Source organism: Lemur catta, chromosome 6 (genome assembly GCF_020740605.2).
Source record: "Lemur catta isolate mLemCat1 chromosome 6, mLemCat1.pri, whole genome shotgun sequence".
NCBI classification, from domain to species: Eukaryota; Metazoa; Chordata; class Mammalia; order Primates; family Lemuridae; genus Lemur; species Lemur catta.
The window spans coordinates 8684132-8825663 of NC_059133.1; the positions used below are offsets into that span (position 1 = coordinate 8684132).

Below are 141532 nucleotides of genomic sequence, written 5' to 3' on the forward strand. Positions count from 1 at the left end.
ACAATATGAATGAACCTTGAGGACATTGTGCAAAGTGAAACCAGCCAGTCATGAAAGAACAAATACTGTCTGATTCCACTCATATGAGGTCCCTAGAGCAGTCAAAGTCATAGAGAGAGAAAGTAGAATGGTGGTTGCCAGAGGCTGGGGGAGGGAGAATAGGGAGTTAGCGTTTAATGGGAACAGAGAGTTTCAGTTTTGCAAAATGAAAAGAGTCCTAGAGATGGACGGTGGTGACAGTTGCACATTGTGAATGCACTTAATGCCACTGAACTGTACACTTAAAAATGGTGAAGATGATAAACATAAAAATGTTATGTGTGTTGTAACACAACAAAAAAGAATTGGGTTCAGAAAAAAACCCTGCTCCTGCAGCTTCCCTGGCCAGAGTGAGCCTTTCCTCCTCTGAATCCATCCAAATGTTCTGCCTAAGATTTCCCTGAATTCAGAGGAGCTGGGTGGCAAAGTCTCTCTTTGATGCCCATATCTGTGCCGGACCCACCAATCTGTGCAACACCCCCCCCCCCAGGCCTGGCTTGGAACCTGGTGCCTGCGATGTTGGATGCTGAGGGACAAGCTGCAGGGCTGGGCCATGCTCTGGCAAAGCTCCCAAGTGCACAGCGGTCGCAGACACACAGACCTGCCCCTTCCCAGACACCGGGGCAGTCACCTGTCAGTATACCTGGGCACTCAGGTGCCCTGGCCCTGCGTGCTCAGAGCCGAGGGAGGGCAGGTGCTGGGTGAGGTGGGTGGCGAGCAGGGCACTGCCAGTCTCCGGCTCCCCCTGCATGTGAGGCCCTCGGTGACCTGGCGGCTGGCGGAGTGGTGAGGAGCACAGGCTTGGGTTTCGGTGCCAGCTCTGCCGTCCACTGGCTTTGTCTTCTCATCTGCTGAATTGCTGTGAAGCAGCCCCAGCTCTATCAGGCTGTGTGAGGATTAAATGAAGTGATGCACGGAAACTGCTCAACGTAGCGTCTGGGGGCGAAGACCCTGCGCAGCAGCCAGCCCTCCCTTTTTTGCTAAACAGCACATGACCTGCTTATGCAACCAGTGGCAGCAGATGAACTGTGACTTGGTCTAACCCAGTCATGGACATCTGACTCTCCTGGACCACTGGCTGGTCTCAGTGTGGCCATGTAACCCCATTCTGGCTAATGAGAAATGAGAGGAAGTCTGTTGGGTGAGCAGGGAGGGCGACAGTGGGGGCTTGTCCTCAGTAAAAAGACAGAGACTTATAGAGAGCTGGCCCTTTCCTCTTCTCCCTTCTTCCGGCTTTGAATACAGATGTGACACTTGGAGGGTCAGCAGCCATTTTGTAGTAATGAGGTAATAAGGATGATGAAGAAGTCAAGGGAAGAACTCCAGCTCTGACATTGTCAAGCCAATTGTTACTACTTCCTGATTTCTTGTTATGGAAGAAAAACAAACCCCTATTTTCTTCCCTAAACCACTATAGCATGGATTTTTGTTTTACTTGAAAGTGAACGCATTCCTGTGGAATACATTGGCACATAGCCCATTAAATGCTAGCTGTTACCTGACCTCATATTCCTTTCCATCCTTGGGCAAGATACACAGCTCTCCGAGCTTCCCATCCTCTATGAGACACCTGTCTCCCCAGACTGTTGTGAGGACTAAATGAGTCACGAGCTGTGAAATTGGTCTGTGGACCGTGAAGGCTTCAGCTGGGAAGGACAGTTGTTGTGGGCCTCTCTCCTGGATACCAGGCCCCCCGGGTGAGGAACAAGTAAACTGTACCAAGGCAGAAGAAAGCGAGAAGCACGCCCCGGGCAGGGTCCTGGCCCCAGCCAGTGGTGGCCTCAGCGCCGGCTCCCCCCTGCTTCTGGGGAAGGAGGTCTGATTGAGGGCAGCACGGCGGTCGGCCAAGGGCGCGCCCTGGAGCCCAGCTGTCTCTGCTTCTCCTCAGCCACGTGGAGCCTCTTGGGCCTTGGTTTCCTCATTTGAAAAACAGGGTTAGTGATAACGGTGAGTCCAAGGAGGCTGGTGAATCAAATCACGCACGTAAGAGCTCAGCAAAGCTCAGCTGTGGCCGCCAGCGATCGCCACGCTGGCGCTGCGTAGCAAAGCGCCTCCACGTCTGACGGCACAGAGCAAGGAGCGCGTCTCTCCCTGAGGATCTGCGGGTTGACGGGACTTGGTTCGGGCTGGGGGTTGGGTTTGGCTTTGCTCCGCCTGTCTCTCAACTTTCTACCAGGGCTACCTGGTCTCCTCTCGGCGAAAGGCAGGAATGGGAGAGGACACCTGTCAAGCGCATTTCAGACACCTGCTCCTGCCCTGTGTGCTGACGTCCCCCCCGGCCAGAGCAAGCCCACGGCCCAGCCCACGGCCCAGGTGCCGACCTGCAGCCCTGCCCCGGGCAGCAAGGATGGAGGCCAGCGCTCCCGTCTGTGCTGTACAGAGCCGGGCACACGGTGGCACAGCAGAGACCTCCTGGTTACCACGAAGGCGCTGCGGGGGATACGAGGTTAGGAGCAGACCCCATCTCCCTGCCACCCCTGAGGACTCAATGTCTGACATTAATTTAACTCCACCACGTGCCGGACCCTGGCTGGGCCCATCCTGTGCTGGGGACACGGAGATCAATATGATGGAGTCCCTGCTCCCAAGACGCTCGTGGGCCGCTGGGTTAGACGGGCAGGTTAACAGTCCCGAGAGTGGGTGACGGGCAGCCATGTGGGGGTGGGGAGGTTGTGGGAGCATCAGGGAGGGTGGTCTCCAACTTTTCCAAAGGAGGAGGGGCAGGAGGAACTGGGAGAGAAAACGTACCTGGACCTAGGCTCTGGGGGCGAGGGGGACGCTCAGCAAGTGGCAGAGAGGAGGGGAGGGGACAGCATGTGCAAAGGCAGCGGCAATGAGAGGAGAGGGGGCAAGCTCAGGGGCGAGGGGACACGGAGGGCAGGATGCGGGTGAAGGCCAGTGGGGACAGGCGGGGGGCGCGCGTGCCAGGCAGATGGCGCTGGGCATCCCCTCCTCAGGGCCCCTGCAGCGTCCTGTGTCCCTCATCATAGCGTTCATCCCCACCCTGTGTTGTCATTCCCTGTTTGCCCCTCAGACAGGGACTGAGGGTGTCCTCTTCACCAGCGCATCTGGCACAGGTGGACCTGACCTTGACTTGGGCCAGGATAAGGCCCGCAGGGGAAGCAAGTCTGGCCAGGGCAGGAGGCAGGACGGGCAGGACCTTGTCCTGGGAGGGGGGCAGGGCAGGTAGGGACAATGAGCTGCAGGGGGGAGGGAGGAGGGGCTGGGTGCCCTGGGTTGCAGGAGGGTGGCGAGGCCACATCTCCTCTCCTGGAGGATCAGGCGGCTACTTGGGAGCTGGCTGGGGGAATGGGGCAGTGATGGAAGGACTGGGTGGGCAGGGCTGGGGACAAACGTGTTTACTGAGCTCCTACTGTGCGCCAAGCCCTGCGCTGGGTGCCGGGTGCTGGGAAGCAGCTGTGCAGGGGACAAACCTCTGTCCCTGGGGAGCTGGTGTCCTAGCCTGGGAAGAGGGCAATGCAAGCAGCTGGGAGACATGGGGAGTCACAGGAGGGTCCAGGGCGATGAGTGCCGAAGGGCGTTCACTGGGACCTACTGTGTGCAGACGCTAGAAAGCCGGGGCCTGGGGGGACCACTGTGTGTGCGCATTTGAACCCCTTCTCCGCGGGTCTGCGTGTGTCTGTGTGCACAGCTGTCTGGGGGCGTGGCAGGCACCTTTGTGCCTGTGAGCGTCTCTGTGCCTCGCTGGCAGCTGTGTGCTCCTGCGTGTGCGTGTGTGTGTGTGTGTGTGTGTGAGTGTGTGTGTGCGTGTGTGTGCTCCTGCATGTGAGCGTGTGAGCGTATGTGCTCCTGCGTGTGTGTGTGTGCTCCTGCGTGTGTGTGTGTGTGCTCCTGCGTGTGTGTGTGTTCCTGTGTGTGTGTGCTCCTGCGTGTGTGTGTGTGTGCTCCTGCGTGTGTGTGTGCTCCTGCGTATGTGTGTGTGTGTGCTCCTGCGTGTGTGTGCTCCTGCGTGTGTGTGTATGCTCCTGCGTGTGAGTGTGTGTGTTCCTGTGTGTGTGTGCTCCTGCGTGTGTGTGTGTGTGTGTGCTCCTGTGTGTGTGTGTGCTCCTGCGTGTGAGCGTGAGAGTGTGTGCAGGGAGACAGGCGGTGAGAGCCGTGACTCAGACCTTCCCTGCTGCAGCAGAAGCTGAGTCTGGGGGGCTTCTCCCACACGCCTGCCCCTCGGCGCAGGGGTGGGTGTGGGTGCCCTGAGCACCCGCCCCAGCTGGCCAGGCGCCGCGGGAATGTGTCTGGTTTCCTGGGTGAAGGCGGGAGCGGGCCGTCTCTCCGTGACAGATGTAGGAATGTTTCTGCTATTCAAGGCGGAAGCGGGGGCTTGAGGCCTCCCCCAGCCCTGCTCCACGGCCACCTGTCTGCGGCCTAGGAAGCAGCTGGGTGACGCTAGGGAGAAGCTTCCAGACCCAGGGCTGGCCCCACTCCCCACCCCTGCCTCCCAAAAGTCTCAGGTCAGGCCCAGCCACCTGTCCCCGTCCCCAGGGCAGCTGACAGAGTGGGGTCCAGGGTTCAGCCACAGGATGACGCCCGAGGGAAGGGTGCTCTAAGGGCGAGGGGGTCACTGGGTGTCTTTCCCTGGCAGGGGGCAGGGCAGGGAGGGAAGGGTCCACCTTTCCAAGGTCTCTTCCCATCAGCCAGCCCGGCGTGGACAGTCACGGGCACCCCCTTTTCTTCTCTGAGTCCTGGCTTAACAGAGCCCCAGAACAGTCAGTGATGGCAGAAAATGACCCCAGTGGGGAAACTGAGGCAGGGGTGGGGTGCTGCCTTGCCCAGGTCTCAAGATAAGGCAGCAGCATAGTCGCCCCACCCCCGGCAGGCCTGACCCAGGCTCTGAGCTCTCCCAGCCCACCTGCCACCTCGCCTGCCCGGTCACTGTATGGAGTTACGGTCCTGGTAGGCTCAGCGTGGGTGCAGATAACACAGTCACCCTAGCTGTGGCCCAGCCTGGACCTTCTGGAAGCCAGCTCCCCCGACCCCCCAGCCGCTCCCTGGGTGTGCAGTTGTGACCTGCCCTTCTGGGCTCCCGTCTGTGGAGCCAGTGGCTCTCCCGCCCTGTCTGCGTGGCCATCCCAGTGGTTGTATGTCAACCACGTAAGGCCCCAGGAGCGTGAGGACTTCGTACCCGAGGTAGGGGGCGTTGGGGGCCAGGTGCCTACTGGTGGTGGTCGCTGCAGTCGGAATGGTCCCCACCCTGAGAATTCCTCGGGAGGCTGTGGGTGGTGGGTGTCCCAGGGCTGTGGCGTGGTGGGGCTGTGTTTGTGTGGGCGGGGCGTCACCTTTCCCGGCTGCACCCTGGTGACTTCCTGCACCAGTCCTGGCAGGACGGAGCGCGTGAGCGAAGGAGGGCCTTGCTCACTTGGTGCTGACTCGCTTGTTTTGCAGGCTGGTGGGGCTGGACACCCTGCATCCCAGCCCCGACCCTGGCAGTCCCGCAGCCCCAGCTCGGCCCAAGGTCCCTCTCTCAGGTTTGTCTGTGGGACACCTCTTCTCCCTCCCCTTTCGCCAGCTCTGCTCAAACGTCAGGGAAAGAGGGCCGTGCCTGTGAGTCACCTCTGACTTGCGCGAGGGCATAGCCAGACCTGCGGCGGGGAGGTATGTGCTTGGCGTGTGCTTGGCCAGCGTGCGTGTGTGCGCGTGTGCGTGTGTGTGTGTGCGCGCGCGAGCATGTGTGCACACCTGGGCATGTCAGAGGGAGGAGGCTGAGCCGGGGTTGGGGGACGTGCCTTGTTCTCCCACCTATAAAGTGGATGTGCTCATTGAAGGGGATCCCACTGAGGAGGCTACTGAGTCACAGCCGGGGACAGGGTGCTTGCCTTGAGTGGGCGCCTTAGGGCTGGGTCCTGCGTCTGTTGCGCAGCCTTCCAGGCTGGCCAGATGGGGGCTGCGCACCGGGGGGTCCAGTGGCGGCTTGGACGGCTGCCTTTGGAGCGGTCGAGTCTCCCCAGAGGGCAGCCCTGATGTGGAGGTGCCAGCATTCACTTAGCAAATATTTCACTGATTGATTAATTGGTTGATTGAACAAAATGACTGGGCTGGGTAAGGGGATTCCAGGATTTGATGCTCTAAAGCAGCAAGCGCTTCTCAGACATTCAAATGCAAACAAACCACCTGAGGATGTTGTTAGAGCCCAGATTGTGCCCCCACAGGTCTAGGGCCAGGCCCTGATGCTCACCTGCTCCTGGGCGTGGCCAAGGCTGTCGGCCTAGGAAGGGCACTTGGAGGGGTGAGAGTGAAAGCGTGTTTGGAGGGGACGCCCTAGGTGTGCTCAGCCCCTGGGCCAGAGCTGGAGGATGGAGTTGCCCAGCTCACACCTGCGGTTCAGGGGTCCTGGCCCAGGACCGTGAAGGTGGCCGGAGTTGCCAGAGAAAACCAGCTTGTTCTACTGCTGGGCCGTGTGGCCAGCAGCGTCCATGACTTGGAAGCCTTGTGTCCCCTGCATGTTTCCTGAAGGCCTACTGAGTTGGGGGGAGTCACAGACCGTGTCCTTGGGGAGCTGAAGTCCTGTAGGGGGATCATGGAGGTAGTCTTGGAAGGGGCCCTGAGGCCACCACCCTGCTCCCACTTTATAGATGGGGAAACTGAGACCTCAAAGGGGAGGGGACCAACTCAAAGTGTCATAAGTAATTGGCTGGGCCAGGACTTGAACCCTAGCCCCCATGCTCTCGGGACAGGATTCTGTCCCTCTCCACCCAGTACAGAGCACGTGGGAGGAACAGGGGTCTGGCAGGGAGGTGGGGGCCAGGCTAGGAGGGGCCTCACTGGGGTCAGACAGGCCTGAAAACTTCCATTTTTCCAGACTTTTGGTTAATTAAAAACACAAAGAAATATGCAAACAGGGTTAGCAAAGTCATGCTGTGTTTTAAATTTTTATATTTAAATATAAAATCTAACACTTCTGACACAACTACCATGCGATGACTGTATATAGCTCCATATTTGGAAATAACTTTGAAAGTCAGATTATGTCTTCCCTGAACACCAGGCCCAATGACCTCCTGGCCTCTGGCCTATGACTGGACCCTGTGTATGTGACCAGAAGCCACTAGGAGGCTGCGGTGACAGATGGAGGCGGGAGGGAAGGTGCGGCAAGGCTGCCTGTGTCTGCTGAGTTCGCTCTCTTCCCTCAGCGTCTGGAGTGGAGCCTGGCGCCCGGTGGCTCTCAGTGTGTGTTGCTGGGTGAATGACACCGACTGCATGACCCAGATGCCTGGGACCTGGAAGGACTGTGGTTACTGTCCCCTCCTGGCGCTGGAGGAAGCTGCTCTTTCCTCCAGCTCTGACCAAGTGGAGCTGGTGCGGAGCCAGATGCCTGGGTTCTAATCCTGGCCCGCTGTGCCACAGGGCGGGTCACCTCTTTCCCTAAGAGTCTACGCCCTTGTCTGTAAAGGGGGGATGCGTCACGTTCCACCCATGGGGTCTCAGGGCAGCATCAGTCCCTTCTGTGAGGTCCTTTCTAACTCCAGGATCCAGAGGAAAGGTTTGGGGAGGGGAACCCTGGAAGCAGCAGGGGACAGGAGACAGGGAACAGGGGATAGTCTGTGCCACCCAGAGGAAGCATCCCACACCTGCAGGGTTTACAGGAAGCACCCATGGAGAGCCTTTGTGTGGTCCCACATCCGTCAACACGCATGGTGTGTTTCAAATCATCCCTCCAATTTGGTCTCAGATACCCAGTCAGTGACAGCTCCCCACCCCCAAGCTGGGCGGCTTGGTCGGCCTCAGTTCTTTGCCTTCGTACCAGGGTGTCTGAGAATGACGTTCAAATGCACAGAGTCCCTCATTTTCTTCGGATTCCCCAGCCAGCTGGCCCTGTACAAACCCAAACGTCTGGCCTGCCACCATGGCTGCTACTTAGGGAGCCCACGTGGGCTCCCAATGGTGTAGGTATTCCCCCAGTCCTCTCAGACCATCTGTGTCCTCTTCTACCCTAGAACTCGGCCAGGGCTTGATGTCAGCTTATATTTTCTGGTATCAACAGTTCCCCCTTTTTTAACATTTGAAGCAACATTTTCCTGCTTTTAGCATCTGGCTTCAGTCCCATTCTCTGAGTTTCCTCAGAGATGATGGCACTGCTTCCTGGCTCCCTGGCCACGGTGGCACTCTCTCGGTGGCAGCTCAGTCCCCACACTGGACACCAAATGCAGCTTTCATAAAGCGGAGGGCTGAGGGCAGGGGAAGAGGGAGGTGATTCTGGCTAAACTGGTTTTAAATTAAACTTTTTCTTTTGGAATAATTGCAGATCCACATGCAGTTTTAAGAAACAACACAGAGTAGTACTGTGTACCCTGGTCCCCATCTCCCCCAGTGGTAACATTTTGCAAAACTAGAGTAAGATGTCACAGCCAGGATATTGACACTGACCCAGTCAGGATACTGAACATTCCCTCACCGCAGGGACCCCCGGGCAGCCCTTAGGGCCACACTCACCTCTAACCCCCGGCCACCACTGCCCTGTTCTCCATGTCTGAAATGTTGTCATTTCAAGAATGTGGTATCAACGGAGCCACACTGTATGTCATCTTTTGGGGTCGGCTTTTCTCACTCAGCATAACTCTCTGGAGTCGTCCAGGCTGTACTGACTACCAACAGTTCATCCTTTTTATTGCCGAGTAGCTTTCCATAGCGTGATGTCCGGCAGTCTATTCGTTGAAGGACGCCTGGGTTGTTTCCAGTTCTGGCTATTATGAATAAAGCTGCTATAAACATTCCTGTACAGGTTTTTGTGTGAACATAAGTTTTCGTTTCTCTGGGATAAATGCCCAGGAGTACAATTGCTGTGTTGTATGGTTCTTGCATGTTTAATTTTTAAAGACACTGCCAAACTGTATTCCAGAGTGGCTGCACCACTTGACATTCCCACCAGCAATCATTAAGGGATGCAGTTTGCCAACATTTGGTGTTGTCACTGTTCTTTATTTCAGCCATTCTGATAGGTGCATAATGATATCTCATTGTGGTTTTAATTTGCATTTCTCTAATGGTTAATGATGTTGAACATATTTTTGTGTGTTTATCTGCCATCTGTAAATCCTCCTTGATGAAATGTCTCTTCATGGCTGGGCGCGGTGGCTCATGCCTGTAATCCTAGCACTCTGGGAGGCTAAGGCGGGCGGATTGCTCGAGGTCAGGAGTTCAAGACCAGCCTGAGCAAGAGCAAGACCCCATCTCTACTAAAAATAGAAAAAATTAGTTGAGCAACTAAAAATAGAAACAAAAAATTAGCCAGGTGTGGTGGTGTGTGCCTGTAGTCCCAGCTACTGGGGAGGCTGAGGCAGGAGGATCACCTGAGCCCAGGAGTTTGAGGTTGCTGTGAGCTAGGCTGACGCCACGGCACCCTAGCCTGGGCAACAGAGTGAGACTCTGTCTCAAAAAAAAAAAAAAAAAAAGAAAGAAAAAGAAAGAAATGTCTCTTCATGTCTTTTGCTCATTTTCTAATTGGATATTTTTCTTTCTTTCTTGTTTTTTTAACTGTTGCATTTTGAGAGTTCTTTATGTGTTCTAAGTACTGGTCCTTTGTCAGACAAGTGGTTTGCAAATATTTTCTCCTGGTCTGTAGTTAATCTTTTCATCCACTTAACAGGGTCTTTCACAAAGCATAAGTTTTAAAATTTGATGAAGTTCATTTTATCAATCTTTCCTTTCATGGATCAGACTTTTGGTGCCAAGTGTGAGAATTATTTACCTAGCCCTAGATTCCAAAGATTTTCTCCTACTTTTTTCCTAAAAGTTTTATATTTTTACATTTTACATTTATGATCATGATCCATTTTGAGTTAATTTTTGTATACGGTGTGAGACTTAGTTTGAAGGTGTTGTGTTTTTTTTTTCTTTCTGCCTGTGGATGTCCGATTGCTCAACACTATTTGTTGACAAGTCTGTCTTTCCTCCATTGAATTGCTTTTGTACTATCATAAAAAATCAGCCAGGCATGTTTTTGTGGCATCTTTTCTGGGTTCTCTATCCTGTAGCATTGATCCAGGTGTCTCTCCCTCTGCCCATAGCACAGTCTCAATTATTGTAGGTATATAATAGACTTATTCTATAAGTCTAGACTTACTACATAGACCTTCTATAGCATGTAATACTAAATCAGGTAGACTGACTCCTCCCACTTTTTTGCTCTTTTCAAATTTGCTTCAATGAATCTAGTTCCTTTGTTTTTCCATATAAATTTTGGAACCATCTTGTCTATATCTGTAAACAATCTTGCTGGGATTTTTGTAGGAATCACATTAAATCTGTATGTCAGTTTGGGAAGAATTAACATCTTTACTATGTTGAATCTTCCAATTCATTAATCTGGTATGTCTCTCTGTTTATTTATCTACTTGGATTTCTTTCATTCTTGTTTTGTAGTTTTCAGCAGGAAAATCCTGTATATATGGGTTTTTTTTTTAGATTTACACCTAAGCATTTCATTTTTTTTTTAACTATTGTAAATGTATTTTTAATGTTGGTGACCATTTGTTTGTTGCTAGTATTAGTAGTAAGTAGAAACATAGTTGATGTTTGCATATTTATCTTGTATTCTGCCACCTTACTGAGCTCCCTTATTAGTTCAAGTAGGTTTTTGGTAGATTCTTTGTCATTTTCTATGTAGAAAATCATGTCCTCTGTAAATAGGGACAGTTTTATTTCTTCTTTTTTGGTCTGTATGTCTTTTATTTCTTTTTCTTGTGGTATTGCACTGGCTATAATTTCCAGCACCATGTTGAATAAGAATGTGAGAGTGGATATACTTACCTTGTCCCTGATCTTGGGGGGAAGCATTTAGTCTTTCTTCGTCACATATGATGTCAGCTATTGCAGATATTCCTTATCAAGTTGAGGAAGTTCCCTCTCTATTCCTATTTTTTTCAGAGTTTTTTTTTTAATCAAGAATGAGTATTGGATTTTCAGTAGAGGTGGTATTCATCCTTCATTAAATATTTGGTAGAATTCTCTTATGAAACCATCTGGGCCTGGAGACTTTTTTGGGGGTAGTTTAAAATTACAAAGTCAATTTCCTTAATAGTATAGGGCTATTCAAATTATGTGCTTTGTATTGGGTGAGCTGTGATATTTTTATTTTTCTAGAAATTGGTACATTTCATCTAAGTCGTGAGATTTATGTATGTAGAGCTGTTCATAGTGTTCGCTTATTATCTATTGGCCGTCTATAGGGTCTGTAGTGATAGCCCATCTTTCATGCCACATATTGGTAATTTCAAGATTTTTTCTTTGTTTTTAGTTTTCAGAGAAAGTTAGGCCGATGTGTCTTGGTGTGGATTACTCGGGTTTATCCTGTTTGCGATTTGCTTAGCCTCTTGATTCAGTAGGCTGACGTCTTTTGCCAAATTTGAAACAGATTTTCAGCCCTTATTTCTTTGAGTTAATTTTTTCAGCCCTGCTGTCTTTCTTTTCTCCTTCCATGACTCCAATGTCATGAAAGTTAGATCTTTTGTTATAGTCCCACAGCTCCCGGGGGCTCTATTCACTTTTTTCTATTTTCTCTCTGTTGCCTGGGTTAGGTAATTTCTGTTGTTCTCACTGACGTTTTCCTCTGTCCCTTTGTTCTGTGGTTGAGGCTCTTCTATTTATTTTCCATTTCTTTGCTGAGGCTGTCAATTGCTTCATTTGTTTAAAGCATGTTTGTGACATTTCTGTCATTTCAGTGTTGGCATCTACTGACTGTCTTTATTCATTTAGTTTGAGGTCTTCCTCATTGTTGGCTTGATGAGTGATTTTCTACTGAAACCTGGACATTTTGGGTACTATGATATAAGACGCCGTATCTTATTAAACCTTCTGCTTTAGCTAGTTTCCTCCGATACTGCAGCAGCAGGGACAGTGAGGATGCTGCCCCGTTACTGCCAGACGCTGTCAGAAACCCAAGTTCTCCACCTGGACTCTGTTGGCACATGAGGTGGGGGGCCCTTTGCTGCTGTTTAGGTGGGGATCAGTCTCAGCTTCCTACTTGGCCTTCTCTGACAGCATCCTGGCAGGGAGATTGGAGAGCTTGTTAGAACCTGTTGAAGGGCGGAAGTCTAGGCTCCCCACTCGGCCTTTGCTGGCATGGATGGGGCCACAGATTTTTCTAATAACTGCTGGAGTAGAGCAATTATTTTCTAAATTTTTTCTGTCTTCCTAGGCTGCTTCTTTTCTGGTTCTTTGGCTAGAGAAAGCAGCCTTTGTGGGCTTTTTAAAAAAATGTCTAGGCCCCTTGGCATTTCTGGTTGCTGGCTTCTTCAGCTCCAAGTCTGGGCTATAGCAGGCAAATGAAAACTAACAAACAAACAAACCGTCCCAGGGAACTTACCACTGTATTGTTCCTGGGGTCCTGAGATCCCTCGCCCACCTGCCTCCTTCGCCCCTCTGAGTCTCCCCGTGCTTGCTTTATGTGTTACCTTTAGAGCTTTTAATTGTACTTAGCAGGAGGAATAGGAAAAACAATGTATCTATTACATCTTCCCAGAAGCAGTAAACTTTTGAAATTTAATTTTATTTTTTACCTCTAGTGGAGATTGTTGAGATAATCTTATTCCTTGTTTCTTAGTACGCTTTCATTGTTCATGCAAGGCCCTCCTTTATTTTATATAAACTGTGTGTGTGTATGTGTGTGGACAAAAAATCTCCCTCTCATCCCTGAACCAAACGCCCACCTCCCTCCTGCCAAAGCCTTCCACTCTAAGGGACTCAATATATGCCCTTAAATATGTAAGTATTGTCAATAAGGATGTAGCTTTTTTTTGGTACGTGTATGCATTTAAATGTACACAAATGGTATCATGTCAGACCATTTTTCTTTCTTTCCCTTTTTATGCAAAATTTGGTCTTTTTGGTTTGACCCATGCTGCCCGCAGCTATCTGGGCCTCCTCTCACCACTGCGTGCATCTGCAGCCACCACTTTTTCCTTATCCATTTCCCTGGTGGGGGCCACCTGGGATGCCTCCAGCTCCCAGCTGCTGCAGGGACATCCTGGGCCTCCCCTACCCTCCGCCCGCATAGACCTGGGTGCAGCGCACTCTGGGTTTACACTGAGTGGGGGCTGCTGGGTCACGGGCACTTGCCTTCGTAATTGCTCCAAGCTCTGACATCTCGCTCTCAGAGAGGGCAGTGCCAGCTTGCACTCCTGCCAGCAGTGTCTGGGAAATCCCATTGGAAAGGCTAATGAAAATAACTTTGGGAATCCTTTGGAAAAGCAGAGATTATTTTGGCAGAGCCAACCACTGCCCTCTAAATCATGTTTGGGCTTATGAATAACTAGGTGGTATAACCCAAGATTCCCCTGGATTTCCCCTGGTGATAGGAGAGTGTCCTGCCAGGTCCCATGGAGGGAGACTGAGGTATGGGGTGGGGAAACATCCAGAAGCAGAGAGAGACTCAATCCTCAGAGATCTCAGGAGAGAAATAAACTGCTGGGGATTTGGCATGAATGAGAGGCCAAGGAGACAGCTTCTAGTGCAGGCTGGGCACATAGTAGGTGCTCAGTTAACATTTGTCAACTGAGTAAAGGAGGGAATGATTGGCCTGGGACTCTGAACACCTGCCAGGGGACAGTGCTGCTGGGAACCCAAACTTTGTCTCCCACAGTGGCTCGGCCAGTTGGAGATGCACACCCCTGATGGCACCCTGTGTCCTGGAGGTCCTCAAGCCCCTGTATGTGGTTGCCCTGCCCTTCTCTTCCAACCTCCCATCATTCATTCACTCATCAAATGCTGCCAGACACCTAACTGGGGCAGGCCCTGCACTAAGCTCCCCAGGATTGGGAAAGGAATGACATCGTCTGTGACCCCATGAAATTCACATTAGTGTTCTCAATTCAGCGTGGGCCCCTCAGCCTGGAGAGCTCCTCCCAGTGCTCTGGGCCTGGCTCCTTCTTGTTCACTGGGTCTCTGCGCTGGAGACCCTTCCCTGATCATCCAAGGAAAAACAGCCCCTCCACCCCTCTGCCACCCCCACAATGTTCTCCACCTGATTCTAGACTTCCCTTTGGGGGCATTTATTACAACTTGTCCATATCTATTTCTATGATTATTTAAAAAAAATTTTTTTGAGACGGAGTCTCACTTTGTCACCCAGGCTAGAGTGCAGTGGCATCATCACAGCTCACAGCAACCTCAAACTCCTGGGCTCGAGCAATCATCCCGCCTTGGCCTCCGAGAGTGCTAGGATTACAGGCATGAGCCACCGTGCCGGGCCTAAAATTTTTTTAAATCTAACCTGATAACTTATGAATGTTTATTCACAACTGCATGTGCCTGGCACATAGCAAGTGCTCAATAAATACTTGTGGAGTGATGAGTGACCATCAGTGAATAAGGGCTGAAATGAAGGTACATACGGCTACCTGAGGAGAGAGTGACCACCTCTGTCTAGGGCCAGGAGGGAGGGCTTCCTGGTGGCTGTGCCCCCAGAGCAGAGTGTTTGCCAACTGGAAAGGGAGTTCCAGGCAGAAAGACCTATGTGGCATGTTCAGGGAACTGGCGGTGATTCTGGAAGGTGCTGTGGAGAAGACAGAGTCGAAGACAAGCTGGCGGGAACTACTATCATGGAGGACTCTACACTGGACCATGTAGGTGGGTTTATTTTTTAAAACCTTTTTTTTCTCAGAGACAAGTAGGGTCTCACTATGTTGTCCAGGCTGGTCTCAAACTCCTGGCCTCAAGCAGTCTTTCCACCTCAGCCTCCCAAAGTGCTGAGATTGCAGGCTTGAGCCACCATGCCTGGCCAAAACCTTTTTATTGCAGAGTAATATATGTAAGGAAAGGTGCTCATATCGTAAGATGAATTTCCACACACGAAACACAGCTGTGTAACCAGCGCCCAGGTCAAGAGGCAGGATGGTCCCAGTCCCCAACAAATCCCTCACACCTCCCCAGCAACATTCCTCCTTCCCCGCCAAAAATAATCGCTTTGCTGACTTCAGAGTAGTTTCATCTGTTCTTGAAGTGAATGTATGTGGAGTCACACAGTGGGTACGCTTGCATCTGGCTGTGGCACTTGCACCTCACTCCTCCCACTCATTCCCACTCTGTTCTACCGTTGATGGACATCAGGGTCATTCCTAGTTTTCAGCTGGTATAAATAAAACTGCCACGAATGTTCTTGCACGTGTCTTTTGGTGGACAAGTGCATGCATTTCTGGACATAAACCCAGGAGTGGGATCTGTGCATATAGTCTGGGCATATGGTCAGGTTTAGTAGATAATGTCAAACAGTTTTCCAAAGTGGTTGCACAAATGTACATTCCCTCCAGCAGCAGTGTCCTGAGAGTTCTGGTTGCTCTGTATCTTCACCATTACTTGACATTTCTACGATTTTTTCATTGTAGCAATGTTGGTGGGTGTGCAATGGTCTCTGCTTTCCCTGATGAATAACGAAATTTTTATTTACTGATAAGCCATTTGGAGAACTCTTTTGTGAAGGGGCTGCTCAGAGTCTCTTGCCCCTTTTCTATTGATTGCCTCTCTTTTTCTTATTGATTTGTAGACGTTCTTTACATATTCTGGATGTAAGTCCTTTGCTAGGTATATGTTTTTGCAAATATTCATGGAAGGATCCTAAACCAGGTATCGATGTGGTCGAACTGCATTTCTGAAAGCTCCCTCTGGCTGCGGAGTGCAGGACAGGCTGACCATGAGACCAGGGAGGACGGTGCAGTGGTGGAAGGACAAGGGCAGTTGCTGTGGGGGTGGACAGAAGGGACCAGGGTCTAGAGACACTTCAGCAGCAGAATTGACAAGAAACATCTGCCATGTCATGACAACAAACAAGATGTATATGGTGACACAGGGAGGGGGCAACAAGGCTGACTTCCAGGTCTCCCTGGCTGGCCCATGAGCTGACGCACACCCCACAGCAGCAGCCAAAGGCTGCTTTGTCCTTCCAGGCCCCACCCAGCCCTGCTGGTCGGAGATGCTCTGGGGTCACCGTCAGGACACTGGAGAGAGTGCCCAGTGTAGAATCTGAATCTCCCGGGGCAACTGGGGGACAAATACCCCCTCCCCCCGGCAGGCTGGTCCCAAGTCCTGTCCCCCAGATGGGTTGGCAGCTGCAGGATCTGGGTCCAGCCAGGCTGGACAATGACCCCCTGTCTGCAGCCTCCTCGCCCCTGCTGAGCCCAGGCTGGGGCATGGGAGTCCTCTACAGTCCCTGGGGACGTGAGGGAATAGATCCTAGAGTGTCCTGGCCTCTGCCGAGCAGCAGGGACAGCACTGGAGTTGGACCTGAGTTCCTCCCAGAAAGTAAGGTCCCCAGTATCTGCAGCCCTGGTTAATCTCTTGACAACCTCCCTCCCTGCCCCTACTCTTTCAGCGCTGACTTGGCCTGCCCCTACTCTCACAGCACCGGTTCGGATGTGTATTGCAGCACTTCTGCCGTTGGTATGGTCATTAAGCCTTAAAAGCACTTTGCTTCCGTTGTATGAGAGATGCAGCACTTACCACGTGCCAGTGTGCAGGTTGCTTCACACCTGTGATGTCAGTGGCCCCTCCCGGTGACCTCTGATGGAAGTGCCAGTTTCATTTTGCCAGTGAGGATGCCGAGTGGCCCACGTTCACACAGCCAGAGTAGCAAAGGCAGGATTTGAACTTGGGCCACTCGGACCAACAGCCCCCTTCCCCCCTTCTCCCCTGCCTCTCAGGCGTGCAGGCCGTGGCGGGATTTGAAGGAGGCAGCTGCGGCCTCATCATCACGTGCTCTGAGCATGGGAGGGGACCCAGCTCTGGGTCGAGCTGCCACGAAGAGGCGGAGTCCCGAGGGAGCTCAGTCTATGCCCCCCACCCCGGCTTTGTCCCACCTCACGGGTGACCTTGGATGAGTCACTTTTCTCAGGGCCTCAGGCTCCCCATCTGAGCAGTGGGGTCTCGGGGCAGGAGGCGTGCGGAAGTCGGCGCAGCTGAGCCGGAGGGAAGGGGTTATTTGCTTTTGTCACGTGCTAGTGTTCGGACCCCTCCTGGTGCCTAAGCTGACCTCTGCTGTTCCCTTTTTTGGTGTTAAGGAAGAGTCCGGTCACTTCCCCGCCCCAGTCCTCTCCCGCCTGCGCTCTTCCCAGCTGAATCAGTCTCCGCTGCCCCGACGTCCCGGGCAGGCCCTGGGTCCCGGCCAGCGACGGCTGCCCCCGTCCTGGCGCTCCAGGCCTGGCCAGATGGGCAGCTGGTGCTGGCGGCCGGAAACCGCCCTGCTGGGAGAGTCCCCCGCTCGGCCACTTCCTCTCTGACGCAGCAGTCTCCAGAAGGTTCTCCTGGGTGGAGCCAGAGACAGGCCTGATCCGTCCTCTTCCTCTCTCCTAACAGGACCCCATGTCTCCCAGCCCTTGGCTGGGTGGGGCGGACACCACCCCAGCGCAGCCCATCCTGTGGCCACTGTGATTGGCTCAGGGGTGGGCACGTGACCCAAGGCAGGCCAATCAGAGCAAAGATCGCTGTTTGAGCTCTCTGGGAGGTAGACTCTCTCCCCACGGGATGTGAAGAGCAGCACGTGGACCCAGACCCAACTGGGAGCCGTCCTGAGCGACACAGGAGAGAGCCAGCCCTGGAAAGGAGCTAGGGATGCAGGTGGAGAAACCAGGTCCCGTCACCCTGTTTGCATGGCTGGATCAAGCCTCCTTGAAACCTCAAATACCCCTGTGCTTTTTGGTTGCTACCCAGCTCATGCATTCCAATTTTAAAGCCACCATGAATTGGGTTTTCTGTCCCTTGGAACCTAAGAATCCTGAGCAGGGCTTATTGCTTAGTGAAGGCCAGACCTCCAGGCCTCTTCCTGCTTCTCCAGCCAGCAGGTTGGCGCGCAGGGCCCAGCCCAGCATCCGTCCTGGCCACAGGCCATGCTTGTGTGGAAACACGACCACACAAAATACGGTCCTATTTCCTGTTCTTAGTCTCAGAGCCAGAAGACCACCTTAAGTCCAGTGCCCCCATTTCTCAGATGGGAACACTGGGATTCACCACTTTCTACCCTCTCCTAGTACATTGGCTGTGTGCCCAGGGACTTAGGCGACGGGGCAGGGGCTGAGGATCCAGCCATGCCCGGAGTCTCCAGGCCTCAGAATTGTGGCCAGGCTTTCTGGGGAGACCCCTGTCCTTGCCACACCCTGGTTTATCTGAAAACAGAGGCTGTATGCTGTATTGCTAAACACAGAATGAGCCCAGTATGTGCTTGGGATGTAATAGCTCCTACTGAAAGACCTTCAGTAGCGCCTGGTTGCCTACAGGGTCAACTTAGCCTGACACTTTAGGCCCAGTCCCCTCTACCGTTTCACCCTCATTCTATCCTTCCTTACAGCAAGGAGGAGAAAGCTGCAGTGACTGCGTAGCCTCTTGTCCCTTTAGGAATGTGTTGGATATTGCTTGGCCAAAAGGAAGTGTCATTTTAAATTCACAGCCACAGATCTCAATTTAGCCTGGCTGTTTGTTCCAATTACCTGTTTCTGCACAATAAATTAATGGCTTAAAGGCTTGACAACAATAATTCTATAATCAGGAGGTTGGTAGTTACTCAAGAAATAGTTGTTGAGTTGAATGAATGAATGAATGAATGGCTAAGCAGTCCCTGTATTCTTTCCCATGGAATGCCCACTTGGCTTCCACATCTCTCTCCACCCGCATTCCAGACTTCTAGTGAGTTGAAATTTGTCATCCTGTTTCTACAGTTAAACTGCACTCCAGCCAAACAGAGGACCCCTGACCACCTGCTGCCTTTCCCACCAGGACCACGTCGCCTCCCACCAGCCTCTATGTGAGCAGTCACCTCCTCCTGGAAGCCCTCCTGATTTATTCATCTCTCTTGTTCTCGGGTACCCTCCTGAGGGGGACCACATCCCACTTGCGTCTGCACTCTTTGTGACTAGTGATCGTCCTACTGCTTTTTATTACACATATTCTCCTTTTTCTGATTATACAATAACATGTACTTATTGCCAAAAACGTTGAAAATACCCAAGAGTATAAAGGAAAGACAAAATTACTCACTATTTAGCAACCCAGAAATAATTGTTATTAGCATTTCATGGGTCACTTCAACTTCTTTTCTAAGCATGTGTAGTTCCTTTTATTAAATCTTCATTGTGCCCACTTCTTACATCATCACTATTCTTCAGAGACATAGCATGGGTGGCTACCCAATATTCCAGTGCATCATTTTATCATAACTAATTTAGCCAAGCATTCCACACACAAATGATCGTGACACCCCTGCCTCCATTCTCCCAGAACATACACCCCCACACTCCCTCGCAAACATGCTGCACACGCACAGCAGCTCCCAAGCCGCACAATTGAGGTGATTTCCCAGGGGAGGCTGAACAATGCACTGGACACGTGCACCAGCAGGGTGGGATCCCAGGCTTTTCCTCCTACTGTCCCCAGACAGACAGCGAGACAGACAGATGGCCAGACAGACAGGCAGGACAGGCGGGTGGGAGGCGCCAGGGGAAGGTGGAGGCCATGGCTTTGGAGGGATTAGGTGGTCGGGAAGGTGGGGTTGTTGGGAGCAGAGCCCCAACCCTGGATGGTGAACCCCAGACACGGGCCGGTGACAGAGTCCTCTGCTAAGTGCTCAAGGGCGTGCAGAGGGAGGTGGATGGTCACGGAACTGAAACTTGAATTTCAGAATCCTGAGACACAGAGGGCTGAGTGAGACTGGCCCCAAGGGACCTTGTCAGCCAACCCTCTGAAGGTCAAGTGGAGGTGCTGAGGTCCAGAGGTTGGTACCTCTTGGGCTCCTGACTCCACCAAAGAGCCTTTGCTGCCCCTCCATGTGGCCTGAACCAGGCTGCTCTGGTCTCTGTCCCCAGAGCCACCGTGGCTGTTAGAGTGGGAAATGGGGACTTCTCAGGAGGGACTCTAGGACAGGGCAGGGTGGCTTGGGGTGGTTCTTGAGCCAACAGAAGAGGAGAGAGGGAGGGGAGGGAGCCTAGAGACTGACTGGCACCTCCGGCTTGGCCCCAGATGCATCCACCCTAGCACAGCCCTCCTGCCTCCCCCCAACCCCAGGCCCTGAGAGACACCCCCCCCCACCAGGCTCCCCAGGTGCAGAGGGCAGTGTGGGGAGAGGCAGAAGTGCCAGTCTGGAGCCACCTGCTTGCAGAGGGTCTTGGAGGCAGACCCTGCAGAGAAGCACTGTCCCAGCCACCGGCTCCTGCTTCTCCCCAGACTGCTCTGGGTCCTACGGGTCTGAAACCAGGGTCTGTTTGCAGAAAACATGGGAAAGAATGAACCCAGTTTCTGGGTGGTTTGGTGGAAGAACAGCAAATCCCTGGGTTCCTGAGGCAGCTCGCCCTGGCTAACTGTGGGCTCGTGAACAGCCATTTCCCTCCTGAGACCCCCAAGGTACTGCCTCCTGGGAAGGGGGGCTCTGGAGCCCGACCCCCCCAGGGCTGTGTTGTTTGCAGCCCCTCCTTCGAGGTGGAATCCTGCAGATGGTTGCTGTGGACAGAGCTGACCCTCAACAGACAGTGGAAACCACTGGAACCTGCCGGGCCAGGCCCAGTGCAGAGAAGGGCTGGGTTCCTGCCCTTGGTCAGGGGAAAAGGCTCTGCAAAGAGGCAGGTATGATACCAAAGACCGTGACACCGCAGTGTAGCAATGCTGGGATTGCCCGAAGAAGGGAGGCCTCAGAGAAGGAAAGTGGCTGTTCCAGGCACTAAGACCAGAGGGCCTTCTGCCTCTCCCCTCCCTCTCCTTCCAGCCCTGCTGCCCCCACTCTCCAGAGCTTCCCTGGGGATGGTATGGGGGCTGGGGAGCCCCACAAGGTAGAACTGAAAGCAGACACCCCTCCCAGTGATGGACTCTTCCTAGAGCCCCCTAATCTCTGCTTGCAGGGTTGGGGTTCAGTTGCTTCTGCGATAGTCTGGGATGAGTGGGACAGGCACAAGAGGTGTCCCTGTCACCCCAAGTCCAAGGAGCACCCCAAGCAGGATGCCGCTGTGCCATGTCGGGCCGGTGTGGCACCAGGCCAGTGCCCCCAGCAGCGCCTCTGAGGCAGCTGGACAGGGCTGCCGCCAAGAATGCCAGGAATGCAGAGCGGCTGCGTCCTTCCCGCTTCTCTTCCTCCCCCTCCTCCCGGAGAACAGGATATTCCCTGTCCAGGGAAACCCAAGTCCGGTCCCTTTATGGGAAAACCACGGGGCATCTGGTCGGCACTGTTCCTGCCCTGGGCTTGGCGCTCAGTATGGGAGAGCGGGGGGCTTGGGCACTGCTGGGGGGGCACAGGGGCTGCAGGGCCTGTGTGCATTCAACACACGTTCGGGCCTACTATGTGCTACATGTGTCATATGTATTAACTCACGTCGTCTCACTTCAACCCAGGAGAGTCTGCTTTACAGACCAGGAAAAGGCTCAGAGGGGCTAAGGGATGTCTGCAGGCGCCATCGAGCAAGTGGCAAAGAGGCTAGTGTGACTGACGCCCACGATCCCAGCCACCAGGCCAGGTGGCTTCCAGTCAACTGTGGCTGCTGGGGGCCCTGTCCTGGTGCCCCTGCATGGCACCTGCAGGGGGGGCATGCTGGAGAGAAGCAGCCCCACCCTGTCGGCAGCCGGTCTGTGCTGCAGTTGGCAAAGCTTTGTCTCTGAGACACCCACGGGGCTGGCCCCTCAGCTCCAGCCCCTTCCCTGAGGCTGCTCTTTCGGGGCCCCAGCACCACGGACCCCCAGAGTCTGATGACAGTGTAGGCAGGAGGGGCTCCAGTGACCCTCCCTGATGGGCAGGGGATCCCGGGATGGGAGATGGGGCTCTGGGAAGGCCCCACTCCAGGCTGCACATCCAGCGACCCCTCCTTCTGAGGCCAGCTCTCCTGGCCCTATGGCTGGGCTGCGGGTCTGGGACATCACCCAGGCTGGTTCAGGTGCAGCCCCCCACCCTCTCCCAACCAGAGATGTGGAGGCCCAGCCTTGGACCAGGCCCTTGGCAGGTGGGGAACAGAGAGAAATGCAGGGACCCCCTGAAAACAGCCTGAAGTGATGGGAGACCAAGGGGCCACCTACATGGACGATTATCCCCATTTAGAAATAGGGAAACTGAGGCTGAGGAAGGCCAGGTGACAGAGCTGTCACCTAGCACAGTGGTGATTTGAATCTGGGTCTCTCTGTCTCTGACACCCACCCTCAGGCCCCTTGTTGTCCCCTCCCCCTGCCTCCCCCCAGCTCCCTAGCCCTGAAGTCCGGCTGGTTCTGTTCCAGTGTGCTGTCCTGCACAGGCCCCGGTCCCCTGAGGGGCCAGGGCCAGGTAAACAGGATCCCAGCCGCACTCCCTGACCTTGTTTACCTCCCCAAAGAATGTGAGGGCATTCTTCCCCTTCCTGGGCTGTGAGTCACCCCTCAGCAATGCGCCCGGCTCCACTGCTGCTGCCTGTCCCCCGTGCAACCCCCTCCGACCCTGGCCCCTCGCCTTCTCACCCGGTGATGTCACTAATGTCATTCCTCCCTGCCCCCCGTGGAGCCCACCAGGCCTCCCGTTGCCATGGTGACCAGCTCACAACAGGAAGCAAGGCCCATCGAGGGAGGCTGTGCTGGGGCAGAAACACAGGAAGCAGCGCTGAGCACTGGGTAGCATTGTCAGCCTCATAAAAAACAAAACAGGACAAAAAGATTTAATGAGAACAATTAGCCCAAAGAAAAAGGAAAAAAAAAAGGCCGAAAAAACAAACAAAGCCAAACAGCCTGAAGGCAGGAGGCTGGCTGAGGTCCAAGGACCCCGTGTTTTCCCTCCCGACACAATGTGGGTTAAGTAACACTTCCTTCTCAGAAGGAGGCTCCTGGGGCGTGAGACGGGGGCTCCAGTGGCTTTTCCCGTCGAGCCTCCCAACTTCTGGGGCCTCCGAAGCTACCCCAGCTACCCCTGGAACCCTGACCTGGGCCCAGCTCTGGGGACCCCAATGGGTGAGCCCAGCCTCCAGCGAGTGTTGTCACCCCCCCTTCCAGCTCCGTGGAAGAAAGAGCCCACCTGCCGCCTGCTTGTGAGGTTCTGTGCAAGGAACAATATCTTTGGAGCCTCAGTTTCCTCACTGTCTCCCCCGCCCCCTTCAGCATCATCAGCTCCTCCCCTGACCTCAGAGAGGTGTCGTGACACTTACATGAGTTGGCACATCAAGTAGCATCCAGTAGGCGCTCGCTGCGTGGGGAATGAGCTAGTGGAGAATGAATGAACTGGGCAGAAATCCCACGGAGGCAGCTAGTTCAGCTCTGAACTGAGGACAGAGATCCACAAGGTGCCCCAGGCGGGATGGAGCCCTCGGGCGGGAGGGGAGCAAGTAGAGGCTGGGAGGACTCGATGGGGCCCCCGCAGAAGGGCCTGAGCCCCGGGGTGTTGGGGGGTGTAGCAGAGCGGAAGGCTTCCTCCCTCCCTCCAGCTGAAGGCTCTGGCCCAGGGATTCCGCCTGAGTAACCCCGTCTCCCCTGGTGTCTGGGGGAGGACAGCCTGTAGTTCCAGAGGGGGGCAGGTCCCGGGGCAGAGGAGGCCACCACTCTTGTCCATTTAGTCCCCTCCCTAGGAGTGTGATATATAGGAATGGCCCCCAGTGGGACGCTGGGAGAGCTGGACTGTGGCCATGTGGTGCCAGGCCATCCCCTGCACCCATCCAGCACCTGCCCTTTGGCCCAGTGGCTCCTGCCAGAGGTGAGAGGTAGAGCACGGCTGTGTGGGCCGGCTGAGGAGCGGGGATGGGACAGGATGCTTAGGCGAGGGGCTGACGACGCTCAGAGCCTGGCTCCAGGCAGTCAGAGCAGCCACACTGGGAAATAGGTCAGAAAAAGCCGATAGGAGTTTGCTTGGCAGAGACGGAGTGGCAGCTGTTCCATCGGGGCCACGGGAGCACAGGTGTGGTGGTGAGGAAGCCCAGAATGCTCTGGGTGTGGGACCTGGCCACACATAGCCGCAGTGGAATTTGGTGCCACCAACTACGGGGTGACCACGGGGAAAGAAGTTGGAGCCAGATGACGGAGGGCCGTGAGTGCCACAGCCAGGAGTTGGAACCGCCTGACACTGCAGGCACCAGGAGCTGCTGGTGGCTTCTGAGCAGGGTGCTGATTCGGAGGGACACACAGGAAAGAGCACTGGGTGGGAGGTAGAGAATCTGGGGCCCTCTGACTTGGTTTCTTTGGAACTCAGTAATGACACACGACAGGTACTCAGTCGATATTGAATGAACGAATGACAAGCACCTTATACTTCCATATTTATTTTGCACACATCGTCTTGTCAGTTTTCACCACACCCTGTGAAGCAGGACTCACTCTTGCCCGTCTGACAAGTGAGCAAGTGGAGGCGCAGAGAGGTGGCGGGATTCGCCCAGGCTGTACGGCATGTCGTGGAGGAGTCCAGCCCCGCGGACCCCACCTGCCATCTCACCCTGCAGCGTTTAGCGGGGCTGGCTCTGTGACACACAGGTGACCAAGTCCCAACCATGTCTCTGAGGTGAGCCATGAGAGGCCTCAGTTTCCCCACCCATGGACTGTGGGTGGTACAGGAAGCCCTCAGTGAGGAGGTGGTGGCCACGGGGAAGGCCGGGCTGCCCCGGCCCAGCTGGGGGAAGGCTGAGACTGCAGAGGAAAGGAGGGGTGCCCTGAGAAGAGACAGGACAACCGTGGGGTGTCCCTCAGGAAAGGCGCAGAGGCCAGGGCTTGGTGAGGGGGCGGAGAAGCAGATGGGCCGAGGGGCAGGAGTAGGTGTGAATGGCTGGGAGGAAATGAATCTCAGCCCAGCCACTGGCCCTTGGGTCCCAAACACAGGCGGACTGGGACAGGGCTGCACATGAGGGCTTCGGGTGGGACCTGACAAGGACACGCCTGCCCACACCCGTCCTGCTGGCCTGCACCCGCACCCTCATGCACCTGCCTCCAGCCCCCACCCGGCACGGGGTGAAGAGCCCCTCCAGTCCCTGGTGGGAATCCTCTGGGGGTGGTGGAACAGGCTGTAGGGCAGGGCTGGGGTCTGCGGCAGGGGACAGGAGGGAGCCGGGCAGTGCGGGGAGACTCCTGGGAAAAGCCCCCGGCAGCCAGGCTGGGGCTCTTTGGACAGGAAGGGACAAAGATCATCACAAATGGTGGAGGAAGGGGCACTGGCCTTGGAGCCACCAGGCCGGAGCTCTCGTCCGGGGATCCCTGGCCTCAGTTTCCTCCTCTGTAAAATGAGGGCTCAGACTCTAGGGAGAGGCCATGAGGTGTGGGGCGCTTGGGGCTGGACTGTGTGGGCTCGCCCCTGGCTTGGGCAGCGGCAGCAGACAGACCCCAGGGCGAGGTGTCTTCACAACACAGGATGCAGGTGTGGAAATGCCTGGCTCTCCCTCGCCAGCTGTGTGACCTTGGGCAAGATGCTCAGTGTCCTCTTTCATTTTCCTTGTGACACGCCCCTTCATCCAAAGGGCTCCTCCTTGTACTGCACAGCAGGTGCCGATGGACTCTCGGGCACCATTGCTGGCGCAAGATCCCTTGAGGACCTGAGGTGACACCAAGGACCACCTAGAGGGACCCTCTTGCATTGCTGCCATAGGTCCTGCAGGTCGGGCTCTGGCTTCCTCGGGCTCCATCCATCCATCCATCACAGAAGTCGGAAGTCGGAGAGTGTGCGCTGGGCAGCCACACACCTGGGGGCCTGGCGCCACCTGGTGGTCACAGTGAGTCCTGCGGTCCTCCAGGGCGTAAAACTGGAACTCTGGGTACCAGGTGTCCTGTAGCGCTATCTGTCTCCAGTTTTTTTAAACCAGGGCTGGACCTTCAGTAGCCTTCCCACCTCCTGCTGTGTAGCCCTGTCTCTTGCCCTCTTCCGTGTTTTGCTGAAGATCAATTAGCCTCTCACTGGGCCTTTATGTATTCATTCAACAAACACAGAACCCCTATTGCGTGCCTGGGCCCAGGCAGAGCACCAGGATGGAGGGATGAATCAGGCATGTTCCCAGTCTGATGGGGGAGACACACGCAGACTGGTCCAGGATCATGGCTGTGGCTGGGGGAAAGCCCAGAGGTTTGCTGGGGGCAGGCAGAGGGGTAGCCAGGGAGGCTGTGGAGAAGATGTTTGAGCCTCATTTTGAAAGATGGAATCACTAGCGATTGGTGGAGGCGTTTAGTACGCAGACAAGGGAGTGGGGAGGTGTGCAATGAGGGGAACAGCATATGCAAAGATACGGAGGCCCTGAGCTGAGAGCCATTGAAAGGTTGTTAGTGGGGAGTGATGTGGCCATTTGGCTGCAAGAGCCAGATGGAGGAGGTGGCTAAAGTGAGAGGTGCTGGTGGCTGAGTCTTGGAGGGAGGGTGGTCATGGTGGTGGTGGCCATAGGGGTGGGAGAAGGGGATGGAATTGAGAGTGGACAGCCGGTGAGCCAGAAGGAGGACCTGGAACACTCCTTGGGTACGTGGCTTGGCTGGTTCAGTTCACCTGGCCAGGTACTTGAGAAGGGGGGTGGGAGGAAGGGGGGAGGAAGGGGAGGAGGAGGAAGGGGTGGGAGAAGGGGGAAGACAAAGGTGATTGAGAGGTGGTGGCCTGGGAGAAGCGGAGGGCAGGGCGCTCAGGGTTGGGCATGTTCTGTCTGAAAAGGTTGTGGGAGTTCCAGGCGAAGCCACCCAGGGAGCAGCTGCAGGGGGATGTGAGGTGTTTCTAGGGTAGAATTCATGCTACCTGGTGACCTGTTGAGTTAGGAAAGAGAAAAGAGTCTAGAATGTTCCCTTGGTATAGCCTAAGACTGCTTCTCACAAACTAACATGCCCGAGTCAGCTGGGGATCTTGTTAAAGGTCCGACTCGGTGGGTGTGGAGTGGAGCCCCGGGACCTGCATTTCTGGAGAGCTCCCAGGTGAGGCTGATGCAGGTCGTGGACCACACTTTGAGGACAGAAGGCCCAAGACTCTCGGAGGATGGTGGTGACAGTCCTTGAGATCTGGAACCCAGAAAGGGGTGGCGCTGGGCGGTCCAAGCACCTGAGTTTCCAGAGCTGTACAGAGGACCCCGATGCTCAGGCTGCATGCGGTGAGACACTGGGGGCGCTGGGACTGGCTGCATAATTTGTGGGGTTCAGTGCAAAATGAAACTGCAGGTCCCCTTGTTCAACAATTGTGACAAATTCCAAGACAGCAGAGCATTGAGCCACATGCAAGGCCTTTCCAGGAGCAGAGACCCAGCCCCCAAGCCGGCCTGGGGCTGTGGGTTGAGGCAGGAGGGGGAGGTGGCCTCCTCTGAGGACTCCTGTTCCCGCTTTGAAGGAGAAGGCCCAGCTCAGGGAAGGGCACCACCCTCTCCCAAACCCGGCCCAACTGACCATCTCCCCCCACCTCCCCCCAGTTAATCCATCCCACCTCCCCCCCCTCTCTCTCTACTCTAATCACCTCTCTCCGTTCTGCTGCAGGGCCTAGCCTAGGCCTCGCTCATGTCTTCACTGGGCCATTGCCGGGGCCTCCTGACGAGCCCCCCAACCCCCCGTCCTGCTTCCCCCCCGCCATGGCCACAGGCAGCTGCGGAGCAGGCCCGCCCCGCCACACTGCCTGCGTTACGTGGACAGCATCTTTGTCTACTTTTTATCACAATTATACATGTATAATCTATATATACATGTATTCTATTATGTTATATGTAATGTGTGTACATTATATATAAAGAGAATATATTAATAATTGCTCTTCACAGCTGGGCCATGTGCTATGTGACTATTTTCACTTTCTCAAAATTATCTTTTTTGTTTTTCTGAACTTTCTACTTGTATTTTATTTTGCTTCATTTACAAAAATGTACTGATCACCAGTTCAACCCTGCCAATTGTCTAAACCATGTCGACACTTCCAGCACATCAACTAGTCTGACGATTTCACTGTCAGAAGACACCTCTCCTGGTGCCTTCCAACCTGCTCTAGTATGAACTGACCGCTTCCCATGCCTGGGGTAGCACACCTGTTGTTCCGGAAATCCCCTTCACTTCTCTCCTATTTTCCCCTGGTCTCCTGGCTTCTTCTTATTTGTTCTACTCCCTCTTTATGGTGGCAAAAATCCTTCAGTAGCTTCCTGAGAAAGCGTGCATGACATGCCTGTAGTCCCAGCTACTCCGGAGGCTGAGGCAGGAGGATCGCTTGAGCCCAGGAGTTCAAGGCTGCAGTGAGCTGTGACCAAGCCCCTACACTCCAGCCTGGGCAACAGAGTGAGACACTGTCTCAAAAAAGAAAAAAAAAGAGAAAAAGAAAAAGAAAGAAAGAAATGGTGCATGAGAAATAAAATTTTGAAGACCTTGTAGGTCTGAAATGTTTTTGTTTCCCCACTCATACTTCATTGGTAGACTGGTTAGGCATAGAATTCTAGGTTGAAAATGATTTTCTTGCAGGAATTTGAAGGCATTCCTCTGTTGTCTTCCTGTTCCAACTTGTAGTTGAGACGTCTGAAACCATTCTGGTGTACTGTTTTTGTCTATGACCCATTGTTTTCTTTTTGGAAGTTTGTAGGATTTTTTCTTTGTTCCCAGCATTCTGAAATTTCCATAACACGTGTCTTCATGTGGGGCTATTTTCATCCGTTGTGCTGGGCCCTTTCACTATGAATATTCATTACATTTTTTAAATAATTGAAAATCAAACCTTATAGATTTAACTTTATTATTGATTAAAAAATCAAATGTTCATTTACCATAATAACTAAACAAGAAAAACCATATGGTCATCCCAATAGATGCAGAAAAAGCACTTGAAAAAATTCAACACTATCATAAAACTCATCAAACTAGGAAGGAAAATTTCTCAGTCTAATAAATAGTGTATAAAAAATATCTATAGCTCCTACCACTCTGGGAGGCTGAGGCAGGAGGATCCCTTGAGGTCAGGAGTTTGAGATCAGCCTGAACAATAGTGAGACCCTGTCTCTACAAAAAATTAAAAAATTAGCCAGGCGTGGTGGCGCTTGCCTGTAGTCCCAGCTACTCAGGAGGCTCAGGTAAGAGAATCGCTTGAGCCCAGGAGTTTGAGGTTGCAGTGAGCTATGATGACACCACTGTACCAGCCAGGGCAACAGAGCAAGAGCTCATCTCAAAAATAAATAAATAAATAAATAAAAATAAAAATGTACTATACAGTACTATACTACAATAATGAAGAAAGTCTAGTACCAACATGAGAATAGACATTTAGATTAATGGAACAGAATTGGGAGTTCAGAAATGCATCCGTACATTTAAGGACAATTGACTTTTGGTAAACATGCCAAGGCAATTCAGTGAGGAAAAGGATAGTCTCTTCAACAAATGGTACTAGAATAATTGGTTAACCATATGGAAGAAAATGAACCTTGACCCTCACCTCACATCATATACAAAATTAACTCAAAGCGGATCATATTCCTCAATGTAAGAGCTTTTGTTCTTTGAAAGACATCATTAAAAAAATTAAAAGGCAAGCCAAAGTCTTCAAGGAAATATTTGCAAAACATGTAACTGATAAAGGACTTGAAATATACAAAGAATACATAAAGAGTTCTTTTACCTCAAGAGTAAGAAGACAATCTGATTTAAAAAATAGGCAAAAGATTTGAAAACACATTTCACCAAAGAGGATATATGAATGGCAAATAAGTACTTGAAAAGACACTCAACATCACCAGTCATTAGAGAAATGTAAATTCTCTACATTCTGTCTGTATGTGCACAATAAATAGCTAAAACTAGAGACTGACAATGTCAAGTGATGACAAGGATGTGGAGCAACTGGAACTCTCAAACAGTCTTGGTGGGAATGAAAAATAGAACAGCTACCTTAGAAAACAGTTTGGCATTATCTCAAAAAGTTGCCACGCACAACCCAATGATTCCACACCTAGATTTCTACCCATGATGCACGAAAACTGCTTTCTAGGCTTGTCGCTGCAGGGATGTTCCTGAGATTTCTCTCCATTGTACTCCTGAATGAGTCCCTTTGTTTCTTATTTGCTACATCTTCCTCGTAGTTGGTTGCCGCCTGGTGCTCACGAGTCCATGAGCTCCTTTGCATCCTTGCCACTATGTGTGTGATCTACATGGAACTGTTATACCTTCTTCATTCTTTTTTCACCTTTGCCTGCCAGCCACATGTTCCTGAGGTCCTGAATGACTGTGTGGAGCACCCATAACCTGCACTGGGTGGTCCTCATGTATGTAACCACCGAGACCGTGTGTGTGTGTGTGTGTGTGTGTGTGGCCTCATAGCTAGCATTACTTACCCTAATCACATTGCTGTTCTTGCTGAAGTAGATTCTCAAATAACTTCCTAACAGAGGATGTTCAGGAGGCAAATTATCAGAGCTCTAGCGTGTCTGAAAAATGATTTTGTTTAGCTCTCACATTTGATTTTAGCTAGTAAGGCTAACCCGCTAGTTGCCCACCAATACCCATTTCCCTACTTCTTTCTTGCTAACAGAACCTCTTTTCTGTGTATGAGGCAGCAATACAATTGGGCTAAATACTTGCTTTCTGAGACTCTTGGGCAGCCAGGAGGAGCTACGTGGCATGTTTCTGGCCATTGAACCTCAGTGACAGCTTGCTTGGGTTTCCTGGATGAGCTTTGCTTTCCTAATAGAATCAGAATAAAAGGGAACTTGTGCACACGACACCACCTTCCTCCTTTCTGCAGTGAACATGGGTGTGATGTCTGGAGCTGTAGCAGTCACCTTGTGACCATGTGACAACAGATACAAGGTGGAATCACAGAGAAGCTAGTGCTAATTTTGCCTCTGATCCCACTGGATAAACAAGCGATGCTTCCTTTGCTGAGATGACAGATGTCATATTAGATGAGGAAAAATAGCCTCCTGTTTGTTGAATGCACTGTAAGTTACACTTTCTGTTACAGATAGCATTCTTAACTGGCCTGGAAGGTATAGAATTTTATGTTCAAAGTAATTTTCCCTCAGAATTTGAAGAATTTTCTCAGCTGTCTACTGGCCTCTGTTATTGCTGATGCCAGACTGACTCATGCTTGTTTTTCTGTGATTTTTTTTTAAAAATAGAAAGTTTTTAAATGTTCTTTTTATCCTTGATGTTCAGATGTTTCTTAGTGTGTGTAGGTGTTAGTCTTTAAAAAATCCATCCTGCTCATCATTTGATGAGCCCTTTCAATACAATGGCTTGTGTCACCTTCGTTCTGGAAAATTCTTTTCCATTTGGTCATTTCCCCCCCTTTCCTCTCCGTATGTTCTCTTTCCAGAACTCGTGACGGAAGATGCTGTACCTTCTGGATAGATCCTTTATATCGTTTGTCTTTTCTTCCATTTTATCCTTCTTTTTGTTCTATATTCTAGGATCCATTAATGCTTCTGTTAATTTTTTAAATTCCAGCAATATTTTTAATGTCCAAAAATTCTTTCTTGTTTTCTCAGAGCATCTTGTTGTTGTTTTGTGGATGTGGCATCTCCTAAAATACCCTGAGGAGCCTTCACCCCAGAGTTATCTTCTATGTCCTGAATTATCTTTATTTTCATTTGAGTCACTTTTTTTCCTAGTAATCTTAATATTTCTCTTGTAGCTGCGGTTTTCTCGAAACTATCTGACGTTTTTAGAATAAATACAAAAGTCTTTAACATAGCCTAAAATGCCCTGTAGCGTCTGGCCCCAGACTACAGTTTCAGAAACATTTCTTCTAAATTTAATTTAATTTTCGGGTTACAATACATACTACATACATGAGTGTATAAAACATACAAACATTTAAAGAATAGTAATAACTCTAGGCTGGGTGACATGGCTTACACCTGTCATCCCAGCACTTTGGGAGGCTGAGGCTAGAGGATCGCTTGAGGCCAGGAGTTCAAGACCAGCCTGGGTGACGTAGCAAGACCCTGTCTCCACAAAAAATAGAAAAATTAGCCAGGTGTGGTGGTGTGCACCTGTAGTCCCAGCTACTTGGGAGGCTGAGGCAGGAGGATGGCTTGAGTCCAAGAGTTTGAGGCTGCAGTGAGCTTAATGACGCCATTGTACTCTAGCCTGGGCAACAGACCAAGACCCTCTCAAAAAAAAAAAAATTTTTTGAATGCCCACATAATCAACCTCCAAATTAAGAAAGAGTGCATTGCCAGAACCGCATGTTCCTCTGTATTCATACCTCTCTTCCCAAGAATCACCGTTCGGGTCTCTGCTACAATCATTTCCTTGTTTTCTCTTTAGTTTCACCACCTACACACGCATCCCTGTACAACATAGTGTTCAGCTTTGCCTGTGAACTGTACGTAAGTGGCACCAAATGGTTTGTATTCTTATTTCCTTTGTTCAATGGTATTTTGAGAGATTGTTTCAAGTTGATGTGCTATCACTGTAGTTCATTCAATTTCAATTCTGGATAAGAATCCAGTGTGTGAATATTCCAGGCTTTACTTGCCCAGCCTACTGGGTTTTGGGGCTATTTCCAGTTTCAGGTTTTTACAAATATTGTTGCTCTGCACATTTAAAAACATATATTTTATTGCACATTTGCAAGACTTGTCCTAAGCTATGTCCCAAGGAGACACATTGCTGGATCACAGATTATGCAGCTTTAAATTTACTCAGTAGTGCCAAACAGATTTCCAAAGCAGTTGAATCCATTCTTATTGTCACCAGCAGCACATGAGAGTTCATATTGTCCCATATTCCTGCCAGCGCTTGCAGAATTTCCTTTATCAGACTTTTAAATTCTTACTAATCAGGTGGGGGTGTAGTTGTATCTTGTTGTGAGTTTTTATTTGCATTACTTATGAGGTTGAGCAACTGATCTATGTTTTTTTTTTTTTTTGGTCACGTGTGGTTCCTCTCTCTGCAGGGCCTGTCCAAGGCTTTGCCACCCTTCTGTGCCCCTGCATTTTGTCACAACTGATCATCCATCTTCCTAATTAATTCACAGGACTCTTTCCATCTTCTCCTTTGTCAAATCATGAGTGCTTTAAATATTTATTTTCCTTTTCTGTTCACTCTCTATATGATCTTTTGATAAAGAAAGCTCATAGTTTAAATGTAGTTGAAGTTATCAAATGTTTCCTATATGATTTATGTTCCGTTGAACATAAACAAATGTTCCTGCATCTATTGAGATGATCATATGTCTTTTTCCTTTCATTTTTAATGTGGTGAATTACAGTGACTGATTTTCAAATGTTAAACCAACCTTGCATTTCTAGACTAGACGCTATTTTATCACAATGTATTATCATTTTTATGTACTGCTCAATTTAGTTTGCTAATGTTTTGTTTAGGATTTTGATATCTATATTCGTAAGTGACATTGGCCTGTAATTTCCTTGTCTTGCGCTGTACTTGTCATAAAAAGAATTGAGAAGTATTCTCTCTTTTTCTACTATGTGGAAAAGTTGGTGTAGGACTGGAATTACTTCCTCTTCGAATGACTTATAGGTGAAGCCTTCTGGGTCTGAGTTCTCTTTGTGGGAACATTACTGATGACCCATTCAGTCCCTTTAATGATGGGGAGGTCGGATGTTCAGCTGGTGCCAAAGGACTTTAGGTCGCTGAAGTACCAAAATAGTTTCATACCAGTTGGTACATGGCCACCACTGCCAACCCCTAGGTGTAATGACTCCTCCAGGGCTGCCCCAGATCCCCCGGACCTTCTTATGACACATAAATCACAGAATTAGTGCCTGGAGAGCCAGTGCCTCCTGGACCCTCCTCAGTGCTCAGGCCAGAAAGTGTTTTGAACGGTCAGTGACCAGTTATGAAACATTCTGGTACTACGAGCAGGATGGTGCTCATGCAAGTTTTCTCTTTATCTTGAGTCCATTTTGGTAAGTTATAGTTTTCTAGGAATTTGCCCATTTCATTAAAATCTTCAAGCTATTGTAATAGGTATCCATAATATCATTATTTCAGGCTTTTGAAAATTCTTGAGATTAACTTTCTGTAAGTGTTCCATATGTCTTGAAAAGGAAATTATTCTACCATTGAAGACACAGTGTTCTACAAAATCCAACAAGTTTATTAAACATGTTCAAATCTCCTATATCCTTACTGAATATTTTTCTGCTTGTCCTACCAATTACAGAAGGATGTGTGTTAAAATCTCCCACTGTAATTGTTGATTTGTCTATTTTTCAGTGTAATTCTTACATTTTAAGGCTATGATATTTTCATGCAAATTTGAAATTGTTCTATTTTTCTGAAAAATTGGACCCTTTTCATTATGAATTGACCTTATTTATCTCTAGTGATTTCCCCCAATATTAAAATAACTCCACCAGTCTTTTTTGTTTTTTTGCATGCTATTTCCTCCCACTTGTTTACTTTTGACTTTTCATTATCCTTATGTGTTGGACCTGTCTCTTCTGGCTATCTCTTGTAAACTGCATCTAGCAATTTTTGGAGTCTGATAATCTTTGTTATTTTAATTACAACATTAGTCCACTTGCATTTATTGAATTATAGGACATTTGAATTTATATCTATCATCTAGTTGCCCTCTAACAATTTGGATAAATATACACTGCATTTCCATTCTTACAGTGTTTATCCCAGTAATAGCAACTTGGATTCTTTGTTTTTTTAGAGACAAGGTCTCGCTCTCACTCTGCTGCCCAGGCTGGAGTGCACTGGCATGATCATAGCTCACTGTAACCTCAAATTCCAGTGATCCTCCTGCCTCAGCCTCCCAAGTAGCGAGGGCTACAGGCATGTGTACCATGCCTAGCTAATTTTTAAATTTCTTCATAGAGATGGGGACTGGCTATGTTGCCCAGGCTTGTCTTGAACTCCTGGCCTCAAGCGATCCTCCTGCCTCAGCCTCCCAAAGTGCTGGAATTATTAATACACGCATGAGCCACCACACCTGGCCAACAACTTGGATTCTTACCTCATCAAAGTCTAAGTGTATTTGATATCTATCTCCACCTTCCTCTTGATGAATACAAGGATCTTAAACACTTAACTCCATCACCCAAATGACATGCCATTGTTCTTGTGCATTTTAGTTCTATTTTTATCCAGAAGACATTGTTGTTTTACATTATCAATGTTTTTCATTCATTGTTCTTTATTCCCTATTATGAGACCTCTGGGATTAGCTTCATCTTGCCTGAAGTTCCTCCTTTGGAATTTCCCTTATGGAGGGTCTGCTAGCGGCAAACTCTTAGTTTTTGTATTTGTAAATGCCATTATTTCACACTCATTCTGGATACATGATATGTACCTCCTACTAGGTACATACTTCTTGAAAGATATTTTGGCTGGATTATATAATTCTAGGATGATGGCTTTCTCTCTGGTTTCTGTTGCTTTTGATAAAAAGGTGTGACTCTATTATTTTTCTGTGTGCCAGACAAAGGCGTTTGGATTTTATTCTCAGGGACACAGGGAGCTCCGGAAAGTCTTTAAGCACAGGGTGGGCAAAGATCGGAGCAGGTTGTTGCTGTCGCCCAGAGAAAAGACGAGGGATGAGCCCGGGCAGGCGGAGTGGGAGTGAGGGAAGGGCAGCCCGGGCCACTGTGAGGTCAGGGAGCCGGGACTCGGATGGCCGCAGGCGGCGGGAAGGAGTTGGAAGGGGCAAGACGGCTCGGTCCTCCGTGAGGGTGAAGAGGGGTCTGGGCGCGGTGGGACCTAATAATGACTTGTCTCGGACCTCAAGATCCATTCATTCCACAAACGGTGAGCACCTACTCTGTCCCGAGTGCCAGGCGCGTGCGGGGACGCGGAGGGCGGGGCAGAGGAGCAGCAGAACCCGCCCCCGCGGGCCCTTATCCCGCAGCGTTGGCGCCCGCGCCTGGCCCGAGCGTCTCGCGGCCGTCTAGGTGCGACGGAGGGACGCAGAGGCGCCTGCTCGGCACACACGAAACCACGCCGCTCCGGAGGGCAGGGTGGGAAACCTTTTCCGTCCCGACCCCCAACGGTCCGAGGGTCCGCGGCCCGGCCCGCGTGGTGGGAGGCGCGACAAATGACCTGCGCTTCCTCATCTGCCCTGCTCGGGTCATGCCGTAGCGGCCCCTCAAAGCCACCGGAAAGATTTTAGGAATCGCGTCTTGGTATCGCAGATCACGTCCGGCCCCGGCGCCGAGCGGCGAGAGGGGGCGCGCGGGCTTCCGCCGGGTGCAGACCCACCCCGCCGAACTAGCGCCGCCACCGCGCAGCGCGCAGCCCGCAGCCCGCGGCAGTACCCGGCGCACGGCCCGCTCGCTCCCCGGCGGGCGGGGCGGGGCGGGGCGGGGCTCGGGGGCGGGGCCCTGCGGGGCGGGGCCCGGGCGAGGGGGCGGGGCTGACCGCAGGGCGCGAGCTCAGCCCCGCAGCCGGCCGGCCCGCGCGCTCCCGCCCCGCCCCCTCCCCGCGGGCGCGCGCGCTCGCTGGCGAGGAGGAAAACGTTGCGCAGGTTCAAAAATGGGACGTCGGCGGCGTGAGGCAGCGCGAGGGGGTGTGCGCGCGTGCGCGTGCGCGTGCGCGCCGGGCCGAGGGTGACTGGGACCCCGACGGCCCAAGCATCGCGCGCCGCAGCCGCGGCCCCGCAGCTCCGCCCCCGGCCCGGCCAGGCCCGGCCCCGGGCCCGCTCGTCCGCTGCCCCGCATGGAGCTGTCAGCCATCGGCGAGCAGGTGTTCGCTGTGGAGAGCATCCGGAAGAAGCGCGTGCGGAAGGTGAGGCTGCCCGGGGGCGGCTCCCGGGACCCCAACGAGGTCCCCTCTCGTCCCCAGCACAGCCCCCTCCGCCCTGGGGGCGAGGGGAAAAGTGGGGCGAGGGACCCAGGCAGCCCCGCGCTGCTGGGCCGGTCTCCCCAGCTCGTGCCTCAGTTTCCCTGCCACCGTGGGGCAAGTAGAATAAAAGTTGTCGCCCCGGGATGTTGCGGACAGCTGAGCCCGCTTGAGCTTGAAATTAGGAGCGGAATGTAGGGACCCTGAGCGCCATCATGCCTGGTCCCCCTTTCATTCTAAATATGGGGAGACTGAGGCCCAAGTTGAAGCGACTTGCCTAGTGTGTTTAGTGTCAGAGCTGGGTCTTGAACTCGGGACTCTGGACTCTTGGCACCAAGTCCTTTGAAGTTGGAAGGAGAGCTTTGGAAAAGTCTCCTCTTGAAGTTTTCCTGCTGGACTTTGACCTTTTGCGATCCCTCCCCTTACACACAACCCCCCCTCCACAGCCCTCTTCCCCGCCCCCCTCCCCTGTTGTGGGGCATCCTCGAAGCTCCTCCCCCTCTGCCTTTGCCTTCTCTTACAGCCTGCAATTTAAGGAGACATTTGTTCTGCTGGGTTCAGGACCCAGCATCTCAGAGCTGGACTTTGGTTGTCCGGGCCTGGCATCTACACTTCCTGTGCACAAGTTTGCCGAGTGGGCTCACCCAAGACTGGAGGTTGGGCTTGGGGAAGTCTTGGAGGAAAAGTTCCTCTCCTGGCACACATTACTGTCCTTTTCCCTTGTCTTCTTTCCACAGCTCCTTGGGAGGCTCCAGGGGGCATGATGGGAGGGGCCTGAGCGTCACCTCCTCCCATTTGATAGAGGCAGAAACTGAGGTCCAGGCAGGGGAAGTGGCCTGCTCAAGGTCATGCAGCAAGTTAGAGGTAGAGGTGGAGCAGGAGCTCACATGGGCTGGTTGCCAGCCCATCTTGCACAGAGAAGACTCAGTCCTCGAGTCTTGTGCCAGGGGTGAAGGGCAAGGTGGGTCCTGAGCATCTTTTCTTCCCCCAACTCGACTTGGGGTTTAGCTCTGTCTTAGGGTTGGGGCTGCCCTCCTCCCCCTCCCTTCCCCAGGGTTTCCTCATCTTAAAAGAGGACTAATGTATGCCACGAAGGTCAGTGCTTTCCAAGTAGCGTAGCCTGAAGCAGGCACAGCGATGAACCCCCACCCGCATCGGAGATTCGAGATTGAGGATCATCATTCCTTCAGCCACTCACACAAGACATTTAGTGAGGACCTGTCGTGTACTAGGCACCACTCTAAGCCCCAAGGATATATCCCTCAGAGGGCGGGCATTCTGCAAAGGAGATGCACAGTGAATGAGGAAATACAGACAGATGCCTGTGCGCTCTGCAGAAAATAGAACTGTAAGGTGCCAGAGAGGGACAGCATCAGAAAAAGTAGGCAGAGAAGGCCTCCGGAGAGGTGCCACATCTTTGCCTTAGGGTTCTGGTGTGGAGGGTCTTCACGCACTGATGGAGGTGGACCTTAAACTTTTAAAGGCCCCCTGCTGGCTGTGAGCAAGGGAGGAGCCGAGCTCTGTTTCCTAACAACCAGAGAGCTGACCACCCTTTCTGGAGGTGGAGACTTTGTCAGTCTTCCCTGGGGTCCTGCCGGAGTCTTTTGAGTTGAGAGTTCTAAAGTCACTGGCCCATTGCCTCTGGGCCAGGGGCAGCCTCTCCAGAGACCCAGCTCACAGGGAGGAGAATCCAGGAACACCCCAGGGAGGCATTTTCTAGGATTTGGAGAGTCTTCCAATCTAAAAAGGAAGAGTTATGATCTTGGCACTGGGACTCTGCAGATCTTTGGCCACACATGCATGCCCCCATGTGGTCTCAGTGTCCCCATGTGTGACAGAAGCTCCCAGCTTGGGCCACAGGAGCCTCAGGGGTGTTTGGTGCCAGGCGCTCTCCTGTGTGCTAGTAGGGAGGGCACACTGGGATGGTTGTGCAGCAGCCAAAGCTTGGGTTCTCTGGGTTTGTGAGGATCTGGTGTGGGGGTGGTCCCTGGGTTGTGTTTGTGCGTTGGGGAACACCTGTCTGCAGAGGGGATTTGGGGCTGAGGTCCTTTAGGCATACTGTCCTGCAAGTGGTTATAGGGACAACTGTGGGTCTCACCGCGTCTGCTTCTCTCTCTTTGCAGGGTAAAGTCGAATATCTGGTGAAGTGGAAAGGATGGCCCCCAAAGTAAGGCTCCTTTGTGTCTGTCTGTCTGTCTACCCGTACATCCCTCCACCTGCCTTTTGCCCCCTCCCCTGGCTAACTTTTAGCTCCAGCTGCTCTTGTAACTGGGCAGGTGACCTTGATTAGATCATCCTCTTCTCTGGGCCTCAGTGTCTCCTCTGTTAGCTGAGGGGCTTGGAGCACAGATGGGTCAAGGTGGGTCTTCAGTTTCTCTTCTCACTCTGCCCCTCAGTGTTGGGACCCATCTTCTGGTTACCACCTCTCCTCTCCTTCCTTCTCTTCCTCCCTCTACTTTTCTCCGCAACTGGGAGATGAAGGCCCAGCATTTCGGCACCAGAGCTGGCTGCTGCCAGAAGGAGCCTGACTGCAGCAAGTACAGCGCTGGGTGTGCAGGGCGAGTCCAGCAGTGGAGCAGGAATCCTCAGTGCCAGGTAGTTAGGAGCAGAGCCTGAGTCCATCTTGCTTGTGGACGTCACTTTCCAGTCTATAGAGCAGGTTCTCATATAGCCTTGTGAGGGAGGTGTGATCATGCTCGCTCAAGATGATGAGGAAATAGGCTCAGAGAGGGTAAGCAGCTTGCCTTCGGTCACACAGCAAGTGGAGGCAGAGCTGGGACTTGAACTAGGCCTTTCTGTCTTCAGGTACCTCCTCTGTGCCTCCCAGACCTCCCATCTCAGAGCTGGGGGCAAGGAGGTCAGACTTCTCCTGCTGAGGCCCAATCAGGAACTGGTCACCAACGAATCACCTCCCAGCAGGCAGTTGTTGGGAGTGGGAGGGAATGAGCTAGTCTTGGGGCCGCCTCATTGGTCTGTGGGTGCCCCAACTCCTGCCCTGCCTCCTGGAGACTGATTCCTGGAAACCCCCTCTGCCCAGAGCCTCTGCTGTCAGGGGCAGGGGCTTTTTGCTGTGTTGGTATTGGGGGCTGACCTGGTATTGAGTCCTGGGGGCATTCTGGGGGGATGGTAGGAGAGACAGCCCATAGTGCCTCAGCTTTCCTCTGTGCAAAATGGGTTCAGGCCCTGCTCTCCTCTCATAGGCTACTTGGCTTTGTGGGGTAAAAGGCCTGGCACATGTTCAGGGTGACCCACAGGCATGCTGATGACTGGGGTCGGTGGCTGGCATGTAGATAATACGGTCCTCCACTCTGACTCCCACTGCCACCCCTGTTCTCCCTCCCCAAATACTCTTGGGGGCTGAAGGAGGATCCCCTCCTCCACTGGGCTGATCAGAGGTGGCATTCTGGCTTGGTGAAGGAGGCAGTAAAGGGAGCTGCCCAGAGTGGCAGCAGCAGCACCAAGTCCCTGGGCACGTCCTCTTCTTAGCTTCTCTGCTGGGAAAGCATCACTTCCGAGCTGTGGTCAGCAGCTTGTTGGCCTTCAAGGCACTGTTGGCTATTTTTCCTCCTCTGGGGACTCCATCCTTTGAGAGATTTTTTTCTCTAATCAGAGCCCCTTATTCATGAAGAGTTCCTAGGCGCGAATACATCTGCCTATCAGAGCTTCAACCAGGAGGGAAGGAACTAGGGCTCCAAGAGCAGAGTCCCTTAATGTTTCTGGTGGCCTGTGCCCCTGGCCCAGGGGCCCATTGGTTTCTTAACATGTTGAGACCACCAAATGGGCCCTCAGGACTGCCTTTTATGACCCCTAAGGGTTCTGGAAACCCTGTTTGACCAGATGACCTGAGGACACCTTCTGTCCCACCTCACTTTGGTCCTGGGTTCCAGGCCTGGCAGCCCACCCAACAGCTGTGAGCCCTTGTGTTTTCCCCAGCCGGGAAAGGGACCTAGCGTGTTCCATTCATCACAGGAGCTCAGAGTATCCTTAGAAATTATTTACATCAGTCCTTTCATTTTTCAGATGGGGAAACTGAGGCCCAGAGAGGGCGTGGTCATTATAAGAATATAACTGCCAACCCCATGCAGCGTGATGCCCACTTGATGCCATCCAAGATGCCACCATGGTATGGGCATGAGGCAGGTATGGCTGCCAGCCATCCCCTCCTCACTTGGGGGAAAACAGAGGTTCAGTCCCAGGAGAAGCAGGGGAGCCAGCTGTCTTTAGTCTCCCTCCTTAGGGGGTCTTGCTTGGAGAAGAAGCTGAGAGGGAAGGCAGCAGTAGGCAGTCGGACTGGCTGCATCCTCCAGGCCTGGGAGCCTTGGCTGGGCAGTGCCAGCCTGGGCTGGGGGGAGTCGTTCTGCTCAGCAGCCACCCTCCTCACTTCTGGGCAGGGGGACTTAGTAACAACAACAGTGATTTAAATGAACACTCACCTGTGCCGGGCCCCTGTTAAGCCATTATATGCCTTGCCTGTTTTCTCTCCCCAACAGGCAAAAGACTGCCCTTCCTCCCCAGCAGATGTAGCATCTTCTGGAAGGCACAGCAAATGGCACAGGGAGGGGCCAGGGGCACAGGGCAGGGGATGTCAGCTACAGGTGCTCCCTGCACCTCAGAGACCCCCAGATACCCTACTCTCATTTCAGCCTGCCCAGGACCTGCTATTCCCCCTTTGGGAATACCTTCCTTTCTTCCCCACTAGTGAATGCGACCCCATGTTCTAGGAAGGACTGGCTCCATGGGTCTTTAGTAATGATATCAGAGGCACAGCAACAACCAGGCTACCAATCAATAAGCCCCCACTATGAGCCAGCCATTGGCCCATTTAATTGCCTCTTAGCGACCATTTTACAGATGGAGACACTGAAGCCCACAGCAGAGAGGAGTCCTTGCCTAGGGTCAGACAGCTGGGAAGATCTGAACTACCTGAGCCCAGGCTTGTGGGCCTACCCTTGTGATACACAGCCTGCTCCACCAAAGGTGACCAGCGTCTCTTGTTTGTTGGCCTTTGGCCAGTTCAACGGGAAGTGCTCAAGCTTTGGAGCCAGACCATCCTGCCTTTGAATTCTGGTTGTGTAGATTTATCAGCTGTGTGACCCAGGGCAAAGCCTTCAACCTCTCTGTGCCTCCATTTCCTGCTGAAGACCACCTGAGACGGGATAAGATTCATTAACACCCTACCAGGGCAGAGAAGGAGCTCATTCCTCGTCTGAGGCTGGAGTTGGGAGTGGCAGACTTTTGCACACTCCACGCTTTCGAAATTGATTTAATTCACGCTTATTTGCTTTTATTATGTACCACACTGACGGAAGTGCTTTGCTTAACGTATCTCCTCCTCGCAACAACCCTGAGCAACAGGGATGGTTGGTAGCCCCGCTTTAGGATGAGGCCACAGAACGGTGAGTCACTTGAGCAAGGCCGCACCCCACCGTCTGGACCTGAGCCCGACGCGGTGCTTCTCGTTGGAGAACTTTAAATTACGGAGTGAGGGAGGGGCCCTGCGGGTCCGTGGGCGGTTCCACCGGCCCCAGCGCCCCAGCTCCCCGCCGCGCCCCGCCAGGCCGGCTGGGGGTGGGGGTCGTCCGCCCGCGGGCGCCCCTCCCGCTCCGTGCCGGTCCCAGTAGGGCGGGACCTGCGCAGCCCCGGGCTCGGGCGCGACGGCCCGAGCTTGTTTACCGGGCCGGGGGCGGGGCGGCGGTCACGTGGCCGTGTTTATCTCGGAGCCGGCGCGCGCTGTCCCCGCCCCGGCCCCTTGGTTGGCCGGGTAATCCCGGCGCGCGCCTCTGCCCCTGCGTGAGTGCGCGCGCGCCGCCGCCTGGCTGCCGGGCCGGGGCGGGGCCGGGGCGGGGCCCTCGGCTGTAGCCCGTGCGGTCCCCGGTGTCTCGCGGCTGTGAGCGGCGCGCTCCCGGCCTGCCTGCGTCGGGTGTTCGCGAAGCTGCTTCCCCTCGGCCGGCCTCCACCTTGCGGGGCTGGGGCCCGAGAGGTTAAGACCCTGTGCAAGGCCCCCACGGCCCCCAGCGCAGAGCCGGACCAGGCCTCCGGCCGCCGGATCTGAGCCGGTCTGGCCCTGTTACCGCAGACCCCTTGTGCACCGGCCGTGTGCCAGGCCCCCGCCAGACCCCGAGGACCGGGACGGTCCAGCAACGCTGCTCTCCCAGGGTGTCCCCGCAGGTAGAGGGCAGATGAGAGCCAAGCTGAGTTCCAGCCACGGACTGGCCACTTCCCGGCTCAGAACCTTGCTTATGTCTCTGTTTCTTCATCTGTAAAATGGGGGTAATAATTTAAGAACCTACCTCGTCAGAGTACCATGAAGGAGGCAGCAGTTGCTGGCAGTCGTCCGCGCACCTGCTGTCGTGGTGGCGCTTGTACTTCAGATGAGGAAATTGAGGTCAGAGAAGGGTAGGGACTTGCCAGGAATCACACAGCAGCTACATCACCTGGAAATCGGCAGGGCAGAGAGGACTAGCCACCGTAGAGACATTTCAGCTGCTAGACAGAGTGAGGCAGACGACGCGGGAGGACACAAAATTCCCCTTCTTACTAGTTACGGGTGAGGAGATGCAACTGCTGTTCCTGGGAGGAAGCTTTAGAGTCTCTGCCAGCCTCTGGGTGCTGATGCTGTAGTTTGGGCTTCAGTTTCACTTTCAGCATTTCTGCAGCGGTGAGTGAAGGCTGCAGGAGCTTCTGCAGCCCTTCCCATTGAGGGGGGCCGCTGGCCTGCACTGGGCACTTTGGGGAGGGGTTGGCTTTGTCTGCTGGGGTGCCACTGGATCCATCCATAGTGCTCAGGGCATGGCCTTCCTTGCCATGTCCACAGAGCCCACGCAGGCCTCACAAGAAGGAGCCGTGCCCACGTGTTAGCAGAAGAGAGGAGGACAGCATTCTGTTCTCAGGCAGCTTGTTACTCCAGATTGGACTAGTGTTAAGTATCACAAGAGATGTCCCAGGTACTTAAGTTAAAGGCTTTAGCTCAGCAGACTAGGAGGGAGCAGGGGCAGGCCCTGCCCCAGCTTCTCTGCTGCCTAAGCCCTCCCTATACCCACTCACCTTCCTTCTTACCCAGAGAGCCTCCAGCCAGGATCAGAGAACATTGCTTCGTTTTTGTGTATATATGTATTTTATATACATGTGTACTTTATTTATATTTGTATATACAGTCGTGTTTGACTTAATGACAGGGATACGTTCTGAGAAATTCATGCTTAGGCAATTCTGTCATTGTGGGAACAGCATAGAGTGTACCTTCACACACCTAGGTGGTGTAGCCTACTGCACACCTAGGCTGTTGCTCCAGGGCTGCAGACTTGCAGAGCATGTGGCTGTGTTGGATACTGCAGGAAATCGTGACACGATGATGAGTGTGTATCTGTGTATACCTAAACATGGAACAGATAAAATAAAAACACAGTATAGAAGATAAAAAATGGTACACCTGTATGGGGCACTTACCATGAACAGAGCTTGCAGGACTGGGAGTTGCTCTGAGTGAGTCAGGGAGTGAGTGGTGAGTGAATATGAAGGCCTAAATTTAAAAAGAATTTTTTTTACTCTCTTGTAATAACACTTGGCTAAAACCACAAGTGCATTGTACAGATGTACAAAAATATTTTTTCTTTATATCCTTATTCTATAAGTTTTTTTCTGTTTTAAAAAAAATTTTTTTTTTTTACTTTTAAAACTTTTTTGTTAAAAGCTAAGACAGAAGGCCAGGCGCGGTGGCTCACACCTGTAATCCTAGCACTCTGGGAGGCCGAGGTGGGCGGATTGTTTGAGCTCAGGAGTTCGAGACCAGCCTGAGCAAGAACGAGACCCCATCTCTACTAAAAATAGAAAGAAATGATTTGGACAGCTAAAAATATATATAGAAAAAAAAAAATTAGCTGGGCATGGTGGCACATGCCTGTAGTCCCATCTACTCGGGAGGCTGAGGCAGAAGGATCACTTAAGCCCAGGAGTTTGAGGTTGCTGTGAGCTAGGCTGAAGCCACGGCACTCTAGCCAGGGCAAAAGAGTGAAACTCTGTCTCAAAAAAAAAAAAAAAGCTAAGATAGAAACATACACATTAGCATAGCCTACGCAGGGTTGGGATCATCAAAACATCACTAGGTGCTAACAGTTTTTCAGCTGCATTATAATCTTACAGGACTACTGTCATTGATATGGTCTGTCGTTGACCAAAACGTTATGTAGCACGTGACTGTACATATTTTTTCTAACTGAAAAAATTTTATACTTGTACCTGTAGTGAATGATCCTGGGTTTTCCATTTATGGAAGTCATAGTTAGCTTTTTAAATTAAAAAAAATGAGCTGCTTTAAAAACAAATACTAAATAAGAGTGCAGGTGGAACGAGAATGTGACAGGTGTCACCATGGTGGTACCACAGATGGGTGTGCCGTGGGGCTGCTGCACTGTTACCACCAGATCCGCCCCAGCGGGGGGAGGCTCTCGGTATAGGGTGGTGGGAGGTCCTCTGTAGCAATATCACGGGGCGTGCTGTAGGATTGCTAGGCCATCGGGTCACTGGATACATACCAAACACCTGCTGTGTGCCAGGCCCAAAGACAAGGGAACTTTAGAGGTGGCCATGGTATGGGGTGGGGTACAGATGTGTGCACTGAGGAGAGAAGAGCAGAGGGGGCCAGGCTGGGGCTTGAAGGGTGGGGAGGACAGCAGCAGACACAGTGCACTCACTAAACCAAGTGTGGCTCTAAACACTTAGATTAACGAATTTCATCGGCACAAGCGTCCTTTACAGATGGGGAAATTGAGGCACAGAGCTGTTAAGTAAATTGCTCAAAGTCACACAGCTTGCTAGGGGCAGAGCTGGATTTGAACCCAGGCATGGTGTCTTCAGAGCCCCAGCTCCTTACCACCTTCTCTCACCTGCTGTAGGAAGGGTCCCCTGGGAATTACAGGGGCTTGCTCTCTTCCAGGTACCCAAGGGTTTCAGGTGGATGTGGGGTCTGATTGGGAGTTGGACCCAGTCACATAATAGTATGGTATGAATGAGGGCAGCTCTCGGGTTGCTGGAGCCCTCAGAAGGCCCAAGCTAGGTCAGCTCCTTGGAACAGGTGACAATGACACCTTACCAGGATGGGGCAAAGGGCCGCCTGCTGTGGGCCCTGGGTCAGTAGCTGCAGCCTCTGTGAAGCCAGGTGGAAAAGGGCAGCTCTGACCTCTTGTTCCTCTCCCCAGGTACAGCACGTGGGAGCCGGAAGAGCACATCCTGGACCCCCGCCTCGTCATGGCCTATGAGGAGAAGTAAGGGGTCCTCTGCCTGCCGCCGGGCTGGGCTCAGGACTGACTGCGAGGCTTCCTGGGGAGCCCGCTGCCGGCTCAGCCTGGTCGTTGGGGCAGGGTGGGGCATCTGACTGGGCAGTCCAGCCTGGCCTGCACTGGGGGAAGCTGGTGGGCAGAGTCCCAGGGCAGCCGAGGACCCTGGGTCCTTTTCCTGTTGCTGGTCACTTCCTTTATCCACCCAGGCCTCAGTCTCTCTGCCGTAAAATGGGCCACCCTGAATAACGCCCCAATTTCCCCAGGGTAAAACCTTACAGAGCCTCTAAGAGGTTTCAGTTTCCTTAAAAAATGTAAAAAAGCTTCACAAAGGTGCCCTATGTTTGAGGGGTTGGCCACATCAGTAATGCTGGTGGCGACAGGTCTGAGGTCTCTCAGGAGATTGCGTTACATGAGAAGGAAGCTCTGATGAAGTTCAGCAAAGGCTGGGGCAGGAGTGTGGGCTTTAGAGCCAGGATTTGTTTTCTTTTTCTTTTATTTTTGTTTTTTTTTGGAGAGTTTCACTGTCACTCTGGCTAGAGTGCAGTGGTGTCATCGTAGCCCACTGCAGCTTGAACTCTTGGGCTCAAGTGATCCTCCTGCCTCAGCTTCCCAAGTAGCTGGGACTATAGGCACGCACCACCACGCCTGGCTAATTTTTCTATTTTTTGTAGAGATGGGGTCTTGCTCTTGCTCAGGCTGGTCTCGAACTCCTGAGCTTAAGCAATCCTCCCGCCTCTGCCTCCCAAAGTGCTAGGATTACAGGCGTGAGCCACCGCACCCGGCCTGTCCCCCTTGGCTACCTCCTAGCCAAGTGGCCCTGGGCAAAATCAGTGTCCCACTTCTGCCAGTGCCCTGTGGGGGTCCTAAGTACTATCTGACCGTTGCCTTCCTCTGCGTGTGCCCAGCCTTTCCGCCCTCCTACCAGAGAGCAGCCCCAGGTCCTCTGCCTCTCCCCGGACCGCCAGACCTGTACAGAGTGGGACCATTTTGCAGAATCGTTTGTACCTGGCCCCTTACGGCAGCCTCCTGAGGCAGGGATGCAGGTCTCACTGGGCAGATGAGGAAACGGAGGCCCTGGCGGGTCAGGGGACCTGTGCAGGAGCCTTGCAGCTGGGAACTGGCAGGACCAGAACTCGGCCAGGGCTCCTGACTCCGGGTCAGGTGCTTTTCTGCTGCCTCTCATTGCTGGATTCTCACTGCTTCTCCCCCAGGAGGCTTCTTGCCACTGATTCCAGGACAAGTTTTCCTCGTTCTGTCCTTTGAAAATCAGGGTGTCCCTGTCCCACAGCTTCTTTCTGCCTCCTGGTGCATGGTGGGGCCTTGGTCCAACAGGGCCGTTACACATGGGAGAATCCTGGGGACGTCTCGGAGTGTGATAAGGACAGCAGGGGCAGCTGTCAGGGCCTGGGGTAGACTCCTCCACCAGGTGCCCTTTCTCCTCTTCCCTGGAGATGGGAGCCCTGTAGGGTGTGGCAGTTCCTGCCCAGAGGACAGCCCGACATTAGGAATAGACACCGTGGGGCTCACTGCTTTGCGCTGAGCTCAGATCAAGAGACTGGCCCAAGGTCACACAACCAGGAAGGGGAGAAGGGTGGACTCCTGACTTCTGCATTCTTTCTGCTGTCCACATGGCCTCTGTAGTGGGGCTATAGAAAGTGTGGATGGAACTGAAACAGGAGGCAAAATGAAATGACTTTGAATCTCCCCACCGCTCTGGCACTGTCGTTTGGAGTCTCTGGTTGCATTGTGTATATCCTGTGTGATTTTATAAGTATTCTCAAGTTGTGCCTTGTGTTTGTGTGTTTTGATTTGTGGGGAAGGCCCCCCGCAGAGAGTCAGGCATTTACTAGGCACTATACAGGCTAATTTTCTTCCCGTCCCCCGACTAGATGGTACAGACAAGGTAGGAGCCAGTCCTCTCCCAGGTTCATAGAGATCCCACGCAGGGGGCAGTCTGGGCCAAGCTGCACTTGCAAGAGGATTTGCCATTCTCATCAGCTCCCCTGGGACAGTCAAGGCAAATTGCATTGACAGGTTTCTACCTAACTTTCCTAAGAGTAGAAACCGGAGCTGCAGATTTGGAGGGGTCCCCAGCAGTGTGCAGAGCAGAGCCCTGACGTGGCCCTGGAGCCCAGTGATGGCTCACATGTTTTTGGAGACGCTACATGAGTCCCACCTCAGTGACTGAGACCAGTGCCCTCCCCGTTTGTCAGATGGGAAGACCAGCGCCCTGGGAGTCGAACATCTGACCCGTTGTTGTGGTCCCAGCCGAGCAGTGGGGAGGATCAGTGGATGGTCTGGAGGGCGTGTCCCCTTCCCGACAGGCAGCAGAGGGCGGGCGAAGCGGACACCTTGCTTTCCCTTAGATGTCACCCATGTTTCCTTTTCTTCTGCCGCCTGCTTCACACCCCAGGGAGGAGAGAGACCGAGCGTCGGGGTATAGGAAGAGAGGCCCGAAACCCAAGCGGCTTCTGCTGCAGGTAACCGGCCTGCCTTTGTGCCTCCTTCCTCTTCCTGACCAGCCACGGGCCCCACCCCTGGGGTCCACCTACCCTCCCCAGCTCCACCCCGGGCACCGTGGGCTGGGCACTCAGTGTGCGAGCTGTGAGGGAAGGAGTTGAGAAAAGCCTGAACGTGGGGCTGGTGCCCAGGGATGACAGCCTGGGTGGGCAGTGCTGTGGGGGGAGGCGGGGTGGGCATGTGGCTAATAGAATCCTAGAATTTCGAGAGCTTAGAATCTTGCTTTGAGAAAGGCTTGAAAGCTTTGAGCTTTTTAATGCTCAAAATCCCCAGATACAAAATTGTTATACTTGAGAACCTCAGAAACATAAACTTTAGAATTGAGAAAACATGGGAGCCCAGAATTTTAGAAACTAAAACAGAGACTCTTAGAATTTTAGATCCGTAGCCTTGGAATATCAGACTCTTAGAAACCTATCATATTTGCATGGGAAGAAACCTACAGGGCCTCTTTTTCCAGTCTTCTGTCTAGTCTCTGCAACCTCCCAGGCTACCTGCCTCCTAGGTCTTGGGGGCATTTTGCTGACTTTGGTGGTTTGCGGTGAAAAGCAAATGGGGTCTAAAGCAATGTAGTTACAGGTTGAGCATCCCTAATCCAAAATTGGAAATGCTTCAGAATCTGAAACTTCTTGAGCGGCAGCATGACACTCAAAGGAAATGCTCATGTGATCGTAGGCAGGTCTCTTCACTTACAAAACTGGGGTGATGACAATACCTGCTCTCTTTAACTTAATAAGGCCCACTAGTTAGGGTATTGGAAGCCAGAACCTCAGGATTCTTGGTCCATGTGCATGTGAGCCACGCCGTCTTCCTGGCCACTCCTGACTGTAGGCCACCAAGGCTTTCACCGGGGTGGGCCTCCCTTCTCAGTGAGTGTGTCTGTCGGGTGTGGTGTGAATCGGGTCTAGGAAGGGAGTGATACTTGCCAGCCATGTGCGTGCTAGGCCCTGTGTCTGGTGTGTTTCACAGATGAACACATTTCATCCATATGCCCAACCTACAGGGCAGACCTATGAGTTACCTCTCGTGTAATAAATTACTCCTCTAACTTAGCAACTTAAGGCAATAAACATGTATTATTTCACATGGTTTCCGTGGGTCAGGAACTCGGGAGTGCTTTAGCTGGTACTTTAGTGGTTCTAGTGTGGGTTCCAGTCAAGATGTCAGCTGGAGCTGTAGTTAGCCGAAGGCATGACTGGGGCTGCAGGATCTGCCCCCAGGCGGCTGCTCACGGGAGGCAGTGCTGGATGTGGTGGGGCTGGCGCCTCCCCAGGTGGCCCCTGCACTGGGCTGCGAGAGTGTCCTGACAGTACGGCCACTAGCTTCCCCAGGGCAGGTGATCCGAGAGAGAGCAGGGAAGAAGCCACAGTGCCTTTTATGACCTAACCTCAGAAGTCACACACCACAGTATTCCTCGTGGGAAGCGGCTGCATACAGGTGTGAATTCCAGGAGGCGGATGGATATCCCTGGGGACCACCCAGGAGGCTGGCCACTACAGCCCCTTCACCGTTTCACTGATGAAGACACTGAGACTCAGGGAGGCTAGTGGTTTCCCCAGGGTCACACGGCAGAAGCTGACTCTTGGCCCTGCTGTCCCTTCCAGTAGCTGCAGTTGTCTCATGATAAGGTGGTGAAGGACAAGGAAGAAGATGCCTTGCAGAATGGTAGAATTTACTGGGTTCCCATTGGCCTGCCAGCAGGGTGGGAAGAGTGGTTTTGAATAAGCTGCCTATGGGACCCACCCCCAGCCACTGCAGTTTCCCCAGCCCCACCCCAGTTCAGCCCTCCCGCATCACCACAGCACACAGCCCGGGAGCCGTGATGCCCCGAGCAGGCCAGACGTGTCATCTCTGCCCCCAGCCTGGAGGCGTTCGACCTCACAGGTCCCATCTATGGTCTCGCTCTCTTCCTGGAGCTCTTGGCCTCTGGTGACAGGTGGCAGTAGAAGGCACTGTCCCAGAGTGATCCAGGATCTCCCAACATCTTGGCACCAGAGATCTTTCTTGGATTCATGTAAATTCTCTCCAAATCAGTAAGATAAATGCCCAAATTATAAACTCCAGCCGTTGAATGGAGACAAACGTGCCCTCTAGCGCTGTTTCACCAAAGGTGGGGTGGGGTGTCAGCTGAGGCCTGGACCCCAGGGAGGGGGTGGCCTGGAGGGATCGAGGGGTGTGCCTGTGGGGTGCTGTCCCTCTGGCTGGGTGACACAGGGTGCCCCGGGGCCGTGTGTGCCTTGGTTGCTTGCCCCAGGGTGCTCCAGAGCACACCCTTTGCGCCTCTGCTCTCTGCCCTGCCCCACATCTCCCCGGCAAGCTGGCGCTTTCAGCGTTGGAGGTCCTTTCATGAGCACTGATGCCTTTCCTAAAATGAAGAACAACTCCTTCATAAGTCCTGATTTGTTTCCCATTGGTCAGTCTTCAGTTTGTACCTTTGTGTGGCCCTCTGCTGCACATCACAGGATGAGCCCTGTGGCCCCAGCCCCAGGAGGACGAGGCTCATTGGAAGGCCCCGGGGCCGGCCAGGGGCCACTCTGGGCCGGGTGGGGTGTGGTGATGGCTGGGCCTGCGTGGGAGCTGGGAGGAGTCGCGTGGGCGGATGTGGGGCTCCGGTGGGAGGAGCAGCATGAGCAGAGGTGTGGCCGTGGGTGGGAGGCGGGGCTGACCCGAGCTGCCCTGGCTTGCCCCCGCAGCGGCTGTACAGCATGGACCTGCGGAGCTCCCACAAGGCCAAGGGCAAGGAGAAGCTCTGCTTCTCCCTGACGCGCCCACTCGGCAGCGGGAGCCCCGAGGGGGTGGTCAAGGCGGGGACACCTGAGCTGGTGGACAAGGGCCCCTTGGTGCCCACCCTGCCCTTCCCGCTCCGCAAGCCGCGCAAGGCCCACAAGTACCTGCGGCTCTCACGCAAGAAGTTCCCGCCCCGCGGGCCCAACCTGGAGAGTCTCAGCCATCGACGGGAGCTCTTCCTGCAGGAGTCACCGGCCCCAGACGTCTTGCAGGCGGCCAGCGAGTGGGAGCCCACCGAGCAGCCCCCGGAAGAGGAGGGTAAGGCAGCCCAGGCCCAGAGACCCTCAAAGCTGGAAAGGTCCCTGTGGGTCATCGGGTCCAGAGAGTGCCGTGAGTGCTCATGAAGCCCAGTGGGGACAGTCAGGCCTGGACACATGCCTGACACCTAGCCCAGAGCTCACTCTTGCCTCCTGCTCTCGATGAGCTGTGTCTAGCCTTGAGCTAGGCCCCGAGCTGGCTGGAGACGCAGAGGGGAGGGCCTTGTGTAGGGGTGGCTGGGGGGTCTGCATGCTGCCCCCGACTCCCACCTGCCCACCTTGTCAGCGCTGCCCCGTCTGTCTGTCTGTGTCTCACGGCTGCAGCAGAGACAGACCTGGCCGAAGGGCCCCCTCCCTGGACACCTGCGCTCCCCCCAAGTGAGGTGACCGTGACCGACATCACCGCCAACTCCGTCACCGTCACCTTCCGAGAGGCCCAGGCGGCCGAGGGCTTCTTCCGAGACCGCAGCGGGAAGTTCTGAATCACCGTTTTTTACTCTTCTTAAACTGCTTTCTTTTGGGGTTGGGGTGGGGACTTCCAGAGTTGGGGAGGGGTTAGGGGTGGGGTAATTATTTTATTTTATTTAAAAAAAAACCTGAGCAGAAGAAGGGGGGAAGACCCTCCCACCCTTCCCCTTCCTCTGCAAGGGACTTTTACAGAGAGGCCTCGGGCAGGGGCTGGCAGGCCGGGCATTGCTCTGGGAGTTGGGGCATCTCCCCAGGGCAGGACAGGGACAAGGCCGCCTGCCTGGGACATCTCTGTCCTCATTCTCTAGAGATGCAGTAGCTGGCTCTGGGAGTGACAGGAGCGTCGGGAGGCCCAGGCCTGCTCCCCTGAGCAGCCCGCTTCAGCCACCTGGCTGGTTTCACCTTCCCATTTTTTTGATCGGGTCTTTGTTTGGAACTTTCCACTCCAGCTTTGTGGTGGGCCGTGGAGGCTGTCTGTGACCAGCATGACTGGGTCAGCAAGCAGAGGCAGGAGGAAGGGTTTGAGATTGCTGGGGCATGTCCCCTCCCCTTCAGAGAGGTGTCTGCCCTTCCCAGGGAGGAGGCTGCCAGCTGAGACCCTTCTGCTGAGAGCTCCACCCTCCCCCATCACCTGGCCTGTGCAGAAACACGTGGCGCCCAGCCCCGCAGGTGTGCAGCGTGCGTGTCCCACATGCCTCATGAATGTGTGTGTCTACAGACATGTCCACATGGGCCTTGCAAACGTGCTTTAGAACCTAACCAGGTGAATATGGGGTGATTCACAGCACTGAAGAACTTGCCATGACACCCCACACTCACCCCATCTGGCATGCACGTCACGTGATAGGGTCTGTGCTGACCTGGTTTGCCTGCAGCTGTCAGCGGAGGGCAGGGGTCTAGCCGTGGGCGCGATGGCATCTCTGCTCCAGGGATGCAGATGTGGTTTTGTGGTTGTACCTGGCCAGGTTGCCGTGTCCAAGCCTCTGCCAAGTGCCGATGTGTCAGCACAGGCTCCAAGACACTAGGGCCCTGTCCATCCTCCCCAGGGGGGTTCTTGTTCTTTCTGACTCAGGTGACTTTTCAACCCTTCTGACTCCCCTCTTCTGCCCTCCCCTCCTACTCAGCCAACCCAGATGTGGTGTGGGTGTGGGCAGTCAGGGAGGGAGGGAGTAGCCCACCACCTTCTCAGGGCAGCCCCCAACTCCTGAACCATTCCTCCTTCCATTCTGGGACCTTTCCCCATCCAACCTAAATGCCACAGCTGGGGCTGACCTCGTTTTCCTGTGGGGGGACCTCCGCCATGTCTTCCTGAGGTCAGGCTGCCTCGTATGGTGGGTCAGGCCGTGCACAAGCCCTGGCGAGGGGCTGTGTCTGCCAGGAGGAGGGGCGCTTGTCTTCTAGCTTGTACAAGGTACCCTGTGGGCTAGCAGTTTCCTTGCCAGTGAGGAGTGACTTTTCCCTCCATTCCAGTCCTGCAGGGGAGAAAAGGTCAGATTGGGGGGCATCAGGGGAGCATGGAAAGGCCAGCACCCCTGTCCTCCCGCTGTCGTCAGAGTCAGGGTAACCTGAACTGGGAGTGTGGCCAGGCTTTGAAACCTGCCTGTCCTCCCCAGCGTTGTCCCCCAGCCCTGTGCTGCGTCCTCAGGAAGTCAGCAGGATCTCTGCTGAGGCACAGAGGGTGATTCTTCACCCACACCTCTTGCCCAGTTCCCAAACCAAAGACAGCCTGAGCCCCCTTTCTGTTCGGGGTACTCCGTTGGCAAAATTCCCAAGCCCCTGATTCTCTCGCTCCCCCCTTCCTCCTTAATCCTTAGTTGTCCAGGGTCAATTCAGTGCTTCCATTGGGGCATGGTCCCCTCTGGGGTGACCTGATTCACCCCCAGCCCAGGGAATTGAACCTAGAGGAACACGTGGGGGTGGGGCAGGAAAAGGAAGGGGCGACAGGAATCTCACCCACTGGCTGTGGGACCCTGGGGAGGGGAAGGGGAAGCTTGGAGTTGGGGGGGACTCTTCCAGGATAGGGGCCCCCAGCAGAGGTGAAGGTGGTGGAGCTCGGGGGTCTCTCTCCAGTTGAATGTGTTGGCCTATGGCTTTGGACATGGCTGGCAGCTTCCAGTAGAAGTCACAGCCCCCATCTCCCAGGGGACGTGGACCTCTTTGTGCTTCCTGGGCACTTTCAAAGAACTGTTTGTGTAATCTGTGGGTTTGTGGTTTCGGGGGGCTTTTTTTGTGGATGAGGCAGTTGTTTTTCTGTCTGCAGCAGCAGAACGCATCTTTCCCCTTGCTCAGCCCTTTATGGCCCTTGGGGGAATCCTGTGGCCCAGGGAGGGCAGAACTCCAGGGCGACCTGGAATGGGTGGACCAGAGATGCCCAGCTCAGGGCAGCATGTGGCTCATGGGCTGCTGCGAGCCAGGAACAGGCTGTGGGCCGCTACCTGCCCCCCCTCAGGACAGGTGACTTCTACGAGGTCACCTATGGGTGTGGCTACACAGGCCTCCCCCTAGCCCAGAGTGTCCCAGCAGGGGCAAGGTAGACAGTGACCTCCCACCCCCACCCCACGGCCCCCACAGAAGCCAGTACTCCTAGGGGTGGGGGAGGGTTAGAGAGCATCTGACCACCTGCCTTTCTTCCCCAGCCCCACCCCGTTTTGAATGTAGAGACCGGTAGGTACCTTTTCTTTTGTGGTAGGGTGGGTGGGGAAAACCTTCCTCCACCCCCGCACGGCCACTTGCACTGTGTGGCCGAGCCCAGCCGGGCTCCAGGACTGTCACTGCTCTTAGGGGGATAGTCCCCAGTGCCAATTTCCTCCTCTCTTGCTCCGGGAAGGCGCTAGGCTTCTGTGAGGTGGGTACGGTTCTGCTTTACAAGTGGCCCGCCGTGGCCTGCAGGTCTCAGCACAAGAGCGCTTCCTTTGCACAGACGAGCGCTGAGCTTTGTTCAGACTCAATGAATGTATCCGGGAGGGGCGGGCCGAGGCGGGCCGAGTCGATCCGAGCACACGCCTTTCCCGAGCGAGCGTGCTGGGGAGAGCCAGCGGACGTAGAGCGCGGTTTTATTTTTGTACTGACATTGGTAAGAGATGTATAGCATCTATTTATTTAGATGATTTATCTGGTAAATGAGGCAAAAATTATTAAAAATATATTAAAGATGATTAAAAAAAAAGCTCATGGACATTCGATCATTGCTTCTGATGGCATCCCCGCTGTGTCGAGGAAAGAGCGCCAGCCCCTGGTGCCGCCTAGGGTGTGGGTCCCAGATCTGCTAGTCACTGACCATGATTTTGGACAAGTCATTTTGTTTGCGAAGCCTCATGGATGTACAGTGAGGATTAACTGAGGTGACGGGAACCGGGAGTGTTACCGATGGGGCCACGAGCCTGGTCCGAACAGTGCGCCCTCAGAGGCCTGGACATGCTCTGACCTCTTCACCTCCCCTCCGCGTCCCCCCAGCAGTATTCTGTTCTAGGACCTCGGGGCAGTCAGCATCCCAGGTCTCTGCAGTCCCAAGGCTGTTGCGGGCTAATGCTCACCCACTGTTTGTTCAGCCGAGCCTGGCACACCAGTCTGGATGCTGAGACAGGCGATCAGAGCAAAGACATGAGAGCCGGGGGTGTCCTGTGGCACGCCTGCATTCAGTGTAGCACCGGCGGGAGCCCGGGGCTGGAAGGAGCAGGCAGGGCTGGCGGGCAGTGGGAGAAGAGTGAAGAGGCTGTTGCAGCCGTCGAGAGGTGGTGGTGGCGACAGCTGTGGCAGTGTTGGTGAGAGACAGAAATGGAGAGCCGGGGGGCATATGTTGGTGGGGAATCAGCAAGATGTGACCGATGGGCTGAGAGGGCAGGGAGGTGTCAAGGTCCTGCCTGGGTTTCTAGTTTGGGCGCCTGGGAGATGAAGATATGGATGGAGGCTGAAGGAGAAGCAGCAGGTTCTGAAGTATCTTGACTTGGCTACCCTGAAAAGCAGAGCCTGAGATGAGGATTCTCTGCGCAGGGGAGTTTATTTGGGAAGTGATCCAAGGAGCAGAGGTTAGGGCTTAGAGAATGGGCCAGGGAAGGAAGAGAAGCCATTACGAGGATTTATTATTGAGGCCTCTTTTATGGGCAATTGGGATGTGCTTCTGCCTGAGATCACCTGAGAAGTGTACAAGTATCCCCCAGAATTGTCCCCTCCCAAAGGATGAGGGGTGGGAGCATTATCCCTCGAGTGCTGCCCCTCCTGAGTGGAGTGTTGCTCTGGATGTGCTCACCCCCGCCCCGCCCGTCTGCGTGTGCCAGCTTCCACCCGTCTGGTGCCTCTGTCTGTTGTACTGGAAGAGCCTGGGGTAGAAAGTGAAGACATGTTGCTGGTGGAAGCACACAGGGAACTAACTGTCCACCCCATCCACCGCTGGTATTAGTGAGCCTGAGAGATGCATGCCCAGGAGGGTGCTGGAGGTGTCTGGTATTTAGTCCACCCCTCGCACTACTGTGCTTTGCCCTTTTTTTTCCATTAGCGATAGGGTCTTACTCTGTCGCCCAGGCTGGAGTGCAGTGGCACGATCGTAGCTCACTGTAACCTCCAACTCCTGGGCTCAAGCCATCCTCCCACCTCAGCCTCCGTGGTAGCTGGGCCTACAGGTGTATGCCACCATGCCCAGCTACCTTTTTATTTTCTGTGGAGACAGGGTCTAGCTGTATTGCCCAGGCAGGTCTCAAACTTCAGGCCTCAAGTGATCCTCCCGCCTTGGCCTCCAAAAGTGTGGGGATGACAGGAGTGAGCCGCTGCGCCTGGCCGTGCTTTGGCCATTCTTCGTAATCTGCCCACCCTTTGACTGAGCCTTCCACAAGGTGGCCAGTTCCCATCTCTAGGAAAGACTTAACACCTGGTGGCTAGTGGGGTGGACTTCAGTGCTCAGTGGGGCAGCTGGCCCCGGGCTGCGACTGACACATTTGCCACCCCTCCTTCCCCACCTGCCTGCCGGCTGGGCCAGACTCACCCAGGAAGAGGCTGGGCCTGCGGACTCGCTGCCCTTGTCGGCTCAGGCTGTGGCTGTTGCAGTTGCCTTTGCTGTCACCACTGGGCTTGGACGCACCAAGAGACCACTCAGCGACTACCCCAAGTTCTAACCTTGCCCACGTTATGTAGCAGCAACTCTCACATCTCAGGGTGGACAAGGTCAGTTAACCGCGTCGATTTGGTAACTACTTTTTTCTCTTTGCTCACTGACCTACTGCTGGCTCTGGGAACCCAAAGTGACAAGGTGGTAGTCGTAGCTTCAGTTCCTGAGGACTTTCTGACACCATCCCCTGGTAGAGGTGTTCCCTCCCCTGGAAAGTAGGACCTCTCCTCTCCCAGGTCTGATTCGCAGTGGTGCAGAGCACAGATTCTGCAAGTGGCTGAGAAGGGCTGATCCAGCTCCCACCCTTGGTTCTTCCTGTGTTCCCCAAGTTCCTGCCAATACAAGGGCTGTCCAGAAAGTATCCAGCCATTGCTCATATGACAAGAGCATGTTATGTGGCCAGGTACTTTCCAGACGCCCCTTCCATATGGAGCTGACACAGCTCCACTGGCTCAGCACATTTACTACGACTTAGGGGACAGTGCCCCAACTCCACGGGTGTTGTCCCAAGCTGATGCCCTAGATAAGCTTTAGTGGGCAGCTCCATTGTTCTATTGGACTGGCAGCTTCTGGGTGGCACAGTATGTGGCAGGACCAATGCATCCCACGGCCAGGCACATATTGTGCTTCCTTCACTATAAAATGTGTCCCTTGATCTAACGCTGTGTTCTGCTGGATGCAGTGGCTCACACCTGTGGTCTCAGCAACTTGGGAGGCTGAGGGGGTAGGATCACTGAGCCCAGGAGTTGGAGGTTACAGTAAACTAAGATGACACCACTGCACTCCAGCCCGGGCAGCAGAGCGAGACCTTGTCTCCAAAAACAAAACCAGAAACTGTCAGCAGTTAAACATCAGAAAATGGAGCCAGACTCCTCCTTACAGCATCTCCATCCTGCAGTGGGCTGTTGTCAGGCCCAGGTTTCCAGAAGCATCTCAGCAGTGCATGAGGATGGCACCAAGTGTCCTTGTCAATCCAGAGTCACGGGGGAATGCTCTCATGCCAACACCTTCCCCCTTTGATTTACCCTTTAAGTCTCAAACCATCTGGCCGGGCATGGTGGCTCACACCTGTAATCCTAGCACTCTGGGAGGCTGAGGCAGGAGGATTGCTTGAGCTCAGGAGTTCGAGACCAGCCTGAGCAAGAGCAAGACCCCATCTCCACTGAAAAAAAGAAAAATTAGCTGGACAACTAAAAATATATAGAAGAAAAAAATTAGCCAGATATGGTGGCGCATGCCTGCGGTCCCAGCTACTGGGGAGGCTGAGGCAGGAGGATCGCTTAAGCCCAGGAGTTTGAGGTTGCTGTGAGCTAGGCTGATGCCATGGCACTCTAGCCCAGGCAACAGAACAAGACTCTGTATCAAAAAAAAAAAAAAAAGTCTCACACCTTCAAAACCCACTTCCATCTGTGTTCCCCAAGTTCCTGCCAATACAAGGGCTGTCCAGAAAGTATCCAGCCATTGCTCATATGACAAGAGCATGTTATGTGGCCAGGTACTTTCCAGACGCCCCTTCCATATGTCAGCCAGACCGTGCCGTTCTTTTTGTGAGCAAGTTACTTCCTTACAGAGAGCGTGTACTTCCTTGCTTGGCCTATGCTGAAATAATGGGGAGAGGTGAAGGTGACTCTTCGGAAGGAAAAGTGTCATCTTTTACGCCTTGGCTGAGGCCTTGTCCTAGGCAAAGGGAGGCTGCTTGGGCAGGAGGCAGCTTCCCATGCCAGCTGGGAGAGTGCGGAGGGTTCTGGTGGTCCAGTTTCCCAGACCCTCTACTCCAGATGTTTCCATGCCAGAGCTCGGGGTTCTACACCACCCCTGTCAGGGCCCCGGTTCCAGCACAGGGTGCTGCCACGACTGTGCGTTCAGTCTCCTTTGCAGCCCTGCCACCCTCACGACTAGATGCTGGGCCTGATGGTCAGCAGAGCCTGCCTGTGGCTAGGGGACATTTGGAGCTCTTTAAACACTGCCCTATGAAAAACATTTTCAAGACTTGAAATAGATATGAAAAATCACTGTATTTTCCAAAACAACCTAGTGAGAAGAGGCCTTCTGGTTCTCACAGCATGGCGATGTGAGCTTGCCATTGTCCTTCCTCCTGCTTTCACATTGAGCCAACGTCACCGTTCAAGGGCTGGCGCTGTGGCACATCCCAGAGCTTCGTCTTTGTGTGTCCCTGTCGAGTTTACCACAGTGTGCTGAGGCCACAGCACAGCAGGGATTGTCCCCACCTCTCCTTCCCCAACGTGGGGGTCCTTGTAGCTGTCCCACTGGTGGGGATCCAGTTCTGAATCACATCCTGAAGGTTTGATTCGAGGCCCACGTCCGGCACTTCTGTCCTGGCTTAGGTATCTGTGAGGGGCTGAATTGTGTCCCCCTAAACTCACATGTTGGAGTCCTAACCCCCAGTACCTCAGATGTGACCTTACTTGGAGATGGGACTTTATAGGGGTGATCAAGTTAAAGTGAGGTCATAGGGTGAGCCCTAATCCAGTGTGACTGGTGTCCCTATAAAAAGGGGCAATGTGGGCACAGGCGCACGCTGCAGGACGACCACGTGAAGACACGGGGAGGAGGTGGCCATTCACAGACAGAGGATAGAGGCCCGGAACAGAGCCTGCCTTCACGCTGTGGCGAGGAACCAGCCTGCGACACCCTCATCCCGTCTGCCAGCCTCAACAGCCGCGAGAGAACAAACTTGTGTCTAAGCCCCGGAGTGCGGTCCTTTGTTACGGCAGCCCTGGTGGGTTACAACGAGGACGCGGACGGTGTCCCCGAGAGGAGGCTGGGACTCGGTGCAGGTACTGTATCTGGGAGGTGGCCCTGGGACGTGGGAGTGAGGGCAGGGAGGGGGCAGGGAAGGAGGAAGAGCGGAGAGGAGGGCGCGGTATGGAGGTTGCTGCAGTGGGAACGGGCTTGTCTGCACCTGGCTTTCTGAGGAGCGTTCACAATGTCCCCTTCAGGGCTTACCTGGAGGCCTGGAGGCCCGGAGCTGCGTTACCATCCCAGCCCTCCGGCCGGGCGCTGACTTCCCGCACTGCTGAGGAGCTCGCCCTGGCAAGAGAAGAGCCCACCGGGCAGGGGAGCGGCTGAGCCGCGGCTGCAATCGGAGAGGAGGCGGAGAGGCCAGGGGTGAGCGGCCGAGAGTGTCTGGTAGGGGAGGGACGGTGAGCGGCCGGGATTTTGCCTGAAGTTTAAGGTGTTCGTGGGTTGCCACCGTTCAGGCTGCTCTGACAAAATACCGTAGACCGGGTGGCTTAAGCACAGACGGTGGTTTCTCACCGTTCCGGAGGCCCGGAGCTCCGAGATCGGGCAGGTACTACCGTGTCTTCGCGCCGAGTCTTTAACCCGGCAGAGAGAGGACGCTTTGTCTCTTCCTCTGCCATTAAGGACGCTGACCCCCTCGTGGGCGTGCCCCCCTCGTGACCTCATCTAAACCCAGTCCCCTCTCAAAGGCCTCGCCTCCAAACACCATCACACGGGGGCCTAAGGCTTCCACGTACGAATCTGGGGGGACATAAATGTTCAGTCCGCACACGAGTGTTCAGGTAGAGCAGCCCCACAGCAGCCCCGAAACAGTTTGAATCTTACGGGAAAAAAACAGCATTTGATACAGTTTCTTACTTTTTAAACTTTCTAGTATGAAGGGATTCAAACATATACAAAAGTAGAGGCCTCAACAGAAAGAACCCCAGACACCGCCACCGGCCCTGAGCATCCTCAGTGCCACTCCACACTCCCTGCGGCGCAGACGTGAGGTGGCCAGGACAGGGTGGGACCAGGGAGGGTGTGTGCTCCGCGGTGAGCGGGTCTGTGCACACCTTGCCCCAGGGGCCGAGGGAGCTGAGACCGAAGAAGAGGCCGACAAATCCAGTTTCTCAGGGAGAAACATGTCACAGGGACTTATGTACGAGCTGAAGTTGTCTCTCGCGACTGAGAGATGGCAGACCCCCGCAACCGGCCTCCAGAGAGTAGTCTTCATATAGCAAGCTTTTAGGGTACAATGTGCAGCCAGTCATGTGTTTAGACTTTGTTGCCAGGGAGGGTTGGATGAGCATCTTTAGGAGGAGTGAGCTATGCTATGGACATTGTTTTAAGTGGAGGTCACACACTGGCCATCCTGGCATTTTCACTTCAAGATAGCGTCACCCTTGCCATGCAACAGGCTCTTTTCCTACAGAGTGCTTGTGTGTGTGCGTGCGCGCACATGTGTGCACGGTTGGTAACAGTAGGGCCAATTCTGCTGCCTCGTAGTTCGCTGTGCTGGAGGTAGAGTCTGGCGCTCACTGATTGCTGGCAACTCCCTTTAGAAAATTGAGGCCAGGCACGGTGGCTCACACCTGTAATCCTAGCACTCTGGGAGGCCGAGGTGGGCGGATCGTTTGAGCTGAGAAGTTCGAGAACAGCCTGAGCAAGAGGGAGACCCCGTCTCTACTAAAAATAGAAAGAAATTATCTGGACAGCTAAAAATATATATAGAAAAAATATTAGCCGGGCATGGTGGCGCATGCCTGTAGTCCCAGCTACTCGGGAGGGTGAGGCAGGAGGATCGCTTGAGCTCAGGAGTTTGAGGTTGCTGTGAGCTAGACTCATGCCACGGCACTCTACCCAGGGTGACAGAGTGAGACTCTGTCTCAAAAAAAAAAAAAGAAAAGGAAACTGAACCCCTCTCCACACTCCCCTACTTCATATTTTTTAAAAAAAACTTCTTGCATCTGTGGCAGAGACTACTAATTGTCCCACTCTATTTATTCTCCTTTTTTGGCCAGAGTGTTATAACCCCTGATATCTGGCCATCCCAAACACAGGCTATATTTCTGACTCCTTTGCTGCTGGGTGTGGCCAGGGAGTAAGTGCTGGTAAATGGACATTAAAGAAAACGTCATGGCAGCTTCCGGGACTCAACAGCTCACTCGGTCCTTTGCTCTGTTGTTGTCTTCCTTCATCTAGCTGGTTGGAACACAGATGTCCTAACTGTGCTACAGCTTGGGCCACGAGGACAAAGGCCCCACGCTAGGGACGGCATGGCAGAAAGCTGGGAACAGCCTAGGTCCTGGGCAACCCTGGAGTCCTCGTCCTAGCACTGCAGCTTCTGTCTAGTTTCAGCCTCTGGGTTTGGAGTTTCAGTTACTTGTAGGCAATCTAAATTTTAACTAAAAAACATATTTGTCAATAGCTTCTTTAATATCCAAGTGATTTTTGTGAATGGAAAGGAATACTCATTAGTATTGGTACTTTGTTTATTGCTCAGTTTATAAAATAATATAACTCAATTTCCTTGAGCATTTAAACATTATTATTATTAGTTTGATTAATTTTAAATCAAGTCTGATTGATTCTTCTGAACACTCCAGACATCTTAAATAACAGTCCAAACATATACAAATATAATATTTCAAACTGAGATGGCAGGATCTGAGTAATCTAATGATTGGTTCTTTAAAGAGATGCACAAACTAAGGAGATTTAAACTGAGACCTTTCATGATTAGGCTGAGTCTCTCTTTATATTAATAATAGTGTTTATTTGTGGCATCAGGGACCAAGTGTCTCTTTGTCATAGAGGTGCTGCTGGGATGCCAGTGAGAGTTGGGGATGGACCAATAAGCCGTGCAGCCACTAGAGGGCCCCTAAAATGTATCCTTCCTCTGATTCTTATTTTTGGTGGCAGAGCAGAAAAGCATTTCTGAGTGTACGAATACCTCCAACTTGACTTTGTACATTGTCTTGCCTAAATAATCTTATGTTGTTGTTTCACTGAGCAGTAAGAATTTCTCTGTATTACACACACACACTCCAATGCTGTTATCAGATTATTTTTACTGCAGTGACTATGATTGTCAACTCCTGTACCAAACATCTATGTATCTACCTGCTCCTGAGATCTGAAAGACTAATGAAGGAAATCAAAATATTTTACCCCAAAATACACTTCTGTGATATACTTTGAGATGGCAGTTCAGAGGACCTGCCCAGGGGAGGTAGGCCCGCAAAGCCGTCTTTTGTGGGGAGATTCGCATCTTTGGGGAAAGTCTGCATTGATACAGCCAGGCTTCCTCTGAGGCTCTCTCTTGTCCAGATTTAGAAAGATTAACCGAGAGTCTGACGCCTTAAAGTTCTGAAAGAGACATTTGTCTCCTATTCTCTCTGAGGGCTGCTACCTTTCCTCTCCGTAACAAGACCACCTTTGCAGCCAGGTCTCCTCTTCTTGTCCTCCTGTAACGCGTTCTGCAATGACCCAGCCCCCATTACGTCTGGAACCGCAAGATGGTATATAAACCTCTCAACTCCACTGGGTAATCTCTGTGGTGATCGTTGGGGCAAACTCTATGGTTCTTCCCTGTGTACACCTTAACAAATTTGTATGCCTTTCCTCTTGTTAGTCTGCCTTTTGTGAGTTCGTTCTTCAGTGAAACCTTAGAAGGTGAAGGGATAGTTTTCTCTCGGCCCCTAACTAGATCCTTCTTGTGTTCTTATACTTTTTTTCCTGGTTATTTTCTGTTATGAATTCCTGCATACATTAATGCGTTGACCTAAAGGAAAATAACTGAGACAAAATTAATAATTAAAGTAGAGGATTTATTTGGACCAAGTTTGAGGACTGCAACCAGGGAGGGAGCATAGATTCAAGTTGCCCTGAATATAAGCACCAACTAGCAGCAGTTACGAGGAACAGAGGCAGTTCTAAGCTGTTTGCCAAGAATGTACATTAAAATAACATGAGCTATGGGTTGGCTATACATTGTTCTTTGTATCATGGATTTCAGGGCCGGCCGCGGTGGCTCACGCCTGTAATCCTAGCACTCTGGGAGGCTGAGGCGGGAGGATCGCTCAAGGTCAGGAGTTCGAGACCAGCCTGAGCAAGAGCGAGACCCCATCTCTACTAAAAATAGAAAGAAATGATCTGGACAGCTAAAAATATATATGGAAAAAAATTAGCCGGGCATGGTGGCACATGCCTGTAGCCCCAGCTACTTGGGAGGCTGAGGCAGAAGGATCGCTTGAGCCCAGGAGTTTGAGGTTGCTGTGAGCTAGGCTGACGGGGCAACAGAGCAATACTCTGTCTCAAAAACAAACAAACAAAAACAGATTCCAGGAACAGGAAGATAATGGGTGGAGAGACTGACCAGGAACAAAATGCCTTTAAAGAATCAGGGTGAGGGGCAGGGGTGAGGGGTGTGACTGAAGTCCCGTACCATGGCTGTCTGGGCCTGGTCACTCTCACGTACCTCACTAGCTAGGACTGCTGTGGGCAGCTTTCCTTTGCTAAAATGTAAAGTTTGCTCTTTGTTTTGCTTTCACCTCTTCTTTTTATATTTTTAATTGTGGTTGAAAAGAAAACACCCACATAATAGAAGATTTATCTCTTAACTATAAAGTGTATGGTTCAATATTGTGTGGGTTTTCTTTTTTTTTTTTTTTTTTTTGAGACGGAGTCTCGCTTTGTTGCCCAGGCTAGAGTGCTGTGGCGTCAACCTAGCTCACAGCAACCTCAAACTCCTGGGCTCAAGCGATCCTTCTGCCTCAGCCTCCCAAGTAGCTGGGACTACAGACATGTGCCACCATGCTCTGCTAATTGTTTCTGGTTTTAGTAGAGATGGGGTCTCATTCTTGCTCAGGCTGGCCTCAAACTCCTGAGCTCAAGTGATCCTCCTGCTTCAGCCTCCCAGAGTGCCAGGATTACAGGTGGGAGCCACTGCGCCCAGCCTATACCATATTTTCTTTATTCATTTATCTATTGATAGATTTTTAGGTTGCTTCTACCTCTTGGATAATGTGAATAATGCTGCAGTGAACATGGGTATACAAATATCTCTTCAAGATTCTGTTTTTAATTCTTTTGTATATATATGTCCAGAAGTGGTATTGCTGGATCATGTGGTAATCCTACTTTCGGTTTTTTGAGGAAACTCCATACTGTTTTCCAAAGTGGCTGCACCAGTAGTGCACAAGAGTTTCTGTTCCTCCAAACCCTCTCCAACACTTGTTATTTTCCGTTTTGTTTGTTTTTTTAACAGTGGCCATCCTATGGAAGTAAGGTTTTAATTTGCAAAACATTGTGGTTTTGATTTGCATTTGAGCATCTTTTTCATATGCTTGTTGTCAATTTGTGTATCTTCTTTGGAGAAATGTCTATAAAGGTCATTTGCTCATTTTTTAATTGGGCTACGTTTTTGTTGTTAAGTTGTAGGAGGTCTTTACATATTCTGGACATTAACCCTGATCAGATATATGATTTGCAATTATTTTCTCCCATTCCATTCATTCTGTTGTTTTCTTTGCTGCATAGAAATTTTTAAGTTTTATATTGTGAGATACCGAGAAAACTTCCCCTTCACCCCTGGAAGTTTCACTGTAAGATCAACTCAGTAATGCTACAGCCTTACCAGGTTCCTTGCCCACTGCTCGAGAGGAAGGCCATACACTGAGACTGCAGGGGTCACAGTAGAGAAAGAGTTTAATATTACAGGTGCCATCCAAGGAGAGAGGAGAAAGTTCTCAAATCCATCTCTCTGAGAATTTGAGTGAAAGGGTTTTTAAAGATAGTTTGGCGGGCAAAGGGCCAGGCAATTGGGTCTGCTGATTGGCTGGGTTCAGGGTGGAATCCAGGGATGTAGAAACTGTCTTCTTGCACTGAGTCAGTTCCTGGGTTGGGGGTCACAAGGCCAGTTGAGTCAGTTCCTTGGTGTGGGCCCCTGGTCCGAGTGGGTCAGCCCTCCCACTGGAATGCAGGGCCCGGAAGACATCTCAAAAACTAACCTTAGGTTTCACAAGGGTGACGTTATCGGTGGGAGCAATGAAGAAAGCTAAGCAACTTTCTGACCATCAGCTATGTGACTCCTGAGTAGGGAGCAATTATAGGACAGCAAGCTAGAGGACAGTGGCTGGTTTTATATATATATATAAACTATGCCTATACCATTGCAGAGACCACAGTTCCCCCCTTGTGGCCCTTTATAAATTGTATGAAGGGTGGTTTCAAGTACAGACTGAGAGTGTGTCCCAGAGGAGGTTACGCGAGGCACAGTAGATACGCATTTCCTAACAGGGACACTGATAGTGCAGAAGGTGGGCGAAGTGGGTAGCAAAGTAACAGTTACATTCTTGTGATTCTGCTTGGTGCTTGGTGATGCCGTAACTAAGATAAGGTAAATATGCCGCCGAGGGCATAAGGAGAAAGGTTATTGATTGTGTGGGTGTCTTAGGGCCCCGTGGAGGGTGACTGATTCCATCCTGTCTTTGTTCTACATCTGAAAAACAGATTACAACCAGCACCTGTCAGTGAAGTGTTTAACAAACTCCAGGTACACAGGCAGGAGGTCAATTTTAATTTAGAGGCCTAGGATTTAACACCTATATGGCTGACTGCAGCCATCGTGGGCCACTGTTTAAATTTTCTTTTGATTTTTCCTTTTCCTGACAGTTTTTCTTTTGTTTTGTTTTTGTTTTTTTGAAACAGGGTCTGTGGCCCGAGCCGGAGTGCAGTGGTGTCATCATAGCTCACTGCAACCTCAGACTCCCCAGCTCAGCCTCCTGCGAGCCACCCAACATCTTTTTAATAAATCTTTTTGTCTATTTTAATTAGCCAGAGCTGATGTTTGTTGCTTCAATTAAAAACCCTGTTAATATAGTTCTAAATTTTTTGTTTTCTTCAATCAATTTTATGGGCACCTCTGCTCAATAGAATTTTATTTTATATACTTAGATACAGCTACTGAGAAGGGACAAAGGATACTTGGACCATAAACTAATCCAATGATTCTAGACTCTGCAGGGAATTCTCCAATAAAATTTTTTTGGTGCTGTTGAATAAAATCCTTTAGACTCATTTTTATGGGGGAAAGATCTGATCCCTCCCTTAGAAAGTAACCCAGTGTCTTAGTCTGTTTCTGCTGCTATAACAAAATGCCACAGACTAGGTCATTTATAAACCATAGAAATTTATTTTTTGCAGTACTGGAGGCTGTGAAGTCCAAGATCTAGACACTAGCAGGTTTTGTTGTCTGGTGAGGGCTGCTCTCTGCTTCTACGCTGTCACCTGGCTGCTGTATCCTCCAAGGGGAGCAATGCTCCCAAGGGGTGGGAGGTGGAGGGCGAGGTACCCTAACGCTGCAGGAAGCCTCTTTTATAAGGGCCTTAATCCCATTCAAGAGGGAGGAGTCCTCTTGTTCTAATCACTTCTTAAGGGCCCCACCTCAATACTGTCACTTTGGCAACACCTGAATTTTGTAGGGGACACCTTCAAACCATAGCAGCCAGGTTTTGCACACTTTAAAATTATCTTTAGTTTACAATTGTAATTTTTTTTTTTTGAGGCAGAGTCTCACTCTGTTGCCCGGACTAGAGTGCTGTGGCATCAGCCTAGCTCACAGCAACCTCAAACTCCTGGGCTCAAGCGATCCTACTGCCTCCCCAGTAGCTGGGACTACAGGCATGTGCCACCATGCCTGGCTAATTTTTTCTATTTTTAGTTGTCTGGCTAATTTTGTTTTTCTATTTTTAGTAGAGACGGGGTCTGGCTCTTGCTCAGGCTGGTCTCAAACTCCTGAGCTCAAGCGATCCTCCCGCCTCGGCCTCCCAGAGTGCTAGGATTACAGGCGTGAGCCACCGCGCCCGGCCTCAATTATAAAATTATTCACTCATTTATAAAAGAAAACACAACTGAATGAAGGAGGAAAGAAAGGTCTTCTGTCCTTGGGTGAGGGCCAGGTTAGGTGAGGGACAGGCATGTGATGCTCGTTACTTGCTCCAAAGGGCCAGCAGTTTATGAAGCAATGAGATGCTCCAGGGACAGCCATCGGGAGTCACTTCTCCAGGATGAGGGTGTTGGGGATCCAGTTTGCAAATTTCTGAAGACATCCTTTAGAACATCCGCACGCCAGGACTGTGGAGAGAGAAGTTAGGAGAGCCAGCTGGTGAGAAACCACGGGGAGGAAGGAGGGAGGGGTGAGGGTGAGACCGCTGGGAGGAGAAAAGAGCTGGCACCGGCAGGGCCGCCTTGAGAGGAACAGATGACAAGAGTGCCCAAGGCCAGGGGGAGAAGGGAGGGGCTTGGGGGAGCGGGGCAGGTGCAGGGCAGCTCCTCACCTTCAGGACACTCCAAGCCTTCTGTTTACTGACCACTGTGCCGACCGGCTTCCCCCCAGCTCTCCCTGGAGGTCCACAAACTCTTCCCAGCAGTCAGCAAACTCTGGGGTGGGAGCGGGGAACCAGTCGGGCAAGGGCTGCAGCCACCTCGCAAGGCCAGGGCTGTTCCTCCCTCCCCACCCTTCTCCCAGGCATTACTCTCCCAGGGACTCTCCCTTCCAGGTGGGATCAAATCTTGGGCCTCAGCTGGGCTACTGTCCTTCCTGTCTCCCCACCCCCATAGCCCCAGTGGCCCTGCCCTCTTGGGACTGCAAACCCTCCCTCCTGGGCCTCTCCCCTACCTGGCAGGCACATGACAGCCACTGGGACCTCGGGTTTCCACAGAAGCTGTGCTAGTGGAAGTGCAGGCGTAGGGAAGGCCGGCAGGCTCAGTTGGGGTGACTTTTGATGATCGCAACCAGCTCCTGGGCATAGGGACAGTGGCTCCTCGGGAGGTAACAGGTGACTTGGTAGCCCGGGGCTTGGCCCAGTTTCATTGCACGATTCTCGTGAATAAAGCCAATTTCTGCATGGCAATCTTTGTGGAGAGGGTCCCAGACAGAAAGAAGGGCTAGAAGGCAGAGGCCAGAGGTCAGATGACTGAGGGCAAGGTTGGGGATGGGGGACTCTGTCCCGTGAACATTCTAGTGTGTGAGTCTGCCCTAGCGCAGGGAAAGAACTCCCTGCTGCCTTCCTTGGTTGATGTGTTCCTTCCCTCGCTCACTCATCCATTAACTCAACAGTCCCCAAGCTCCCACAGCTTTTTCTACGTGGGACAAGAATCCCAGTGCCTGGAGGAGATGGGTTGGCAGAGACGCGTCTCCACGCCCCGGTCCCTAATGCTCTGTGGACCTGCCTTTGGACCCTTGCCCAAGGGGTTGTCTGCAGCTGTTTCAACCCAGGGTTCATAAAGAGCAGGTCAGAGTGGGAGGGCAGGGGAGGGGAGGGGAGGGGAGGGGAGAGAAGGGCGGGGTGGGGGGGTGGCAGGCGGCAGAGCCAAAGGCAGCGCTGATGGGGTTTTCCTAGGTGGGCGCAGTGCTCAGACCTTGGCACTGCGTCTTGGCTTCCCTGAAGCAGTGACTGAGCTGACGTCAGGAGAGTGAGTAATGTCAACCTCTCACAGAGCGGAAGGAGAACGTTCTGCAGCGGGAGCGGCTTCTGCCGTCCAGGGATGGGAAGGATCGAGGAGAGTCCTAGGGGGGCCGAGGCAGGGACCATGTGTTGGCAAAACACAAGAGTCAAATGGGCACTTGAGGAACTTCTAGACATGTATTTCATGTGATTTCCCCGCACATCAGGCGGGGTAAGTCCCTGCTGGCCCTGTGCCCAGCGAGCCCGTCTGTCACCTTGTTTTGAATGCAGCCTTGGGTACGTGTGGAGCCGGTGAGGGCCCGGCTGGCAGCCCAGTGGGTCTTCCCCCGATAGGGCTTTTTGACCCGGTACTGGCTATTAAACCAGCAGCTGAATATTTTTCCTGTTAGCAGAGTCATTGTGTTTCTGTGGGACAGGAAGGAGAAAACTGAAGATGCAGAGAGCTTCCTGCAGAGTCACCCCCTCCCGTTACCTTCTGAACCCAGCTCCTCCGGGTCCCTTGGCCCATAGGGGGTCTGGGTCTCCCCTTTTCTTGTGGGCCAGGAGGACTGGGGATGGGGGGGAGGGGCTGGCAGGATCGACAGGAAGGCGGGGAGTTCTCTGTCTCACCTTGTCCCCTGCCTCCCACCCTCCCACCTGGGAGAACACCGACTCCTGCCCACACTCGAGGCTGTTTGCACTGGGGACACCCCGCCTTCGTCACTGTTCTGCCCGGGTCAGGTGGGGAGCCTCCCCGAGAACTGTGGGTGCACCCTTCCCTGGGCAGCTGCCTGTCCCTCCTGGGCTCAGACCCTCTGCTCTGCTGCTCCTGCACCTTTGTCCTGAGCCCCAGGCCCCTCTACCCAGTTGCCAGCTGGACACCTCCTGCCGGGAGCCCACAGGCCTCTCAACCCCGGCACATCCCATGCCAGAGCCCTTCTGTTTGGGGAGTGAGGAGATGGAAATGGTGTTTCCTCTGACTCTGTGTTCTTGCTTAGCTATGTGCACAAAGATTTTGTCTGCCCGAAACACAGAGGTAGGTGGGTGAACAGGAAATCTGTCATCAGCAAGGGAATGTCATAACCAAGACTTTGGCTGAAGGAGTTACATAGCTTTTTTTTCACCCTCGTTGTGCTTACATTCTACAGAGTATTCAATTTTGGGTCTTGAATTTGGGTCACACATTTAATATTGTGCTGCCGAGTGACTCGGCATACCTGGGCATACAGAATCCCTGGATTCGTTTTTGATAGATGCTGTTGGTTTTGCAAAGACAGAAGTAGGCTGACAGAACTGGGAGCCTTCCTGCCCTCCGCAGAGGAGGCCACCGAAGGCACGCTTTGGCCAGAGCCCGTGGTGCCTGGACATGTGTGATTAAGCAGATGCCAAAGTCTTGACAGCGGCCTGGGGAGCTCGGTGGAGGCAGGTTCTTTGTCTCTCTGGGCACTCTGAGACCACCTGTGCGAACACGTTACCTAAGGCCAGCGTGACTCGGCTGACCGTCGAGTCAGGCTCAGGTGGCCATGGGCACAGGCGTCGGGCCGAGGGTGCTGTTCCTCAGGGTGAGATCGATCTCCACGTCGTGTTCTTGCAAGGCCAGAAACGCCTCCCCCGCATCTCCAGCCAACTCACGAAACACCGCGAACTCCGCCAGCGAAAACCACTTCTACTGTCTGTCATGCTAGTTAGCAGAGCCACTCATGCCATCCATGGCAGCCTACTTCTGACACCCTAATGCCAATTAGTGACACTGCAGCTGGGTTTGGATGAATGTCACCAAAGAGCTGATAGATGCTGTCTGGGACTGTGGCCCTGGATTAAAGGCCAGTGGCTCCACCTGAAATGCCAGTTCCAAGTAGGACACTGGTCACCATCTCCGTGAGGATTAAAACAAAAACACCATCCACAGCACACCTGGGAAGTAGGATGACCAACGCTGCCCAGTTCGCCTGGGATCTTCCTGGCTTCAGCAATGGAGTTCCCACGTTCTGGGAAACACCCAGTCCCCCGTGACCCTGGCCAATCAAGGCTGAAATCTTTCAAATTTCAGACAGTCACATCCTCTTAATAGCGCAAATGTTGAACCTTGACCTTGACTAGCTACAATTGTAGGTATGATAGAAACAACTTGTAAGCATTATTTAAAGAGCAATTTAATTTTTGTTTCACGTCGGTAGTGTCTCATGGGAAACTATTCATCTTCTCGTTGTGGATGGAGTTTTTCCTCCACAGAGCAAAAATAAAAAAAATCCTTGAAAAACTGTGCAAGTCTCTAAAATAAGATTCATACACAGGCTTTTATACTGACTTCAGACATTGTTCCCATCATCCTGGGTGAGTGATCATCCTCCACTCTTGTATTTGCAGACAAAGAGTTGAAACCAAACACCAAAGCAGCAAAGCACAGTGAAAGAAGTTGATGAAGCAAGTCCACCTCCGGGCAGGGAGGGTTGAGAAAGATTAGCAACAGGACACTCCAGAAGGGGACAGGGGCGGCCCGTGTCCAAGGGGTTTCTCCTTTTCTTCCCTCTTCCTTGCATTCTTGTCCCCCAGGCCGACCTGAATGTTTCCTCCTCCCCTCCCTCAGGTGGGGGAGAGTTGTACTTTGTTTGTTCAGCCCAGGATGTGCTATGGCGTCCAAATGGGGGGCAATAATCTATGGTGATGACGGGATAGTACAGTCAGAGTCACTTGAGGACACTGTTGCCCTCCATCTGCCCAGGTGCCTCCCGAGGGGCTTCCCCCAAACCGAAACAAGCGAGGTGTTTCTATAACTGTTAAAATCGCAGCTGGACTGGAGCTTTTGTTCTCGCTGATCCGTGACCCTAATTTGCCTCCTGCGATTCCGCCCGCCTGTGTTCCCTATTCTCATCTCCTGCCTCAGTCCTTCAACCTGCAGTCTGCAAGGGAGCTTTAAGAAGAGCAGCAGCCCTGCCCGCAGGACATGCCGGGGACTTAGCGACTCAAACTGTGGGGAGCCACAGGGGCTCCTGCAGACGAGGAGCCTGAGCACAGAGGGGGCTGGGCAGGGGGGCAGAGTACCGGGTCCCTGCTCTGACCTCAACTCCCTCGCTCAACTTCCATCTCAGAGGGCTGCTCTTGGCCTTGGGAAATTCCCTTGTCTGCGAACATCCTCTTGCAGCTGTCTGAGCCCTGCCACCCCCCTTCCTGCCTTGGTTGCCCAGGGTGGGAGGGCTCTTAGGTGATTTCGCTTCCCTGGGCACCGGCCCTTCTCTCTGCTCAGCCCCTTCTAGGCCTGATTCGGGGAGTCCGGCTATGGTCCCCAAAGCAGGCTTGTGCAGTGTTGCTCTTGGTCCTGGACGCTCAGCCAACAGTTCATGCTTACAGAATCCTTGCTAAGGGAGACCCCTTGTCTGTGAGTGTCCACCCAAGGTGGTGGCCCTCCTGCCTGCTTAGGCACTGGGAAAGGAGGGCCCTGGGCTGGTTTAGTGTCCTCAGGCTCCTTCCCACTTTCTGTACTTTTCTCTGGCTTGGCAGATGGGCTTCTGATGGAGACAACCATGCCCTGACTCCCACGGCCTGTGCAGAAGCCCCGAGGGAAATTGTAAAGGGAAAGGGGAATTATTTGAAGCCAGAGAGTGGAAGGTGAGACCAGAGCAGGGGTGAGGAGCAGGGCAGAAACCTCTTCTGTGGGACAGGGCAGGCTGGAGCCCACTCCCCACAACCCCTACTGGCATTTGGTTGATATCAGTCCCCTGGCAGGACTCTGGGCCTGCTGCAATGTCAGGGCTGGAGGAGTTTGGGGGTCCATGGGAATGGCGTCTCCTCCACCCCATCTGTCCTGACCTCCTGGGGCCACAGCCCACTGAAGATTCCAGAGTGAGCAGGGTCTTCCCAGGAGAGACCCCACTCTGCACCCTGACTGATCCCAGATCTGCGCCCTAGGGTGTGTCAGTGGGAGAGCTGAGACGCTCCAGCCTGAGAATCAGGAAGGATGGATTCAATAGTGAGCCAGAGTAGCTGTTTAGAGAAGATGAAGAGGAGTGTTATGGAAAGCTCGGCACTTGTCTTCGAGGCAGCAGAAGACAAGAACAAATGAACAAGAACAAGAACGACAACAAGGACAAGTACGTATAGGAGGAAAGTATTTGAGGAGAAGGAAAGAGAGGTTTATTACTTTGCTGGCAAAGGAAGAAAACTGGTACACCTTCTAATCTCAAAATCCAAATTTCCAGAACATTAGTAGGAATACAGAGCTTTTAGAGGGAGGGCCCTCAGTTCCTGGCTATGGTGGTTAACTATTCTAATAGTCCTATCTCTGCCAAAGACAAAGCCCAACCTGGGCCAGCCTGGGTCCACCTGAGGGGCTGGCCCTGGTCTGGGATGGTTGAGTTTTCTCTTGTAACAAAAAACGTAACTTGCCTCAGGCATGCACGCCAGGCTCCAGTTCCCAAAAACAGTGGGGGAAGTTTTTAAGAAACAGAAAATATTTTAGCTGTGTGTTGTTTTTTTTTTAATCAGGCCCTTCACTCTGTTACAGGAGGAATTATAAGAAGGGGAAGAGAAAGTGCCAGAAAAGTACAAGTTTCAGTGGCTAGCTTTCAGACAGTATTTTGTAGCAAGGCAATCTTTGAATCCTGAATGTTTGTCATTTTTTCTTTCTTTCTTTCTTCTTTTTTTTTTAAATACAGATAAGGTCTCCCTCTGTCACCCAGGCTGGAGTGCACTGGAATAATCAGAACTCACCATAGCCTGAAACTCCTAGGTTCGAGCGATCCTGCTGCCTCAGCCTCCACAGGAGAATAGCAAGGACTACAGGTATGCGCCACCATACCTGTCTAATTTAAAATTTTTTTGTAGAGATGGGGATTGGCTATGTTGCCTAGGCTGGAAGCCACCTCCTGCCTTCAAGGGATCCTCTCCTGTTGGCCTCCCAAACTGTGGGTATGACTGAAAGCTTTCATTTCATTTTAGTTAGCTTCAAGATATCAATGGGATATGTGCAGATTATTTGGAGTATATGACATTATAGCCATGGTCTTTTAGTTTAGTTTCAAGAACAACAGATTAAATGATGGATCCCTATGTTTGAAAATGGTACAGGCTAGAGTTCCAGAAAATATCTTGGCATACCTTTGAACTTTGCAAGCTCATTTGTAACTAAATTTGTCTAGGTGATTTAGTTTACTGTGGAAAACACCAAGGCCAACTGGAAGCAAGTGCTGAATATGCAAAGGCCAAACAAACACACGCACTGATAAAGGAAGCCCACCCCTACCAGGAATACAATAGCCTTCTCCAAAGAGGGGAACCATCCTTCCCTCATCCAACCTCATGCCCAACCTCCCAGCTGCTGCAACAGGAGGAAAACAGCCCCCTCCAACAGGGGAGCTCCCAAACAGGAGGGGAAAGACCCCTCCAGTCCCGGCCCAAATAGAACAGAACACAGGACAAGTTTGGGAAATCTGTCCAAGGAACACTCAGGAGCGGGAAGGGGCAGCCAGCGTGGGAACCTCATGCCACAGTCCTGGGGGCTTGAGATTCTCCCCGAGGGGAATCAGCTTTGGACTCAGCCTCTGACACCGTGGGGAGGTCAAAATGAAGACACAGAGAGGAATCTCTGCATTTAATGTTTATTTGGGAAGAGAAGAATGACAATTGAGGGGGTACACCCGGGAAAAGACAAGGTTGGGCATTCTATAAAAAGGGGAAGTGTTAGGTCTTGCTCTTGGCGAAGGTTCGCTGGCACTAGTCAGGGTGCGAGGAGCTGGCGAGGGCCGCTGCTGAGCACGGTGGTGGCCCAGTGAGTCCCAGGGCGGCAGCTGTTCCTCTCGGAAGCTGGAGAGAAACTGGCTTCAGGGTCCAACAAGCAGCTTCAGCAGTCAGGCCTGCAGTCACATTTCTGGAGCAAAGTTCTGTACCCAGGGCTTCTTCCTGCTGGCTTCTCCACTGTTGCAGTTGGGTATGACAAGGATGACCCAATTCTCAGGATCAACTTGTACAAAGGATGTTTCTCAGAGCTTGTGAGTTTCACCCTGATGTGCACTCCCACCCATTTACGTGCAGTTAATGACCAGCTCGGTGAGTGTGGCCTGTTGGAAGGAGCCAGGTCAGGGGCTCCCGGGCTGGGGGGAAGGGAGATGGGTCCAGAGGCAGAAACAGCCAGTGACAGGAGGGCCCAGGAGAGCAGGGAGGAAGCCTTGGGGTGGGGGCAGCACTGGGGGCAGCCAGAGTGCTGCAGTGTGTCTGGGCAGGGGCCAAGGGAAGGCCAAAGGGGAAGCGCAGGGGCCAGGGAGACAGGGGATTTGGCTCCAGGAAGCCTCTCACCTGAGGATCTCCTGCAGCTGGGTGTCCAGTAATTGATGATTTTCATTCAATCCGTCCCAAGGCTGGAATGGCTTTCCCTGGTGGTGCACAAAGTTTTCCCAGCAGTGTTGAAATTCTGAGGTAGAGAGGGAGAAAGCAGTCAGGGCCCGGCAGGCCTCTCTTCCCTGCCCCTTGAGACAGTCCCCTCCCAGGGCCAGGTCCCCTGGGTGCCAGTGGGGGTCTGGCTGGCTCAGGCCTGAATAGGCTCCCCTAGAACCCTGACCTTCTGCTGGCGTCCAGACCCGTGAGTTCCCCACAGTGTTGTTCCTGCAGCTGCAACCCTGACCCCACTTCTCACCTGGAAGAGACATGATGTGTAGCTGGGCCCCTTTCTGATGCATCCTTCGAAGGCCCTGCTGGATTTCTGGCTCATGGTGGTAGTAGAGGCGGGCAGCAAATATGGTCAGGCTCATGTTCCTCTGTGTGGCCAGAAAGTCAGCCACGAGTTCTGCACAGTTGGCACAGGGACTCCAGGATGCGTACCAGGTAACCTGGTAGTCCTGGTCAGAGGACAGCATGCCATGGAACCAAGACAGGAAGCAGTTCTCTGCATGGCAAGGAGTTTTGGAATCACCCTGGGAGAGGAGGAGGAGAGAAGGGGGTGCTGTGGGTAGAGGGGCAGGCAATGCAGGGGAGGGACAGTGGCAGCAGGGCCCTGGCCAGGAGCCCCAGGACATTTGGTTCCTGGAGCTTCCTCCTCCATCCCTCCCCCTCTTGTCTGTCACACTCGAGTCTTCCCTGGCCCCACTCCTGGCTCCTGCACTGGCTCCAGCAGCCTGTCCAGGCGTCTGTCTAGCAGCCACCCTGAGCCCCTGCCTGGCCCTCTGGGCTGGGGCTTGTTCCTGCCTGCTGTCTGCTGGGGACGGCTGCGGGGCTGGACCCACCCCTGGGGGCCATGGCCCACTTGACGTGAGGCGTGGGCACCAGTGAGATACACGGGAGGAGGGGGCGCCAACTGTCTCATGAGGAGCCCGTAGGAACCGCAGGTTGAAACAGTGTCAGAGACGTCGCACTAGGCAAGATATTGCGGCTACGTTCCCGGTTTCTACCGCCTTCTCAGTATGGGGACTAGACAAATGTAACTGCATTTCTGTCCCTGGGTGCCCACGGGATGACACTGCTGTAGGGCCGGCCTGCCCCCCACAGCCACCACCACACCCCTGGGGGTCTCCTGCCTGGGTGAGGAGGGCAGGGGTGGCTGGGACATTGCAGGGTGAGACGTGTGGGGTCACCATGGTGCGATGACACGATCAGGGCACTGGGGGGGGCCCAGCCAGCCCAGCAGTGACCAGGCCAAACCCAACTCTCCACAGCGCCCTGTCCCTGCAGCCTGCTGGACGCAAAGCCCAGTCACACGACTTCGGGAAACACGCGCTGGTAGAGTCTGGGTGGCCCTACGCAGGCCGTAGTGGGCAGTCACAGCCCAGGACCACCAGTCCAGGGCAGTCCAGCAGGCACGTCCTGCCCAAGGACTTAAATGTGGGAAGAAAACATACAATTGAGAGCAGCTGTGTGGCATTTTCCTTGTTACTGGGTGTTGTGCATTCTCAACTGGCTTAGCTCCTGCCCGGGGTGTGGTTGGGGTGTGGACGATACCTGGTTTCGGAAGACCCCGCAGAGGAAGGAAGCAGGTGAATTGCTGTCCTTGTTTGTTTTCACCGTGAAGCACAGCCAGCAGCTGGTCCTGTCTCGGAGGCTGGTTGTGTTGTTGAACTGGTAGTAAAATATTTTTGGAGATATTCTCTCTATGGGGTCTCTGAAGGCATGGGAGAGAAACATAAAACCCAGATAGTGTCCCTGGAGTCTGTACAGTCTCAGGGCCATTGAACTGAGCCCCCTGCACCACCTGGGCACCGGGCCTGCCTGGCCCTGTGTAGCCCTGACACTCTGCAGCCTTCTGAGGCAGGAAGACTGGGGGAGAGGAAGAGACGCCCCGGCCTGAGAAGCAGGAAGGATGCAGAGGAAGGAGGAGCCTTTGGTGGCCTGTCCCACGTGGAGCATTCCAGCTGCTCCGGACCAGGGAGTTCCTGGGAGCAGAGACCCCACTGGACTGTAAGGCGGGCCTCTGCCCCATTCTTTTCTGCAGGACGAGGACACAGTCTGGCCTGGCCACTTAGGCCCAGACAGCCAAGGAGTGTGTACACAGATCTGGGCCTCTCTGGGCCTGCCCCTCGGAGGACAGCGGAACAGAGAGAGCATCGCCCTGGACAGGCTGAGGCAGCCAGGGGAGCCCCTGGATCCGGCCCTAGGAACTGTGCCCAGGGACACCAGCCACTCAGCAGCCCTGGGGACAGAGGGAGAGTGAGGGGCCAGGTGTGTGCCGCCTCTCAGGTCTTCACACTCAGAGGGCCAAGAAGAGAGGCAGGAGGAGCAGGGGGTGTTGGCCTGCGTCCCACCCTCGACTCCAATGGCGTTTCTGTCTTCTGCATCTGCCTGCCTGGAGCTGCACCTGTCGGGCTGAGCCCCTGCTTCCTCTTGTCCCCATGCCACAGAACAGGAGCGGTGGGTGTCCCAGGCCACCGTGTTGGGACCATGCCCACAGCCGCTCACAGCTCCCTCAGCTGGGGTTTGCTCCCGTGGTCCTCGACCCAGGTGCTCACTCCCAGACTCCCCTTGAGGGCCTGAGCTGCCCTTCCCTGGCCTCTCTGATCCCAGGCCGCCCTCCTCCTTTCTCTGCTTTCTGGAAAGGCTCTGAGGCTCTCCAGGCCCCCGTGTCCCCCAAAGCTACATTTACCCCAAGTCTTATTGAAATGTGAACCGACCCACTGAGTGTCTCTTTCTGCACATTCTCCACCCCAGCCCTGGGCTCGCCCTCGCCCAGCTCCACCTCGGGGGTTTGAGAGTGGGACAGGGAGAAGAGGGCTGGGGCGATGGGGATGCCGAGGGGGCACAAGGTGCAGATGGGGGGCTGTGAGGGCCAGGTCAGGAGCCACCTGGGAGAAGGACACAGGGAGCAGAGGCCCCTGCACTCCGCAGCCAGGCTCCCCCACAGAGGCCCTCGGTCACTGTCATGGGCTGAGCTGTGCCCCACCCCACGTTGGGCTGTTGGAGCCCTAAGCCCCAGCACTCGAGAGTGTGGGGTATTTGGAGACAGGTCCACTAAGGGGCTGAATCAGTGAAACGCAGGCTGCAGCGTGGGCCCTAGGCCCCTGGGACTGGGGTGTTGGTAAGAAGAGGACATCCTGAGGCACCGAGAGACTCCAGAGGTGCAGGGACACAGAGGGAAGACCATTGAGGACACAGTCCAAAGTGACCGTCTCCGAGGCAGGAGGAGAGAGGCCTCCGAGGACAAGACCCTGCTGACCCCATGATCGAGGGCTCCCGGCCTCCAGAACTGTGAGAAAACCAATGGCTGGCGAGTCAGCGCCTGGTGTGTGGCATCTCCTCTGGAGCCGTAGCCTGAAAAGGGGGTGTTCATGGAGCATGCGCATTGTCTGATAAACCGCGTCTTCCCTGAAGGAAGCTTCTCACAGCTTCTCAGTTTCACCCGCACGTGCACTCCCGCCCATTCACGTGCAGCTAAGGACCAGCTCGGTGAGTGTGGCCTGTTGGAAGGAGCCAGGTCAGGGGCTCCCGGGCTGCGGGGATGGAGGTCGGTCCAGAGGCAGAAACGGCCAGTGACAGGAAGGGCCCAGGAGAGCAGGGCAGAGGCCTTGGGGTGGGGACAGCACCGAGGGCAGGAGGAGGACAGGGGGCTGCAGTGCGTCTGGGCAGGGGCGGAGGGCAGGCCCGAGGGGAAGCGCAGCGGCCAGGGAGACAGGCGGCCTGTCTGGGGGAAGCCTCTCACCTGAGGATCTCCTCCAGTTTGGTGACCAGGAACTGATAATTTTTCTTCAGTTTGTTGTTATTTGTGACCCATGGCTTCCCATGGTTGTACACAAACTTTGCCCAGCAGTGTTCAAATTCTGAGGTTAAAGAGGGAGAAAGCAGTCAGTGCCCGCAGGCCTCTCTCCCCTGCCCGTTCAGACCACCCCATCCCACGGCCAGGTCTCCTGGGTGCCACTGGGGGTCCGGCTGGCTCAGGCCTGGAACCCTGACCCTCTGCTGGCGTCCAGACCCATGAGTTCCCCACAGTGTCCCTCCCGCAGCCGCACCCCCGACTCCCACTTCTCACCTTCATAATACATGATTCGCACCTTGGCCCCTTTCTGATCCATCCTGAGGAACCCCTGTCGGCAATCCGGGACCCAGAAGTAGTAGAGGCGGGCCGTGAGGATGGTTAGGCTCACTTTTGGGTATTTGGACAAAAAGTCAGCCACCTGCTGTGCACAGTTGGCACAGGGACTCCAGGATACATACCAGGTGACCTGGTAGTCCTGGTCAGGTGACATCGTCTGCTGGAACCAAGTGAGGAAGCACAGTTCTGTGTGGTAGGGACTCTTGCGGGGACCCTGGGAGAGGAAGAGGAGGAGGGAAGGGGGTGCTGTGGGTGGAGGGGCAGGCAGATGCAGGCAGTGGCAGGGCGGCCCTGGCCTGGAGCCCCAGGGCATTTGCTTCCTGGAAGCTGCTCCATGCCTCCTGCCATGGTTTGCATGTGTGTCCCAGCCTCACCTCATGTTGGAATGGAATCGCTGTTGCACTGGTGTTAAGAGGTGGGAGCTTAAGGAGCTGACGAGGCCAGGAGGCCTCCCCTGTGGGCAACCGGTGCGGTTACCGAAGATGAGTTCAGCTCCTCTGGATGTCTCTGGCCCTCCAGCCCCAGTGTTGCCACTTCAGGTAGGGCTCTTGCTTCCTCTCATCCCCACGTCATGGGACAGCAGTGACGTCGTCTCCCAGGCCACCGGTCTGGGCCCAGCCCTAAGCTTCCTCACAAACACCACGTGATAAGGCACCGGAAAGCCACCAGGAGTTGTTAGCACCTTGGTTTGGGCTTTTGAGACTTCACAACTCTGAACCAATATCTTTCTGTTCCTTGTAAATGACCTCTTCTGAGTCACTTCGTTATAGCATCACCAAACAGACGAAGACACTCCCCCTCTTGTCTGTCACACTCGAGTCTTCCCTGGCCCCACTCCTGGCTCCTGCACTGGCTCCAGCAGCCTGTCCAGGCGTCCGTCCAGCAGCCACCCTGAGCCCCTGCCTGGCCCTCTGGGCTGGGGCTTGTTCCTGCCTGCTGTCTGCTGGGGACGGCTGCGGGGCTGGACCCACCCCTGGGGGCCATGGCCCACTTGACGTGAGGCGTGGGCACCAGTGAGATACACGGGAGGAGGGGGCGCCAACTGTCTCATGAGGAGCCCGTAGGAACCGCGGGTTGAAACAGTGTCAGAGACGTCGCACTAGGCAAGATATCGCGGCTACGTTCCCGGTTTCTACCGCCTTCTCAGTATGGGGACTAGACAAATGTAACTGCATTTCTGTCCCTGGGTGCCCACGGGATGACACTGCTGTAGGGCCAGCCTGCCCCCCACAGCCACCACCACACCCCTGGGGGTCTCCTGCCTGGGTGAGGAGGGCAGGGGTGGCTGGGACATTGCAGGGTGAGACGTGTGGGGTCACCATGGTGCGATGACACGATCAGGGCACTGGGGGGGGCCCAGCCAGCCCAGCAGTGACCAGGCCAAACCCAACTCTCCACAGCGCCCTGTCCCTGCAGCCTGCTGGACGCAAAGCCCAGTCACACGACTTCGGGAAACACGTGCTGGTAGAGTCTGGGTGGCCCTACGCAGGCCGTAGTGGGCAGTCACAGCCCGGGACCACCAGTCCAGGGCAGTCCAGCAGGCACGTCCCGCCCAAGGACTTAAATGTGGGAAGAAAACATACAATTGAGAGCAGCTGTGTGGCATTTTCCTTGTTACTGTGTGTTGTGCATTCTCAACTGGCTTAGCTCCTGCCCGGGGTGTGGTTGGGGTGTGGACGATACCTGGTTTCGGAAGACCCCGCAGAGGAAGGAAGCAGGTGAGTTCTTAGTTTCCACCTCGAAGCACAGCCAGGTGTCGTTCCGGTAAGAGAGGATTGGTCTGTTGTTAAAGTGGTAGTAGAATGTTTTTTGATACATTCGCACCATCGGGTCTCTGAAGGCACAAGGGAGAAACATAGAGTGTCCCTGGAGTCCCTGCAGCCTCAGCCATCGAACTCAGCCCCTGGGCACTGGCCCTGCCCCAGCCCTGAGCCTCTGCAGCCTTCTCAGGCCGGAAGCCTGGAGGAAGAAGAGGGGTGCCGGCAAGGGCAGCAGTTGGGGGGTGACCTCTCCCAGCTCTGGCCCCAGCTCTGGCCCTTCCAGTGGGACACCCTCCAGGCTCCTCGCATTTCTGCCCACCCCTCCCCCAAATCATTAGAAATAAGCAGAGGAGGAAAAAACCCTCCACACCAAAATAGCAGCTTTCACCGTTTCAGCTCAGCATTGCTGACTTTTCACCTGTGCCTGTCACTGCTGTGTATGTGACTCTGCGTGGCTCCCACAGGCCCGGGCCCGGCTACCGTTCTACCTGCTGCGTGGAGCTGAGCTCCTGCAATGCTGCCCGAATCCTGGGGGCCGTCCCCATTTTACAGATGAGATGCCAGAGGGCTGTGGTCACCTGCCCAGGTCACAGAGCTGGTGAGTGACAGGGCTGGGTCCCCTGGCCAGGCCAGGCCGAGTCCAGCTGCTGCGTCACGCGGCCTGCGGGAGTGTGCGCGTGTGCACCTGCTCTCCTTGTACCAAAGTTTAAAATATGAGCATTTCTCGTGTTCATTACGCTTTTGGTCACATTCCATTTTAGCGGCACCGTTCCCAAAGGTGAAGCGCGGTCACGGAGGGCTGCGCAGGTGTGGGGCCACCTGCACCCCTGCTCTACTCTCAGCGCACGTGTCCTTGGAAAGGCTGTTCCCTCCTCCCACCCTGTCCTAAGACTTGCTGTTGACAGGGTGTGACTAGTCCACACATCCAGCAAGGGGTTGAACAGAATGAATTCCCCAGAGCTTGGGTGATCCTCTGGTGCAGCTCTGGCTGCTGAGGGAGCTCAGGAATGGCGGGAAGTGGCTGGGGGAGGCACCTCCAGGGGGCAGGGCCACCTGGCCTTGGCTTCCGGTGAGGCTGAGTGGGGAGCAGGGCGGGGGAGGGGCGGGCCAGGGCAGAAGCAGCAGTGGGGGCGTCCACAGACCGGGCAAAGACCCTCCACGGGGTGGGTGCTGCAGGGGAGCCAGTGAGAGTGAGCCCAGTGTCCAGACTGGGCTGGGGGAGGTCAAGAGCGGCATAGCAGGGGCCACAGGGGCAGAGAGACAGGGGTACCTGATCCGTAGAGTCATCCTTCAGCTCCTGGGCTGGCTTGTCCCTGCCCTGCTCTTTGTCTGGGGCAGTAGGTTTCCATTTCCTGTTTATGCATCCCTGGTGGTAGGACCTCCCTCCCTAAGGTGACGTCCCAGGGATGTGTGGGTGGTGGCTCCACCCTCTTCCTGGAGACGCTGTAGAGTGGGAGGTCCCTGGTGTGGTTTAGGCTCCTCAGGCTCCTTCCCAATTTCTCTGTGTTCCACCGGCCTGGCAGAGGGGCCCTCTGACAGAGACTGTCCCCACCCCCTCCCACCCTCCCCAGCTGCAGCAGGACACAAAGGGATTGCAAAGGGAAAGAAAATGTCATTCAAGCTCAAGAGAATGAGATGGCCTTCAGTTTGCATCCAGAAAGACATCCTGTGGTCTTCACACATATCAGACATCCCTCAGATAATAATAAACTAGAACCCCTGTGCAAGTTCAGTCCTAAGGGGGGAGGACTTGGAGCAGTCTCCAGTCACCAGAGTGCCCGCAGAGTCTAGGTGTCACACAGATGAGTCCCACATGAACCTGGCCCAGACCTGCTCCTTAAAATGTATCTAGTTTTAGCTTATAGGGCTTTAGGTACAGACCAATTCCCATTTTAATAATGGGAAAGTTGGATTGGAGGAAGCCAGAAGAATTAGGACCTAGTCTAGCCCATAGGTATTAAGATAAGAAGGACTAAAAAATAATTTAGAGTTACAATCTAATAACGGGTATATTGCAGCTTTTTTTAAATCATAAGGATTTTTTTTTTCATATTGATCATAAAGGAATCTCAGATTTAAAAACTTCTTGAGACTCAGAAGCCAAACCAAGGTCGACTTTAGGGTTTACTGACAGTCTCCAGGTTCCTGTCCTGCCAGCAAGTGACAGTGTTTAGTTATTTACCATGAGGCTGGGAACCCCTGAAGTCACCCATTTTATGTAACTTTCAAATATGACGGTTTAGTCCAAGCCTTGGTCTATAACCAATGTTTTCAACTGCATTTTGTTATAAAAAGGGAGCAAGTTTGTATTGGACTTTCGCAGATAATCGTATCACTATAAGAATACTCACAATTAGTTTCTGAATTCTTGGAGGAATTAAGAAGAAAAAAATGATGTTATCTAGGTTGACAGGAGCATATTTTAGCAAATTCCTGTAAATTATAAGTAGCTTAAGAGAGAAAATTGTCTTAAATCTAAAAGACAAAACATTTGAGTAATAAACCATGTTTCAAATAAAAATCATAATAAACATTATCAGGTATTTAATCTCATGTAATCGACTTTTCCTTCTGTTTGATCTCCATTAGTAGTTTCATGAGTCCATCAGTTTTGGGGGCGGTTTGGGAGGTTTTTTTTCCTTTTTTTGAACTCTGTTGCCCAGACAAGAATTCGGTGGCATCATTTAGCTCACTTCAACTTCAGACTCCTGGGCTCCAGCAATCCTCCTGCCTCAGCCTCCCGAGTAGCTGGGACTATAGTCCATCAGTTTTTACTTAGAGTTCTAGAAACTTATTTAATCCATTGATGTTAATGTTATTAGAAACCTGTTTTTAAGAGTACTTACTGGAGTCTTTTCCATGAGCCTGATATTGTAAATGTTTTAGAAAAGAATTTCAAACAATTACTGTGGAAGACAAAAATCTTACAACAACCATGGTAAAACTCTGATGAAAGTTTAGAGTTGCCAAGAAAATTTAGTTATTTTTATTACATATAGTATTTTAAGATAACAACCAGAGTTATGACTGACAACATATTAGATTTTAATAAATTGATATACATTTTGAAACATTTATATCAACAATATATCCATAAATGCAACTTGTCAACCCAAGTGAGAGACTGAGGCAAAAGTCGCAGTCAACTGAGGTCTATGAAGCTGTAGCTTGTGGGCGTACCAGGAAAACCCAAGTCCAGAAAATGCAAGTCGCAGAGTCATCTGCCTTCTGTGCTCTGAGACAAAGGTTTCAGGAGGCTCAGTATTTATACCGTGGAGAATGCACAGGAGGAAAAGCGGGTAGGCAGTGAAGCAGATGGTTACATTCTCATAATGTTAATTAGTGCCTAGTGAAGCTATGCTATTCATGAGATAAGGTAGGCATTTGAAGAAGTAAAGGAAAAGTTAATTCTGGAGACATCTTGGGGCCAGGTGGAGGAATGGTTCATCTCGTCCTGTCTTTGTTCTACACCTTATAATCTCTGTTGTAAGTGTGAAATTTAACAGACTTTAGTTCTGTGGACAAATGGAACGGTCAGACTTAGATTGCAGACCTAAGGTGACAATTGACACAGCATTATTTATGGGAGGATGTATATCGTGGAACTTTTAGGAGCTAAGCAAAGAATTTATTAATACTTATGAACAATTTGTAAGGCAGTCATCTGCAGAGGCATGAGGGGTGTTGTTTTTCGTAGGGCTCTAGTTAACGTATAACATTTTAACACAAGATGGGGAAGCAACAACCATGTATTTGGAAAATGGGTGTTGGGTGACTCAGGCTCCAGACATAACTTTCCCTTTGGCATAGTGAGTTTGGGTGGTCCTGATAATTTTTATTTTCTTTTACAACTAAAAGATCTGGTATTATTTATCATTTGACAATGTTTTTATGCAATTTACCAAATAAGCCTAATCATTTAATATTAATAGCTCTCTCTGTAAGATAGTAGATAAATCTTTTGATGCCTTTAGGCCCAACTGGAGAATCCCAAAGTTAATTTCAAGTTAAAGAGATTTAAATTAGAATTTGATTTGGGGTATGTTTTTCATGTGCTAAGAGACTCAAAACACTTGGTCAAAACAGAATCATAGGTCACTGAGAAATAACAGTGATTTGTTTAACCAGAGTGATAATCAAAAAACTTCAAAAACAATACAGGATGGATGTAAAAATCTTAACCCTTTTAAAGCTCAGTTTTTAAAGTAGTCAAAAACCTAATAAAAGCAACACAAAATTTTCTCGATAAAACATAAAGTCTGTTTCTTAGTGTTAGGATGCGGACTCACTAAGAGTGCATGGCATGGGTTGGAGAGAGATTTCTCACACACTGATTAGGATATACAGAAGTAAAAGTTTATTTCCGTAGAAAGAAAGAAAGAGAGAGAGAGAGAAGGGAGGAGTGGCCACGGCACACAGAAGGAGGAGTGAAAATGCCGGGCAATTGAGGAAAAGTGGCTGGTGGTTTTAAAATGTAAAAATGGATTTTTTTTTTCTCTGCTTTAGCAGGTTGATAACAGAAACAGTGGTGAAGCTGTTGCAGATGTCCTCTCCAGCTTATCCGAGTCCTTAAAATCTGTCTGGCGAGAGTTGAGGCAGAGAGCTAGAGTGGAGAGTTCGTACCCCTACTGTCTCCTTAGGGGTCTTCAAGGCTTTGAAAATGAAACTCTTAGAGATAACGAATGAGGCCACAGGTGTTTTAACTAAAGCAAAACAAAGGTGGTAGTTGTGTTCTGAGTTTCTTCTTCAGTGGCGCAATTATGTGCTGTGAGTTTATTTCCCTTACTTTCTGTTTGAGAGTTTATTTTTCTCTGTTCAATAGCTTATTAGTAAGATGATCTTTGACTTAGTCCAGCTACCAAAAACCTAAAGAAAAACCTCTGCGGTGTGATTGTTTCTGCTTATGGGATGCTCATTTAGATAATCTGGAAGTCAGACCTGATCAACGGGTACTGTAATTAGACACAGGAAGAACGTGTCCACAGTTTTAAGTGGACACTATATTATGTAGGAATGCAAACCAGAATATTAGCACCTTAAGCAGGGAAATACATGGCTTTTAGTATAGTCATAGGACATTCCCTGGTTACAGGGAACAGTTAGACATACCAAAAAAAGACAAGAGTACAGAATCAAGTTATACTAAAGAAAAACATTGCTATTTTTTTAGGCCCTTAAGATAGACATTTTAATGTCAGGCAGAGTTAGAACCAGAGAAAAAAAGTTCTAGGAGGTGATGAGTAAGTTGAGGGAGAGCGTTATCATCCCAGGCCTCACAGGGAGAAAACCTGGTGGCAATGATACGCAATCCTGGGTAGCGAGATACAGCACAAGCTGAACTTCTGAGATAAGAATTTAAGAAATTTCAAAAGCAAAACTCTACCTCCAAAAATGAAATTATCATTTTAAATGAGGAGTACATTTTTAACCTAAACCTAATGACATTATATAGATCTCAGGAATAAGATGACAGTTAAAGAAAGAGATTTGATTTTTAATTCCAAATTTGGAATTAAAATTAAAAATCAAATTAAATTAAAAGTAAAAATCAAATTAAATTAAAAATCAAAACCACTTGCAATTTTGTTAAGAAGAGATCAATAATTCAAGAAAACCATGTTGTCTTAAATGTTCTAATCCTGTGTCAGTGTAGCCCTGACACAATATTTAATTTTTAGAAAAACACAGTTTAAAAAAAAATCTTATCCAACAGGATCACAAATAAAACTTTCTTCATTAAGCCCGTCTTTTATAATTTTTTTTTCCTTTTGAGACAGAGTCTTGTACTGTCTTCCTGGCCAGAGTGCAGTGGTGTCATCATAGCTCACAACAACCTCAAACTCCTGGGCTGGAGAGATCCTCCTGCCTCAGCCTCCCGAGTAGCTGGGACTACAGGTGGGCACCAGCACGCCTAACTCATTTTTCTGTTTTTTATAGATATAGGGTCTTACTCTTGCGCAGGCTAATCTCGAACTCTGGGCCTCAAGCTATTGAACCTCCTGCTTTGGCCTCCCAGAGTGCTAGGATGATAGGCGTGAGCCACCTCGCCTGGCCTATCAATTTTTTTTGACTTGTTTAGACCTATAATCATTTTCCCAAGCCCCAAGTCTTAGTGCTATAAAATTTTTTTCTAAATTTTGGAACCAACAATTATTTTGTATTAGGATACAACTTTATCACGCAAGATTCTTTTTATACAAAATTTTTTAAAATTTATATTTTGATTAATAGATCTAAGTATATGTGGTCTTTTTACAACATTTAAGAAGCCGAGAATGAGCTTATATTTATTTAACAATTTGTTTCAGGTTTTTAAAAATCTTGTTTGAATATGACCTAGATATTCCATGAGTATCTATTATTTGATTTAACATAATTTTAAGATTACATGAAATGTCCCTTTGTATATGTGTGAATTCGTAGGTGGGATGAGAAAGATTTCTCACACACAGATTTGGATCTTAAGAAATAAAAAGTACATTTCAGAGAGAGAAAGAGAGAAGGAAAAAGAGAGAGAGGTGAGGCGGCATTGGAAAGGAAGAGAAGTGGGGCTGCCTGCTCTGAGGCCAAGTGGCTGGGAGTTTTTATAGGGAAAAAGGGTAAGGAAACAGTTAATGTTGTAAACTAATGACTGGAGCTGGCTGAAGAAGCTATTTCTGCTTTCTTTCTTTTTTTTTTTTTTCCTTCTGTGTGAGGCCGGCTTGTCAGGGTCCTTGAAAGTGGCTCTGGCGGGAACTGAGGCACAGAGCTCACACCCTGCCGTCCCAGGCTGTGAAGCGGACTCTTAGAGACAGCAGGTGAGGCCAAAAGACAAGCCAGGTGTTTAATGAAACAAAACAAAGCGCAGTTGTGCTGTGAGTTTTTCTCCAAAGGGGCAATTATGTGTTGGAAGCTTATTCCTCTTCCTTTCCGTTTGATAGTTTATTTTCCTCTGTTAGGTTATTAGTAAGGCCATCTTTCAGTAACTGTTTATTTATAATTACCTCATTCGTTTTTTTATTTTAACAATTACACCTAGGTTATTTATGAAAATGAAGATTTTAGACAGAGCTAGTCATTAATCCAGGTGTTTTTAATTAACCAATTTCATAGCCTGTTAATATCAAATGTTTCCCTAGATACCAACCTTAAAGTTAAAAACATAGGTACCTTACCAGCAACTCAGAAAACAGCTGCTTGCATTAAGTAAATATTAATCTTGTTAAAGAATTGCAAAACAAAGATCATTCTGTTTTAAGCTGAGTTTATAGCATTTGACCTTAAACCATCTAGTAGAATTAAATATAAACTATCTCAGTAAATCGAGGCAGAAATGCATGTTGACATACATTTTTTTTTTTTTTTTTTAGACAGAGTCCCCCTCTGTTGCCTGGGCTACAGTGCTGTGGCATCAGCCCAGCTCACAGCAAACTCAAATTCCTGGGCTCAAGCCATCCTCCTGCCTCAGCCTCCCCAGTAGCTGGGACTACAGATGCATGTCACCACACCTGCCTAATTTTTTCTATTTTTTCTTTTAGTAGATGCAGGGTCTCGCTCTTGCTCAGGCTGGTCTCAAACTCCTAACTTGAAGGGATCCTCCTGGCTTGGCCTCCCAGAGTGCTGGGATTACAAATATGAGCCATCATGCCTGGCCTGGAATAACATTTTTTAAGGGATTTCAGGCTGACTACACCACATTTTATTATTATATGTAGACACAACAGAATACATAGTACATGTACATACACATAAACACATTGAGACACATATACATACACATAAAGATCTTATAGCTTTTATTTTCAAATTTTAGTGATGAGAGAGTAAAACTTACAAACTACCAGTTTATAAAAAAGTTGTATCCAAAATATCTTTCTGACAAAATGGGATAAGGCTAAACTTTAAGAATTTATTTATTTATTTATTTTTATTTTATTTATTTATTTTTTTTTTTTTGAGACAGAGTCTCACTTTGTTGCCCGGGCTAGAGTGAGTGCCGTGGCATCAGCCTAGCTCACAGCAACCTCAGACTCCTGGGCTTAAGCGATCCTACTGCCTCAGCCTCCCGAGTAGCTGGGACTACAGGCATGAGCCACCATGCCCGGCTAATTTTTTTTTGTATATATATTTTTAGTTGGCCAGATAATTTCTTTCTATTTTTAGTAGAGACGGGGTCTCACTCTTGCTCAGGCTGGTCTCGAACTCCTGACCTTGAGCGATCCACCCGCCTCGGCCTCCCAGAGCTAGGATTACAGGCGTGAGCCACCGCGCCCGGCCTTATTTATTTTTTTTTTTTTTGAGAGAGAGTCTCGCTTTGTTGCCCGGGCTAGAGTGAGTGCCATGGCGTCAGCCTAGCTCACAGCAACCTCAAACTCCTGGGCTTAAGCAATCCTCCTGCCTCAGCCTCCCGAGTAGCTGGGACTACAGGCATGTGCCACCATGCCCGGCTAATTTTTTTCCATATATATTTTTAGCTGTCCAGATCATTTCTTTCTATTTTTAGTAGAGACGGGGTCTCGCTCTTGCTCAGGCTGGTCTCGAATTCCTGACCTCGAGCGATCCACCCGCCTTGGCCTCCCAGAGTGCTAGGATTACAGGCGTGAGCCACCGCGCCCGGCCAAGAATTTATTTTTTTTAAGTAGGCAATCTTATAAAGGCTGTGAACCAAATTTTGGGTAAAGCACTTTGAAGCGGTTACCAATATACTGGATTGGAAAAAGAATAGTTAACTGTGAAAATGTGATTAAAGTATGTGAGGAGGACCAAAAGAGAAGAATCTAGCAAGTTCTGTGCAGCATTTTGTTAGACTCAATTCTTTGTCCTTGAAGCTAAGAATGTTGCCATTCCTCAGTGTAGAGAGGGTATCTTTCCGTGAGAATTTCGCCTTTTGTTTTTAAGAAACAGCATGAAGTTCAATATGATTTTTTTGTATCTGCTGGTTTTTAAGTTTTTTACTTTAGTAGTATGACAGAATAGCTGTTTAGACAAGCTAAAGAAACAGGAGGAATTGAAGACGGGGAGCATAAAGCTCCAGAGAGGTAAACCTTTCAGCAGCTAGCTTTGCCACAGTATTTTGTACCAGGGCAATCTTTGAATCCTGAATGTTTTATGTTTGTTTGTTTGTTTGTTTGTCTCGCTCTGTCACCCAGGCTGGAGTGCCCTGGCACAATCAAAACTCACTGCAGGCTCAAACTCCTGGGCTCAGGCAATCCTCCTGCCTCAGCCTCCTAAGTAGAGTAGCCGGGAGTGCAACCATGCCTGGGTAGTTTAAACATCTTTTGTAGAGATGGGATCTCGCTATGTTGCCCAGGCTGGAATCCAACTCCTGCCTTCAGGGGGTCCTCTGCTGTTGGCCTCCCAAACTGTGGAAATGAGTGAAAGCTTTCATTTCACTTTTGTTAGGCTCAACATATCAATGAGATATGTGCAGAGTATTTGAACTGTATGACATCATAGCCACGGTCTTTGAGTTTAGTTTCAAGAACCCCAGATTGGGCCGGGCACGGTGGCTCATACCTCTAATCCTAGCAATCTGGGAGGCCGAGGCAGGTGGATTGTTTGAGCTAGGGGTTCGAGACCAGCCTGAGCAAGAGTGAGATCCCGTCTCTACCATAAATAGAAGGAAACTAGCTGGACAACTAAAAATATATAGAAAAAATAGCTGGGCATGGTGGTGCATGCCTGTAGTCCCAGCTGCTTGGGGGGCTGAGGCAGGAGGATCACTTGAGCCCAGGAGTTTGACGTTGCTGTGAGCTAGGCTGACGCCATGGTACTCTAGCTTGGGCAACAGAGTAAGACTCCGTCTCAAAAAAAAAAAAAAAAAAGAAAAGAAAAAGACCAACAGATTGAATGATGGATCCCTGTGGTTGAACATGGTACAGGCTGGAGTTCCAGAAAATATCTTGGCATGCCTTTGAACTTTGCAAGCTCATTTGTAACTAAATTTGTCTAGGTGATTTAGTTTACTGTGGAAAACACCAAGGCCAACTGGAAGCAAGTGCTGAATATGCAAAGACCAAACAAACACGCGCACTGATAAAGGAAGCCCACCCCTACCAGGAATACAATAGCCTTCTCCAAAGAGGGGAACCATCCTTCCCTCATCCAACCTCATGCCCAACCTCCCAGCTGCTGCAACAGGAGGAAAACAGCCCCCTCCAACAGGGGAGCTCCCAAACAGGAGGGGAAAGACCCCTCCAGTCCCGGCCCAAATAGAACAGAACACAGGACAAGTTTGGGAAATCTGTCCAAGGAACACTCAGGAGCGGGAAGGGGCAGCCAGCGTGGGAACCTCATGCCACAGTCCTGGGGGCTTGAGATTCTCCCCGAGGGGAATCAGCTTTGGACTCAACCTCTGACACCGTGGGGAGGTCAAAATGAAGACACAGAGAGGAATCTCTGCATTTAATGTTTATTTGGGAAGAGAAGAATGACAATTGAGGGGGTACACCCGGGAAAAGACAAGGTTGGGCATTCTATAAAAAGGGGAAGTGTTAGGTCTTGCTCTTGGCGAAGGTTCGCTGGCACTAGTCAGGGTGCGAGGAGCTGGCGAGGGCTGCTGCTGAGCATGGTGGTGGCCCAGTGAGTCCCAGGGCGGCAGCTGTTCCTCTCGGAAGCTGGAGAGAAACTGGCTTCAGGGTCCAACAAGCAGCTTCAGCAGTCAGGCCTGCAGTCACATTTCTGGAGCAAAGTTCTGTACCCAGGGCTTCTTCCTGCTGGCTTCTCCACTGTTGCAGTTGGGTATGACAAGGATGACCCAATTCTCAGGATCAACTTGTACAAAGGATGTTTCTCAGAGCTTGTGAGTTTCACCCTGATGTGCACTCCCACCCATTTACGTGCAGTTAATGACCAGCTCGGTGAGTGTGGCCTGTTGGAAGGAGCCAGGTCAGGGGCTCCCGGGCTGGGGGGAAGGGAGATGGGTCCAGAGGCAGAAACAGCCAGTGACAGGAGGGCCCAGGAGAGCAGGGAGGAAGCCTTGGGGTGGGGGCAGCACTGGGGGCAGCCAGAGTGCTGCAGTGCGTCTGGGCAGGGGCCAAGGGAAGGCCAGAGGGGAAGCGCAGGGGCCAGGGAGACAGGGGATTTGGCTCCAGGAAGCCTCTCACCTGAGGATCTCCTGCAGCTGGGTGTCAAGTAATTGATGATTTTCATTCAATCCGTCCCAAGGCTGGAATGGCTTTCCCTGGTTGTGCACAAAGTTTTCCCAGCAGTGTTGAAATTCTGAGGTCAAAGAGGAAGAAAGCAGTCAGGGCCCGGCAGGCCTCTCTCCCCTGCCCATTCAGACCGCCCCATTCCAGGGCCAGGTCTCCTGGGTGCCAGTGGGGGTCTGGCTGGCTCAGTCGTAGCCAGCCTTCTATGTGACTGTCACCTCTGCTGCCATCCAGACCCACAAGTTTGCCATGGAGTCCCACCAGCAGCCGCGCCCCTGACCCCACTTCTCACCTTTATAATTCATGATGTGCACCTTGGCCCCTTCCTTATTCAACCTGCGAAGCCCCTGCTGGTAATCAGGGTCCTGGCCATAGTAGAGGCGGGCAGCAAATATGGTCAGGCTCACGTTCGTGTGTGTGGCCAGAAAGTCAGCCACGAGACCCGCACACTCGGGGCAGGGACTCCAGGATGTGTACCAGGTGACCTGGTAGTCCTGGTCAGAGGACAGCAGGTCATTGAACCAAGTCAGGAAGCAGTCCTCTGCATGGCAAGGAGTCTTGGAATCACCCTGGGAGAGGAGGAGGAGAGAAGGGGGTGCTGTGGGTGGAGGGGCAGGCAATGCAGGGGAGGGACAGTGGCAGCAGGGCCCTGGCCAGGAGCCCCAGGACATTTGGTTCCTGGAGCTTCCTCCTCCATCCCTCCCCCTCTTGTCTGTCACACTCGAGTCTTCCCTGGCCCCACTCCTGGCTCCTGCACTGGCTCCAGCAGCCTGTCCAGGCGTCCGTCCAGCAGCCACCCTGAGCCCCTGCCTGGCCCTCTGGGCTGGGGCTTGTTCCTGCCTGCTGTCTGCTGGGGACGGCTGCGGGGCTGGACCCACCCCTGGGGGCCATGGTCCACTTGACGTGAGGCGTGGGCACCAGTGAGATACACGGGAGGAGGGGGCGCCAACTGTCTCATGAGGAGCCCGTAGGAACCGCAGGTTGAAACAGTGTCAGAGACGTCGCACTAGGCAAGATATTGCGGCTACGTTCCCGGTTTCTACCGCCTTCTCAGTATGGGGACTAGACAAATGTAACTGCATTTCTGTCCCTGGGTGCCCACGGGATGACACTGCTGTAGGGCCAGCCTGCCCCCCACAGCCCCCACCACACCCCTGGGGGTCTCCTGCCTGGGTGAGGAGGGCAGGGGTGGCTGGGACATTGCAGGGTGAGACGTGTGGGGTCACCATGGTGCGATGACACGATCAGGGCACTGGGGGGGGCCCAGCCAGCCCAGCAGTGACCAGGCCAAACCCAACTCTCCACAGCGCCCTGTCCCTGCAGCCTGCTGGACGCAAAGCCCAGTCACACGACTTCGGGAAACACGCGCTGGTAGAGTCTGGGTGGCCCTACGCAGGCCGTAGTGGGCAGTCACAGCCCGGGACCACCAGTCCAGGGCAGTCCAGCAGGCATGTCCTGCCCAAGGACTTAAATGTGGGAAGAAAACATACAATTGAGAGCGGCTGTGTGGCATTTTCCTTGTTACTGTGTGTTGTGCATTCTCAACTGGCTTAGCTCCTGCCCGGGGTGTGGTTGGGGTGTGGACGATACCTGGTTTCGGAAGACCCCGCTGCACAAGGGGACAGGTGAGTTGCTGTCCTTGTTTGTTTCCACCTCAAAGCACAGCCAGGTGCTTTTTCGACCATAAGCCCATTGTAGGTTTTGAAAGTGGATGTTGAATTTTCTTTGATCTATCCTCTCCAAAGGGCTTCTGAAGGCACAAGAGAGAAACATAGAGTGTCCCTGGAGTCCCTGCACCCTCAGCCATTGAACTCAGCCCCCGGCAGCCCCTGGGCACTGGCCCTGCCCCAGCCCTGAGCCTCTGCAGCCTTCCCAGGCAGGAAGCCTGGAGGAAGAGGAAGAGGGGTGCCAGCAAGGGCAGCAGTTGGGGGGTGACCTCTCCCAGCTCTGGTCCTTCCAGTTGGACATCCCCCAGGCTCCCCGCATTTCTGCCCACCCCTCCCCCAAATCATTAGAAATAAGCAGAGGAGGAAAAAACCTTCCACACCAAAATAGTAGCTTTCACCGTTTCAGCTCAGTTCATTGCTGACTTTTCACCTGTGCCTGTCACTGCTGTGTGTGTGACTCTGCGTGGCTCCCACACGCCCAGGCCCAGATACTGTCCTAAGACTTGCTGTTGACAGGGTGTGACTAGTCCACACATCCAGCAAGGGGTTGAACAGAATGAATTCCCCAGAGCTTGGGTGATCCTCTGGTGCAGCTCTGGCTGCTGAGGGAGCTCAGGAATGGCGGGAAGTGGCTGGGGGAGGCGCCCCCAGGGGGCAGGGCCACCTGGCCTTGGCTTCCGGTGAGGCTGAGTGGGGAGCAGGGCAGGGGAGGGGCGGGCCAGGGCAGAAGCAGCAGTGGGGGCGTCCACAGACCGGGCAAAGACCCTCCACAGGGTGGGTGCTGCAGGGGAGCCAGTGAGAGTGAGCCCAGTGTCCGGACTGGGCTGGGGAAGGTCAGGAGGAGCAGCAGGGTCTGCGGGTGGGGGACAGGCAGAGCTGCTGCAGTACCTGCTCTGTGGATTCAGGCTGCAGCCTCTGGGTAGGCCTGTTCTTGTCCTGCTCTTTGTTGGGGCTTCTGCTTTATTTCCTGCCTACAGGGCCCTTTCCTGGGAGGCCTCCCACACCCTGCTTTGGCACGTGATGGAAGTGCCCTCAGTGGTTCAGCCTCCTGAGCCTCTGACCTACCTTGTCTTTTTCCTTGGGACCCTCCAGCTTGACAGAAGTTCCTCTGATAGAGACAAACCCCCTGTACTGCAACCCCCACCCCTGCAGTGCAGCAGGACAGCAAGGGAATTGCAAAGGCAAAGGAAAGAAATTGCAAACAGACACTGGGAGGGGGATCCAGAGCAGGGGTGAGATAGGAGGGAGGCACCATTCCTCCTGGTGGACAGGGCAGGCTGGAGCCCGCTCCCCACCACCCCTGCTGGCACTTAGTTGACATCAGTACCCTGGCAGGACTCTGGACCTGCTGCAATGTCATGGCCAGAGGTGTGTGGAGCAGCTCCTGCACCCCATTCTCTCCTCCAGGCCCCCAATGGCATTGGGAGGGGAGGCTCATGACCTCAACATTTCAGGGGAGGTTCCAGGCACAGAGAGGCTAAGATACTCCCTCCAGGTCACACAGCAAAGAAATGGCAGAGCTGCAGTCCTGGCAGGCTGCCTGCTGCCCTCCCTGCCCCACGACTACCTGCTGCTGGGTCCCTCATGCTCCCTGGAAAGGAGAGGGACAGGGGCACCAGAGGAAAGAGATTGCTGCCCCCAAAGGGACTCCCAGGTCAGGGATGAAGGACCTGAACTTCCCGTTTGTGTTCTAGAGTCATCTCCTTGTGTTCACACATATTAACCAGCATCCCTCAAATAAGACAAAACAAAGAGCATCTATGAAGGTTGAATCCTAAGCAGGGAGGGCGTAAAAAAGTGACCAGTAACTGCAGAGTCTGGATGTCACACAAGGATTCCCAAGTGCACCTTGCCAGCTTGTCCCCTGCCCCCACCCTGTAACCCTATGCTGTCCCCAGACCCTGCAAGGCCCTGGGGGAGGAGGAGCTTGGGCAGGAGTTTATAAGGTTCATGGGAATGGCGTCTCCTCTACCCTATCTGTCCTGATGTCCTGGGGACACGGCCCATGGAAGAGTCTAGAATGAGCGGGCTCCTCCCAGGAAAGACCCTGCTCTACTCGCTGACTGACCCCAGATCCACATGCTGGGGCATGTCAGTGGGAGAGCTGAGATGCCCCGGCCTGAGAAGCAGGAAGGATGCAGAGGAAGGAGGAGCCTTTGGTGGCCTGTCCCACGTGGAGCATTCCAGCTGCTCCGGACCAGGGAGTTCCTGGGAGCAGAGACCCCACTGGACTGTAAGGCGGGCCTCTGCCCCATTCTTTTCTGCAGGACGAGGACACAGTCTGGCCTGGCCACTTAGGCCCAGACAGCCAAGGAGTGTGTACACAGATCTGGGCCTCTCTGGGCCTGCCCCTCGGGGGACAGCGGAACAGAGAGAGCATCGCCCTGGACAGGCTGAAGCAGCCAGAGGAGCCCCTGGATCCGGCCCTAGGAACTGTGCCCAGGGACACCAGCCACTCAGCAGCCCTGGGGACAGAGGGAGAGTGAGGGGCCAGGTGTGTGCCGCCTCTCAGGTCTTCACACTCAGAGGGCCAAGAAGAGAGGCAGGAGGAGCAGGGGGTGTTGGCCTGCGTCCCACCCTCGACTCCAATGGCGTTTCTGTCTTCTCCATCTGCCTGCCTGGAGCTGCACCTGTCGGGCTGAGCCCCTGCTTCCTCTTGTCCCCATGCCACAGAACAGGAGCGGTGGGTGTCCCAGGCCACCGTGTTGGGACCATGCCCACAGCCGCTCACAGCTCCCTCAGCTGGGGTTTGCTCCCGTGGTCCTCGACCCAGGTGCTCACTCCCAGACTCCCCTTGAGGGCCTGAGCTGCCCTTCCCTGGCCTCTCTGATCCCAGGCCGCCCTCCTCCTTTCTCTGCTTTCTGGAAAGGCTCTGAGGCTCTCCAGGCCCCCGTGTCCCCCAAAGCTACATTTACCCCAAGTCTTATTGAAATGTGAACCGACCCACTGAGTGTCTCTTTCTGCACATTCTCCACCCCAGCCCTGGGCTCGCCCTCGCCCAGCTCCACCTCGGGGGTTTGAGAGCGGGACAGGGAGAAGAGGGCTGGGGCGATGGGGATGCCGAGGGGGCACAAGGTGCAGATGGGGGGCTGTGAGGGCCAGGTCAGGAGCCACCTGGGAGAAGGACACAGGGAGCAGAGGCCCCTGCACTCCGCAGCCAGGCTCCCCCACAGAGGCCCTCGGTCACTGTCATGGGCTGAGCTGTGCCCCACCCCACGTTGGGCTGTTGGAGCCCTAAGCCCCAGCACTCGAGAGTGTGGGGTATTTGGAGACAGGTCCACTAAGGGGCTGAATCAGTGAAACGCAGGCTGCAGCGTGGGCCCTAGGCCCCTGGGACTGGGGTGTTGGTTAGAAGAGGACATCCTGAGGCACCGAGAGACTCCAGAGGTGCAGGGACACAGAGGGAAGACCATTGAGAACACAGTCCAAAGTGACCGTCTCCGAGGCAGGAGGAGAGAGGCCTCCGAGGACAAGACCCTGCTGACCCCATGATCGAGGGCTCCCGGCCTCCAGAACTGTGAGAAAACCAATGGCTGGCGAGTCAGCGCCTGGTGTGTGGCATCTCCTCTGGAGCCGTAGCCTGAAAAGGGGGTGTTCATGGAGCATGCGCATTGTCTGATAAACCGCGTCTTCCCTGAAGGAAGCTTCTCACAGCTTCTCAGTTTCACCCGCACGTGCACTCCCGCCCATTCACGTGCAGCTAAGGACCAGCTCGGTGAGTGTGGCCTGTTGGAAGGAGCCAGGTCAGGGGCTCCCGGGCTGCGGGGATGGAGGTCGGTCCAGAGGCAGAAACGGCCAGTGACAGGAGGGCCCAGGAGAGCAGGGCAGAGGCCTTGGGGTGGGGACAGCACCGAGGGCAGGAGGAGGACAGGGGGCTGCAGTGCGTCTGGGCAGGGGCGGAGGGCAGGCCCGAGGGGAAGCGCAGCGGCCAGGGAGACAGGCGGCCTGTCTGGGGGAAGCCTCTCACCTGAGGATCTCCTCCAGTTTGGTGACCAGGAACTGATAATTTTCATCCAGTCTGCCCCAACACAGGAGCCAAGGCCTTCCGTAGTTAATCACGAAGTTGTCCCAGCAGTATTGAAATTCTGAGATCAAAGAGGGAGAAAGCAGTCAGGGCCCGGCAGGCCTCTCTCCCCTGCCCATTCAGACTGTCCCCTCCCAGGGCCAGGTCTCCTGGGTGCCACTGGGGGTCTGGCTGGCTGAGGCCTGGCCAGGCTCCTATGCGACCGTCACCGCAGCTGCCATCCAGACCCATGAGTTTGCCATGGAGTCCCACCAGCAGCCGCGCCCCTGACCCCCACTTCTCACCTTTATAATTCATGATGAGCACCTTGGCCCCTTCCTTATTCATCCTGCGAAGCCCCTGCCGGTAATCTGGGTCCCAGCTGTAGTAGAGGCGGGCAGCAAATATGGTCAGGCTCACGTTCGTGTGTGTGGCCAGAAAGTCAGCCACGAGACCCGCACAGTGGGCACAAGGACTCCAGGATGTGTACCAGGTGACCTGGTAGTCCTGGTCAGAGGACAGCAGGTCATTGAACCAAGTCAGGAAGCAGTCCTCTGCATGGCAAGGAGTCTTGGAATCACCCTGGGAGAGGAGGAGGAGAGAAGGGGGTGCTGTGGGTAGAGGGGCAGGCAATGCAGGGGAGGGACAGTGGCAGCAGGGCCCTGGCCAGGAGCCCCAGGACATTTGGTTCCTGGAGCTTCCTCCTCCATCCCTCCCCCTCTTGTCTGTCACACTCGAGTCTTCCCTGGCCCCACTCCTGGCTCCTGCACTGGCTCCAGCAGCCTGTCCAGGCGTCCGTCCAGCAGCCACCCTGAGCCCCTGCCTGGCCCTCTGGGCTGGGGCTTGTTCCTGCCTGCTGTCTGCTGGGGACGGCTGCGGGGCTGGACCCACCCCTGGGGGCCATGGCCCACTTGACGTGAGGCGTGGGCACCAGTGAGATACACGGGAGGAGGGGGCGCCAACTGTCTCATGAGGAGCCCGTAGGAACCGCAGGTTGAAACAGTGTCAGAGACGTCGCACTAGGCAAGATATTGCGGCTACGTTCCCGGTTTCTACCGCCTTCTCAGTATGGGGACTAGACAAATGTAACTGCATTTCTGTCCCTGGGTGCCCACGGGATGACACTGCTGTAGGGCCGGCCTGCCCCCCACAGCCCCCACCACACCCCTGGGGGTCTCCTGCCTGGGTGAGGAGGGCAGGGGTGGCTGGGATATTGCAGGGTGAGGCGTGTGGGGTCACCGTGGTGCGATGACACGATCAGGGCACTGGGGGGCGCCCAGCCAGCCCAGCAGTGACCAGGCCAAACCCAACTCTCCACAGCGCCCTGTCCCTGCAGCCTGCTGGACGCAAAGCCCAGTCACACGACTTCGGGAAACACGCGCTGGTAGAGTCTGGGTGGCCCTACGCAGGCCGTAGTGGGCAGTCACAGCCCGGGACCACCAGTCCAGGGCAGTCCAGCAGGCACGTCCCGCCCAAGGACTTAAATGTGGGAAGAAAACATACAATTGAGAGCAGCTGTGTGGCATTTTCCTTGTTACTGTGTGTTGTGCATTCTCAACTGGCTTAGCTCCTGCCCGGGGTGCGGTTGGGGTGTGGACGATACCTGGTTTCGGAAGACCCCGCAGAGGAAGGAAGCAGGTGAGTTCTTAGTTTCCACCTCGAAGCACAGCCAGGTGTCGTTCCGGTAAGAGAGGATTGGTCTGTTGTTAAAGTGGTAGTAGAATGTTTTTTGATACATTCGCACCATCGGGTCTCTGAAGGCACAAGGGAGAAACATAGAGTGTCCCTGGAGTTCCTGCAGTCTCAGCCATGGAACTCAGCTCCCTGCACACCCCCGGGCACTGGCCCTGCCCCAGCCGTGAGCAGCCCTGAGCCTCTGCAACCTTCCCAGGCAGGAAGCCTGGGGGGAGAGGAAGAGGGGTGCTGGCAAGGGCAGCAGGTGGGGGGTGACCTCTCCCAGCTCTGGTCCTTCCAGTGGGACACCCCCCACGCTCCCCGCATTTCTGCCTACCCCTCCCCAAAATCATTAGAAATAATTTAAAGAGCTCAGGAAATTTTATCCCAAAATATGACTCCTAGGTATAAAGAATATTTTCAATTAAAGGCGCTTAGGGATTAACAGGCTCTTGGAAGAGGCTTGCCCTCTATCTGCATAAACCAAAACAAACAAGCAAACAAACAAACAATGGACTTCCCTTCCTCTCCCCTTATGTCAGTACATTGTAGGAAACATGGAGAATGCAGCCAGACTTGCCCAGATCACCTGAAACATAATAGCCTGTCTCTCAGGTTAATGTACAAATCGATCCTTCCCCATCTATTTATCCTGCCAGAGACCCGGTATTGCCCCAACACAGATTGACCTGTACTCTCATTCCCTTCTCCCTAAGAGGCATGTGGAAAACTCCACTGGGGTGTTGAGTGATCACTCTAGGATTCTCCCCATGCACGTGGTGAAAAAACCCTTCTCTTATTAACCTGCCTATTAAGTGAGTTGATCTTTCAGTGACATTTTGGTGGAAAGAGCAAGTTTCCCCTCACGACCACGTAAGCAAAGGAAGGAAAAGCTCTCCACCCCAAACAGCAGCTTCGACCACGTCAGCTCAGTCCATTCCTGACTTTTCACCTGTGCATGTTACCATTGTGTGTTTCTTTATTTGAATCTTTACTTTAAAAAGATCTTTATGAAGATACTAATTAGAAGTTTTCCCTCCTGTCTCTCCCAAACTACTGCTTATTTTCCGAATTACCTCCATCACCCAGGGTCAAATATTCCACTTATTTGGTCTCTCTCTCTCTCTTTTTTTTTTTGAGACAGTCTCGCTCTGTTGCCTGAGCTAGGGTGCCATGGCGTCAGCCTAGCTCACAGCAACCTCAAACTCCTGGGCTCAAGCGATCCTCCTACCTCAGCCTCCCGAGTAGCTGGGACTACAGGCATGTGCCACCATGCCCGGCTAATTTTTTCTATCTACTGTTATGTGTGTAACTCAGGCTCCCACAGGCCCGGGCCCGGCTACCGTTCTACCTGCTGCGTGGAGCTGAGCTCCTGCAATGCTGCCCGAATCCTGGGGGCCGTCCCCATTTTATAGATGAGATGCCAGAGGGCTGTGGTCACCTGCCCAGGTCACAGAGCTGGTGAGTGACAGGGCTGGGTCCCCTGGCCAGGCCAGGCCGAGTCCAGCTGCTGCGTCACGCGGCCTGCGGGAGTGTGCGCGTGTGCACCTGCTCTCCTTGTACCAAAGTTTAAAATATGAGCATTTCTCATGTTCATTACGCTTTTGGTCACATTCCATTTTAGCGGCACCGTTCCCAAAGGTGAAGCGCGGTCACGGAGGGCTGCGCAGGTGTGGGGCCACCTGCACCCCTGCTCTGCTCTCAGCGCACGTGTCCTTGGAAAGGCTGTTCCCTCCTCCCACCCTGTCCTAAGACTTGCTGTTGACAGGGTGTGACTAGTCCACACATCCAGCAAGGGGTTGAACAGAATGAATTCCCCAGAGCTTGGGTGATCCTCTGGTGCAGCTCTGGCTGCTGAGGGAGCTCAGGAATGGCGGGAAGTGGCTGGGGGAGGCGCCCCCAGGGGGCAGGGCCACCTTCCAGTGAGGCTGAGCGGGGAGCAGGGCAGGGGAGGGGCGGCCCAGGGCAGAAGCAGCAGTGGGGGTGTCCGCAGACCAGGCAAAGACCCTCCAGGGGGTGGGTGCTGCAGGGGAGCCTGGGAGGGGCAGATGGGGAGCTCAGGGCTGGGTCTCAGCCGGGGAGGCCAGTGCTGGGCACAGCAGGGGCCATCAGGCCAGGAGGGCAGCAGGGGCCCAGGGGGCAGCATGTGAGTAGTACCTGATCAGTGGATTGGGGCTGCAGCCTCCTGGACAAGTTTGTAGCACCCTGGCAGTTCGTCTGGCTCCGTAGGTTTCCATTTCCTGCTTATGGGGCTCTAGGAATGAGACAGCCCTCCTTAAAGTGACCTCCCAGGGGCCTGGGAGTGGTGGCTCCACCCTCTTCCGGCTGATACACTGGAGTGGGAGGGCCCTTGGGTGGTTTAGCCTCCTCACGTTCCAAGCCTGTTTCTTTGTCTCTTTCTCTGGGGCCCTCCCGTTGGGCTGAGGGACTCGTAGTGGAGCAGGCCCCGCTGTGCTGCCGGCCCCGAGGGACTGCAAAGGGACAGGACAGTGACTGCGGTCAGATCCAGGGAGATGAGCCAGGCAGGGCTGAGAGAGGAGAGCAGACACCCACTGGCCTGGCAGGGGCAGCCCTCTCCCCACCACCCCGTCCCCAGCCCAAATCTGTGCCCAGAGCATTGCACATGGCCAGCCCGTTGAGTGAAGGGAGGTTTTGTGATTCTGGGGGATGACAGTGTGGACTCTGGATCAGGCCTCCTTAACCCTCCAGACAGGTGTGCCTTGAGTTCCGCATTGTGTGCTTGTCCGTTTGCCTAAGTCCCTTCATCCAACCTCCTGGCTTCCGGAGGGTGGGTGAGAGCGCCGCCGCCTCAAGGGTGGCCACAGTCTCAGTGGAGGGTGGCGATTGCTTTGATAGAGACATCTGCAAATGGCAGTGCTGAAATGAGAGCTTGCTCCAGGCGACCAGCGCCCAGTCAAGGGTGGAGAGGGATGTCCAAAGGCAAAAGGGCTTGCTGCCCACACAGCCCTCTCACGGGTTGTGGTGTGGACCAGCCAAACGTGACACGCTTGCACATAGACACACACACACACATGCACACGCACAGCTTTCTGTTTATTTAAGTCCATCTAAGGATAAACCCCAAGAATATTTTGGAGAAATGAATATACATTGTATCGTTCAAATAATCTTCCTAAATATTATGTCCTTCAACAGGGTTTTGTTCCACCAGGAGAAACTGTGCTCTCTCTGGAGGCTCTGAGGTCCTCCACCATGGCCTGAAGGCAGAGCCCCGCAGTAAGGGTGAGGTACGGGTGTCAGGACGTGTCACTGCGCCCCCGCCTGGACGGAAGGTTTGCCCACGTCTGCACAAAATGGACTAATGGTGCTTGAGTTTTTGGAGGGTGAAGTTTTCTGTTGCGGTCGGAAAGAGATGGACAAGGCATAACAACACTGGCGGAAATAAATTGTTCTACTCACTGGAAACAGAAACGTTAGAAGATGTAATGATGAACCCAGATGAAGGAGGCTTCCTCGGACCCAGCAGTCAAGCACAGTGCTGAGGGGACACCGTGCAGCCAGGCAAGTCTGAGCTCAACTGTGGGACCTTGGGTGACTTAATCACCCTGGGCCGCTAATATTCCTCATCTGTAAATGGACACAGTAATACCCACCTCACAGGGTTATTGGGAAGATAACATGATAATTTATGTAAAGAACTTAGCCCAGTACTTGGAATGTTAAAAGAACTGAAGAAATGATGGTTACTATCATTAGTCACACTATATTTTATTTATTTATTTATTTAAAGAACCTTTTTCCATCTTGTAATTTTATTTCAAGAAGGTTATATATATGGAAGCATCCGTACATAATCTTTTGTGATTGGCTTTTTTCCCTCAGCATAATGCCCTGGAGGGGCACCCAAAGTGTCGCATGCCTCAATAGCGGCTCCTTTGTATCGCGGAGACCTGTGTGTGGCATGGACGGGTGTTGGATCATTCACCCCTCGATGGGCATTTGGATTGGTTGCAGTCTTTGGCTACTGTGAATAAAGCTGTTAGAAACACAGGTTTTTATGAGAACATAAGCTTTCAATTCTCTGGAATAAATGCCCAAGAGGGCAATTGCTGTTGTATGTTAAGTACATCGTTAGTTTTATGAGAAACAATTAGGTTGGTGGAAAAGTAATTGCGGAATCGGACCATGAATTTTAAGTCATTATAACTAGGCTCAAACACGTCTTCATTAATCAAAATAGGAACCATTACAATCAACACATTTTTGCCAATGAGAAATAAGTTTGTTTATTCCTGTAGCATAAAAATCTGTGCTTCGGGATTCAACGAACTCTTGGAAAGCATTTTCTGCATCCTGCTGGGTGTGGAAGTCTTTTCCCTGCAAAAAGCTGACGAGATACTTAAAGAAGTGGGAGTCGGTGGGCGAGAGGTCAGGTGAACATGGTGGATGAGGCAAAACTTCATAGCCCAATTCATCCAACTTTTGAAGCGTTGGTTGGGCGATGTCCTGGAGAAGAATTGGGCCCTTTCTGTTGAACAATGCGGGCTGCAGGTGTTGCAGTTTTCAGTGCATCTCATCGATTCGCTGAGCGTACTTCTCAGATGTAATGGTTTCTCCAGGATTCAGAAAGCTGTAGTGGATCAGACCAGCAGCGGACCACCAAACAGTGACCAGGACCTTTTTTTGGTGCAAGTTTGGCTTTGGGAAGTGCTTTGGAGCTTCTTCTCGGTCCAACCACTAAGCAGGTCAGTGCGGTTGTCGTATGCAATCCACTTTTCATCACACGTCACAATCCGATCGAGAAATGCTTCCCTGTTTTTGCGTCTGAGAAGATGACACTTCAAAACAACGATTTTTTTTATTTTTGGTCAGTTCATGAGGCACCCACTTATTGAGCTTTTTCATCTTTCCAATTTGCTTCAAATGCTGATGTTGAGTTCTTCTGCAACCTTGTTGATCCTTGTAAGAGGATCAGCTTTGCCGATGGCTCTCAATTGTTCGTTGTCAGCTTCCGATGGCTGGCCACTGCACTCCTCATCTTCAAGGCTCTCGTCTCCTTTGCCAAACTTCTTGAACCACCACTGCACTGTGCATTCGTTAGCAGTTCCTTGGCCAGACGCATTGTTGATGTTTTGAGTTGTCTCCAGTGCTTTATGACCCATTTTGAAATTGAATGAGACAGTCACTGGAATTTGCTTTTTGTCATCATTTCCATAGTCTTAAATGAATGTAAAATAAACAGCAAGTAATAAGTCATTAGCAAAAAAATATAAAGCAAGAAATGCACTTTAAAATGATATGTAACATAACCACATTTACTTAAGAATGTATTCCAATATCAAATGGCAAATGTCAACAATGCTAAAACCTCAATTACTTTTGCACCAACCTAACACTAAACTATTTTCTAGAATAACTATATGATTTTATATTCTCACCAGCAATGCACTAATGACCCAGTTTCTCCAGCATTTGGCGCTATCATTATTTTCTATTTTAACCCTCTAATAGGCCTGTAGTGATATTCTGATAGGTCTGTATTGATACTGTGGTTTTAATGTTCAGTTCCCTAATACTGATGATGTTAAGTATTTATTTCACGTTCTTTTTTGCCATCTGTATATCCAGTTTGGTAGAACGTTTGCTGATTTTGTTTGCCAATTTTTAAAATATTGTGGTAAATTACATATAACATAAAATTTACCATCTTAACCATGTTTTTTTTTTTGAGACAGGGTCAACTCTATCACCCAGGCTAGAGTGCAGTGGCATCATCATAGCTCACAGCAACCTGAAATTCCTGGGCTCAAGTGATCCTCCTGCCTCAGCCTCCCAGGTAGCTGGGACTACAGGTGCGCACCACCATCCCTGGCTAATTTTTCCAGTTTTTTGTGGAGACGAGGGTCTCACTCCTACTCAGGCTGGTCTCGAACTCCTGGGCTCAAGTGCTCCTCCCACCTTGGCCTCCCAAAATGCTAGGATTACAGGCATGAGCCACTGCCCCTGGTCCATCTTGACTATTTTTAAGTGTACAGTTTAGTGATATTAAATATAGTCATAATATTGTGCAACCATCACTACCATCCATCCCCATAACTCTTTTCATCTTAAAACCGAAACTCTGTACCCATCAAACACTAGCTCCCCATTCCCCCCTCCCCCATCCCCTGGCAGTCCCCATCCTACTTTCTGTCTCTGTGATTTGACTGTTCTAGGGATCCCCATGTAAGTGGAATTATATAGTATTTGTCTTTTTGTGACTGGCTTATTTTACTTAGCATAGTGTCCTCAAGATTCAACTATGTTGTAGCAGGCGTCAGATTTTCCTGCGTTTTTAAGGCTGGATAATATTCCATTGTGTGCGCGCCTCATTTTGCTTCTCTGTTCATCTGTTGATGGACACCTGTGCTGGTTCTACATTTTAGCTATTGTAAGCAATGCTGCGATCAACATGGTGTTCAGATATCTCTTTGACCCCTGCTCTCAGTTCTCTTGGGTATAGACACAGCAGTGGAATTGCTGCATCATGTGGTAATTCTATGTTTAATTTTTTGAGGAGCCACCATACTGTCTTCCTTAGCAGCTGTCTGCTGTTGTTGGATACGGTGTTCTGTACACATGTGTTAGATCTAGTGGGTTGATTGCGTTGCTTAAGTGCTCTGTTTCCGTACTTGTCTTCTATCTGGTTGTTCTATCCATTGTTGAGAGTGGGGCGTTGAAGTCCAGCTGACACTGCAGCACTCTGTTTCTCCCTTCAGTCCTGTCAACTTTTGCTTCATGTATTTTGATGGTCTGTTTTTAGGTGTGTAAATGTTTATAATTGTTATATCTTCTTGATGTATTGAAACTTTTAATAATATGTAATGTCCTTCTGTGTCTCACTTTTTTGATTTAAAGTCTATTTTACCTGATATTAGTGTAGCCAACCCCTGCTCTCTTTTGGTTCCTGTTTGCATTAAGTTTTATTTTTATTCCTTTGGGTAAGCCAACCTGCAGTATTTGCCACACTTTCCAGAGTGATATTCCCACTTGACACTCTCATTAGTATTTACCTGTCTATTAATAGGCTGTTTAGTTTTTCGTATCTTATTACTTATTTCATGTCTTCTGTTAATTGCCTGGGCATATCCTTTGCCCACTTTTCTGTTGGCCGAAACCTCTATCCCAGTACTAGAATTGCAGTAACCAGTATTTTTTCTCCTTGACTTTGATTGTAACATCTAGTAGATGTTTGTGGAAGATAAGCCTTTTACCTAGAAACCTTTTATCAGGTTAAGAAAGCTCACTAAGAGTTTTCTTTAATTGGGCATTTTTTTTCCTTCTGAGACAGGGTCTCACTCTGGCACCCAGGCTGGATTGCAGTGGCCTCATAACAGCTCACAGCAACCTCAAACTCCTGGGCTCAAGCAATCCTCCTGCCTCAGCCTCCTGAGTAGCTGGGACTACAGGCATGTGCCACCTCGTCCAGCTAATTTTTCTATTTTTTGTAGAGGTGGAGTCTCCCTCTTGCTGGGGCTGGTCTCAAACGCCTAAGCTCAGGGGATCGATCCCCCAGCCTCGGCCTCCCAGAGTGCTAGGATTACAGGCGTGAGCCACTGCACCCAGCTAGAATGCTTTTTCTTTTAGCATTCTTAGCATCCTTCTAAGCCCTTAAGATGGCTACCTTTGAATCTTCTTTGATTCTATTTTAACAGCAACTGCTTTATATTTTTTATCATTGAGTTCATCATGTAGCTTTTCTCCTTTAATCTGTTAATATAGTTGCAACATCATTCTGTTTGACATATGGTGGTGGTTTGGGGTTTGGATTGATGATCAAACCACCAGACATAGCAGGCTTCATCCAGTGCATTTTTACTTGGGCTTAAGAAAAGATGCAGGACAGATGGGACATGTACAGCAGTGCAGAGTGGAGGTCTCAGGACTCCTGTGTGCAGCTTCTGAGGCCTCCTGTCACTCACACACAGGGATGCTTGGGCCTGAGGCTGATTGGGTGTGGACCACCCCAGCTCTGGGGACTTCAGATTTTATTCCCTTCTAGTGAGGGAACCTTCGACTCTGGGGCTGCCTTGTTTCATCAATTGCAATTACTCATCAGTTGTAGTTTTTGGAAAAATATTTTTGCCCAGTTTTAGTGTCAGGGTATGCTAATCTTGGGTAGTGATTTGGGAAGCTTGCCATCATTTTATTTTCTCTGGAGTAGTCTCTGTAACACGGGCAATGGTCCGTCCATTGATGCTTTGATAGAACTTGCCAGTAAAGCCATCTAGGCCTGAGGTCAGGGCGGGTTGGTTACCTTTTCAATATCCTCATTGATGATCATTCTAGTTGCATGATTTGCTCCATTTTGAGTCAGTTTTGGTGATTCGTACTTTCCTAGAATATTTATCTAAGTGTAATAGAACATCCAGTGAGACTTTTCCAGCTGCTTTGGAATTGGTGGCTGGGAATCCAAACCACGCTCAAAGAGATATTATGTCCCTAACATCCTACATAAAGCTCCAAATGGGTGAGGGTTGGACGGACATGCCACAGAAAGGCTCATTAAGGGGCTTTCATCCTTGACTGGGATTCCCCAGCAACAAGCAGGCGTGCACTGTGCCCCAGGAATGGGCATTAAGGGCGTTTTGGAGAGATAGAGTGGGTGGAAAAACATACAAACTCAAACCATGTTTTTTCTCTGCTCTTAACACAGACACAACAATCAACACCAATTTTTACAAGTCTGGGCCTCCAGAACTTCCAACCGATCGGCTTCAAGTTGGGGTTTACATGACTAGCTCTTTGGGTTCGGTTAATTTGCTAGAGTGGCTCACAGATCTCAGGGAAACACTTACACTCACCAGTTTATTTCAGAGGATATCACAAAGGATGCAGACGAAGAGAGGCAGAGGGCCAGGGAAGGGGGAAGGAGCACAGAGCTCCATCCCCTCTCCAGTGTACCTCCCCCCAGGAACCACTACATGTTCAGCCCTCCAGAAGCTTCCTGAACCCTATCCTTTAGGGCATTTTATGGAGATTGGATAGGCATGACTGAGGCATGAACAGCCGTGTCAAAATGTGACAGGACAAAAAGGATATGATTAAGCCCAGCAAGGCCTCTCTGTCAAGACCCTTCTGGCCTCTCTGTGCAGCATCCTTCCTCCTGGGTAGGGGGCTGGAACTCTCTGGAATGAGGGTCTCCTGACCCACCATCAGATTAGAGACCTGCCTTGCACAGGTGAAAGGAAGGCAGGAGGAGGTCAGAGAGAGAGAGAGAGAGAGAGATAGAGAGAGAGATTGAGATTCTGTTACTGTAGCCAGGGCCATGGGAGTTATGAGCCAGGGACCACGAAAGAAAACCAACATGTCTATCATGTCACCGAGACTCTGGGCTAAAGCAGCTTTCTTGCGTCAGAAAAGATTGGGGCAAACCTCCCCCACCTCAGGGTCGTCTCTCCAGTGTCACCTTTGTGTCTCATGAGATCCCCAGCCTCCACCTGCCACAGGCAGGGAGATGACAGCATTCCCAGGAAGTCTTTCTTGGAGACGTAGGGACAGCCTGGAGAAAACACCAGCAGCACCGAGTAAGTGACAGACACCTGTGTCTCTCCGCCTCCCTCCTCCCTGCCGGGCCCGTGGAAGAGGATTCAACACCAGCTCCTGGGGGTGCAGGGATGAGCTCGGGGTCCCTCCGCTCTCCGGGCACTCATAGCCCACGCGCACCCTGGGTTCCTTTCCCTGCCCTTCCCAGAACATCCCTGGTGCCCAGGGCCACCCAGGCTGGTTTCAAGAACAAAGGGCGACTGTAGCTACAAGGGAGGGCTTTTGAAGGACCTGGGTCTGGGGTGTCCTGGCCTCAGGGAGAGCACCAGGCAGACAGGCAGCTGTGTGGGTGCATCCTGACCCCCGCAGCCCACGGCACCCTCTGTGCCTCACCAAGGCTCCAGGTCAGAGTCAGGGGAGGCTCTCACATGGGTCCTGAGGCCAAGGGGTGCAGGACAGCCCGAGGAAGGGCCCCGCTGAAGAGCAAGTCAGTGGACAAGAAAACGGGGAGAAACCCAGGTCCTGGGGGTAGTGGTTGTGCCCCCCAAAGCTGCCCAAACCTCCTTTTTTACGTTATATGAATCTCACCTCAATAAAATTAAAAAAGAAATAGAGCACACAAATAAACCCCAAACCACTGAAGCAAACGAATCATTAATGAAATTATACATAATCACACACACAAATATATATATTATGTATATGTGAATTGTACAAACACAACTTAATGAATTTTATTTACCTCCCACTGGTTTATAATGTCAAATCTTTTTTAAAAATACATATTGCAAAAGAAATAAAAATCTCAGGACCCCCACTCCCACCCGCAACTCCCTATGCAAAAAGGAAGGTAAAGGCCTCCTCTAGTTCTGTGAGCTACGTCTGGCTTCCACCACTAACGCCCCCCAGTTCCACACTGATAATGGATTATGAGCTTATCTGCACGGGCACGGGACAGAGACAGGACAGGATCAGACGTCCTCCCACCCACCCAGGGATATCCACATAACCGATGCTTCCTTCCTTCCCTTCTCCTCTCACATTTGCCTCATCTAAAGTCAAATGTAGGATTTCCTGGGTCTCACAAGAGTGTAAGCATTTTGTCTCACTACCCACCCCCCCACACACACTTTTTTTTCTTTCTGTATGGCTTTAAACGCTGAAACTTCCAAATTCCCCTTCAGAAAAACAGCCACAGCTTTGCCTGTGGTTTGTGTTTTTCCTGGGTGCATTCTCAACTCTGGCTTAACAAACTGCCATTGATTGAGATTTTTGCCTCGGTCACTTACTTTGGGTCAAGAATATATTTATACATATAGTTATAAATATGAACTGTCACGTGTGTGTTTTTCTGTGTTTCTGTCCATGTGCCTCTGTGTGTGTCTGTGTGTGTGTGTGTGTGTGTGAGTGTGTGTGTGCTACAGAGGGAAGAATTACTTTTAATCATTTCCCAGTAGCTTCTCGAGGCAGGGGCTTTCCTGAGTGGGGTCTCGGGGTGAGTCACCGCAGCGTCTTGCTCTCTGAGCCTCAGGCACGGTGTGGGTGGCGGGTGCGGAGGACCCTGGCAGCCCTCGACTGCTGTGCGTTGGAAATAGGGGGAACCTGAGGTGCAGGCCGGAGGGAGATAACCCAGACAGCATGGAAATCAGAGCCTGTTTCTGGGGGGGCCTTATGGGGGCTGGGGGTGGGAAGTGCGAAAGTGCGGGTGGGGTGAGATTTGAGGGGCAGGGAGCAGACCACTGCTGTTAGCCTTAATTGTTTTAGGGTGTGATGAGGCTGCTGCTTTGATAGGGCAATGGAGGGCCGAGCTGCTGCCTGGGGCTCCAGTCACTACAGATTACGTTCTGTGACCCCCTCTGGAGTCCTACTAGAGCCTCACCCACATTTCAATCACATCATCACCCTAGAGGGAGCCAAGGGCCCCTGGCCACGCCTGCCATCTCAGGACTCATGCTGGGGCGTGAACGGGTGGACAGGGGTGCGAGGCGGCCCAAGCCCGGCATGGCGCGGGAGCGGGGTGCCCAAGTCTGACCCCCACCCAGCGCATCTCTGAACTGCAGACCCTCAAGGAGCAGCAAGGTTCTCATTGAGTCTGCAACTCCACCCTCCAGGTCCCTTTCTCCAAGTAAAGGGTCTGGAATGACACCTTGCTCCTTAGATTTGTTTTCATTATGGAACATTGCAAACAAAGAGAAGAGTGCAGGATATAACATACATTTAAAAGATACTGTGTTACCCCATATTAGCTACAGATCTCTCTATGTATTTCTTTTTCTAAGAATACCTAATTATTGTCATACACAGATACAGTTACAGAATCTCCATTCCTGCCCTTTCCACAGATAACTATATCCTAAAAATAATGTGTTTCCTTTTCTTACAGTTTTCCTGGCACAGCTACTTGTGTGTATCTCTATAAACATAATGTGGCAGCCTTTGAAGTTTTAATCGCTTGCATAAGTGGTGTCATTCATTTGTCTTTCCAGCTAGTTGCTTTATCATCAATGTTATGTTATCGAGATTAGTCCATGTCCCTGTCTGGAGAGGCCACTCCGACTGTAATCTGGCTGTAGTCTTCCTTTGCAGCGCTGGGGGAGGATTTCCCCCCTAGGGGGATCCATTCGTCTGCTCCCACTTTTCCATCCTTACTGACAGCCCTGCAGGGATCATTTATTGTGTACATGTGAGCCATTCTCTCTAGGGAAGGCTCTAGAATGAAACTGCTAGCACATGGGGTATGGACACTGCTACCTACACCTGCCACTGCCAGATTGCTTTCTAATGAGGCCCATTGTCTTTTCATGGTTTCCTTTCCCTTTCATACAACGTTGGCTGCATCCTTTGTATATTTTTCTATTAGGTAATGTGTCTTTCCCTATTGCTTTATTGAAATTTTTGGGTATTCTCGACATTAATCCTTTGTCAGTTATATACATTGCAAATACTTTCTTCCAAACTGTGGCTAGGCTTTTAGTTGGGGATGTCTTTCCATACATAGACACTTTAATTTTTAATGTTTTCAAATGTATCAATTTTTCCATTTATGTATATGGTATGACATAGATATCTAATTTTCAGTGTATGTATGGATAGGCAATCTAAGAATAATTTAATAAAGTTTTAGCCATGTCCTCCTGTTCTACTGATTCGTAATGCCACAAATTTATTTAATTTTGTACCTACCCATGGCTGGGTACTTTCTGGACAGCCCTCGTATATACAGTCATGTGCTGCATAATGGTATTTTAGTCAATACAGACTGCATGTACAATGGTGGTCCCATAAGATTATAATACCTTATTTTTATTATAACTTTTCTGTGTTTAGATACACAAATGCTTAGCATTGTGTTAGAATTGTCTACGGTATTCAGTACAACAGCATGCTAGTATACCTACCCATATAGCCTGGGTATGCAGTAGGCTATACCATCTAGGTTTGTGTGATGTTCACACAGTGGTGAAATTGCCTAATAACGCATTTCTCAGAATGTATCCCCGCCCTTAAGCAATGCGTGTGTGTGTGTGTGTGTGTGTGTGTGTGTGTGTATACATACCTGAACTCTCTCTTCCTCTCCACTGTTTTATTTGTCTATTCCTGGGCTCCTACCACACTGCTCTCCTTCTAATGTCTTAAGAGTAAGTCTTAATATCTGGTATGGAGGTTCAACTTACCTTCTTATTCTTTGAAATTGTATTGGCCCTTTATAGATCTGCATGACTTTATGAACAAGCTTTTGTATGTTCCATGAAGATCCTGCTGTCGATGTATAGGCCAACTGGGGGAAGCACAGACATCTGTGAAACCCTGAGCCTCCCCGCACATGACTACGGGGCACACTCAGCTCTCCGGATCTGCGGGTCCACATCCTCAGAAGCAGTGGTTGAATCCAAGGGTCCCGCAGATTAGAGGGCTGAGTGTACTAAGCCATTTTACATAAAGGACTTGAGCATCTGCTGATTTTGGTATCTGATGGGGGTCCTGCAGATACAGAGGGAGGACTGTATATCTCAATGTATATATGGCTGCTTGTATGTTTTTGATGAGTCTTGTAATTTTTCATAAAGGTCTTATACATTTTGTTAGGTTTATTTCTAACAAAAATTTGAGGAGGTAATGTAGGCTTCATCTACCTTTATATCTTTAATTGTTTGTTGGTAATTTGTGGGAACACTATTTATTTTTCTATATTGAACTTGGATCTACCACTCTTGCCAAGAACCTGTTTACTATAATATTTCTAGTACTTGCTGTGCTTTTCTAATTCTCTCGCCTCTGGCTTGGACTATAGTACAATGTTGAATGGTGGCAGTTATAAGGGATATCGTTGTGTCCTTTCATTTTAAAGGAAATTCTTCTAAGATGGGGAATAGAAAATTATAATCCCAAGATTCTCTCTCTCTTGGTTTTGTTTGTTTTTTTTTGTGACAGAGTCTCACTCTTTTGCCCGGGCTAGCGTGCCGTGGCGTCAGCCTAGCTCACAGCAACCTCAAACTTCTCAGCTCAAGTGATCCTCCTGCCTCAGCCTCCTGAGTAGCTGGGACTACTGGTGTGTGCCACTATGCCCGGCTCATTTTTCTATTTTTTATAGAGATGGGGGTCTCACTATGTTGCTCAGGCTGGTCTCAAACTCCTGAGCTCAAGCCATCCTCCTGCCTTGGCCTCCCAAAGTGCTGGGATTACAGGTGTGAGCCACCACGCCTGGCCCGAAATACTAGATTTGGATTTTCTTTATCCTTTTGTTATTCCTTTTTCTAGCTCCTTGAACTGATGACTGAAACTTTAAATATCAGTTTTTTTCTTTTCTAATCCATGCATTTAATGACAAATTTTCTTTTAAGTACTGTTTTAGTTATATTCTGTCTGGTGTCGGGCCCTGACAACCAGGGTTGGAGACAGGGTGTTGCAGAGGAATAAGGAAAGACAGTCAGTAATTGAAAGAGCAGGGTCAGGGGACTCAAGGTTTCTCCAAAGAGCCCCAAGCTTAGCTCCTCACTCGTATTTATTTCTCTTAACAAAACAATCTCATCAATCAAGTTTAACTTTAAAAAATTTTTCTTATACAAAAACAGGTGCTGTAAGTTTCAATTCTGATGGCAATCAAAAGCAAGAAATCATTAAATCATAAAGGACACATGTCATGCATGTGATCTTAAGAGAATACAGGAAAGATTTATATTTTCCAGTGACACATTCTTCTTAACAAAGCTATTGATCTAGGCTAAGTTATTTCTAGCCTTCAATTGAACAAACTCATTAACTTTGAGCCACAAGCCAAGCCTGCCTTTCATCCAGCTGGACATTTCATTAAGCAGTCCCAGGGTGGCCTTCCGCCCCAGGGTGAGCTGTTGGTTTCAACATCTGCCTCATGACACATCCTGACCGTTAGAAAGGCAGCTGGTCTTGTGCTAAAGTTCTTATCTATGCTTTCTCACACGAGCTTCATTCAGTGGTGGTCTCAGCTCTTCTCAACCAATGCAACAATATTCCAGACGTTTAATATGTTTTAAAAAACAAACCATTGTTTTAAAAAATCACTGAGTTCTAAATATGCCCAATTTCCATTATGATTTTGTCCTTAACACATGAATGATTTAAGAGAGACAAAGTGCTGGTCAAGGTGAGAGCAGGGGTCGGGCTCAAACCCTGACACTGCCGTGTCTACCTAGCCGCAGAGCCTACCTTGAACTCATTGGAAATCAATATCCACTTGTCCCTGGGTGCCAGGGTTAATCAGGGCTCAGCCTTCATCACATTCCCCAAGAAGCAAATACACCACACGAAGCATAATGAGCATTCAGATTCTACTAAATGTTTTTGGAGAGCTGTAGGAGGCTAACACTTTTTAGGGGCATATTTGTGAGGGTTCGACCAAGAGGCAGAACCACTAAGATGTGTGTATTTCCCGTGCAATTGCAGGGGCTGCTTAAGCAATGCCTATAAGCTGTTGTCTTCATGTGGGATGCTGGGGCATGAAGTCTTGGGGGGGGGCAGCTGTGAAGAGACGAGGGATGTTGGGCGTAGGAGAGCGAGAACTAGCTGGAACTCCCACGTCTGAGCTGTGGCGCACATGAGGACGGACTGAAACCCGTGTCATTGTTCTTGCCTCTGACTCTAATGGCGTCCTGCTGGGGCCCTTCCTCAGGGAACTGAACACACATCTGGCCAGGATCAGAGATGGTCAAGGACCACCTAGGGACATTCTAGCAGGTGCAGGCCCGTGGCTGCTTCACACCAAGGAGGTGAGTTGGCAGATCGGCAGCACGAGAGCATGCTAGCAAGTGGCTGCTGCTCCACCTCCTCCCTTCAGACCTGCGGGATGATCTCCCCTGTGGCCCACCCTGAAAAGAAACTGCTGGAAAGGGAGTTCTGGGAAATGTAGTTCATCTTGGCTTAGTGGACAAGTCACAGAGCTACCACCAGGGGGCAGAAGAGTTGACCCCCAACCCTGAGAATTGGACTGGGATGGCATCGAATCCATAGATTCAACATCTTAATATTGAGTCTTCAGATCCACAAACATGGTATATCTCCCCAGTTATTTAGGTCTTTTTAACCTTCTCTTAGTAGTGTTTTATAGTTTGCAGTGCATGGGGCTTACACAACTTTTGCAAGATGATTTTCAATGCTCTGTTTTCAGGGACAGATTTCTGGCACTATTACAGATAACAGCAAATACTTCTAAAATGCAAACTATGGGTCAGGTGCTCTTAATAATATGTGTAGCTACAAATACAAACAAACCCATTGAAGCCTCTCAACCATCAATAAGGAGGTTCTATTATTATCTCCATTTTATTAACATATGACAGGACCGAATCACAGCTACTTGGGAGGCTGAGGCAGAAGGATTGCTTGAGCCCAGGCAGGAGTTTGAGGTTGCTATGAGCTAGGCTGACCATGGCACTCTAGCCCGGGCAACAGAGTGAGACTCTGTCTCAAAAAAAAAAAGACTGATACTTTGTAATGTCAGATTTTACTCTCATGTTCAAATTAGTTGAACTAGTTCTTTGACACAGCAAGATCTCCCTCACTCAGTTGCTGCAGGGGAGAGGGGACATTTTCATCTCTACCTTACAGTAATTTGTATCTATGAAGATTTGCAAATTTTTAGAGCGAGGCTATGGAACTGAGCACACTAAATCAAATTCCATGAATACAGTTTTCATGATAATACTTATGTACTACTTGCATTTGTTTAACAATACTTCCCTAAAAATCACCAGCTCCATAGAGTTATACCTTGTGTTAAAAGTTATTAGTGGACTTATAATCATAGCAGGTAGCCAGTGACAAAATATCAGCTGTGAAAATTGAGGCAAATTGAGAAACTAGAGGCTTTCCCACTAAAATCAGGAACAAGGCAAGGATGTCCCCTCTCACCACTCTTTTTCAATATTGTACTGGACGTCCTAACTAATGCAATAAAATAAGAAAATATTAATAAAAGGCATACACATTGGGAAGAAAGAAATAAAGCTGTCTGTATTCACAGATAGCATGATTGTTGTCTTAGTCCATTTGGGCTGCTTAGACTGAGTGATTTATAAACAATAGAAATTTACGTGCTTACAGTTCTGGAGGCTGGGCAGTCCAAGATCAAGATGCCAGCAGATTTGGTGTCTGGTGAGGGCCCATTCCTCATAGATGGCACCTTCTGTGTGTCCTCATGTGGTGGAAGGGGCAAACAGGCTCCCCCAGGCCTCTTTTATAAGAGCGCAAATCCCACTTATGAGGACAGAGCCCTCATGATCTAATCACCTTCCAAAAGCCCCACCTCTTAATACTATTGCACAAGGGATTCGTTTTCAGCATATGAATTTTGAGGGGACACAAACATTCAGACCATAGCATATGTCTATGTAGAAAATCCAAAAGAATTGACCAAAAAAAAAAAAAAAACCCCCAAAACTTTCTGGAACTAATATGCTGCTATAGCAAGGTTGTAGGATACGAGGTTGATATACAAAAATCAATAGCTTTCCTATGTGCCAGTAATGAACGAGTGGAATTTGAAAGTAAAAACACAATACTATTTCCATTAGCACTCAAAAGAATGAAATACCTAAGTATAAGTGTAACAAACTATGTACAACATCTACATGAGAAAAATCACAAAACGCTGATGAAAGAAATCAAAGAACTAAATAAATAAAGAGATAACGCATGCTCATGGGTAAGAAGACTTGCTATTGCCAAGATATCTATTCTTCCCAGCTTGATCTATAGATTCAACACAATCCCAATCAAAATCTCAGCAAGTTATTTTGTGGATATCAACAAACTCATCCTGAAGTTTATACAGAGGGCAAAAGACTCAGAATAGCAACACAATATTGAAAGAGAAGAACAAAGTTGGAGGACTGCCACTACCTGACTTTGAGACTTATCTAAAGCTGGGTGCAGTGGTGCACACCAGTAGTCCCAGCTACTGGGAGGCTGAGGTGGGAGGATCACTTGAGCCCAGGAGACCAGTTTGAACACCAGAGCAAGACCCAGTCTTAAAAAAAAAGACTTTCCCTAAAGCTACAGTAATCAGACAGTGTGGTGTTGGTGAAAGAATAGACAACTAGATCGACAGAAAGGAACAGAGAGCCCAGAAATAGACCCACATGAACAGTTAACTGATCTTTGGTAAAGGAGCAAAGGCCATACAAGTTAGGGGGGAAATATCCCACAAGCAAGTGGACCTGACTGTTAGAATCTATAAATAAACCACACACTGATGTCAACTGACAACAAAATTTGAAGGCTATGAAAAAATATGGCAACCAAAAAACGCACGAGGTGGGAGCATAGTTACAGCATGTAAAAATAAAACCCCCAAAAGCCACGTGGCTTTTGGCTTATTAAAATATTGTACACTATTTTTTAAAGAGGATTTCAAAGCATCTGAAAAATATGCAAACTGTAAATCCTGCAGGGCAAGGTCAGTTTGCAAGCCTCATCCAGAGGTTGGCAAGGACAACACAGCCCGTCCTCTGCGACTGTACGCGGTGCTGGGTCCTTTTGCTCTCACGCTCGGTGGCACCCCGAGCTCCGAGCGGTTCTTGGTACAAACAAGGCGTGGACTGCAGGGAAGGGACTATGGCGTTTGCATCGCCCGGTGGACAGCACAGCTTGCTTTTTCCAGATACTCGGCAGGTGCTGGCTTATGACACTGGAGGACTTTGCGTTTTCTACGTGGAATCATTCTCTCTTCCTCCCCGTGTTCACAGAATCTTCCAGTAGCTTAGTAAGCGCGTGGACATGGTCTTGGTGCTGCTCAAGTCTCCTGGGCTGCAGCGCTGGTCTCCGCTCCGACAGCCCAGCCCGGGTGAGCGGCCTCCACCGCCCTCCAGCGGGGCCACCGCGCCCCGACGCCGAGACCGACCCGCCGCTGCGCGAGGATCCGCGGCCACAAGCGCGGAGACTCAGCCCCGGGGGGGCCGGGGCGCAGGGCCAGAAGGGCCGCGGGAGCCGCGGTGGGGGCGCCGCCCTCCCCAGCAGCCCCCCACCCCGCCGCCCAGACACGCGCCACCGTGACACCCCCACCGCCGCCCGGGGGGGCCGGGCTCGCACGCGCGCCCTCTCAGGAACTGCAGCAGCGCCGCGCGCTGGAAATCTTTGACTAGTGAATAAATCTTTGTATTTTAATTACTGCAGTAGACCTTAGACCCAACACTAGCACTAGCACTTTGTTTTTTTAATTTTTTTTGAGACACAGTCTCCCTCTGTCTCCCAGCTACAGTGCAGTGGCCTCATCATAGCTCACAGCAACCTCAAACTCCCCGGCTCAAGCGATCCTCCTGCCTCAGCCTCCCCAGTAGCTGGGACTACAGGGGCTCGCCACCACGCTGGCTAATGTTTTAAAAATTTTTTGTAGAGAAGGGATCTCACTGTTGCCCAGGCTCGTCTGGAACTCCTGGCCTCAAGAGATCTCTTGCCTCCCAAAGCGCTAGGATTACAGGTGTGAGCCACTGTGCCCCACCCAGCTTTTAAGGAATACTCTTGCAAGTATTTTTGTTTGTTGAAAATCCATACCGATATTGAGAATATTCCTAATTTTTTGGAGTGTTGTTGGCAAAGAGAAAATGGAAGACTGTCGACTTGAAGAATAAAAACTTGAACATAATTGCTTGAATACATACATGTATAAGTGTCTGTATGAGAGGGCCCCGGGGATGGGGTGCTGCTGGGTGCCAATCAGTGGAAGCCTTCAGGCAGGGAATCTGGCAAAGGGATGAGCGTTTGTTTTGGATTTGTGCAACCACCTGTTCTGGACAGAAGAGGCTAGGTTATGCCGCAGGATCCAACCCCTAAGATCTCAGTGGCTTAAATCAACGGAACTTTTTTCTTGCTTATGTTAAAGGTCACTGTGGGGGGAGGGAGTCTATCCCTAGTTCTCACTAAGGGACACAGGCTGGCACAGACCCCTCGTCTGGAACATGGACCAGCAACACGGCAGGGATGTGGCACCTTACTCCCTGGTAGTGATGTGTCACTTTTGCTCCCATTTTATTGGCCAAAGCAAGTCACATGTTCATACCTGACCTCAAAGGTGTAGGAAAGCGTGACTCCACCGTGGCCCAAAGATGGAGAACAGAACGTTTGCAAGCAGCCCCAATGACCAGCACATCATCTTGTCACCATCCTTTGTGATAGTCTGAGCCAATAAGTAAGTCAAGAGAGAAGGAAGAGGTATGATCGCTGAAAAGAAGCCACATTTGTCATTATTTCTAGGTTATTTTTCTAGCCTTTCTCCACATAAAAGAACCACACCTGGCAGAAGTTTGCCTCGGTGCCCAGCTCAGAGGCACGGGTGGGCACGCACACAGAGTGCACAGTTGCCTGGTGTGTTCCTTACCCCGCTAACCTACCCGCTACCGCCTGGCCAACAAAAAAGCAAAAAGCTTCCATACAAAGTTGAGAACTGAGAGAAAAAGACATAAGACAAAGTATTAATGGATCAGATGCGCACAGGGCTTCCTGTTTGCAAGTTATTATTTGTTTGTTACGTTAGAAATTTTGTGCTTACTATCATGTTGCACTATATCTCCAATTCACAAAAATGAATCAGTGGCTCAAAAGAGATTCTTTAAAATGTAAAGTAATGATGAAAATGGCAGAATAAATCCTCAGAAGGGTGCTGTAAGCATAATGGATACATAGTTCTCCAGTGTGGCTATGAAACAGGAAGCTGCATATTCTAGGAAAAGTTCTTGGGTAATGATTTTACACACATACATGAAAATTTTGAGTATAAGTTCAATGGGAAGTTCTTGAAAATTTCACTTACTGGACCAGCGATCCATTTACTCCTAGTCCTCAACATGTTACTGTTAAAATTAAAATGTTGATAAATCAGCAACCAGAAACCATAAAAAAGTTTTTTGAAAAATTATTTTCAAAAAAATGCACAGCCAATCCAGCTCTTAAAAAAAAAACAAGTCCCAAACAATGCTTTCTACTGTAAGGTTGATTGTTCTTGTTGCAAAAGGGACAGAGGAGACTAAGGCGACAGAGACGTCACTCTTATTTGCTGTCTTCTCAGCGAATGTTCATAGAGTCAGTCACACAGTTGCCAAGAAATTTATAAACCAGCTGCAAAGACAGCGATAAAGACTATGCTTGCACCGAACCAAAAGGATATTGGCAGACTCCTTTATCAGACCACACAGTGGGACACGGCACAATATCACGAGCACACGAAGTAGAAAGGCAAGTATTAGTGTGTGCACATGCTAGCGAGCGCTCTGCTCTGAGCCAGCCAAAGCCGCTCATGTGCGGGACATACGGCAGCCCTTGGTGCATGTGGGGTTCACACAGGAGGGAAAAATGCTCCCTGGCTTTTCATCTTGCTTTTCGTGCCAAAATATGATAAGAGGCTTTTCATTTATAGATTATTTACTTTGTGAGTCATGTGCTAGAAATGGTGTTTCAGGACCCGTGCCAGCGTTGAGGCGGCTGTGGCCACGTAAGGAAGAGCTTTGCTCTGCGAATAAAAGAAGTTGCTCCTCACGCTGCTGTATTCACAGAAAAGAGTTAATAGTCGACAAAAGGCATCTGGACCTTGATTCAGGGTTAAAGGAAATAATAAAAAAACCACATATGAACTTCATCTAATCCTGGCTGAGCTCCAGGCACATCTTTTCAGCCTGCTGGGAGAAAACACAGGTAGTATACAGGTCAGCACGCTTCCAGGCGGGGGGGGACAGAAACCCAGCTCCAAGTGGATTAAACAATAAATGGAACTAATTAGAGCATTTGCGATGTCAGGGCTCTGGCTCTGGCTCCCTGCAGGTGCCTTGGCTCTGTCCTCCTTGTGTTGGCTTCTTTTCAGACTAGCCTGTCCTGTGACAGAAAAGTGGTTACAGGAGTTCCAAGCCTACGGTACACCCCACCCCAGCCAGCCCAGTGCAGCGCTCCTGTGTCCCACAATCCCTGGAAAAGTCCTGAGAGTCACATTGATTTAGACTGGCTTAGGTCACATGCCCACTTCTGAGCCAATCACAGCGTGGCTGAGAGTGGACCCCACCCACTGACTGCTGCATCCCTGCCTAATGGCAGGAAACACACAGAACAGCGGCAAGAGGGAGAGAAGGGGGACAGGCGGAGAGGGAGAGAGGGAGGGAGGAAGATCTCACTGATATGAAACCATTATTAACATTTAAAACCTGTCTTATCTTTTAATTTAAAATCGTTGATGAAACTCTACTTTTTGCTGCAATTGATAATCTATGAATGTGCCAAATGCACATTAAGTGGTCTGTGGTGTAAAAACTGAGAAATTGGGCCTCAAGAGGATCCCTCAAGATGCTTCTAATACATAACAAATAGGCCTAGCCAATCCATGTCTCCCACATAGCAAACACCTGAGCAATTAGTACACGTGACTACCCCCTAATAAAACTCTCCTGCATCCATTCCCCTCATACAGAATGGGGTCAGCGCATGGTAGGGAAAGAGCTGGGAGCATCAAGCCAGACTCTCTGCTATGGTGGCTTTCTGGGTGTCTGCTGTGCCATCGTCCTGAACTCTGTGCTGACTGGACACGAGTCTGGCGCTTTGAAACTGCGGTGGGGTTCAGCAGGGGGCCCACGACGTTGGTGCTGCCCTCGGGCCGTCCTCACCAAGGCAGCCCCTCTCTCTGCTGGGTCCTCTCTGGTTCTGCTTCTCCTTCCTCAGTTTCTTCAACCCACCTGCACCCTAGTCTGGCTTCTCTGTTTGTACAAGGACTCTACGCCTGTCCCCAGATGGTGCCCTCAGCCCCGGGTCTCCCTGACCTTCTAGGTCCGACAGTCAAGGCAGAGAACCACTGCCTCTCAAGTCTGCGCGTCTGGAAGACGGAAGCTAATCACTGCAGCTGACAGCAGGTGTCCACGCTCAGCCCATCAGCCGCAGAAGCCTGCAGGGCCAGCCGGCACGTGTAGGAGGGAAGATCGAAGCAAGGGGACAGTGGCTCTGGCAGTACTTTAAAACGTGTCTACAAATCCTTTGGAAGACATCCTGACATCCTCCTCGAGGCCACATGTGGCCCCCAAGTGTGGCCCCTCAACCAAATCCAAACTTCACAGAACAAATCCCTTTATTAAAAGGATTTGTTCTGTAAAATTTGGTTTCAGTCAAAAGGCTGCACTCAAGGATCTGGAAGGTCACATGTGGCCCCGAGGCCACAGGTTCCCCACCCCAATGGGTGAAGAGTAGCATTCAAATAGACCAGGTAGAATTAGGAGAAGCCCAGTAGACTAGAAAAACGTCATTCCCTGGTGAGGTGAGGAGAGAGCCGGCCTGACGTGGCTCCGGAGCTGGCAGCACCTCCCGATGCTGACTGAGGCCTGGGTGGCTGCCAAGCTCAGTCATCCCGGAGCCACGGAAACCACCTGCCGTAGCTAAGACCAAGCCTCGAACCACGTCACCCCGCCTGTTCCTGGTTGCCCTGCCTGACCTCTTGTATCGCTGTTGGCTTTTCTCGTGACACCTTCTGTTGTCGTAAGTCATTCCTACTTTTGCTGCCCAAAACTGGAGCACGAATGAGGCATCGAGACAGGGAGCAGCCCTGGTCCCTGCTGAGACTTGAGCCCATCCCCTTTCCCTCCCCAACCCCGGCCCTAAGCTCCTGGCTCCAAACCCTGGTCAGCAGCAGTTGCCACCACAAAATCAACTTTCTAACCTCTTAACATGGCCTCCAGACGTTAACCAACATGCTTGTCTGGACTGCAAATGCATTTTTCCCTTGGAATTTTCATGTCTCTCCTTGCATAAGAAGAAAGTAGCCAGTGACGGTGAGAAAACTGTGGCCTTCGGGACCAGTGGCTCAGCACCTGCCTGTCATTCAGGAGGCTCACTTCCAAGAGCCTGATTCTTGATTGGAAAATTTGTGATAAATCTCCCATATAGATTAAATTAAATAACCTAATATCATATGCCTCATGCAGGGTTGAACCTCAAATGTTAGCCCTTTTACCATCCTTGGAGATAGGATGAAAGCAGAACTTATTCTAAGCACAGGCACGCCTCATTGTGTTGCGCTTTGCTTTATTACGCTTTGCAGATATTGTATATTTTTACAAATTGGAGGTTTTTGGCAACCCTGCATTGAGCAAGTCTTTTGGCTTCATTTTTCAGACAGCATATGTTCACTTCGTGTCTCTGTGTCACATATTGGTAATTGTTGCAATATTTCAAACTTTTTCATTATTATTATATCTGTTATGGGGATCTGTGATCAGTGATCTTTGATGTTACCATTGTAATTGTTTTGGATGCCATGAATTGCACCCACATAAGACGGCGAACTTAATCGATAAATGTTGTATGTGTTCTGACTGCTCCACCAACAGGCCATTCCCCCACCTCTTCCTTTTCTCGGGCCTCCCTATTCCCTGAGACACAACAATATTGAAATTAGGCCAATTAATAACTCTACAATGGCTTCAAGTGTGCCCATGAAAGGAAGAGTCTCACATCTTTGACTCTAAATTAAAAGCTAGAAAAGATTAACCTTAGTGAGAAAAGCATGTCAAAAGCCAAGATAGACAGGAAGATAGGCCTTTTGCACCAAACAGCTAGGCAAGTTGTGAATGCAAAGGAAAAATTCTTGAAGGAAATTAAAAGTGCCACTTCAGTGAACACACACATGACAAGAAAGCAAAACAGACTTATTGCTGATCTGGAGAAAGTTAGAGTGATCCGGGTAGAAGATCAGACAGAAATACGTGTGACTCACTTTATTGCAACACTCACTCTATTGCCATGATCTGGAACCACACCTACAATGGCCCCAAAGCATGACTGTACTTAGTAGTCCAGGCTCGTTCTGTTACACTCAACGGCTTATCAGTTCAACCAACACCTATTGAGCGCCTACCAATACACTGGCAAGGTGATAAGGGAATCCAACCTGGACCCTGAACTCCAGGAGGTCACGGTCCCATGTCTCCACTGCTTGTGTGAGCTTACCACCATAGGGAAATGGTGTAGTCAGGCCATGTGTCTCTCAGCTTCCAGAGGTCTTGGCAACTCTGAAATTTTGTAAATGATGACCAAAAGAAAAAGTCCCATTTTCTTCTCCCTGAAAATGTTGCAGCAGCAGCATTCTCCAAAGGATTCCATCTGTTTTCTCCTCTTCTCTGTATCTCACACATCCTTGCTCACCTGATTCCCAATTCCTGGGAGGGCTTGGACAGGAGTCACCACTGCCCCTGTGGAAAGTGGGATGACAGTGCAAGAGAGACCAACAGCCATGGTTCAGGACCATGAACAGCACCGGGCAGGAGCCTCATGCCCCAAGCAGGTGAGTCCTATTAGCCCCAAGGTCTTGTCTCCCCCAACCCACCCCACACGAGAGCCAGTCTGAGGGCAGAGCCCCACTGCCTCTCAAGGTTTGGCTCTTTCTGCCGGAGTAAACAGATCTTCACCAGAGCTCATGCTGTGAGCTGTTACAACCCTTCCCGCTGGGCTGGGAGATGGATCTGAGAACCAAAAATACCCAGAAACACTTTCCATTTGGACCCACAAATGGGGAAAGGAGAGCTCCCACTGCCAGCTTCCAGGGAAAGTAGATGCAGAGGGACTGGGATACGTAGATTTGCCTAAGAACAATTCCTAAGCCCAGTCACACGGGGCTTTTATGCTTTAAGCCTCTAAAGCCAGTCACTGGTGTTCAGGCGCAAAAGTTCAGAGAAGCCCTAGCAAGGAAAGCCCAGAGCCAAGCCTAAAGTGTGGCTGACTCTTCTCTGCTGACCTCTCTGCAGCACCTGGACGTATTGGCCTCTCTCCTTGAGATTCTGCTTTCATAGCAGTGCACAGCCATTCTTACCTTCTCATAGCAAAACTCCTCAAGTGACACTTCTTCTCCCTCCTACTCCATGAACAACACAAAATCTGGGCCACCCTGTCTGCTTTCTCCCCACCTCCCTCTTTTCCTTCTCTCTCAAGCCTTGGGTCTCACCTCCCTGTCTTTGCCTCCAGACTCTGCTTTACCGTCCCAGATGCCTGGCAAAAATATAGGATTTCTAGAGACAAAATCTTCCAGGCTTCCAGACAGCACGACAGACTTGAAAGGATGGAGTGCTATGGTACAGGGTCACAGTCTATGCTTTGGGTCAGAAACCTGTATATGGTGCTTTCTTTCCCATCACGAGAATATATGAGTCCAGGAGTTAAAGGATAGAAGTCGGAGTGGTCCGTCTCACTACATATCTAACAACCTGCTCCCAGAATTTTTACTTCCCATCTCCAGAACTCTGAGCTCTATAGGACTGGAGGTCATGGTTTCCAAGACAGAAATGCTTCCACCAGAGGACACAACTACAGCACCGTTGAACCAGATGTTGGAACTGCTACTGGCCATTTGGGGTCTTCATGCCACTGAACCATGAGAAGAAAGGGTTTACGCTACTGGTGGTGGTGGGGGGACTGATCATGGTTACAGGGCAGAATTGGGTTGCCCTTGCATGGTGATAGTAGGGAGGACTTATGCCTGACACCCAGAGGATGCTCTGGGCTGCCCCTTCGCATTTCCTTGTCCAATCATAAAAATTAATGGAAGACTATAGCAATCAAAAAAGGCAGGACAACTAAGAATTCAGAGACTTCAGGAATGAGGATTTTGGTCACTCCTTCAGGTAAAGAGCCCTAAGCAGTTGACAGCAAAAGATATGTAGAATGAAGAGTGGAACCTACAAAGAAGAACTGGTGCCTATCCTACAAAATTTATTCCACAACATTGAGAAGTACATAATCCTCCCAACACATTTTATAAAGCCAACATAACCGTGATACCAAAACCAGGAAAGGACACAACAAAAAAGGAAAACTACAGACCAATATCCTTTATGAATATAGATATAAAAGTTCTCAATAAAATCCTAGCAAATCGAATCCAGGTACTTATCAAGAAAATAATCCATCACGACCAAGTGGGCTTCATCCCAGAGATGCAAGGATGGTTCAACATATGCAAATCTATAAATGTAATTCACCACATAAATAGAAGCAAAAACAAAGACCATGTGATCCTCTCAATAGACACAGAAAAAGTATTCGACAAACTTCAACACTCTTTTATGATAAGAACGCTTAACAAAATAGGCATAGACGGGGCCTACCTAAAAATGATACAAGCCATATATGACAAACCCACAGCCAACATCATACTGAATGGGGAAAAATTGAAAGCATTCCCACTTAGAACTGGAACCAGACAAGGTTGCCCACTGTCCCCACTGCTATTCAACATAGTGCTGGAAGTCCTTGCGAGAGCAATCAGGCAAGAGAGCAGAATCAAGCATGTCCAAATTCGGACAGAAGAGATCAAACTCTCACTTTTTGCTGATGATATGATATTATATCTACAAAACCCCAAGGATTCAACCAAGAGACTCCTAGAATTGATAAATGAATTCACTAAAGTCTCAGGATACAAAATCAATACATACAAATCAGAGGCATTCATACATGCCAATAACGGTCAAACTGAGAGCCAAATCAAAGACTCAATACCCTTCACAATAGCAACAAAGAAAATAAAGTACCTAGGAATATATTTAACTAAGGAGGTAAAATATGAAACACTGAGGAAAGAGATAGCAGAGCATGTAAACAGGTGGAAAACCATACCGTGTTCATGGATCAGAAGAATCAACATTGTTAAAATGTCTATACTATCCAAAGTGATCTACAGATTCAATGGAATCCCTATTAAATTACCAACATCATTTTTCACAGATATAGAAAAAATAATTTTACACTTTGTATGGAACCAGAGAAGACCCTGTTTAGCAAAATCAATTTTAGGCAATAAGAACAAATAGGGAGGTATTAATTTACCAGAATTCAAACTATACTACAAGGCTGTGGTTATTAAATCAGCTTGGTATCGGCACAAGAACAGAGACACAGACCAGTGGAACAGAACTGAGAATCCAGATATAAAACCATCCTCATATAGCCATCTAATCTTTTACAAAGCAGACAAAAACATACACTGGGGAAAAGATTCCTTATTCAATAAATGGTGCTAGGAAAACTGGACAGCCACATGTAGAAGACTGAAACAAGACCTGCACCTTTCACCTCTCACAAAAATCAAATCACGGTGGATAACAGACTTAAACCTAAGGTGTGAAACTATTAGAATTCTAGAAGAAAATGTGGGAAAAACTCTTATAGACATTGGCCTAAGCAAAGAATTTATGAAGACCCCAAAGGCAATCACAGCAACAATAAAAATAAATAAATGGGATCTAATTAAATTAAAAAGCTTCTGCACAGCCAAAGAAACTGTCACAAGAGCAAACAGACAACCTACAGAATGGGAAAAAATTTTTGCATGCTACACATCTGATAAAGGGCTGATAACTAGAATCTATTTAGAACTCAGGAAAATCAGCAAGAAAACATCAAACAACCCTATCAAAAAGTGGGCAAAGGACGTGAATAGAAATTTTTCAAAAGAAGACAGAAGTATGGCCAAGAAATATGTGAAAAAATGCTCAACATCTCTAATCATCAGGGAAATGCAAATCAAAACCACAATGAGATATCACTTATCTCCAGTGAGAATGGCCTTTATCAAAAAGTCCCAAAATAATAAATGTTGGTGTGGATGTGGAGAGATAGGAACACTCATACACTGCTGGTGGGGCTGCAAACTAGTGCAACCTCTGTGGGAAGCAATATGGAGATACCTTAAACACATACAAGTAGACTTACCATTTGATCCAGGAATACCATTATTGGGCTTCTACCCAAAAGAACAAAAGACATTCTATAAAAAAGACATCTGCACTCGAATGTTTATAGCAGCACAATTCACAGTTGCAAAGATGTGGAAACAACCCAAGTGCCCATCAATACATGAGTGGATTAATAAAATGTGGTATATGTATACCATGGAGTACTACTCAGCTGTAAGAAACAATGGTGATATAGCACCTCTTGTATTTTCCTGGAAAGAGTTGGAACCCATTCTACTAAGTGAAATATCCCAAGAATGGAAAAATAAGCACCACATGTACTCACCATCAAATTGGTTTCACTGATCATCACCTAAGAGCACATTTAGGAATAACAGTAATCGGGTGTCAGGCAGATGGGGGGGGGGTAGGGGATGGGTGTATACATACACAATGAGTGCGACGTGCACCGTCTAGGGGATGGACACACTTGAAGCTCTGATTCAAGGGGGAGAGGAGGCAAGGGCAATATACATAACCTAAACTTTTGTACCCCCATGATATGCTGAAATAAAAAAAAAAAAGAATGAAGAGTGGAAGAAGGAATTGAACATGTCAACCAACCAATGTGACATTACAGAAACAAAGACTGTAGTTGTTGTGAATATTTTGTCTCTCGTTGTGGCACTGTAACTGGATTTAAGGGGTTATTAACATCTTCCCCAGACAGATACAATAGCTATCGGGATTTTGCATCTCCTTATTTTGGGGAGAGACTGAGAACGTCTTCATTTGCATGAAGAATAGTTGCATCCTGTTAAGTATAAATGTAGAGTTGTTTTCTTATTGTTTGAAAGTTAAATATGTGTATACAAATGCTGAGAAGCCAAAAAGTTGGCCTGTGCCACTTACTAAGCTGTTGTCTCTTAACTCTAGACTCACCATTCTGTCCTGTGCTTTGTGGTCCAGAAGATGGGACTGCAAGGCGCCTTCAGCTTTGCCACCTGTGCCGTGTTGGACTCACCAGCAGGGAAAGCATGGGAAAATCACACACTATTCACTCGATGTATTTAATGGCTATAGAACTATTCATGTTTTCTACATCTTCTTGAATCAATATTAGTAAGTTATATTTTCTGAGGATTTTTCCAGTATAAAATTTCAAATATATTGGTATATACTTGTATATTATGAACAAATATACCAATAACTATATTGGTCTATCTCTCTCTCAGGCCTCTTGTGTGAGGGCACTAATCCTACTCAAGAGAACTCCACCCTTATGACCTCCTGAAAGCCCACCTCCTAATCCCATCACCTTGGGAGTTAGGATTTCAACGTATGGATTTTGTGGGGAAACAAACATTCAGGCAAAGCAATTCCCTTCCTTCTCTTTCTTTGAGTTTGTTTTGTGGCAGTTTTTCTTATTCTAACTTCTTGAGATGAATGGTTAGCTCATTAATTTTTAGTCTTCCTTATTTTCCAATGTATGAAATTAAGGCTATAAATTTTTCTCTAACTACTATTTTTAACTGCATGCCACAAATGTTAATCACTAGCAATATTTTCATTATCTTTCAGTTGAACACTTTTCAAATCTTCATTATAATTTTGTCTTTGACTAACAGATTATATAAAAAATGAGCATCTTAATTTCCAAATGTATTAATAATCTATCTTTTTATTATTGATTTAGAATTTATGTCATATAATCACAGAAGGTGATCTTTATAATTTCAACCTTTGATATATGTTGAGACTTGTGTGTAGCATAATATGTAGTCAGTTTTCACAAATGTTCCACAAGGGCTTGAAATGAATGTGTATTCTCCAATTCTTGTGTAAAGCATCCTATAAATGAGCATTTGATCAAACTTGTTAACTACATTGTTCATTCTTACAGAATTTTTTCTGCTTGATCTGTCAGTGATGGAAGTATGTTAGAATCTGCCACAATGGTGGTGGATTTGTCAAGTTCTTCTCAGGTTGGTTTCTTCTGTATTCATTTTTGCTATATTCATTTTAAAACCATATTATAAGATGCATACAAGTTTTGAATTGGTTTATATTCTTGGTGAATTAAATATTTTATCATTATGTACACACCCTCTCTATCCTTAATAATGACTTTTTTAAAAAGAATATTTTATTTGATGTTGATACCATTAAAATAGCTTTTTTGGCACCTCTTTTTTCATATTTTTTTATTTTCAAGCTTTCTATGTTCGTTTACTTTTAGTACAACTCTTAGAAAGCTGGATGGGTGAGAGGTAACCCATTTTGAAAATCTCTGTCCAACTAGTGGGTTTAGTCCATTTGTTTCTGCGATTATTGTTAATTTTCAACTTATTTCTACAGTCTTATTCTTTTTGCATTTTGTTTTTGATGGCTGTTTGTTTTTCTTTCTTAGGCTTTTTTTTAAAAAACTGGTTGGGTTTTTCTTTCTTTGTCTGTTTATTTTCCGTATTCCTGTTTGTATTTTCTATTCCCTGTACTCTTTGGAATTTATGCACTCAATTTCTTTTCCTTTTAGTAATAACCTGTCAGGTTTTGCATGCATACATAACTAACAAAGTCTAAAATTAAGTAATATTTTAATCTATTCCCTCCTGAATAATTCAAGGGCCTTAGAACACTTGAACACTAATTATCCTTTCTTAAGTTACGTCCTATTGTTTTTCAATATTATATTTTGAGTCATAAATTTTATTACTCACTTTAAAGAAGTAACTTTTTGTTTTATAGATCTTTCTTCATTGTCTGTTTTCCATTTATTTCATTTCTACTCTGACCTTTATCATTTCCTTCTTTCTACATGTTTTGGGTTTAATTTGCTCTTCTTTTTCTGTATAATTAAAATGAAACCTTAAATCGTTGATTTTAAACCTTTTTTCTTTTCTAATATCAGCATTTAAATTAAACTATAAATTTTCCTCTAAGCAGTGCTTTAGCTGCATTCCATAAAGGTTGATAAAACTAAAAGGAAAATAGAAAAAATACAAAATTAAAATTTTGGAGATTTTAACACTTCATTTTCAGTAATTGATAGAACAAATAGGTCAAAAAAACAGTAAGTGTGTAGTAGATTCGAACAGCACTATCAACTAACTTAATCTAAGTGACATTTGTAGAACATTACATCAAAAAACTATAAAATATACTCTTTCTTTCAAGTATACATGGAACATTATCAAGTTAGACATATGCTGGGGCATGAGACATCTCGATAAATTTAAAAGGATTGAAATCATATAGCATATATATTCTTACTAAAAGGAAATTAAATTAGAAATCAATAACAAGAAGATACCTAGAAAATATGCAAATTTAGAAATCAAACAACACACTTCTAAGTAATTGTTACATCAAGGAAGAAGTCAGAAATGAAATTAGAAAATAGTTTGAGCTGAATGTCATCAAAGCCCAGTTTTTGGATCCCCTGATCAACAAAAGCCCCACCCATATTTTGACTAGGTGCTTACCTCCAGGAGGGAAGCTTCGGTAGCTACCCATTCACACCCACTGCTCATTGCTAGGCCTGTTTTTTAAAGGATGATTTTTATTCTATTTAGATTTTTATTGTCACTACTGGAATGAAGATCTTTTTTTTTTTTTTTTTTTGAGATGGAGTCTCCCTATATTGCCCAGGCTGGTCTTGAACTCCTGGGCTGAAGGGATCCTCCCGCCTCAGCCTCTGAGTAGCTGAGTCTACAAGCATGTACCATCACTCCCTATAAGGGGTCTCACTATGTTGCCCAGGCTGGTGTTAAACTCCTGGCCTCAAGCAATCCTCCTACCTCTGCTTCTTGAGTTGCTGGGATTACAAGCGTGAGCCACCATATCCAGCCTGTTTTTAAAGTCTACTGTCATATTTGAGTATAAATACTCAAAACTGTATTTTTAAGTATCTACCATTTCTGTCTGCTGGGTGTTGCGGGCTGACAACTGTTATCATAGGATGTAGGGCTTGCATTATCATTGGAATGGGTGGATCATGACGTCAGCCCTTGTCTAGCAGGACCGAAGCACTGGCCATCTGGAAAGGGAAGACACTAGGATGCCTTTGGACCTGGACAAGGGGGCCCTATGCTTTAGAGAGCCCCAAATCAATTATCCCAAAAATGTCCTTTACACCCTATCCATGCTGTAGATGATGTTGTAGGTGTTCCACCTTCTGGATCTGACCAATTGGTTCTTTACCATGAATTTAGGGGGTGGTTTTTTTCTCCTGTCTTTCCTGTGTCTAAAATACTTTCGTCAGTAACTCAGATAAAGTAAGCATCCAAACAAGCCCCCCAAAACAAAAAAATCCCAGTGAAGGTAGAGAAGATGAGAATTACGGATTTACAGCTTTACTTACTGGGAATTTCCAGCTTTACTTACTGGGAATTTCCAGAACATTTCACCAAGTAACTGAAGACATCACATTCTTTTCAAGCACATCTGGAACATTTATGAAAATTGACCATTTATCTTGCCAAAAAGGAATCTTGTGTTAATGCCAAAGGATTGGATTGAACAAGTAACATTTTCTGACCACTATGTGATTCAATAAGAAATCAAAAGCAAAAAGAAGTATAGAAATTTAAAAAAAAGTTCTTTAAATAATTCATAGGTAAACAATTAAGTGTTAAGGGTTTAGTATATGCTTAGAAGTGAACAATAATGAAAATTCCACATATCAGAACATAGGAGAAGCTAACATGGGAGAAAAAGCTGAAAATCAATAAGCCAAACATTTAACACAAGAAGTTATCAAGAGAACAGCTGAATAAACCCTAAGAAAGTAGGAAAAAGGAAATGTTAAAGATAAGAGCAGAAATAAATGAAATAGAAAGCAACCATAAAATAGATGTGACTAACAAAGCCAAATTCTAGTTTTTTGAAAAACCTAATACAACTGGAACCTATGGAAAAGACTAATTAGGAAACAGAGAGATAGAACCTAGAAAGTATAGTAGAAATTTGAATGAAACATGACTTCAGATGAATAATTAAAAATATAACATTAGGATGTTATGAGCAACTTTATGTGAATAATTTTGAAAATATAAACCAAATGCACAAAATTTACATTTACAAGTAATAAAATTTGGTTCCAGAAGAAATTTTAAAATGTCAAAAATGTTTTAACCATTGAAATAATTGAATTGGTGATCAAAAAGCTTCATATCAAAGGAATACCAGGACCAGAATTCTTTTTTTAAAGAAGAGAGTTTTACCAAATATTTAAGGAATGAATACTTTCAAACACAAACTCTTCCAGAGAGTAGGAAAAAAATACTAATACTCCCTAATCATTTTTATGAAGTTGGCTTAATCTGGCTTGGTATCCAAAACAAAGACTGCTTGAGGAAGGAAAATATAGACCAATCTTTTCCGTAGAAAATGTTAGTAAATTGAATCCAACAACAATATATCATGACCAAATTGGATTAGAGTACACTGGAATACATTAGAAAATCAAGGAATGTAATTCTTTACATTAACAGATAAAAGCAGAAAAACCGTATAATCATTTCAATAAATGCAGAAAAACTGACAAAATTCAACCTCCACTTACAACAAAAAAAATTCTAAGCACACTAAGAATATAAACTATCTTAAACTAATAAAGAATATCATTTTTAAAAAACCCTACCAGTGAACACTTTAGTAAATGCTAAAATGTTAAGATCAGTAACAAGGCAAAGATGTCTACTTTCACCATTTTTATTCAACATTAAGGCATAGCAGAGCCAGGAAAAATAAATAAAGATTATAAAACGGGAACAGAAGAAACAAAGCTGCCATTACTCACAGATGATCTGATTACTTGCTCCTAAAGAGGAACTACTTAGAATAATGCCTGGCACAGAGTAGGCACTCAAAAAATATTTGTTGAATGAATGCATCACTAGATGTAGAAAGTGTGCTAAAATGATACACTCTGACAGTGGATTTGTCTACCTCTATTTGTAATCCTATTTTTGCATTATGTATTTTGAAGCTATGTTAGCTTTTGAGGCTAGAATTTTTATATCTTCTTTGTGAAACTCTTACCATTATGCTATGACTTACTTCATCTTGAGTGATTTTATTTATTTATTTTTGCCCTGAAGTCGTCTTCTTTTTCCTCTGAATATTAAAATATGTACACCTGCTGTCTTTCGGTTAGTATTTTCCCAGTATACATTTTTTATCCTTTTACTTTCTAACCTAGATTTTGTTTTTATATCAAACCTGCCAAATCCTTTTCTTCTTTTATTGATGTGAAATTCACATAACATGAAATTAACCATTTAAAGTGAACAGTTCAGTGGCATTTAGTACATCCACAATGTTGTGCAACTTCCTCTCCCTTTATCTAATTCCAAAACATTTTCATCACCCCAAAAGTAGACCCATATGCATTAAGCAATTACTCCCAATTCCCCCCCGCACTAGCCCCTGGCTACCACCAACCTGTTTTCTGTCGCCATGGGTTTGCCGTTCTGGGTATTTCATGTAAATGTCGTCACGCATACTTTTTGTGTGTGGCTTCTTTCATATAGCAGAATGGTTTCAAGGTTCATCCATGTTGTAGCATGTATCAGTACTTTGTTCATTTTTATGGCTGAATATTATTCCATTATATGTGTAGACTGCAATTTGCTTAGCCATTCATCTACTGATGGACATTTGGGCTGTTTCCATCTTTTAGCTATTGTGAATTGTGCTGCTATCAACATGTGTCATGTGCACAGGTATTTGTTTGAACACCTGCCTTCAGTTGTTTTGGGTAAATACCTTGGAATGGCATTGCTGGGCCATACAGTATTTCTGTGTTGAGCTTTTTGAGGACCTGCCAAACTGTTTTCCACAGTGGCTGCACCATTTTACATTCCCACCAGCAGTGTACAAGTGTTTCAGTTTCTCCACATCCTTGCCAATGGTTCTTATGTTCTGTGTTTTTTAAATTATAGTCATCCCAGTGGGTGTGAAGTGTTGCTGTGGGTTTTGATGTGCATTTCCCTAATGGCTAAGGAGGCTGAGCATCTTTCCATGTACTTGTTGGCCATTTATGCATCTTATTTGGAGAAATATATATTCCTTTGTTCATTTTTAAATTGGTTGTTTGTCCTTTTGTTATTCCCAAAACATAATGATCAACTTCTTAGGGTTAACACAGAATGGATTTGGCACGCAGGCACATGTCTGAAGAGCAGACATCAAGCTCATGTGCACATGTGTGTGTCTGTGTGTGAAGTCATGACTGAGTGGTCAGAGAGAGCCTTGACAGAGTCAGAATTATTTTAATAGTTATTAAAATAGTTACCAGGATTTTTGTTTAAAATCCAGGTACCAGGTGAGAGCATGGGCTTTGGCTGTGTGACCAGGGACACATTCCCTAATCTCTCAGTTCCTTTATCTGGAAAGTGGGAAAAAATCATAGTACCTGCCTCAAGGGCTGTTAGGACTGAGTGGATTAATAATTATATGATGAGCATGTAGAACTATGTCTGGTACATAGTAGGCCTTCAATAAATGTTAGCTATTAATACTGTAATGTTCAAAGGTCTTTAGACATGTTTATATCTTAAGATGCAAAGAAATATAAAATCCAGTCACTGATGTAGAAACTAAGGTAGGAGGTAAAAGATTTCCATGGGCAGAGGGAAGAATGAGGTAATGACACGACTCAAACTCAAGGTCATGGACCAAGGAAGTTCCGAGGGCTCTAAGACAACCCACATGGAAGGTTTTAAGGCAAGTGTCTATAAACAGATCTGGGAATGGCCTATAGCTCTTGCATCATTAGGCAGCATCAAACGGCTGAGCAGGTATCCTCAAAAATTGCTTGAAATGTCCAAATTGTCCCCCTTACTAAAGTAATTTTTATTCTCAAGAAGATTTGAATTACATACAGAAATGTAAAAAGAACAAAAAAATAAAGTGTTAATTTTTTTTTTTTTTTTTTTTAGGAGACAGGATTTTGCTCTATTGCTGAGGCCGGAATGCATGATCTTGGCTCACTGCAGCCTCGAGCTCCTGGATGCAAGTGATCCTCCTGCCTCAGCCTCCTGAGTAGCTGGGACATAGGCATCCACCACCACACCCAGCTAATTTGTCTTGTTTTTTAGAGACAGGATCTCACTGTGTTTGTTGCCCAGGCTGGTCTCGAACTCCTGGCCTCAAGTGATCCTCCCACCTCAGCCTCTCAAAGTGCTGGGATTATAGGTGTGAGCCACCGTGCCCTGAAGCATTAATATTGTAAAGCAGTGTTTCTATTTTATATTCTTATCATGTTTAAGAGAACTCAGTGTATTAGAATAATGGATTGCCTCATGATTCCAATTTTAAATATGAAATTGACTAATTGATCTAGATTGATCTACTTTTCTACATAGTACTGGAACACCTGATCAAAATTCAAGTTCACCATATTTATAAACTAAACATCTAAAATTTATAAGAATTGCTTAAGTACTTAAGAAGGTTTGTCAGCCAATTATACTTAGGAAGTTAAGCAAATATATTATATGTGATGGATAATGCAATGTGAAATGTTTAAAGGAACTTAAGTTTGTAAATGAGACCAAAATTAATCAAAGCTCCCTTAAAAGTGATTGCTAAAATTTGCTGCACCTATAATTAAACTAATAAGTTATTGAGCTGAAATTAAAAGCTTAAGGATGAACTAGGTTTTTTTCCTTTTACGTATAAATTTAACAAATTGAATGTTAATTTTTAAAACGTAACAAAACCCCTGAATAATCCTTTCTACACACAAAAACCACCTTTTAGGGCATTAGAAAAATTCACATTAATGTGTATGTGTGTGTGTGGTGTTGAGCTTATTTGAGAAGCCTTGTTACCTCCTACTTCTGTTCATGTGGGACCAAGAACAGGACAAATTCTCATCAGGCACACGGTCCCCTTACATTCACACAAGAACTGGGCCTTGGTCATGACTCTTCCTTCCTACTCTACACACCAATCAACTACAAGTCACACAGGACCCAGAAGACAGAGTCCCCAGCCCAAATGGGGCTGAGGCTTTGGGTCACAGAGTCCCCAGAGGGATGTTCTGTCTCCATGTAAGAGTCACTGGCACTCAGACCTGCCCCAGAGTCTGAGGCTGGAGGGCACCAGGGTTCCCTCCAAGGTTCAGAACGTGAACGTCAGAATGCAACCCCTTCGGCAAAGTCCTCATTTGCACCTGATTTGGTGAGGCCTGCCCTGGATAGTGAGGTTCCCAGGATGGATGAGAGGCCTCCTTGAGGCACACAGTGTTAGAAACACTCCCTGACAGCCCTGGAGGAACAGTGATGAACTTTGGTGATGACAAAAGTCAGTGCGTCCCCTAGAGCCGGGGCCCCCGCCGTGGTGTTTGGCTGTAAGCTACCTACATCATCAGGCTGGCACAGTCTTTTGTCCACTGCCTGCTCACCCAAGATGCCCACAGCCCTGGAAATTCCCTCCTGGGAATGTCTGGGGGGCCCAGGTGTGTCCCCAGGCCCAGAATCTGGGCTGCCTACCTGGGCCCAGCACTTCCTCTGTACTTCCCTGCAGGGTGTGTGCTTTGCACAGCAGAGCTCATGAATGCATTAGAAGGCTTCTTTCTAATTTAACCTCTAGAAGTTTCTCTTCTTAAACAGTCCCAGAACTGCTGTGTCTCAGCAGGAACAAAACCTCATAGCTGATATCTCCTATTAGCAAGCTTTAGACATTATCGCTCACCCTAAGGGGCCCTTCAAGAACCCCAGGGAAGGGGATGAGAAGGAACAAGCAAAGATGATGGGACCCACTGCAGGAGGTCCTCCTCCAGCCAGGAGAGCTGGCCCCAGGTGACACTGGTCCCCTCTGTGAGCCGGTATGCTGCAGAGAGCGGGCGGGCAGCAGCACTGGTCGGTGGCTGGCCTTCTCTGGCCACAGGCCAGCCCTCTGCTCCAGGGCAGGGGTCCACACTGCTCGCAGAAGTGGCAGGTGAAACCCAAGAGTGCACCAGCCTCCCAGCACCCACCTGCCAGCACCCACCTGCCCTTTCCTCCCAGTGAAAAAGAATCTGGAATAGCTAGCATTCCCCCAAGCCACTGAAAAGTAGTTGGGGAAAAAAATGTTTCCCAGCAAAACAGGAAGAGCAGGAAGAGGACAAGTTTGCACGGAGCTGAGAGATGAAAGAGAACAGACCAGGGCTTTGCGTTTCTTCTTGTCTGCTTTGCACTGGCTGCAAGAGGCACGGCTCACGGGGGCCAGGGGCCTGCAGGAGCCAGAAGCGATCCTGGCTTTTATCCATAGTTGCCCAAGTGTCAGTTCTTCCACAGTGGCCTCGTCCACCCATCAGTCCTGCCGCCCTCGCCGGGCACCGCCAGCCTGGGCAAGCCAGACCGTTGCGGAAGACAGAAACAAACCCTCTTGTTCAAATCATTGTATTTGCGGGGTGTCTTTGTACGGAAGCCCTGACTAGCAGACCAGCAGGGATGGCTTCCTCCCCCTCGGTCCCTCTCTGTGAGGGTGCCCATGTTTGAAGTTTCTAGAGGTGGCTCTTTCCATTTTATTCATAGCCTTCTGCCTCCCAGAGTCCACTTCGAGGATGCACTGCTGCAGCAGATGGGAGAAGCAGTCACCTCTCGGCTGTCAGAACCTCACCAAGGCGCCAGGGCTTTGCCTATACATAGCTCACTGCACCAGCGCCATCTCCTCTTGAGGCATGTTCTCACTCGGAGCCTCCTCACTGCACTTGGAACAAGGCCCAAGCTCTCCTCCACCACCTGCAAGGCTCTGCTCGTGGGGCCCCTGCCTTCCTCGTGGACCTCAGTCTCCCCTTCTACTGGGCCCCAGCCCCTTTGGTTTCCTTTGGTCCCTCAGACATGCCCAGTGTGTCCCTGCCTCAGGGCCTTTGCACTTGCTGCGTCTTCTGCTTAGAAAGCTATTCCCCTAGATCTCTGGAGTTGCCTCCTCTCCCTCGAGTGAGCCTCCTCCTCTCAGACATGGCTCCACCCTGACCACCCTGGCTGAGCACCCCACCCACACACGTTGTTCCTCTCACCATGCAACCCCATTCAGTCTCTTTGCATGTATCCAACCTGAAAATCGTTGCCTTGCCTTGTGTGTTCCTTGTCTGTCTGTTGCCCCCCATAGGAATACAAGCTTCTTGAAAGCAGAGGACAGAGGCTCTGTCTGCCTTGTTCTCTGCCATGTCCCCAGCACCTAGAATAGTGCAAGGCACATGATTGAAGCCCAGTAAATATTAGTCAACTGGCTACCCAGTGTCAGACCCTGTCTAGGGAAATGGGGATACAGTGGTCCCTGCCCACAGGGAGCTCATGCTTTACAGGGTGGTGACAAGTGACTGAGCAGAGCTCTCCAGTGTTCTTAGCACACCCCAAAGCAAGGCTGGCCAGTTCTACCTGGGAGGCCAGACATGGCTTCCTACAGAAGGAGCCCCCAGCACTGAGTTTTGAAAGATCCCCAGGTGCTTCCCCAATAAAGGTGGGAGGATGTGGAGAAGCAGGAACTAGTCAGGAAGCAGCAGGTGGTTCAAAGAGACCCAAAGAACGGGCTGTGTGCAGTGGGCTGGGGGGACGCAGGGAATCGTGTCTGCCAGGAGACAGAGCTCAGCTTCCTCCGGAGATAGCAGTGAGCCCCGAGAGGTTTGTTCACTGTTGATATTCTGGCTCCTTCAATGCTGAGGAATCTTAAACAGAAGAATGACTTGGACAGAGCTGTATTTCCAAATGATGCCTCTGCCAAAATCGGCATTCCCGTGTCCCTTGCCCAGTCATGACCGTATTCGGGCATATTTCCAACGACTCTGCTGCCCTCTTTCTAAAAATAGCGAGCCTTTCTTTGGAGGTACATAATTGCACAGCACGATATTTCAAAAGGAATTATACGTGTTTTGATTCTTTGGGACTCATATTGTCACCCGAACGCCTGTCTTCAGGTCAAATCACATCCTACGGCAGGTCTCACGGAGTAGCGGGAGGAGATGCAGGAAGGGCATTAAATGGACGTAGAACGTAAGCTCTGTTTCTCTGCATTCGGGTAGAAACCCAGGATCCTCAACAGTGAAATGGAATAATGACCGTATCTACCTCATGGGATCCTTCTGAGGATTAAATTAGTTAATATTGCATGTAAAGCTCTTAGAAGAGTTTTTGAAACACAACAAGTGCCATACAAAGTGTTAGCTCTTGTTATTTTTGGCACCAGCATGGTTTCAATTTCTAGAACTGATCCAAAAAACTTTGAGTGGAAGAAAAGCACGTTGTGTGTGTGTGTGTGTTGTATTCATCTCTCTTGAAGCAGGAGCTGGTGTGGGGGCATATATATATATATGCACACTTCCACAATCACAGAGCTGCTGTGTGCCCAACAGAGTTCCAGATGTCTGCATATGCTGTCATATGTTATTATCCTCACTATAGACGTGCAAGACAGAAATGATTATCTCTGTTTTGCAGACGAAGGACGCCGAGGCCCAGAGAGGTTCACAACTAAAAGTTGCACAGCTTAAATTGCATCTGTCTGCACATCTGTCTCTCCATGCAGCTCAGTTCCTCCAGGGCAGGGACCCCCTATTTCCACTTTGCGTTGCCAGCACCCAGCACAGGGAGGGAGAGATATGCCCAGTGAATGTTTGCTGAGCCTGAATCCCTACATACGTTATATGGCCAAAATCACTCTAGAAAATCCCTTCAATGGCCCATTCGTGCATCTAGCAAATATTAATTGGACACCTACTGCATGCAGGCCTCTGTGCTGGCACTGGAGATAAAATGGGAACCAGATGGGTAAAGTCCCTGCCCTGTGGAGCTTGGCATCTAGTGAGGGAGTCAGCCAGGGATTAAACAAATGGTTAACATTAAGCAGCTGGTTAATATAACATCAGATACTGTTCAGGGATAGGGGAAAAATTAGACACTGGAGGGAAGGCAGAGGAACGGGTAGGAGCAGGGGCAGAAGCAAGAGTT

The 141532-nt window shown here is 50.3% G+C and overlaps 2 protein-coding genes and 1 long non-coding RNA gene across 8 annotated transcripts; 1 reads left to right on the forward strand and 2 right to left on the reverse strand.

Moving 5' to 3' along the window:
* The first annotated feature begins 36385 nt into the window (after nt 1-36385).
* On the forward strand, nt 36386-78300 carry CBX7 (chromobox 7). Of its 6 annotated transcripts, none has more exons than XR_006735671.1 (11): nt 36426-36558; nt 38736-38779; nt 45807-45872; nt 48301-48367; nt 51101-51452; nt 51776-52588; nt 59533-59815; nt 59978-60146; nt 73118-73299; nt 73864-73990; nt 74347-78300. XR_006735671.1 is itself a non-coding variant. In XM_045552839.1 (6 exons), exons 1-6 carry the CDS (start codon nt 36490-36492, stop codon nt 51931-51933), a joined length of 756 nt encoding a protein of 251 aa, XP_045408795.1. In that variant the 5' UTR covers nt 36386-36489; the 3' UTR covers nt 51934-55086. The 6 variants fall into 6 exon arrangements, 2 of the variants coding, with proteins under 2 accessions (XP_045408795.1, XP_045408796.1); XR_006735669.1 differs by lacking the exons at nt 73118-73299; nt 73864-73990; nt 74347-78300 and adding exons at nt 67769-67929; nt 68884-69058; nt 70465-71463; XR_006735670.1 differs by lacking the exons at nt 73118-73299; nt 73864-73990; nt 74347-78300 and adding exons at nt 67769-67929; nt 68884-69058; nt 70465-71463 and having other exon boundaries at nt 59550-59815.
* LOC123639240 lies at nt 67849-68456 on the reverse strand. Its single transcript, XR_006735673.1, has 3 exons — nt 68443-68456; nt 68102-68204; nt 67849-67898 (listed from the first exon to the last, which is right to left on the reverse strand). It is a non-coding gene; the product is annotated as an uncharacterized LOC123639240 (long non-coding RNA).
* LOC123640505 lies at nt 74792-102250 on the reverse strand. The gene is made up of 17 exons (XM_045555133.1): nt 102106-102250; nt 99878-100028; nt 98580-98856; nt 98239-98356; nt 94195-94354; nt 92897-93173; nt 92560-92674; nt 92121-92324; nt 91959-92070; nt 82510-82688; nt 81399-81549; nt 79653-79929; nt 79326-79443; nt 77135-77294; nt 75837-76113; nt 75500-75614; nt 74792-75264 (listed from the first exon to the last, which is right to left on the reverse strand). Exons 1-17 carry the CDS (start codon nt 102183-102185, stop codon nt 75048-75050), a joined length of 2988 nt encoding a protein of 995 aa, XP_045411089.1. The 5' UTR covers nt 102186-102250; the 3' UTR covers nt 74792-75047.
* Nucleotides 102251-141532: the final 39282 nt, after the last annotated feature.

Coding starts and splice junctions, on each gene's coding strand:
- CBX7 (XM_045552839.1), top strand. CDS start 36,490: ATGGAGCTGTCAGCCATCGGCGAGCAGGTGTTCGCTGTGGAGAGCATC. Junction 36,559..38,735: donor GGAAGAAGCGCGTGCGGAAG/GTGAGGCTGCCC, acceptor CTCTCTTTGCAG/GGTAAAGTCGAATATCTGGT. Junction 45,873..48,300: donor GTCATGGCCTATGAGGAGAA/GTAAGGGGTCCT, acceptor TTCACACCCCAG/GGAGGAGAGAGACCGAGCGT.
- LOC123640505 (XM_045555133.1), bottom strand. CDS start 102,185: ATGGAAACCTACGGAGCCAGACGAACTGCCAGGGTGCTACAAACTTGT. Junction 92,325..92,559: donor CAGCTGCAGGAGATCCTCAG/GTGAGAGGCTTC, acceptor TCCTTCCAACAG/GCCACACTCACCGAGCTGGT. Junction 77,295..79,325: donor AAACTGGAGGAGATCCTCAG/GTGAGAGGCTTC, acceptor CCATGCCTTCAG/AGACCCCATAGAGAGAATAT.